The sequence below is a fragment of the Mobula hypostoma genome, chromosome 4, assembly GCF_963921235.1.
Source record: "Mobula hypostoma chromosome 4, sMobHyp1.1, whole genome shotgun sequence".
In the NCBI taxonomy this organism is placed as follows: Eukaryota; Metazoa; Chordata; class Chondrichthyes; order Myliobatiformes; family Myliobatidae; genus Mobula; species Mobula hypostoma.
This window is the reverse complement of record NC_086100.1, coordinates 184,614,625-184,758,803: the sequence shown is the minus strand read 5'-3', so window position 1 is coordinate 184,758,803 and position 144,179 is coordinate 184,614,625. Positions and strand designations below refer to the sequence as shown.

Genomic DNA, 144,179 nt, shown 5'->3' with positions numbered 1-144,179 from the left:
GATGCTTTTTAAATTGTTGTCTCATCACTGAACCCTGTGCTTTTTGGGGGATTAGTACAAAAGTCATTAACTTCAGCATAAAAGATACCAACTATGCCTGCAGCAGAGGCAATTGGTTCACTAAGCGTATGAATTCAAGGCAATGTATAGGATAGAGGGCGGCTGTGCAAACGTTTAAGTTTATTGTCATGGACATGCAAAAGCAGCAGAGTGGTGTAGTTGTTAGCATAATGCTTTACAATGCCAGCGGTAAGGTCGGGATTCAATTCCCACCGCTGTTTGTAAGGAGTTTGTATGGCTCCCCAATGACCGTGTGAGTATCCTTTGAGTGCTCCAGTTTCCTTCAATTCCGCATGTCCAAGTCTGAATCCGAGTCCAGTGGAGGATGGAGGCAGAAGAAAATGGGCTGTCTTGGTAGAACCATAGAACATTACAGCACAGAAACAGGTCTTTTGGCCCTTCTCGGCTGTGCCGAACCATTTTTCTGCCTAGTCCCACTGACCTGCACCTGGACCATATCCCTCCATACACCTCTCATCCATGTACCTGTCCAAGGTTTTCTTAAATGTTAAAAGTGAGCCCACATTTACCACTTCATCTGGCAGCTCATTCCACACTCCCACTAGTCTCTGTGTGAAGAAGCCCACACTAATATTCCCTTCACCCGTAACCCATGTCGTCTGTTTATTTTTCTCCCCTAGCCTCAGTGGAAAAGGCCTGCTTGCATTCACTCTATCTATACCCATCATAATTTTATATACGTACCTCTATCAAATCTCTCCTCATTCTTCTACGCTCCAGGGAATAAATTCCTAACCTATTCAACCTTTCTCTGTAACTGAGTTTCTCAAGTCTCGGAAACATCCTTGTAAACCTTCTCTGCACTCTTTCAACCTTATTTATATCCTTCCTGTAATTTGGTGACCAAAACTGCACACAATACTCCAAATTCGGCCTTATACAACCTCACCATAACATTCCAACTCTTATACTAAATACTTTGATTTATAAAGGCCAATGTACCAAAAGCTCTCTTTACGACCCTACCTGTGATGCCAATTTTAGGGAACTTTGTGTCTGTATTCCCACATTCCTCTGTTCTACTGCACTCCTCAGTATGGTGTTCAATGATTCTGCATATGATGTGGATGGGAAGGCAGAATGGGACTTGTTTTGCTATTGTTGTGTTCTGTTTTGATATGCTAAGCATTGTGGGCATGCCATGTTGGCGCCAGAATGTGTGGCGACACTTGCGGGCTGCCCCCAGCACATCCTTGGGTGTGTTGGCAATGCAAATTATGGAATGCGGAAGACTGAGGGGAAATTTGATAGAAGTATACAAAATTCTGAGGGTATAGGTAAGATAAATGCAAGCAGGGTTTTTTCACTCGAGGTCATGGGTTAAGGGTGGATGGTGAAAAGTTTAAGGGGAAAGATGAGGAACTCCTTCATGCAGACGGTCGTGAGAGTGTGGAACGAGCTGTCAGCTGAAGTGGTGCATGCGAGCTTGATTTAAATGTTTAAGAGAAGTTTGGATAGATACATGGATGGCAGGGGTATGGAGGGCTATGGTCCTGGTGCGGGTCGATGGGAGTAGACAGTTTAAGTGGCTCAGCACTGTCGAGATGCACTGATGGGCCTGTTTCTGTGCTGTATTTTTCTATAACTCTATGACTTCTAAATTGAGGAAAGAGAGTGGATCCCTCAGAATTTACAAATCCATATTCCATTTATCGTACAATCTTCAGTCACAAAGGCAGAGTTTACTTCTTCCTGTTTCTCCACCCAGAATACCATACCATTCACAATCACCTTGCTGAACACGTTCCATAATCATGCACAGTCCTGCTGTGGGAGAGATACAGTTGGAAGTGTCGGCAGAAATGTTTTCTACATTTATTTGTGACTGTGAGTAGAGCGATTATTAACAGCTTGGATGCCCCGCAGAATGAAATCTCTAATTAACATATTTATCTACTGGTGAAGGATATGTGAATGCATATTTCTGGAAGTGTACTCAGGGGACAGTTCGCTAAATCAAAAAAAGAACGCTTCAATTCCTGGGGAAAAAAATAAGTTGAGGTTTGTAATTTGTTCAATTTTCAATTCCCAAGTCTCTCTGCTTATTCTAGATGAGTGCTAACACCACAGAATGATTTTGCAGAAACTGATATGCATCTCATTCCCAAGCAGTAGGATTTTCCCCTCCAAAAGTTGTCCTCACTAATAACACGTACAGTAGAGTGCAAAAGCTTCATGCACACAGACATATTTTATATATGTGTGTATGTGTACAGCAAGTGTGCCTATGACTTTTGCCCTCTACTGTATTTGTCAATGTGGAGCCGAGAGCAAATTTGTAAACTTGGCGGGAGCAAAGGATGTTGGGAATAGTGAGGGGGAATAGGGAGGGGTGAGGGACAGGTGGCAGAGATGGAGTGCCAGAAATGGGGCGGGGGATTTTGTGAGTGTGCAGACACACCCATGCCTGAGACACCAGGCAAGGTCATTTGATTCCAAACAATTGGTTTATTGATTACAGAAAGTCCCTCTGGTGCTTCCTACTCCCTCCCCTCTTCCTTCCCCTTTTCCCAACCATGATTCCCCTCTGCCTTCCCCTTCCCACTCTCAGTAGAGTGCAATACATAAATGACTGCAGTACTGTGCAAAATGCTGGAGGAACTCAGCAAGTCAGGCAGCATCTATGGCGAGGAATACACAGTCAACATTTTGAGCTGAGACCCTTTATCAGGACTGGAAAGAAAGGTGGAAGAAGCCAGTATAAGAAGGAGGGAAAGGGATACAAGCTAAATGATAGGTGAAGTCAAATGAGGGGGAAGGTGGGTGGCGGAGGGGGGGTGAAGTGAGAAGCTGTGAGGTGATTGGTGGAAAAGGTAAACAGCTGAAGGAGAAGGAATCTGATAGGAGAGGAGAGTGGACAATGGGAGAAAGAGAGAGGCGCCAGAGGGAGATGATAGGAGAAGAGGTAAGAGGGGAGTCAGAATGGGGAAGAGAAGAAGGAGGGGAAGGAAGAAAAATTACCGGAAGTTAGAGAAATTGATCGCGTCATCGTGTTGCTCCTCCAGCCTGAGAGTGGCCTTATCATATCAATAGAGAAAGTAGGGACTGAGGTACCTCTCTGACTGTAGATGGGCATCTCATCCAGCATGGCTCTGTCGGGCCAAAAGGTCTCTGCCAGAACTTAACGCCTCTATGAGCCAAATCCTTCAGCTGTAACCTTTCTGAGACTCAGTAGTTTTAAGGGAAGTTTACAGCTACAGCATTCACCTTGCACAACGGTGTTTTCCCCTTGGGCTGGCATTGCTGGTGCAGAAAGTGCCTGATGAGGACTAATGGGAGCTTCATTTAGATTTCAGTGCATGAACGGGGACATTCAAAACCCATTAGTGGAAGTCAGGTTGTGCACGACATTGCATCCAAATCATACAGCAGTGAAATGGGGTGGACAAGCTTTTCGAGGTAATGGTAATTCTATGGACTGGTCGGTGGATGAACATAATCATTGTAACACAAATAATCTTAAAAGCATTTTTTCTTTCATTTATTTATTACTTCCAAATGCGGTCCTGAGTGGAATCAGTTGGCACGGTGCAGACTTGCATAACCATATCTGAGAGCACTAGGCACTGCAACCAGGGTCCCCCAGACCGAGTGGCATCCTTCTAAACGTTCTCTGCACTCTTTCATCCTTGTTCACATCTTTTCTGTAGGTAGGTGACCAAAACTGTACAGAATACTCCAAATTAGGCATAACTACAATCAGTCAACCGCAATATCATCCAGATCGTTGATACAGATGACAAATAGCAAAAGGCCCAGCACTGATCCCTACGGCACAGGCCTCCAGTCAGAGTGGCAACTCTATGAGACCACTCTCTGACTTCTCCCACAGAACCAAGGTACAAGCCAATTTACTGCCTTACCCTCAGTGCTGAGTGACTGAACCTTCTTGGCCAGTGTCCCATTTGGGACAGTGCTTTACTAAATTCTATGCAGACAGCAACCATTGCCCTGCCTTCACCCACTTTCCAGGTAACTTCCTCAAAAAAACTCTAAGATTGGTTAGGTATGACCTGTACACGAAGCCATGCTGACTACCCTTAATCAGTCCATGTCTATCCAAATATTTGTACATCTGGTCCCATCGGACACCTTACAATAACTCCCACAACTGATGTCAGTCTCACTGGTCTATAACTTCCTGGTTTCTGTTTAGAGCTTTATTTAAAAACAGCTGAACAACATTGGCTATTCTCCAATCCTCTAGTACCTCTCTTGTCTCTAAAGATGTTTTAAATATCTGTACTAGGGCCCCTGCAATTGCTGCCCATGCCTCCCATAGCGTGGAAGGGAACACCTTGTCAGGCCCTGGGGACTTGTCCGTCCTGACTTGCCTCAGGGTAGCAAACACCACCTCCTCCATAAACTGTACAGGGTCCATGAAGTTGATGCCACTTTGCCTCACTTCGATAGGCTCTGTGTCCGTCTCCTGAGAAAATACAGATGCAAAGAATGCATTTAAGACCTCCCTCATCTGTTTTGGGTCCACATATGGATTACCATTCAGAGGACCAATTTTGTTCCTGGCAATCCTTTTGTTCTTTACATACCTGTAGAATCCTTTAAAATTAACTTCTACCTTGTCTGCTAGAGCAACATCATGCCTTCTTTTACCTTTCTGATTTCTTTCTTAAGTGTTTTCTTGCATTTCTTATACTCTATAAGCACCTCACTCATTCCTCCTTGCCATGCACCTCCCTTTTTCTTTAAACCAGGGCCTCAATACCTCTTGAAAACCAAGATTCCCTACACTTGTTATCTTTGCCTTTTATTCTGACAGGCACATGCAAACTTTGTACTCTCAAAATTTCATTTTTGGAGCCTCCCACTTTCCAAGTACACCTTTGCTAGAAAACAGCTATCCCACTCCTCACTTGGCAAATCATTTCTGATACAATCAAAATTGGCCTTTCTCCAATTTTACATTTCAAGCTGCAGATCAGACCTATCTCCTTGCAAACTTATTCTGAAACTAATGGCATTGTGGCCACTGGACGCAAAGTGTTGCCCTACACAAACTTCTGTCACCTGTCCTGTCTCATTCCCTAACGCTCTTTCATTGGGACTTCTACGTACTGAAGAAGGGAACTTTCCTGAACACATTTGACAAACTCTACCCCATCCAGCCCTTTTACAGTTTGGGATTCCCAGTCAATATGTGGAAAGTTAAAATCACCTCCTACAATGACCTTCTGTTTCCTGCAACTGTCTGTGATCTCTTTACAAACTTGTTCCCCTAAATCCCTCAGACTGTTGGGTGGTCTGTAATATGGCCCCATTAACGTGTTCATACCTTTCTTATTTCTCAGTTGCACCCATAGCGCCTCATTAGATGGAGCACTGCCGTGACTTTTTCTCTGACTAGTAATGCCTCCCCCCCCTTAAACTTTCCCACTCCGTCACGTCTAAAACAATGGAATCTCAGAGTATTGAGCTGCCAGTCCTGCCCCTCCTGCAACCAAGTTTCACTAATGGCTGCAGCATCATAATTCCAGGTGTTGATCCATGCCCTGAGCTCATCCACCTTTCCTACGATACCTGCATTGAAATATACACAGCTCAGGACACTAGTCGTACGATACTCAACCTTTTGATTCCTAACTTTGTCTGAGGTATTAATAATACTTCCCTCCAAAACCTCTCTACTAACTGTTCTGGCACTCTGGTTCCCATCCCCTGCAACTCTATAAACCACACCTTGCAGCATTAGCAAATACTTTATACTTTATTGTCGCCAAACAATTGATACTAGAACGTACAAGCATCATAGCAATATTTGATTCTGCGCTTCCCACTTCCTGGATTACAAATCGATAGTAAATACTAAAAATTTAAATTATAAATCATAAATAGAAAAGGGAAAGTAAGGTAGTGCAAAAAAAACCGAGAGGCAGGTCCGGATATTTGGAGGGTACGGCCCAGATCCAGGTCAGGATCCGTTCAGCAGTCTTATCACAGTTGGAAAGAAGTGCTTCCCAAATCTGGCCATATTAGTCTTCAAGCTCCTGAGCCTTCTCCCGGAGGGAAGAGGGACGAGAAGTGTGTTGGCTGGGTGGGTCGTGTCCTTGATTATCCTGGCAGCACTGCTCCGACAGCTTGCGGTATAAAGTGAGTCCAAGGACGGAAGATTGGTTTGTGTGATGTACTGCACCGTGTTCATGATCTTCTGCAGCTTCTTCCGGTCTTGGACAGGACAACTTCCATACCAGGTTGTGATGCACCCTAGAAGACTGCTTTCTACGGTGCATCTATAAAAATTAGTGAGGGTTTTAGGGGACAGGCCAAATTTCTTTAGTTTTCTCAGGAAGTAAAGGCGCTGGTGGGCCTTCTTGGCAGTGAACTCTGCTTGGTTGGCATCTTCCCACTAGGGTATTAGTCCCCTCCAGTTCAGGTAAAACTGTCCTTTCTGTACACATCCCACCTTTCCTGGAAGAGTGCCAATTTTGTGCCCTCCCTCCTACACTAACTCCTTAGCCTTGTATCATCTTTCTAGTTCTGGCCTCACTAGCATGTGGCACAGGTAGCAATCCTGAGATTACAACCTTAGAAGTCCTGCCCCTTAACTTAGCACCTAACTTCTGAGTAAAACCTCATCACTCGTCCTACCCATGCCATTGGTACCTCCAAGGACTATGATCTCTGGCTGCTCACCCTCTATTTAAGAATGCTGAGGACTTAATCCAAGACGTCCTGGGCCTGGCACACAGGAGGCAACAGATCATCCGGGAATCTCGTTCTCACTCACAGAACCTCCTGTCCGTTCCCCTAACTAACGAATCACCTCTCACCACAGTGTGCCTCTTCTCCCCCGCTTCCATTCTGAGTCACAGAGTCAGACTCAGTGCCAGAGACCCGACCACTGTAACTTTCCTCTTTTAGGTCAACCCCCCTTCCCCCCAACAGTATCCAAAGTGATGTACCTGTTGTTGAGGGGGATGGCCACAGGGGTACTCTGCACTGACTCAACCCCTTTCCCCTTCCTGACTGTCACCCAGTTTCCTGTGTCCTGCACCTTGGGTTTAACTCTCTCTCTATGTGCTCTATCATCCCTTCAGCCTCCCGAATGATCCAGAGTTCATCCAGATCCAGCTCCAACTGCTTAATATGAGTTGCTGGATGCACTTCTCACAATTGTAGTCATCAGGGACACTGGAGCTCTCCCCATCTTCCCACATCCAGCAAGAGGAGCATTCCACTATCCTGCCTGGCATCTCTGCTGTCCTAACTGAGCAGATATAAAGTTGTCTGACTGAAGCCTCTCTTCGTTAAAGCCTTTGGATTGGTCGCTGGTCGAAGCTCTAATGCTTGTATGTTCTCCCCGTGACCACATGCATTTCCTCTGGGTGCCCTGGCTTCCTCCCAAAGTCCAAAGTCGTACCAGTTGGTAGGTTAATTGGTTATTGTGAATTGTCCCATGATTAGGCTAGTATTAAATCGATGGATTGCTGGGCAGCGAGGCCTGACAGTCCAGAAGGGTCTGTTCTGTACCATATCTCAATATAAGTAGATTAATTGAACTCCAAACTCTGACACCCCAAGCTGTAATAGTGTCGTGCTAATAGCTTTGCTACTGGACTGATAATAACACAGAACGCTACAGCACAGTGCAGGCCCTCTGGCTCACTATGCTCTGCTGACTTTTAAACTACTCAAAGATCATTCTAACCATTCCACTTGCAATAATTTCAAATTGAATCAGATCTCACTGCATCTACTGTGAGAATTCAAATTTGGAGAACACTAGATGTGGTGAAAAGCGAGTGGACACACTCAGCTACTCGGTCAATATCAGTATAACTTTATTTGTCTTTATTTGTCAGGTCAAAGTCCTTTCATCAGAGGTGAAGGGTTTGAGTACTGAGTGTTTCTGGCATTTTTGATTTATTTTGATTTTTATTCACTCATTGAAATACACTCACTGGTGATTTTATTACGTACCCCTCTACAGCTCGTTAATACAAATATCTAATCAGCCAATCATGTTGCAGCTACTCGATGCATAAAACTTGCAGACAACGACAAAAGTTCCATTGCTATTCAGACCAAACATCAGAATGGGGAAGAAATGTGATCTCAGTGAGTTTGACTATGAAATGATTATTGGTGCCAAATGGAGTGGTTTGAGTATCTTAGAAGCTGCTGATCTCCTGGGATTTTCACACAGATAAACCAAAGTCACGCAGTGAGCAGCATTTCTGTGGGTGAAAACACTTTGTTGTTGAAAGAGGTCAGGGAAGAACTTCCAGACTGGTTCAAGATGACAGGAAGGTGACAGTAATAACTACATGTTACAACAGTGGTGTGCAGAAGAGCATCTCTCCATACACAACACATCAAACCTTGAAGTGGATGAACTACACCAGCAGAAGACCATAAATCCATAAGATATAGGAGTAGAATTGGGCCATTTGACCCATCTGAATGGCCACTCTCCGGCTAAAGAAATTCCACCTCGCCTCAGGTTTTTTGATTTTCTCTCCATTTAGGAAATAGTTTGTGCTCTTATTTCTTCTGCCAAAGTGCATGACTGTACACTTCCTGACATTGTACTCTATCTGCCACTTCTTCACCCATTCTCCTAACCCAAGTCCTTCTGCAGCCTCCCTACTTCAAAAACACTGCCTACCTTCGTGTACTTATCTTCATATCTTCCACAAACTCAGCCACAAAGCCATTAGCTCCATCATCCAAATCATTGAAATAGAATGTAAAAAGGAAGGGTCCCAACTCACACTCCTGTGGAACACCACTAGTCACCAGCCAACCAGAAAAGGCTCCCTTTATTCCCATTCTTTCCCTCATGCCAATCTAGCCACGACTTTATCCATGCTAGTATCTTTCCTGTAATACCATGGGCTCATTACATGTCAAGCAGGCTCATGTATGGAACCACGTCAAAGGCCATCTGAAAATCCAAGTACACAGCATTCGCTGATTCCCCCTTGACTGTCCTGCTTGTTATTTCTCCAAATAATTCCAACAGGTTTGCCAGGCAAGATTTTCCCTTAAGGAAACCATGTTGACAACAGTCTATTTTATCATGTGCCTCCAACTACCACAAAACCAAATCCTTAAGACAGGTATATGAAGGAATTTAAGGTGGGGGATTATATGGGAGGCAGGGTTTAAGGGTCGGCCCAACATTGTGGACCGAAGGGCCTGTACTGTGCTGTACTGTTCTATATTCTATGTTAACAATTGGCTCCAAAATCTTTCCCACCACAAAGGTCAGACTAACTGGCCTATAATTTCCTTTCTGCTGCAATGCTCTCTTCTTGAAGAGTGGAGAGACATTTGCAATTTTCCATTTCCCCAGAACCATGCCAGAAATAATTGATTCTTGAAAGATCATTACTAATGCCTGCACAATCACTTCAGCCACCTCTTTCAGAGCCCTGGGGTGTAGATCATCTAGTCCTGACTTATCTATGTTCAAACATTTCCGTTTCTCAAGTACCTTCTCCCTAGTAATGGCAACCTTACATACTTCTGCCCCCTGACGGTCTCGAACTTCCAGCATACTGCTAATATCTTCCACAGTGAAGACTGGTGCAAGATACTTATTCAGTTCATCTGCCATTTGCTTGTCCCCCATTACAACCTCTCCAGCGGTTCGATATCTACTCTCATGTCTCCTTTACTCTCTGTATATCTGAAGAAATTTTTAATATCCTCTATAACATTATTGGCTGGCTTATCTTCATATTCCATCTATTACATCTTTATGACTTTTCAGTTGCCTTCTGTTGGTATTTAAAAGCTTCTTAATCCTCTCACTTCCCACTAATCTTCTCTCTATTATATTCCCTCCCTTTGGCTTTTATGTTGGCTTTGACTTCCGTTGTTAGCCACTGTCACATCATTCTACCTTTAGAGTATTTTTTCTTCTTTGAGATGTACCTATCCTGCGTTTTCTGAATTGCTCCCAGAAACTCTAGCCATTGCTGCTGTGCCATCATCTCTGCTAGTGTCCCCTTCCAGTCAACTTGGCCGGCTCCTCTCTCGTGCCTCTGCAATTTCCTTTACTCCACTATAATTCTGATATATTTGACTTGATTTTCTCCTTCTCAAATTGCAGGATGAACCCTAAGCTTTCATGATCACTGGCCTCTGAGCGTTCCATAAGATGAAGGAGCAGAATTGGGCCATTCAGCCCATCAAGTCTGCTCTGCTTTTCCATCATGGCTGATTCCAGATCCCACTCAACTCCATGCACCTGCCTTCTCGCCATATTCTTTGATGTCCTGACTGATCAGGAAACTATATCAACTTCCGCTTTAAATATACCCACAGACTTGGCCTCCACTGCAGTCTGTGACAAAGCATTCCACAGATTCACTACTCTCTGGCTAAAAGAATTCCTCCTTACCTCTGATCTAAAAGATCGCCTTTCAATTTTGAAGTTGTGTCCTCTAGTTCTGGAAACAGCCTCACCACATCCACCTTATCTAGTCGGTAGGCCTCAATAAGATCTCCCCACATTCTTCTAATTTCCAGTGTGTACAGAACAAAGCTGCCAAACGTTCCTCGTGTGTTTACTCCTTCATTCCTGGAATCATCCTTGTGAATCTCCTTTGGACTCTCCAACGATAACACATCCTTTCTGAGATATGGGGACCAAGTGCGGTCTGACTAGTCTCTTTAAAAGCTTCAGCATTATCTCTTTGCTTTTATATTCTACTCCCCTTCAAATAAATGCCAACATTGCATTTGCCTTCTTTATCACAGACCCAACCTGTAAATCAATCTCTTGGGAGTTTTGCACAAGGACTCCTAAATTCCTCTGCACCTCTGATGTTTGAAACTTCTCTTCATTTAGATAATAGACTGCATTTTTGTTCCTTTTACCAAAATGCACTATCATACATTTCCCAACACTGTATTCCATCTACTACTTTTTTGTCCATTCTTCCAATTTGTCTATGTCCTGCTGCAATCACATTGCTTCCTTAGCATTACCTAACCCTCCACCTATCTTTGTATCATCCATAAACTTTGCACAAAGCTGTCAATTCCATTATCCAAATCATTGACAAACAATGTGAAAAGTAACAGTTCCAATACTGATCCTTGAGGAACACCACTAGTCATTGGCAGCCAATCAGAAAAAGCCCCTTTTATTCCCACTCACTGTCTTCTGCCTGTCAGCCATTCCTCTGTCCATGCCAGTATCTTTCCTGTAATACCATAGGATTGTATCTTGTTAAGCAGTCTCATGTGTGGCACCTTATGAAAGGAGTTCTGAAAATCCACTCTCCTTTATCCACACTGCTTGTTACTTCCTCAAGGAATTTTAACAGATGTGTCTGGCAAGATTTCCCTTGACAGAAACAATGCTGACTTTGACTTATTTTATCATTAGTCTCCAAGTACTCTGAAAGCTCAGCCTTTATAATAGATTCCAACACTTTCCCAACCACTGAACTTAGACTAACTGGCATATAGTTTCCTTTCTTTTTGCTTTCCTCCCTTCTTAAAGAATTGAGTGACACTTGCAATCTTCCAGTCCTCTGGGACCAAGTCTTTCTTGAAAGATCATGACCAATGCATTAGTTATTTCATCAGCAACCTCTCTCAGGACTCTGGGATGTAGTCTATCTAGTCCAGATGACTTACCTACCTTAAGACCTTTGAGCTTGCCTCACACTTTTTTCCCTTTCTAAGAGGAAGGGCACTCACTCCTGCTCTCTGAAACTCTCGGACATCTGGCACACTGCTAGTGTCTTCCACAGTGAAGACTGATATAAAATACCCATTAGGTTCATCTGCCATTTTCTTTTCTCCCATTATTACCTCACCAGCATCATTTTCCAGTGGTCCAATATCAACTCTTAACTCTTTTTATATCTGAAAAAAACTTAGTATTCTGCTTTATATTATTCGCTAGTTTACCCTCATATTTCATCCTTTCCCTTTTTAGAGTTTTTTTAAAAGCTTCCCAATCATCCAATTTCCCACTCACTTGCTACCTTATATTCCCTTTCCTTGGCTTTTATGCAGTCCTTAACTTCCCCTGTCAGCCACATTGGCCTACTCTGCCATTTGAGAACTCCTTCTGCGGACATGTCTACGCTGCGCCTTCTGGATTATTCCCAGAAACTTCAGCCATCTTTGCTCTGCCATTATCCCTGCCGGTATCCCCCTCCAATCCCCCTGAGCAAGCTCCTCTCTCATGCCTCTGTAATTCCCTTTATTCCATTGTGATACTGATACATGTGACTTGTGCTTCTCCCTCTCAAATTGCAGCATGAATTCAATCATATTATGATAACTATCTCTTAAGGGTTCCTTTATATTAAGCTCCCTTATGAAGTCTGGATTATTACACAACACCCAATCTAAGATGGCCTTTCCCCAAGTTTAAATGCTCCTAAACAACCAACTTGTAGGCATTCAACAAATTCCCTCTCTTGCAGTCCAACACCAATTTGATTCTCCCAATCCTCTTACATATTGAAGTCGCCCAAGACAACTGTGACATTACCCTTACTACATGCCTTTTCCAGCTCCTTATGCAATCTCAACCCCACATCTTGGCTACTATTTAGAGTCCTATATATGATTCTCATAATGTTTTTTTAACCCTTGCTGTTTCTTAACTCCACCCACAAAGATTCAAAATTCTCTGGCCTTATGTCACCTATTACTAAAGATGTAATTCCATCTCTTTCCAACACAGCCACACCACCACCTATGCCTTCCTTTTGATACAAGGTATTTCCTTTGATGTTAAGCTCCCAACTATGGCCTTCTTTCAGCCATGACTCAGTGATGCCCACAACGTCAAACCGACCAATCTCTAAATGGGGCATGAGTTTGTCAACCTTATCCCGAATGCTATGCACATTTAAATAAACACCTTCAGTCCTGAATTCTTTGCTGTCCTTAGAATTTTGCCTCTGTGGTTCAACTTAACTCTTTGCTCTGTCTACATTCGTATTGAGTCACTGGCTTGTCCTTCCTTACATTCATGTTACACCCATGGTCTACTTTACCTTAAACTCTCTAATCGATTCCGGTTCATTTCACAACACCCAATCCAGAATAGCTGATCCCCTAGGGGGCTCAACCACAAGCTGCTCTAAAAAGCCATCTTGTAGCCCTCTCGGGATCCAGCACCAACCTCATTTTCTCAATGAAATCCTCCATATCTATTATAATATTGCCCTTTTGACAAGCCTTTTCTATCTCCCGTTGTAATTTGTAGCCCACATCTTTACCACTTTTCAGAGACCAATATATAAATCCCATCAGGGTCTTCTATCCTTAGCTTTACCCACAAGGATTCTGCATCTTCTGATCCTATGTCATCTCTTTCTAAGGATTTAATTTTTTACCAACAGTCACTACACCCCCTCTACCTACCTGCCTGTCCTTTTGGTACAATTTGTATCCTTAGATTTTAAGCTCCCAGCTATAATTTTCTTTCAGCCACAATGTCATACTTGCCAATCTATAACTGTGCTACGTTAATTTACCGTATTCTATATACTACATGCATTCAAATATAACTCCTTCAGTCCTGTATTAATCACCCTTTTCAATGTTGTCCACCTATTACATTGCAACTCATCCCATTGACTCCAATTGTGCCCTAAAATCAGCCTCTCCATGCTAGCTGTCCCATTGCCTCTGCTTGTATACCTACTGCCCCATCCTCAGCTTGATCCCTCTGGTTTTCACCCCCACTGCCAAATTAGTTTAAACCCTCCCAAACAGTTCTAGCAAACCTCCCTGCAAGGATATTGGTCTCGCTTGGGTTCAGGTGTAACCCATCCCTTTTGTGCAGGTCATACCTTCCCCAGAAGAGATCCCAATGATTCAGAAATCTAAACCCCTGCCCCCTGCACCACTTCAACAACCACACATTTATCTTCCAAATGCTCCTATTCTTATCCTCACTGGCACATGACGCAGGCAGCAATTGAGAGATTACTACCCTGGTAGTCCTGCCATTCAGCTTTCTACCCCACAAAAGTAATTTGGCATGTCCCCTATCAATTTTTGTTGACACTCCATAGAAAGCATCCTATCTGGATGCATAACACTTGACATGGCAACTGCTCTGCATATGACTGCGTGAAACTGCAAGGAGTTGTGGACACATCATGGAAATCAGCTTCCCCTCTAGGAGTTCTGTCTGCACTCTCCCTACCTCAGTAAAGCAGCTAACATATCAAGGACCCCACCCACTCTAGATATTCTTTCTTCTCCCCTCTCTCATCAGGCCAAAGCTACAAAAGCCTGAATGCACGTCCCACCAAGCTTAAGGACAGCTTCTCTCCCACTATTATAAAACTATTCAACAGTCCACTAGTACGATGAGATAGATTCCTGACCTCACAATCTACCTGGTTATGTCCTTGTACCTTCTTACCTGCCTGCACTATACTTTCCCTGTAACTGTAACACTTTATTCTGCATTCTGTTATTGTAATTAGACCATAAGACATAGGAGCAGAATTAGGCCATTCAGCCCATTGAGTCCACTCCACCATTCCATCACGGCTGATCCCGCATCCCACACAACCCTGTACACCTAACTTCTCACCATATCCTTTGATGCCCTGACCGATCAGGAAATGATCAACTTCTGCCTCAGATACATGCACAGACTTGGCCTCCACTGCAGTCTGCGGCAGAGCATTCCACAGACCTACTACTCTCTGGCTAAAAAAATTCCTCTTTACCTCTGTTCTAAAGGGTTATCCCTCAATTTTGAGGCTGTTTTACCTTCTATTGTAATTCACTGTAGAACTCAAGGTTGTATATAGTACAGTATATGTACCTTGATAGTAAATGTACTTGCAATGCACAAAAGTACAAAGTAAATGTTATTATCAGTAAGATAGAGGGGAAGCCTTTTAGGACCGAGATTAGGAAAAACTTCTTCACACAGAGAGTGGTGAATCTGTGGAATTCTCTGCCACAGCAAACTGTTGAGACCAGTTCATTGGCTATGTTTAAGAGGGAGTTAGATATAGCCCTTGTGGCTACAGGGGTCAGGGGGTATGGAGGGAAGGCTGGGGCGGGGCTCTGAGTTGGATGATCAGCCATGATCATAATAAATGGCGGTGCAGGCTCGAAGGGCCGAATGGCCTACTCCTGCACCTATTTTCTATGTTTCTATGTTTCTATGTCACCACATACTACCCTGAGATTCTTTTTCCTGTGGGCATACTTAGCAAATCTATAGAGCAGTGACTATAAACAGGATCAATGAAAGATCAAGTTGCACATAGAAGATAATAAGCTGTGTAAATGCAAATATAAATAAATAGCAAGAGCATAAAATAACAAGACAAGAGTCCTTAAAGTGAGATCACTTGTTATGGGAACATCTCAATGGATGGGCAAGTGAGCGTAGTTATTCCCTTTAGTTCAAGAACCTGATGGTTGAGGGGTAGTAACTGTTCTTGAACCTGGTGCTGCAAGTCCTGATGCACTTGTACCTTCCACCCAATGGAAGCAGCAAGAAAAGAGCATGTCCTGGGGGTGATGATCTTTGAAGACGGATACCATTTCAAGTAGATGCTCTCAATGGCTGGGAGGGCTTTACTCGTGATGTACTTGGTCAAATCCACTACCTTCCACAGGATTTTCCATTCAGACATTGGTGTTCCCATACCAGGCCATGACGCAGCCAGTCAGTACACTTTCCTCTACGCAGCTATAGCAGTTTGTCAAAGGTTTAATGTGATGCAGAATCTCCACAGACTCCTAAGGCAGGGGGGCTGTTGTGCTTTCTTTGCAATTACATTTATATGATGGATCCAGGACAGGTCCTCTGGGATAGTAGCACCAAGGAATCTAAAGTTGCTAACCCTCTCCACCTCATGATTACTGGCTCATGGACCTCTGCTTTCCCTCTCCTGAAGTCTACAATCAGTTCCTTGGTCTTAATTGACATTGAGTGAGAGGTTGTTATTACACTACTCAGTCAAATGTTTAATCTCCACCCTGTATGCTGATTCATCACTATCTTTGATACAGCCCACAATAGTGGTGTCATTGGCAAACTTGTATATGGTGTCGGAGCTGTACTTAGCCACAGAGTCACAGGTGTAAAGCGAGTAGAGTGGGGGGCTAGGCACACAGCCCTGTGGTGCACCTTTGTGAAATAACTTTATACTTTGTGTAATAATTTGATCTGAATGAACAATATACAAGGAAATGTTTCACTGTACATTGATACGTGACAATAATAAACCAGTATCAATACCAAAACATTGATTAATTGAAACTAATATTTTAAAATATTTTCAACATTTAAAATTACATTAACAATCAAAGATTGAACCTTCCCTATATAAAGAGGTCATAATCACTTGTTTTTTCTCCAACGAGCCAATGTACCCAATCATTGGTACTCGTGGTGTCTGGTTTAACCTGGCACAGTCAGTGACAAAGTTTCCGATTTATAGCCTGTAGAAGGTCCCTCTAACACCCCCTCACTCAGTTAGGCCACAGGAGGAGCTCACTGAAGCTTTACCACAACAGCTGGTGGAGGCTGGCATGAAGGATCTGCCCCATCATGTCCTGTGGATTTGGGCTGTAAGAAGCCCTGCTAATCTGGCTAGAAGTAGGTTTGCAGGCGTGGTAATGCCTGAAACAGTGTTACTCACAGTCCAACCTGACCAGAAGATAAGCTTGTTGCTGTTTCTGGTGGATATAAGTTATAAGGAGAGGCAGGGTAGGCTGGTGTCACAGTGAGCGCTGGCACGCGACTGAACCCAGGAATGACACCTCCCGAGTGGAGACCGAAACGAGTTTATTCATAGGAACTCCAGCAGAACATCAGTGGCTCAAGTGAGTGACGCTGTGAGACAAATCACGCTCGAAATACAAGAACCCCGCGATAAGCACCAGGCAGGAGTCCACTTTCAATAATCACAGTATGAAGGAAAACCGATGCCAGTCAAAACAAACTTGACAAGATTAAACAGAAAGCACAAGAGTTTAACAACTCCAGATAAGACAGCAATGACAAATACAGGGGTACAGGAGTACAGGCCTGCAGGGCTCATGACAGCCTGGGGGCTTGTTTTGCCAGAAAAGAGGAGGCTGAGGTGTGATCTAAGGGTTACAGTTTGGTTTAGGCTCCTTCATCCAACATCAAAGATCATCATAGCCTGTCACACCAGACAGCCAGCCGCTCTAGTGTTGTTTGGTTGATGTTGAGCAGGTCAGTGTCAGCTAAATCAGGTGAGAGTGGGCAGTTGCGCAGAACGTGTTCAGTGTTCTGCGCCCTTTCGCCACACTCACAGCAAATCAAAGATGTGACTTCGCCTTTTTTCCTGAATCTACAGGACATGACAGGGGGATTCTTCATGCCAGCCTTCACCAGCTGTTGTGGTAAAGCTTCAGTGAGCTCCTCCTGTGGCCTAACTGAGTGAGGAGGTGGTAGAGGAACCTCATGCAGGCTCTAAATTGGGAACCCTGTCACTGATTGCGCCAGGTTAAACCAGACACCAGACACCACGAGTACCTATGTGATTATGACCGCGTTATGTAGGTAGGGTTCGTTTTTTTTATTGTTCGTGTAATTTTAAATGTTAAAAAATAACAATAATATTTTAATTAATCAATATTCGGATATTGATATCAGTTTAGTATTGTCACATGTACCAAGGTGGTGTCAAAATGGCTGTTGTGATGCATCTAGCGTGGTAATGCAGTGGGTAGTGCTTGTCACTCTCACTTTCAGCTTCCACCGCTGGCTAGCTGTCTCTTGTGGAGGAGAGCTGAATGTGTAAGTCTCTCTGCCTGTACATAGACTCTCCAACAGCAAGCCCCATGTAATGGCTCCTTACTGGAGAAACATGGAAACTGAACTCCTTTCGGACTTAGGCTGCATGACAGAGGACAGGGAGAAGGTCTGGCCCCTGCACAAGTGGCACGCTGGGCCATCAGTGTGCGGATATGCCCTCTGGTGCTCATGAACCAGATCCCCAGCTATGGGTAAATAGCACACTGCCTTGTGGGCAGCCTCTAGAGAGAGGAAGGGTACAGGAGTAAACCCAGACAGAAAATCCAGAATGGAGCCCCTAAGGCAGCTGGACATCGTTGGCTCCTGCAGCCAAGCTGGTGCCAAATGTATTGCTTCATAAGCTTTCCTTTGGACTACACTGGTGAGGCCGAGAGGGGGGACTTGATGACTGGGGCATCTCAGGATCTCCATACATTCCACCCAGGCTTGTGATGATGATCCTCATTGTCCTTCGAGACAGACGGACACCAACCACAACTACATGTACCAAGGTACAGTGAAAAATTTCCTTGTATACTGTTCATTCAGATCAAATTATTACACAAAGGAACACGACGGGGATGTGTGCCTAACCCCTTTTTCTACTCACTTTACACCTATGACTGTGTGGCTAATTACAGCTCCAACACCATACTCAAGTTTGCTGCTGACGCCACTGTTGAGGGACGTATCGAAAATGGTGATGAATCAGCATACAGGTGGGAGATTGAAAATTGCTAACACGAAATAATCTGCAGATACTGGGATCAAAGCAACACTCACAACATGCTGGAGGAACTCAGCAGGTCGGGCAGCATCCGTGGAAACGATGAGTCGACGTTTCGGGCTGGAATCCTTTGTCAGGACTGAAGAGGGAAGGGGCAGAGGTCCTATAAAGAAGGTGAGGGAGGGTATTTTCAGCTTTGTTGTGTTCTGTGTTCTGCCGAGCATACTGCGCAGTGTGTGATGACACTAATGCTGCCCCCAGTCACCCCTATAAGTGTTCATTGTTAATATACATTGAAATGCGTCATTTTGTGTTCCGAAGTACTGGCAATAAATAAATCTGAATATACTATTTCCTTTTAAAATGTGCATTAAAATATACTTTTCCCATTTATCAAAGCAACAGTAAGCAGCTGATTTTTTTTTAAAAAAAGCAAGTTCTTGACAGCCCTTAACGGAAAGCATCTAGAACCTTGGGGAATGTTCTACAGTGAGTCCATGAAGGCGCTCAACAATGGAGAGGTGATTGAACAGCAGTCACAGCGTTGTTTAAATGATGCTTTGAAAGCCTCCAGCTGCAGTAATGTGTTTTTTTTCCTTTTAAGCTACTCACTGTAGCCTGGAGTGAGAAACTATTGAGTACAAAATTGCATTTGTGCATGTGCTTGTGGCCATTGATTTAACAAGCCCAGTACAATCGGCCTCAACTTCCCCAGGGTGGGATTGTGATCAGCGGAGAGAGTTGAGAGGTTGGGAGGGCAAGAAAGCGGCATCCGTCATCAAGGACCCCCACAATCCTGGCCATGCTCTCTTCTTGCTGCTACCGTTTGGAAGGAGGTACAGGAGCCTTGGATCCCACATCATCAGGTTCAGGAACAGTTAGTACCTTTCAACCATTAGGCTCGTGAACCAGCAAGGATAATTTCACTCACCTCAACTCTGAAATGATCACTGAACAGAGCCTTTGGGCTCACATTCAAGGACTCCACAAACCGTGTTCTCAGTACTTTTTATGTGAGGTCTTGCGTTGGTTGGGTTCGACCATGGATGTTGTGTCCCAGCTGTCTACATGTAACAAGCCAGTATTATATGGACAGCAAGCTGTTTCCCATGCAGCCAGCTCACTCTCTCCACCCAGCTGATGAATCCAAAGGAACGGCAGAGACCGATACATTTTGGCACCGGCAGCGTCGCAGGAGTAGCCAGTCAGCATTGAACTCAACCTAGGGACTCAGCTCTGGATTTTTTCCCTCTGGGTTTACTCCCAAAGCCTTCCCCATGAGTGGGTATAGCCGCAAGGCACCAGAGGTTTCAGAACAGAGCCTTCCTCCTTTTAGATGAGCTGCGAACCACGGCTGACAAGCCCCTTCTGCCCGAATCGAAGCAGCTGGTTCTAAAGTGCCAATAACCCGATTTGTCCCTCTCCTGTCAGTAGGAATAGTCTGCCGGCCTCAGCAGCTAAGCCACACATGAAGGCCAGGAGACAGACTTGGTTGTCAGAGGCTATTTGGGACGCACACCATTGGGAGCATTTAATAGGTAGTGGGAGCTTGTCTCCACTAACACCCCCAGCTATAACAATCTTAAGGAATCAGTATTTATTTATTATTAGTAGTAGTATTTTTATGTTTACACAGTTTGTCTGGAATTGCACATTTATTGTTTGGCAGTTTTTGTACTGTATGTAGTTTTTCATTGATTCTTTTGTGTTTCTTGTTCCAGTCTGAATGACTGCAAGAAAATACTGTATGTCACCATATCACCATAGTACCTATATGTCACCATATAGAAGATTTGCGTACTTCTATAACAAATTTCAATTGGAACTTTGTGAAATAGAATTGACCTTCACTTCCCCAAGTTGAAGCTGTGAACAGCAGAAAGAATAGAGAGGTGGGGGGATGCTTGGGGATGGGGAAGAGAGAAGATCACTTTATGCTTCTATGCTTTCTGGTTGCTAGGGATCAGTGGAGGCACATAAAAGCAGGAGCAAGGATATCAGTCGAACACTCGATCAATGCTCACCATCATTCTTCAGACTGAGGAAGATATGACGATTAAGAAGAGCTTTGAGCAAGGGAAGTGGGTCAGGTCCCTTGAGCTTCCTTCACAGTTCAGCAAGATTCCGCATGAACCACCCTTGCACTCAACAAACATTCTCCTGTTTTCTTGCCATAACCTCAAACCCCCTGGGGATCAGTCATCTGTCAATCTTCACTTCAAACACGTTCAATGACTCCAGCTCCGCGTTGGAGAATTCAAAAAGTTCTTAATGTTCTGAGAGAATAAATTCCTCCTCATTTGTTTTAAACAGACTATTCCTTATTCTGAAACTATACTTCCAGAATTCAAGATATTCTCACTAGTGAAACATTTTCTGTATAATTCATCAGCTGAGCAAAGAAGTGGCAAATGGAATACATTGTCAGGAAGGTTATGGTCAGGCACTTTGATTGAAGGAATAAAGGCAAAGTCTATTATCTGAATGGGATAAAATTCAAAAATCTGAGGTGCATAAGGACTTGGGAGTCATTGTTCAGGACTCCCTAAAGATTAACTTGCAGGTTGAGTTGGTATTACGGAAGGTAAGTGCAATGTTGGCATTTATTTCGAGAGGACTGGAATGCTGAAGCTTTATAAGGCATTGATCAGACTGCACATTAAGTACTGTGAGAAGTTATGGGCCCCTTACCTAAGCTTCAGTGAGTCCCTCAGCATGTACTGTACTCCGGTAGCCTGGACTACGCCGGTCAGCAGCATTTCTCCAAGATGTGCAGGCAGACCAACGAGTTTTGTGCAGAGCACCGAGCTAACCAGTGACACGGTATTGTAGCAGTCAGTGTGACGCCATTACAGCATCTTCTGTAAGGAGTTTGTATGTCCTCCCCGTGGAATGCCTGCATTTTCCCCAGGTGCTCCAGTTTCCTCCCACAGTCCAATTGCTGGGAATTGCTGGGCAGTGTGGCTTGAAACACCGGAAAGGCCTATTCCACACTGTACCTCCAAATGAAAATAAATCTAAGAAAAGATGAGACCATAAGATATAGGAGCAGAATTAGGCCATTTGGCCCATTAAGACTGACCCATTTTTCCCCTCAGCCCCTATCCCCTGTATCCCTTCATGACTTGACCAATCAAGAGTCTGCCTTAAATATACATAAAAACTTGGCCTCCACAGCTGCCTGTGTCAACAAGTTCCATAGATTCACTACTCTCTGGCTAAAGAAATTCCTCCTCACCTCTGTTCTAAAAGGACACCTCTCTATTTGGAGGCTGTTTCTTCTGGTCTTAGACTCTCCCATTACAAGAAACATTCTCTCCACATCCACACTATCAAGGCCTTTACCATTTATAAGTTTCATTAAGGTCATCTCTCACGTTTCGGCTAGTAGCACAATGGCATCAGCGCCAGCCTCCGGAGTGAAGGCCCCCCAGTTCGAATCCAAGTCGGGCCACCCCCTGAGCATGCTGTCCATCCGTGCCAGGCTGAGCATTGAGCTAGCCACTTTGCCTCTTTAAAAAAAAGGGTCGAGTCAGGAACGTTCATATCGTGACCTGGTTAATCCGAAAGGAGACCAATCCTGACACTACGCGACAGACAAGAATGGCTGACTGTCTGGTGCGACACGCTAAAAAAAGTAGTTTGGAATTCCAGTGTACACAGGCCCAGTGCCATCAAACACTCTTCATTTGACAAGCAAATCAATCCAGGACTCATTTTTGTGAACCTCCTTTGAACTCTGTCCAGTTTCAGCATGTTGTTTCTAAGATAATGGGCCCAAAACGGCTCTCAATACTCCAAGTGAGGCCTCACCATTGCTTTATAGTTTCAACATTACATCCTTTCTTTTCTATTCTAGTCCCCCTAAAATGAATGCTGACATTGCATTTGCCTTTTTTACCACAGAGTCGGCCTGAAAATTAGTCTTTAGGAATTCCTACACAAGGACTCCCAAGTCCCCTTGCACCTCAGTTGTTTGTATTTTCTCGCCATTTAGAAAATAGTCACCACTCTCATTTCTTCTACCGAACTGCATGACCATACACTTCCCGACATGCCACCTGTTTGCCCATCCTCCTAATCTGTCTAAGTCCTTCTGTAGCCTTTCTATCTCTTCAGAACTACCTGCCCCTTGACCGACCTTCATATCATCTGTATAAGGTATAAGGTTCGTCCATCGTCATCGATGAAGACCTCGACACCATTAGAACTTTTTACGAGGTCGAGTTGTTAGCTCAACACTCAACCCAGCACGGATGGAAAGCGTGCCCAGGAGCAGCTCGACTGGATTCGAACTCGGGATCCTTCGCTCCTGCAGTCCAGTGCTGATGCCACTGCGCCACCAGCCAGCTTCTTATGTTGGTGTCGAGACTAGCACTTGATTTGGATTTAAGTGAGGGAGAGTTGCGCAGCGTCAGCCTCACTCTCTGGATCCAGTGGCAAGACAGAGTCTAGATGGCTGGAGATGGGACTAGGTGCAGTGGATGACCAGGACGTCTTCTGTGTCTTGTCCTGCTCTACACGTTCCACGACGCTTGCAGAGACTGCCGTCTTGACCGTTGGACCATCCACTGGTCTTGTCTGCTCAATCCGCCGGAGTCTGTCTTCACATGCTGGGATAGACAACTCCCTATCACACCGAGGGTTTGAGACCCGTCGGCTACCCTCACCTGGTTTCGCCGGCTTGTCGAAGCCGTTGCCCGGGGTGTGGCCGCTGTCGCATGCAAACAGCTACAGGGAGCCACAGGTGAGAGCTGAGTGCCAGGTGGGGACCAAAGGTGGACAAATCGCCCTGAGGAGGACACGACATGTTCCCCCAACAGAGGTGCTACCCCTCCCTGACGCCCTATACACCCCATATTATCTGTAAACTTTGCAACAAAGCCATCAATTCCATCTTCCAAATCATTAACAGACAATGTAAAAAGAGTCAGTCCCAACACAGACCTCTGTGGAACACCACTAGTCACTGGCAGCTAACCAGAAGTGGCTCCCTTTATTCCCACTCTTTACCTGCTGCCAATCAGCTATGCTTTATCAATGCTAGAATATTTCCTGTAATGCCATGGGCTCTTAAGTTGTCAAAGGCCTTCTGAAAATCCACGTACACAACATCAACCAAATCTCCTTTGTCTATCCTGCTTGTTATTTCTTCAGAGAGTTCCAACAGGTTTGTCAGGCAAGATTTTCCCTTGTGGAAACCATGCTGACCACAGCCTATTTTATCATGTGCCTCCAAGTACCCCAAAACCACATCCACAATCATCGACTCCAACATCTTCCCAACCACTGAGGTCAGACCAACTGGCCTATAATTTCCTTTCTTCTGCCTCTTTCCCTTCTTGAAGAGTGGAGAGCATTTGCAATCTTCCAGTCTTCCTGAACCATTCCAGAATCTAGTGATTCTTGAAAATTCATTACTAATGCCTCCACAATCTCTTCAGCCACCGCCTTCAGAACCCTGGGTTGTACACCATCTAGTCCAGGTGACTTATCTGGTAACTTCACACACTCTGCCTGCTGACATTCTCAAACTTCTGACATAGTTCTGACACAGTTGAACAAAGGGAACTATGGAGTTATGAGGGAGGAGCTGGCCAAAGTTCAACGGAACAATACCCTAGCAGGGATGACAGTGGAACAACAATGGCAGGTATTTCTAGGAATAATGCGGAAGATGCAGGATCAGTTCATTCCAAAGAGGAAGAAAGATCCTAAGGGGAGTAAGGGGAGGACGTGGCTGACAAGGGAAGTAAAGGACAGTATAAAGATAAAAGAGAAGAAGTATAATATAGCAAAGATGAGTGGGAAGCCGGAGGATTGGAAAACTTTTAAAGAGCAACAAAAGATAACTAAAAAGGTAATATGCGGAGAAAAAATGAGGTACGAAAGTAAACTAGCCAAGAATATAAAGGAGGATAGTAAAAGCTTCTTTACGTATGTGAAAAGGAAAAAAAGCTGTACAGGGCCCTGGTGAGACCACACCTGGAGTACTGTGTGCAGTTTTGGTCTCCAAATTTGAGGAAGGACATTCTTGCTATTGAGGGAGTGCAGCGTAGGTTCATAAGGTTAATTCCTGGGATGGCAGGACTGTCATATGTCAAAAGATTGGAGTGACTGGGCTTGTATACTCTGGAATTTAGAAGGATGAGAGGGGATCTGATTGAAACATATAAGATTATTAAGGGATATGGACACGCTGAAGGCAGGAAGCATGTTCCCGCTGATGGGTGAGTGCAGAGCCAGAAGCCACAGTTTAAGAATAAGGGGTAGGCCATTTAGAACAGAGTTGAGGAAAAACTTTTTCACCCAAAAAGTGGTGGATATGTGGAATGCTCTGCCCCAGAAGGCAGTGGAGGCCATGTCTCTGGGTGCTTTCAAGAAAGAGATGGATAGAGCTCTTAAAGATAGCGGAATCAAAGGTTATGGGGATAAAGCAGAAACTGGATACTGATTGTGGATGATCAGCCATGATCACAGTGAATGACGGTGCTGGCTCGAAGGGCTGAATGGCCAACTCCTGCACCTAGTGTCTATTGTCATACTACTAGTGTCCTCTACGGCGAAGACTGGTGCAAAATACTTATTCAGTTCATCTGTTATTTCCTTGTCCCCCATTACTACCTCTCCAGCTTTATTTTCTTACAATCTGATAACCTTTGCAGTCAATTCTGGACAACTCCTGTCTCATGCCTCTGTAATTCCCTTTAATCCACTGTAGAACAGATACATACGAGTTTATCTTCTCCTCAAATTTCAGGGTGAATTCTATCATATAATGATCACTTGTTCCTTTACCCTAAGCTTTCTAATCAATTCCGATTCATTACACAACACCCAATCCGGAATAACTGATCCCCCAGTGGGCTCAAGCTTGAGTTGCCCTAAACTAAAATCTCCTAGGCATTCTAGAAAGTTCCCTCTTGGGATCCAGCACCATCCTGATTTTCCCATTCTAACTGCATGTTGAAATCCCCCATGACTATTTGTAACATTGCTGAACATAGAAACCTACAGCACATTACAGGCCCTGAGGCCTACAATGTTGTGCCGACCATGTAATCTATTCTAGAAACTGTAGAATTTCCCTACCACATAGCCCTCTATTTTTCTAAGTGCCATATACCTATTTAAGAGTCTCTTAAAAGACCCTATTTTATCAGCCTCCACCATCGTCGCTGGCAGTACATTCCACGCACCCACCACTCTGTGTGAAAAACCTACCCCTGACATCCCCTCTGTACCTACTTCCAAGCACTTTAAAACAATGTCTCCTTGTGTTAGCCATTTCAGCCCTGGGAAAGACCCTCTGGCTATCCGCAAGATCAATGCCTCTCATCATCTTCTACACTTTATCAGGTCACCTCACGTCCTCTGTCGCTCCAAGGAGAAAGGGCCAAGTCCATTCAACCTATTCTCATAAGGCACACTCTCCAATGCAGGCAACATCCTCAAATCTACTCTGCACTCTCTCTACATTATCCACATCCATCCCGTAGTGAGGTGACTGGAACTGAACACCGTATTATAAGCATTGTAGCTTTTGGCATTAATTTTATATCTCCCATTGTAATTTGTAGACCACATCCTTACTACTATTTGGGGGGTTTGTATACAACTCACATCAGGGTCTTTTTACCCTTGCAGTTCCTTAGCTCTATCCACAATGTCACCTCTTTCTAATAATTCGATTTCATTTTTTACCAACAGAGCCCCTCTGCCTTCCTCCCTGTCCTTTTGATATAATGTATATCCTTGGATATTAAGCCCTCAGTTACAATCTTCTTTCAGCCATGATTCAGTGATGCCTACAACACCATATCTGCCAATCTGTAACTGTGCTACAAGTTCATCTGCCTTATTCCATATATTACATGCATTGAAATATAACATCTTCAGTCCTCTATTCACCCTTTTTGATTTTGTCCACTTTTTGCATTGCAACTAGTCCTGTTGGCTGCAATTTTGCCCCATCATCAGCCTCTTCTTGCAAGGAGTCTCACTACACACAGCCTCTGTTGGTAAACCAACTGCTTCATTCTCAGCACCATCACTCCAGTTCCCATCCTCCTGCCAGATTAGTTTAAACCCTCCCAGACGGCTCTATCCAACCTGCCCACAAGGATATCAGACTCCTTCAGGTTCAGGTGTAACCAAACCCTTTTGTACAGGTCGTACCTCCCCCAGAAGAGAGCCCAATGATCCATAAATCTGAAACCCTACCACATATATCAGCCATGCATTCATCTGCCATGTCATCCTATTCATACCCTCACTGGCATAAGGCACAGGCAGCGATCCAGAGATGTCTATCCTGGAGGTCCCGTTTCTCAGCTTCTACCTAACTCCCTTTAAACTTCTCTTCAAGACCTCCTCACTTGTCTCCCTATGTCATTGGTGCCAATGTGTACCAACACCGTTGGCTGTTCATCCTCACCCTTGAGAACGTCATGGACACGATCTGGCACCAGGGAGGCAACATACCATCTGGGTGTCTCTATCGCGCCCACAGAACCTCGTCTGTTCCTCTGACTACGGAATCTCCTATCAATATTGCAGTCCTCTTCACTCTCTGCTCCTCTGAGCCACAGTACCAAACTCCGTGCCAGAGACCCAGTCACTGTGGCTCTCCCCAGTCGGTCGCCCCCCCTCAATAGTATCTGAAGTTGTATACTTATTATTGAGGGGAACGGCCACAGGAGTGCTCTGCACTGGTTGTGTATTTCCCCTCCTCCTCCTGACAGTCACCCAGTTACCTGCCTCCTGCAATCTGTGGGTTACTACCTCTCCGAGGCTCCTATCTATTACCTCCTCACTTTCCCGTACGAGTTGAAGATTATAGAGCTGCAGCTCCAGTTCCTTAATACATTCTCTCGTGTGTTGCAGCTTGGCGCACCTCAAGCAGATGCATTTATCTGGGAGACTGGAGGCCTCCCAAACTTCCTACGTCATACACAGAATGCCCCTGGAGCCATTCTCACTACACTACTATGCCCTAACAGCTAACGATGAACAAATAAAAACAGAAAGAGAGAAACCTACCAATTGCATAACCTTGCCCAAGCCTGATGAGCCAAAGTCACTCTAAACACTGGCACACTCACAACATTGACTGCCCCGCTTGCACGCGTATTGGCTCTTTCTAATGAATCCCCCTCATTGATCGGCGGCTCCTCAACTCAGAGGAACTGCCACGAAGCTCTGCCTTTTCAAATCCTGAGCATGGACCTGACTGAAAGGTGGCTCTTTTCACACACTGCCTCGTGCTGATTGGTCACTCCTCAACTCAAAGAAACTGTCTTGAAGCATTGTAGGGAGTCCAGAGGAGGTTCACGACAATGATTCTGGGAATAAAAAGATCAGGAATGTTTGATGGCTCTGAGCCTGTACTCACTGGAGTTTAGCAGAATAAGAAGGTGGGGGGGGGAATCTCATTGAAACCTAATGAATATTGAAAGGCCTAGATAAGAATGGATATGGAGAGGATGTTTCCAAGAGTGGGGGGGGGAGCCAAGGGCCTTTGGGCAGACCCTCAGAATAGACGGATGTTCCTTTAGAATGGAGATGAGGAGAAATTTTTTTGGCGGGAGTGAGGAATCTGTGGAATTAATTGCCGCAGACAGCTGTGGAGACTAAGTCATTGTGTATATTTAAGGTGGCGGTTGATAGGCTCTTGATTCATCAGGGTGCCATAGGGTATGGGGAGAAGGCAGGAGAATGGGGCTGAGAGGGACGATAAATTGGCCATGATGAAAAGATGGAGCAGACTCGGTGGGCTAAATGGTCTAATTCTGCTCCTTTATTTTATGGTCTTATGAGAGCTGGGTGCTCTTGCAGGCTACCTCCAGCACAGCCTTGGACTCTGCTGGTTATTGTAACACGTTTCACTGAAGACTTCAGTGTTTCGATGTACATGTGACAAACAAAGCCAATATTTATCTTTATCTTCAGCACTACAATTCCAGAGAAAGTGCAGTGCATGTAACAAATAAACTATAAGGGCCAGAACAAGGTAGGTTGGGAGATTAGAGTTCCAGAGTCCAGCTATTAGCATTTAAGAAGTCTATTCAAGAGTCTGAGAACAGTGGGATTGAAGGTGTCCTTGAGCCTGGTGGTAGGTGCTCTCTGGTTTTTGTATCTTCTGCCATATAGGAGGGGGGAGAAGAGAGAATGACTGGGGTGAGATGGGTCCTTGATTATGGTGGCTACTTTACTGAAGGAGCAGGAAGTGTACAAGGAGCCCATGGAGCAGATTTTGGTTTGTGTGTTGGACTGGACTGCCACCACAATTCTACAATTTCTTGTTGTCTTGCGTAGAGCAATAGCCATGCCAAGCTGTGAAGCTTGTGCATATATAAAGTAGCTTGAGTTACAGGCCAGTATTCCATTAGCTTTCCCAAAAACATGTTGCACCAGCCTGCTCAGTACACATTGCATGCACTGGGAACATCTTTCAATCTCACCCCACTTAAATAATATTTTTTTCTTTCCTTCAATTTTTCAGTTATGGAAGCACAATTTCTAACTGAGGTTAGTGGCAAACATTGAGGATACCGATTAAACACTAGAACATAGAACTTAACAGAACAGTACAGGCCTTTCTGCCCACAATGTTGTGCTAACCTTTCAACCCACCCTATCATAAAGTCCTCCATTTCTCTATCATCCAGATGCCTATCTAAGAGTCTCGTAAATATCTCAAATGTATCTACCATTACTCTTGGCAACGTGTACCATCCACCTACCTCTGGGGCCTCCGTTGGTCAGAGTTGACTATGGATATCGCGCTGTAGCTGTCTAGATGCACAAGAAAGGACAGTACAATATGAAGAGCAAACTGTTGCCCATGTAGCAAGCTCCCCTCTCCAAGCATCTGATGAACCCAAAGGAACAGCAGAGATTGATATTTGCATCTACCACTTTGTGTGTTTTTAAAAACAATCTATCTCAGACATTACCCCCCCCCCATATTTTCCTCCAGTCACCATAAAATTATGTCCCCTTGCATTAGCCACTTGGGCAAAAGTCTCTGGCTATCCACTTGATCTACATCTCTTATTGTGCTGTACTCCTCTATCAGGTCACCTCTCAACCTCCAGTGCTCGAAGGAAAAACAATCAGATCATGGAAGTAAAAACTGTGTGATTTATTTCTGACAAAATGTTAAGAGCATGAGACCATAAGATATAGAAGCTGAATTAGGCCATTTGGGCCATCGAGCCTGCTCCACCATTTCATCATAGTTGATCCAATGTTCCTCTCAGCCCTAATCTCCTGTCTTCATTCCCTGATCAATCAAGAATCTATCAACATCTGCCTTAAATATACATAGACTTGGCTACTGCAGCTGCCTGAGGCAAAGAATTCCACAGATTCACCACTCTTTGGCTAAAGGAATTCCTCCTCATCTCCATTCTAAAAGGATGCCCCTCTATTCTGAGGCTGCGTCCTCTGGTTTTAGACTCCTCCACCAAAGGAAACATCCCCTCCACATCCACAACATCGAGTCCTTTAACCATTCAATTGGTTTCAATGAGGTCATCCCTCATTTTTCTGAGTTCTAGTGAATACAGGTCCAGAGCCATCAAATGCTCTTCATATGACAAGTCATTCAATCCTGGAATAATTTTCGTGAGCCACCATTGAACCCTCTCCATTTAAGGAAGTCGATCCTACAGTAGCGGTGTGAACATGTGATTTGAGTATGGTGTTTTTCTAAGAGGTTGTCTATTTGGGTGTCTTCACGTGGCCTCTAGAGGCCAATTCAGAAAGAACATATTCTGGTGCAATGTGGGTAAGTGTAAGTGTTGGCTGTGGTTAGTGGTTGGGTCTCTTGATTGTTCAGTCTCTTTTGATTGTTCTGACCTCTACTGCTGCAGCTGTACAAGTAGAGCTCACTCTGATGTAGTACAATTTGCTCTTGAACAGATTTTTACCGGGTATATCTATTGAGTGCAATGTTTTCCTGGTTTTTAGATGTAATGTTGAATTTCTTCAGGCTGGCCTTTCCTTGGCCCACCAAGAGCTCGCTGACCTTTCTTCAACTGGGAGTAAAGATCTGTTTGAGGAGACGCGAGTTAGACACCCGGATGACACGACCTGTCAGAGTTGGTGTTGCTTTATCGTGGTGGAGACCCTCTTCATGTTGGCCTCCTCCAGTAAGCTGGTATTAGTACGTCCGACCTTCTGGCTGATCTCCAAATTCTTTTGTGAGGGTCTTCGGTGGCATTTTCCCAGGGCTCTCAGATGCCTATTGTAGGCGCTCCATACCGTAACGTAGGAAGGGCAACCGTTCTACAGACCAGAAGTTTTGTTTGCAGCTGTAGGTTGGGATCATGAAAGACTCTTTACCTTAGACTCCACCAGCGGAGGTTGATCCCTGAGTCAATGTCTGCTTTTGCGGAGAGAACTATCCTGGCCTTGGTACTGAGAGACATTAACATAATTTAATTTTTATTTCACTGATGATGAAAAGATCAAAATAAGTGTAAGATGATGGAAATCCACGAGAACAACATCTGGAAGCACAGTAAGTCAGTAAACACATGTGGAGAGCAGCAGCAAGATACCGCTTCAGGTGGGGAGACTGGTGCTTTGAAGAAGGAACCACATGCATCACCTCTCTCTGAACTCCCCTGCTGTGTTTCTGATGTTTTCTATTTTTGTTTAAAAACACCAATTATGGTGCCAGGAGCATCAGGTAGGACCAGAAAACATCTTCTGTTCAATTTAATGAAGTTAAATAAAACCAGAGAAGCAGAATTGGGAACAAAGTGCTGGAGGTAAGCAGGTCTTCAGACAGAGAATGTCTTCAGCTAACAAAATTGCAGAGATAAATGAGAGAAATTTGCAGCACTGTGGATTCAGGATCACTTTATTGCCAGTATATGAAGCATTCTCGCACTGATTGTGGTTCAATGCCAGACATAGAATACAGGACAATACAATAACAGACAACACAATAGCAACCAACAATTTGCAAGACAATAGTGCAAACAACCAGGAGCAATGAACAATTAGCAGAACAGTTTCATGTGCAAATGTCAATAATCAGACTCAAATACAAATGTCTTGCAAAAGTCTTTGGCACATGCTGTATATATAGCTGGGTGCCTGACACTTTTGCATAGTACCATACTCTGTCGTCGTGGAGTGGACAGCGAGTTTGTAAATCTGGCAGGAGCAAAGGCTGTTGGGAATGGCGAAGGTGGAGTGCTGTGGCAGGGGTGTGGGACAGGTGGCTGAGAGGGAGTGCCGGGGTGGGTTCGCGGGTGCAGGCACTCTCTGCCCTGAGACACCAGGTAAAGTCATTTGACTCCAAATGATAAGCTTATTGATCATTATAGAATGTTTCTCTGGTGCTGACTGAAAAGACAGCTATTCAGACAAATTCCAGCTTCCTGTTCTTATTTTCCATTTGCGAACGCATAGTGCTGTAGGCCACCGCACCTCGTATGCAGATCCAGGCACAACTTCAACATAACGGGGCTGTCTTGTTCTATCGGCCTTCCAGGGAGAGAGTCTCAGATTCCCACCAGACACTGGGCAACAAAATATTGCTACAGCAACCACCTACCAATTAGTACAAGTCCATGCTACCTTGTTGGTAAGCAAGATCAGCTTCCTATGAATTGATTGAGATCACATAATGTACCTAGTTTCACGGAATCAAGGAAAGACTACCATTGTGGAATTTGACTACTTTTGGTCTGCGTCAGCTTCATGAAGGAGGAATCTGCCTGTTCAAGCTCATCGACCCTCTCCCAGTAGTTCTGTCAATTCTCCCTCCTGCTCGATATTTATTTGATCCATCTGCCAATTCATTTTGGACCCTAAATTCTCAGTGGGGAGAAGGAATTTTTCCACATCAGCTTTGGTCATTTTACAAACATCTAAAGAGTCAAACATAGAGAAGTACAGTACAGAATCAGGCCCTTCGGCAAAGGAGCAGAAGTAGGCCATTCGGCCCATTGAGTCTGCTCCGCCACTTTATCATCAGCTGATCCATTCCCCCATTTAGTTCAACTCTCCTGCCTTCTCACCATAACCTTTGATGCCCTGGCTACTCAGATACCTATCAATCTCTGCCTTAAATGCACCCAATGACTTGTCCTCCACTGCCACCCGTGGCAACAAATTCCACAGATTCACCAACCTCTGGCTAAAAAAATTTCTTTGCATCTCTGTCCTGAATGAGCACCCTTCAATCCTTAATTTATGCCCTCTCGTACTAGACTCCCCCACCATGGCAAACAACTTTGCCACATCCACTCTATCCATGCCTTTCAACATTCGAAATGTTTCTAAATTCCAAGGAGTACAGTCCAAGAGCGGTCAAATGTTCCTCATATGTTAACCCTCTAATTCCAGGAATCATTCTGGTGAATCTTCTCTGAACCCTCTCCAACGTCAGCACATCCTTTCTTAAATAAGGAGCCCAAAACTGCCCACAATACCCCAAGTGAGGTCTCACCAGTGCCTTATAGAGCATCAACATCACATCCCTGCTCCTATACTCTATTCCTCGAGAAATGAATGCCAACATTGCATTCACCTTCTTCACCACCGACTCAACCTGGAGGTTAACCTTAAGGGTATCCTGTACGAGGACTCCCAAGTCCCGCTGCATCTCAGAACTTTGAATTCTGTCCCCATTTAAATAATAGTCTGCCGATTTATTTCTTCTACTAAAGTGCATATACACTTTCCAATGTTATATTTCATTTGCCACTTCTTTGCCCACTCTCCCAATCTATCCAAGTGTCTCTGCAGACTCTCTGTTTCCTCAGCACTACCAGCCCCTCCACCTATATTTGTATCATCAGTGAATTTAGCCACAAAGCCATCTATTCCATAATCCAAATCGTTGATGTACATCGTAAAAAGAAGCGGCCCCAACACAGACCCCTGTGGAAAACCACTGGTAACCGGCAGCCAACCAGAATAGGATCCCTTTATTCCCACTCTCTGTTTCCTGCCAATCAGCCAATGCTCTATCCACATGTGTAACATTCCCATAATTCCATCGGCTCTTATCTCGTTTAGCAGCCTCATGTGCAGCATCTTGTCAAAGGCCTTCTGAAAATCCAAATACACAACATCCACTGCATCTCCCTTGTCTAGCCTACTTGTAATTTCCTCAAAAAATTGCAATAGGTTTGTCAGGCAGGATTTTCCTTTAAGGAAACTATGCTGAGTTCTGCCTATCTTGGCATATGCCTCCAGGTACTCCGTAACCTCATCCTTGACAATTGACTCCAACAACTTCCCAACCACCGACGTCAAGCTAACAGGTCTATAATTTCCTTTTTGCTTCCTTGCCCCCTTCTTAAATAGCAGAGTGACATTTGCTATCTTCTAGTCCTCCAGAACTATGCCAGAATCTATTGACTTTTGAAAGATCATTGCTAATGCCTCCACAATCTCCACAGCTACTTCCCTCAGAACACAAGGGTGCATTCCATCTGGTCTGGGAGATTTATCTACCCTTTGACTATTCAGCTTCCTGAGTACTTCCTCTGTTGTAATTGTGACCGCGCACACTTCTCTTCCCTGACACCCTTGAGTGTCCGGTATACTGCTGATGTCTTCCTCAGTGAAGACTGATGCAAAATACTCATTCAGTTCCTCTGCCATCTCCTTATCTCCCATTACAATTTCTCCAGCATCATTTTCTATCGGTCCTATATCTACTCTCACCTGTCTTTTACTCTTTATATACTTGAAAAAGCTTTCAGCATCCTCTTTGATATTATTTGCTAGCTTCCTTTCGTAGTTCATCTTTTCCCTCTTAATGACCTTTTTAGTTTCCTTTTGTAAGCTTTTAAAAACTTCCCAATCCTCTGTCTTCCCACTAATTTTTGTTTCCTTGTATGCCCTCTCCTTTGCTTTAACTTTGGCTTTGACTTCTCTTGTCAGCCACAGTTGCAACCTTTTTCCACTCGAAAATTTCTTCTTTTTTGGAATATACCTGTCTTGCACCTTCCTCACTTCTCGCATAAACTCCAGCCACTGCTGCTCTGCTGTTCTTCCTGCTAGTGTCCCTTTCCAGTCAACTTTGGCCAGTTCCTCTCTCATGCCACTGTAGTTTCCTTTACTCCACTGAAATACGGACACATCAGATTTCGGTTCTCTTTCTCTAATTTCACAGTGAACTCAATCATGTTATGATCACTGCCTCCTAAGGGTTCCTTCACCTCAATCTCTCTAATCACCTCCGGTTCATTACACAATACCCGATCCAGTACAGCCGATCCCCTAGTAGGCTCAACAACAAGCTGTTCTAAAAAGCCATCTCGCAGACATTCTACAAATTCTCTCTCTTGAGATCCAGTGCTGACCTGATTTTCACAATCCACTCGCATGTTAAAATCCCCCACAATTATCATAACACTGCCCTTCTGACAAAACGTTTCTATTACCTGTTGTAATTTGTAGTCCACATCACTGCAGATGTTAGGAGGTCTGTATATAAATGCCATCAGGGTCCTTTTACCCCTGCGATTTCTTAGCTCAACCCATAATGATTCTGCACCTTCCGATCCTTTGTCACCTCTTTCTAATGATTTAATATTATTTCTTACCAATAAAGCCACGCCTCCCCCTCTGCCTACCTTCCTATCCTTCCGATACACCATGTATCCTTGGACGTTCAGCTCCCAGAGACATGCATCCTTTAGCCACGTCTCAGTGATGGCCACAATATCATACCTGCCATTCTGTAGCTGTACAACAAGATCCACCTTATCCCTTATGCTGCGTGCACTTAAGTCCAGTATTTGGTACTTTTTGCTTTGATTGCACTGCAACTTTATTGCACTGCAACTCATCCCAATGGCTGGAAATTTGCCCCATCACCTGCCTGTCCTTCCTGACATCTTTACTGCTCATTATCTTAGATTTATTTCTGTTTTCCCCCTCCTCTGCTCTTTCATTCCGGTTCCCATCCCCCTGCCAAATTAGTTTAAACCCTCCCTAACAGCTCTATTAAACCTTCCCGCCAGGATATTGGTCCCCTTCGGGTTCAGGTGTAACCTGTCCTTTTTGAGCAGGTCAGACTTCCCCCAGAAGAGATCCCAATGTTCCAAGAATGTGAAGCCCTGCCCCCTGCACCAGTCTCTCAGCTACGCATTCATCTGCCTGATCCTACTACTCTTGCCCTTGCTAACACATGGCACAGGTAGCAATCCTGAGATTACTACTCTGGAGATCTTGCTTCTCAGCTTCCTTCCTAACTCCCGGAAATCTCTCTTCAAAACCATTTAAACTGCCTGCTCCCATCAACCTGCACTGGGACCATACCCCACCATACCCCTACCATTCGTATGCCTGTCCAAACTGCTCTTAAACATTGAAATCAAGCTCGCATGCACCACTAGCACCGTCAGCTCATTTCACACTCACACGACCCTCTGAGTGAAGAAGTTTCCCCTCATGTTCCTTTTAAACTTTTCACCTTTCACCCTTAACCCATGACCTCTAGTTGTAGACCCACCAAACCTCAGTGGAAAAAGCCCGCTTGCATTTACCCTATTTTTGGATACTGCCATCAAAACTCCTCTCAATCTTCTACATTCTTAGGAATAACGTCCTAACCTGTTCAATCTTTTCTTGTAACTCTGGTCCACCAGACCCAGCAACATCCTTGTAAATTTTCTGTTTTCTTTATATTGGCATCTGTTAGTCTCGTGAGACCATGGATTTGTGCCTTGGAAGGTTTCCAGGACGCAGGCCTGGGTAAGGTTGTATAGAAGACTGGCAGTTGCCCATGCTGCATGTCTCCCCTCTCCACGCCACCGATGTTGTCCAAGAGAAGGGCACTAGGGCTGATACAGCTTGGCACCGGTGTCGTCGCAGAGCAATGTGTGGTTAAGTGCCTTGCTCAAGGACACAACACGCTGCCTCAGCTGAGGGTCGAACTAGCGACCTTCAGATCACTAGACCGATGCCATAACCACTTGGCCACGCGTCAATTTTCTCTGTACAACTTCAGCATTGTAGGTGGCCAAAACTGCACACAATACTCCAAATGCCGCTACTACTTCAACTCAGAGATGCAAAGCACAGAAACAGGCCCTTCAGCCCATCTCATACATGCCAATTAAGCGAGTCAACTAAGACGCCAACTAAGATGCCCATCTAAGCTAATCTTATTTGCCTATGTTTGGCCCATATCCCTCTAAACATTTCCTATCCACATACCTGATTCTTGACCCTCTGCCAGTTTCACTCCCTGTATTTTGTCTAGGACCTTCAGCGTCCTCATACCTTTATCATATGCCTTCACACACTCCGCTTTTCCAGTGATAAGACACAGGAGCAGAATCAGGCCATTTTGCCCATCAAATCTACTCCGTCATTCCATCACTGCTGAAAACGGATCCCACTCAACCGCACACGCCTGCCTTCTCACCATATCATTTGATGCCTTGACCAATCATGAAACTATCAAATTCCACATTAAATAAACACATGGACTTGGCCTCCACCATAGTCTGTGGCAGAGCATTCCACAGATTTACTACTCTTTGGCTAAAAGACTTCCTCCTTACCTCTGTTCTAAAGGGTCGGCCCTCAATTTTGAGGCTGTGCCCTCTGGTTCTTGATACCCCCAGCACAGGAAACATCCTCTCCACATCCACCTTATCTTGTCCTTTCAACATTCAGTAGGTTTCAATGAGAACCCCCCACATTCTTTTAAATTCCAGTGAGTACAGGCCCAAAGCTGCCAAACGCTCCTCATATGTTAACCCCTTCATTCCTGGAATCATACTCATAAACCTCCTCTGGACTCTGTCCAATGACAATACATCCTTTCTGAGATATGGGGCCCAAAACTACTGACTAAGACTCTTTTCACCAAATTCAAATTATAGCGTTAGCATAACACCATTACAGCTCTAGCGACCTAGGTTCAGTTCCGATGCTGCCTAAGGAGTTTGTACATTCTCCCCATGGCCAGGTGGGTTTCCTCCCACATTCCAGAGACATGCCAATTATTCGGTTATTTGGTGATGTGGGCATAATTGGGCGGCATGGACTTGTTGGTCTAAAGTACCTGTTATCATGTTGTATCTAAATAAAATTGAAAAAAAATCTAGAAGGGTAACAGAGATTTGTTAAAAAGATTCCTGGGATAAAGGGATTTGGTCGTGGTGGAGAGTCTGAAGAATTGTTAATAGGATTTTATCCTGTTAAGCAGCCTCATGTATGGCACCTTATCAAACGCTTCTGAATGTACAAGTAAATGACATCCACTGCCTCTCCTTCATCCACCCTGCTTGCAACTAACAGATTTGTCAGGCAAGATTTCCCTCTACAGAAACCACGCTGACTTTGACTTATTTTGTCATTAGTCTCCAGGAAACTTGAAACCTCATCCTTAATAATAAACTCCAACACTATCCCAACCACTGTGGTTAGGCTAACTGACCTACAATTTCCTTTCTTTGACTTCTTCCCTTCTTAAAGAGTGGAGTGACATTTGCAATAATCCGGTCCTTGAGGACCACGCCAGAATCAAGTGATTCTTGAAAGATCATGACCAATACATCCATTACCTCTTCAGCAACCTCTCTCAGGACTCTGGGGTGTAGTCCATCTGGCCCAGATGACCTATCCACCTTAAAACCTTTGAGTCTACCTGGCACTTTTTCCTTTGTAATAGCAATGCCACTCACTCCTGCTCCCTGACACTCACAGACTTCTGTTACACTGCAAGTGTCTTCCACAGTGAAGGCAGGTGCAAAATACCCATTACGTTCATCTGCCATTTTTTTGTCCCCCCATTACTACCTCACCAGCATCATTTTCCAGTGGTCCAACATCAACTCTCGCCTCCCTTTTACTCATTATATAACTGAAAAATCTTTTGGTATCCTGCTTTGTATTATCGGCTAGTTTGTCCTCATATTTCATCTTTTCCCTTCTTATAGCATATTTATTTGCCTTTTTCTGGATTTTAAAAGCTTCCCAATCATCCAACTTCTCACTTGCTTTTTCTACCTTACATGCCCTTTCCTTGGCTTTTATGCAGTCCTCAACTTCCTTTGTCAGCCATGGTTGTCTATCCTGCGCCTTGTGAACTATTCCCAGAAGCTTCAGCCATCTCTGCTCTGCCGTCACCCCCGCCAATATTTTCCTCCAATCCACCCAGGGAAGCTCCTCTCTCATGCCTATGTAATTTCCTTTATTCAATTGCGAAACAGATACATGTGACTTATGCTTCTCCCTCTTAAAATACAGTATAATTCAATCATATTATGATCACTGTCTCCTAGGAGTTCCTTTACACTAAGCTCCCTAATAAGATCTGGATACACAACACCCAATCTAAAATAGCCTTTTCCTGAGTAGCCTCAAGCACAAGCTGCTCTAAAAAACCACCTAATAGGCATTCAACACCTTCGCTCTCTTGCGATCCAACACCAACCTGATTTTCCCAATCCCCTTGCATATAGAAGTTCCCATTACAATTGTGTCATTACCCTTATTACATGCCTTTTCCAGCTCCCTTTGCAATCTTAACCCCACATCTTGGCTGTATAGAAGGTATTTGATAAGGTGCCACATGCAAGGGTGCTTAACAAGATAAAATCCTGTGGTGTTACAGGAAAGATACTGGCATGGATAGTGAAATGGCTGGCAGCCAGGAGGCAGCGAGTGGGAATTGAGACAGCAGCTTTTCACACTTTGTCAATGATTTAGATAATGGAATTGATGGCTTAGTCCTGGACAGTGACACAGAGTCAGAATACAGTAACAGAATGGAATGGCTAGAAGTCATAAAGAAAGCTCCCAGACCCATCCCTTTGCTACCAGCATCTGACGAAGCATTGCCACCAAAACCAGGAGTTCCAATTTTGCCCTCTGGAAGTAACGCACATGCATCTATGGGCCACGCATTCCATCACAATTTCACCTCTGCAGGAGGACAGAGGCCAAACTTGCCGGTACAGTACAATACTGATCTGAAGCCAAAGAGGGACAAGAATCAGGATTCAATTGAAGAAGTGAAAGCACAAGTGAAGGAATTGAGAAGTTTTATTGAAATGATGAAGTCTCAGCATAAAAGAGATTACACCGTTAATGAATGAATTAGATGAAGAAAAGATTAGTATTTCATTACAAATGAAAGTGGAAGGAATTAAGAAAGCTGCAGTACTTGAAGTACAACCCAGATCATACATGGTCCAAACAGAAGGAACAGTGTTAAGAAATCATGAAGACCTCAAGAAAGAGCCAACTTCAGAGTTTGTTAACTGATGCAGACCAGACAAAACATGGAAATAATAAGAAAACACAAGAACTGTGTGAACCACTTATAAGGTCTAGTCCTGTTTGTAAACCCCCAGAGAGACTGATAGAGACATGTTAAATTATGTATTTGTTCTGATCAATGTTGCTAATTGTTTTTCTTTTTAAGGAAAGGAAGACGTGGTGATATTACGTGTCAGAATGTGATTGGACAGAGTTCGATGCATGTGCAGAAATGGGAGAATGATTGATAAACTCGTATGATAAAAACGTGGTTGCTGTTGCTGTTGTAAATAAAAGTTCTAGTTCTATTCTTCCAGAATATGGTTTGTTATTAGTAACCCACGGTACGTATAAAGAACACGTATTCACATTCCCCGTTGGATCAAGGTATCAAATCTTAAGTCACAAGAAGTGTAAAAACTGCTCAGATCGGTGCCACACCCCCACCCAGTGGCCAATGCATGCACTTACAATTGCTCTGAATCACTGAATAATTGCTATTACAAATAGTCATAGTCATATTTTATTGATCCCGGGGGAAATTGGTTAACAGCAGCGGTCCCCAACCACCGAGCCGCGGACTGGTACCGGGCCGCGAGGAAACGATATGATTTGCCGATATGAGTCAGTGGCACCTTTCCTCATTCCCTGTCACGCCCACTGTTGAACCTGAACACACGCGAGGTCATTACCCACCTGTCATCCATGTCAGCGCAGGAAGAAGATCAACTCCTCAAGCTTGCAAATGACGACGGGCTGAAAAGTATGTTTGACGTAACATCTCTGCCGGCATTCTGGATCAAAGTCAAGGCTAAATATCCTGAGATAGCCACGAAAGCACTGAAAACATTGCTTCCATTTCCAACATACCTCTGCAATGAATGCAACGAAAACTAAATCACGGAATAGCCTGGACATAAGGAACCCCCTTCGAGTATCGCTGTCTCCCATCACCCCTCGATAGGACCGTCTTGTTGCAGGGAAACAAGCCCAGGGCTCCCACTGATTCAGCGATATTGGTGCGTTGCAATAATTTTATATGTTCATACGAGGAAAATATGTGCTGTGTGTTTAATATCCAAACGTTACTTAAAATGTTATGATGCTATTGGCTGATAAGTGACTTATATAACCATATAACAATTATAGCACGGAAACAGGCCATCTCTGCCCTTCTAGTCTGTGCTGAACGCTACTCTCACCTAGTCCCACCGACCTGCACTCAGCCCATAACCCTCCATTCCTTTCCTGTCCATATACCTATCCAATTTTTCTTTAAATAATATAAAACCTGCCTCTACCACTTCTACTGGAAGAATAAATCAAGGAAGGTAGTGCACCCGTGGCTGACAAGAGAAATTAGGGATAGTATCAATTCCAAAGAAGTAGCATACAAATTAGCCAGAGAAGGTAGCTCACCTGAGGACTGGGAGAAATTCAGAGTTCAGCAGAGGAGGACAAAGGGCTTAATTAGGAAGGGGAAAAAAGATTATGAGAGAAAACTGGCGGGGAACATAAAAACGGACTGTAAAAGCTTTTATAGATATGTAAAAAGGAAAAGACTGGTAAAGACAAATGTAGGTCCCCTGCAGACAGAAACAGGTGAATTGATTATGGGGAGCAAGGACATGGCAGACCAATTGAATAATTACTTTGGTTCTGTCTTCACTAAGGAGGACATAAATAATCTTCCAGAAATAGTAAGGGACAGAGGCTCCAGTGAGATGGAGGAACTGAGTGAAATACATGTTAGTAGGGAAGTGGTGTTAGGTAAATTGAAGGGATTGAAGGCAGATAAATCCCCAGGGCCAGATGGTCTGCATCCTAGAGTGCTTAAGGAAGTAGCCCAAGAAATAGTGGATGCATTGGTGATAATTTTTCAAAACTCGTTAGATTCTGGACTAGTTCCTGAGGATTGGAGGGTGGCTAATGTAACCCCACTTTTTAAAAAAGGAGGGAGAGAGAAACCGGGGAATTATAAACCGGTTAGCCTAACGACGGTGGTGGGGAAACTGCTGGAGTCAGTTATCAAGGACGTGATAACAGCACATTTGGACAGCGGTGAAATGATCGGACAAAGTCAGCATGGATTTGTGAAAGGAAAATCATGTCTGACGAATCTCATAGAATTTTTTGAGGATGTAACTAGTAGAGTGGATAGGGGAGAACCAGTGGATGTGGTATATTTGGATTTTCAAAAGGCTTTTGACAAGGTCCCACACAGGAGATTAGTGTGCAAACTTAAGGCACACGGTATTGGGGGTAAGGTATTGATGTGGGTGGAGAATTGGTTAGCAGACAGGAAGCAAAGAGTGGGAATAAACGGGACCTTTTCAGAATGGCAGGCGGTGACTAGTGGGGTACCGCAAGGTTCAGTGCTGGGACCCCAGTTGTTTACAATATATATTAATGACTTGGATGAGGGAATTAAATGCAGCATCTCCAAGTTTGCGGATGACACGAAGCTGGGTGGCAGTGTTAGCAGTGAGGAGGATGCTAAGAGGATGCAGGGTGACTTGGATAGGTTGGGTGAGTGGGCAAACTCATGGCAGATGCAATTTAATGTGGATAAATGTGAAGTTATCCACTTTGGTGGCAAAAATAGGAAAACAGATTATTATCTGAATGGTGGCCGATTAGGAAAAGGGGAGGTGCAACGAGACCTGGGTGTCATTATACACCAGTCATTGAAAGTGGGCATGCAGGTACAGCAGGCGGTGAAAAAGGCGAATGGTATGCTGGCACTTATAGCGAGAGGATTCGAGTACAGGAGCAGGGAGGTACTACTGCAGTTGTACAAGGCCTTGGTGAGACCACACCTGGAGTATTGTGTGCAGTTTTGGTCCCCTAATCTGAGGAAAGACGTCTTTGCCATAGAGGGAGTACAAAGAAGGTTCACCAGATTGATTCCTGGGATGGCAGGACTTTCATATGAAGAAAGACTGGATGAACTGGGCTTGTACTCGTTGGAATTTAGAAGATTGAGGGGGGATCTGATTGAAACGTATAAGATCCTAAAGGGATTGGACAGGCTAGATGCAGGAAGATTGTTCCCAATGTTGAGGAAGTCCAGAACGAGGGGTCACAGTTTGAGGATAGAGGGGAAGCCTTTTAGGACCGAGATTAGGAAAAACTTCTTCACACAGAGAGTGGTGAATCTGTGGAATTCTCTGCCACAGGAAACAGTTGAGGCCAGTTCATTGGCTATATTTAAGAGGGAGTTAGATATGGCCCTTGTGGCTACGGGGGTCAGGGGGTATGGAGGGAAGGCTGGGGCGGGGTTCTGAGTTGGATGATCAGCCATGATCATAATAAATGGCGGTGCAGGCTCGAAGGGCCGAATGGCCTACTCCTGCACCTATTTTCTATGTTTCTTTCAGCACTTCAAGCTCCCCGTCCTCCCCTGATAATTGACTCATCACTATATTCATGCGAGGAAAATATGCGCTGTGTGTTTATTATTAAATTCGTTAGATAAACCCTTTTAGAAACGAAATTGAGTGTATTAGCCCCTTATTACCAATATTCCGGTCGTGATGTACACCCCCGAAGAGAATCGCCAAAAACGCTTTGCAGAGAATGATATCGGCAGGTACACGGGTCACCCATGCGCACTGGTGCCCGCGCAAGGCGTCATGGTCATTGTAGTCTTTCTTTGACTGCTACTCTCGTCTGTTGCTACAGCTCATTGTGAGCCAGGTTTCCCCTCAGAAGCCTAAGGGATTAAACACTAGGTATCTCAAATGAAAAGAGTATCAGATAGTCAAGGAAAAGTACAGGCCCTTCAGCCCATCTAGTCCACGCTGAACCATTTAAGCTGCCTGGTCCCATCGACCTGCACCCAGACCATAGCCCTCCATACCCCTACCATCCTTGCACCTATCCAAACTCCCCAAACGTTGAAATCGAGCTTGCATGCACAATTTGCACCGCCAGCTTGTTCCACATTCTCACCACCCTCTGAGTGAAGAAGCTTCCCCTTAAATATTTCACCTTTCACCCTTAACCCATGACCTCCAGTTGCAGTCCCACCCAATCTCTCAGTGGAAAAAGTCTGCTTGCATGTACCCTTCATAATATTGTATACCTCTATCAAATTTCCCCTCATTCTCCTGCATTCCAATATCGAAGCTCTTCCACCGGTTGGGGAATTTAGAACAATAGACCACAGACATAAAAAGCCACCAAGGAGCGGAGGGAAAGAAACACTTGGGAATAATACAAACTCATACAATGTGTCAGAACAATTGTAGACACTGAGACAAATCAGAAAACCGGAATAGAAGATTTTTATTCATTAAGGGTAACAAAAGGATTTTTAAAAAATAAAAGTTTAGCTTTAGTTGTCACATTTACATTGAAGCATACAGTGAAATGCTTTGTTTGAATCAATAACCAACAGTCTGAAGATGTGCCGAAAGCAGCCTTTAAATGCTGCCATGTTTCCAGCACCAACAGAGCATGTCGACAACTTACTAACCCTAACATCTCTGGAATGTAGGAGGAAATCCACATGGTGACAGTACAAACTTCTTACGGACAGTGGCTCAACTGAAGTGGGGACGGTGGCACTTGCAGGAGAGGTGGCTAAATTAATCAGCGGCCTCACTGCGCTGAGGGAAGAACACATCACCATTATTTCAATGCGATCTCACCATTAAGACATTTTGCAGTCGCCTTACATTTGGAGATCCCCACAAGTTTTGCCCCTCCCTCCCTGCTACTCATCCCAAAACTCAGCTTGTTGACACCAAGAAAGTAAAAGTTTCAACACTCTCCTCAAAGTCAAAGGAGACCAGACAGGTGTAAGATCACAATGTTCAGAGCACGGTTGGACAGAAACTTGGATAAGAAAGGCAGAGGGACGTGCCTATGTGGGTGAATGGAATTACCACAGATATGCATCAGGCTCTGCGAAGACTGGGCAGCCAAAAGGGGCACAGTTCGGTGCTGTATGCTTCTGTGACTATGAAGATGCTGCAGCGTTTGGAGAACGGCAACCAAAGCAGCTGTTTGCATGCACACCGACCCTCATCCTGGACACACCCCACACACAAATGAAAACTAACCAAACAGGCGGGGAGGCTGGGTGAGGCTTCATGGTAACAGATTTAAGCGACCAGGATTTCAAGACCGATTAAAACTTTTCCCAAAGAACCCAACCTTGTTGGGAACTCCCTGATCTAAAAGATGTTCCATCTTAAAACAGTCAGAGCAGCAATGAGAAGCTGGAAGGTGCAGGCCCACATCTTGACCAGCTTAATTTTTGGCACCAGTGAATAAACCCCAGTTTGATTAATTTGCTCAGCAAGCGAGAATCATTCTATTGCAGAGTCGTCCCTCCTTGCCTTAAGGATCAGTTGGACAATGACCAGCATGTTTGGCACAAAAGACAACAATAAGATTTTAAAAAACTTATTTACAGAGCACATTTCATACAAACAATGTAGTTCAAAGTGCTTTACAATGAGATAAAGTTCAAAGATAAAAATAAAAAGACATTGATGTTAACAGCAAGGTTAAATAAATAGGTTTTGAACTGGCATTTAAAAATGTCAATGGAGTCTGCCTCCCTTAGTTTTAGGAGTGATCTGAATTAGAATCAGGTTTAATATCACTGGCATGCGTTGTGAAATTTGTTAACTTTGCAGCAGCAGTACAATGCAATACATAATATATATAAAAACTGAATTAAAGTATATATGTGTATATTAAATAGCACAATTAAATAAGTAATACAAGAACAGAAATTTAAAAAGCAGTGAGGTAGTATTCATGGTTTCAATGTCCTTTCAGAAATCGAAGGCAGAGGGAAAGAAGTTGTTCCTGAATCGTTGAGTGTGTGTCCCTTCCAGCTCTTGTACCCTTTTCCTGAGGGTAACAGTGAGAAAAGGGTATGCCCTGGGTGGTGGGGATCCTTAATGATGGACAGGCAGAGAGTGATAAATTCTCATTTGGTAAGGTTTTGAGGAGAAGGTGAGAATTAGGATTGGCAAAAAAAAAATCAGTCATGATTGGAAAATCAGAGCAGACTTGATGGATCAAATGGTCTAATTTTGCTCATACATCTATCTTATAAATTACAAGGGGAATTAAAGATAGTACTGAATCTACTTTAAACTAAAAACAAAACAACTTATGACAGCTTCTATATTTAGTATAGAAGTCACTAGCTTTATGTCCTGCTCCATGGAAAATTCATTTAGACCTCACCCATCTTGGCAAATTTATTTCCCGTGGTAGGGGACTCTAGGACAAGAGGGCATGACTTCAGGATTGAAGGACGTCCTTTTAGAACTGAGATGCAGAGAAATTACTTTAGTTAGTGGGTGGTAAATCTGTGGAATTTGTTGCCATGAGCGGCTGTGGAGGCCAAGTCATTGGATGTATTTAAGGCAGAGATAGGTTCTTGATTAGCCAGGGCATCAAAGGGTATGGGGTGAAAGCAGGGGGGTGGGGGATGACTGGAAGAATTGGATCAGCCCATGATTGAATGGCGGAGAAGACTCGATGGGCTAAATGGTCTGCTTCTGCTCCTGTATCTTATGGTCATCTTCCACAGTTCAATACCTAGATGACCACACTGATCCTCATGGGTCCTATTCTCCCCCTAGTTACCCTTTTGCTCTTAATACACTTAGACTCAGTCATTGAGAAAACAAGCCCAGATTAGGAATGTCACAATTATAGATTGTGCATAAAACTTGCGATCCTCCAGAATCCAGATGTGCTCTAAATTCATGCCTGTGGCAAAGAGTAAATATCATTAAATTCACAGATCAGTTTTCTTCCCATCAGATTCAGTAAATACAAAATCATAGACGTAGTTCAAGAGTTTATTGAATCTTCGACTTGTAGGACGTCACAATGTTGCAACTCACCAATTATTGCAAGGAATTCATTCCTAGTGCCAGCAACCCAAATGGATTGATAAACTATTACAGTTTTTACACTGTACAAGCCAAAAAATCTAAAACCCTCCAGTTGCATTTATCCAGGAATTTTCCATCATAGTACAATTATAATATAAAATTACTGCAACAATTATGGATTAATTCTGTACATAATTACATTAGTTGATTTCTTCTTTTTGAACCAAGACATTAACCACATTTACGTAGCAGAAACTTAATGAACAGACAGACAGAAAGAGGCAAGACTTCAGCGCAGTTATCCAATAACTAACCCCATCCTTCAGGTAACCTATTCTAAAATAGACGACCATGCACTCGGTATCAATAGCAGATATTGACCATAATTGCCTTTTTCAAAATAAAAATAAAATCTCTACAAAGCATGTTTATTTTAAACCTAGCTTAGAACAGGTTACTGGCCATGTTGACAAAAATTAAGGAAGCACAGGGAGAAAGAGGATATGTATAACACTCCAGTATACTTGTCAGTCTGTCACCAGAAGACTAATGAATACAGGAATGTCCCCCCCACCAACATAAAACTCCCACCAAAAGGTGCATGATGCCAACACAGGCATACAACTCAGAAGGGGAGCTGGTCCATTACACTCACAAGGAAGACAAAATTAATACAACATAAACAAGTTTCACAAGTAAAAGTGCATTTTTAAGGGGTTAAGCTTCTTGGATGTGATGGAAAATTGTTTTGTATCATTAAGATAATGATCTAGATGTACTCTCAGATGTGATGGACCCAAGAATACAGCGGTCTGTGCAAGAGTGCTAGCAAAGTGGACAGCACAAGGCAAGCAGATTTGAGGAGGGAAGCCCATGCAGCAGCCTCCTCATTCAATGCCGCAGTTTATCCACATTATCCCAGCACAGTACGAATGGTCAGCAACAAGTTAAAATCCTTCGCCACTCCTGTCTCTCTAATGAAAGCTAAACCTAGAGAAATTCACGGCCTCTGTGATCTTGAAAGCAATGTAAAGGTGGGGACTTTGCAAAGGCAAATCGACCAACCAAAGGTCAGGAGCTGCAGCAAAATACAGGTAAATATTAAGTTTAACCTCAGCACTGCAATGAATCAGTATTTATGCGAGACAGCCACACACGCACAGTTGCAATCGGGACCAGAAATCACAGGGGAAAGCATGAAGGTACAATACACTGACCGCATAAAATTAAAATACAATGCTGTAAGTCAGGAGCAGAAACACTGAACAGGTACAGGTCCGATCATGGAGCAAACACAGTGAGCGGCATATACAGCAGATACATTACAGCACATGCTCTCTGCATGGGTTAGCTGCCTGTCCTATTGAGTACTTGACTTTGCCTGTGGGTCTGATCCTGGACTCTGCGGCCAAACGCAGGTCCTGGCCACCACTCCGCAGGGTCTCATTCACAGAGCAATGCTTTTGAGATTAAGCCATTGTCAGATAATTTTACCCATTTTGTCATTGGTCAAAAATCCAAGGGATTTGTCTAAAGAACAGACAATTGAGTCACCTTAACAAAATGTTTATATGTAAAGACATTTTATTCTACATCATTAAGAATCTTAAAAGTTTTCTTTCATTCTATAGCTTGCACAGCAAAACAAATACAGTTTAAAAATACTTCAGATTGTCTTTAACCAGTTTAAGTGAAGTCTGGGTAACATTCAGCCTCATCAACACCTTTAGTTGAATCTTCATATCATTGCGGGCATTCTAACTCTACGCATTGGGAACAAACAGCAAGCAGATAGATGAGGCAAGCTGCACTTCAAATCGTGAATGGCAGCTTTGTTTTTCCTCTCTCTGCGGATGCTGCCTTACCTGCTAAGTAATTCTAGTCTTTTCTGTTTTACGTCACAGGTGGCAGGGTCGCTTGAGCTTCCTGGTGTCAGGGTTTTGTATGGTTGTGCTCAGAGACGAGAACAACACGGAGGAGTGGTAGATGCGAACACAGGGTCCTGCTTACTCAGCAACGGAGAGCTCTCCAAGTGGGAGAAAACTTCAGTTTGCACTTACCTCCAGTGTGCATGCACCTGCTTTGATATACTCCTGCATGTAGAAAAAGAGCCAGTGGATTTGTGAATGAACTGAAGCTTGCGCAGGAGCAGAGCACTGAATGCAAACCGAGTCCCTGATTCACATAGCATTATCCATACGCTTCAGATCCATTTCTAAGATACACTTGAGTTTCAGTGTGTAAGCATAACAGCCCACCTCTAGGCCTTAAAGCTTTTGCAAAGCTTTCTCACACACGTTCGCAGGTTTGGACTGCCGACAGCTGGATGAAGTGGAAGGTATCACGGATCAAGAGCCTGCAAGTCAGCCGGGCTGACGTCTCGCTGCTAGGAGACCGATCCTCTCAAAGCCTTGGCTCCACTGGAACTCAGTGTCCGCGACCTCTGCCTCAGCAGCTGCTTTTCTGGAAGGTCAAAGCCCTCGAAGAGAGGGCTGCCAATGATGTCTGCGGCCTCCGGGCGCTCCCCAGGTTCAGGAGAGAGCATTTTCTGCACCATTTCATGCTGTACCAGAGATTTGTAAAAATTCAGAGTTAATTTCCACAAGACCCAGAAATTCTATCACATTTTATACTCGATTTACAAAAGCATTAATCAGCGGACAGAGCAGTAGGTCTGATGGTGAGTATTGGGCTTCCGAATGTTGCATACGTGATTTACTACAGACATGAGAATTCCTACATCTCTAGTGTATGAAATTCATATTTGAGGGTAACCGGAAACAGGGCAACACAGTATGGGTCTTTTGGCCCACAGTGTTGTGCCAGCCTTTTAACCTAGTCCACATTCAATCTAACCCTTCCCTCCTACAGTCCTCCATTTTTCTTTCATCCTTGTGCCTTGCTAAGAGAGTCTCTTACCTGTCCCCAATGTATCTGCCTCTACCAGGGTGTTCCATGCATCTACTGCACTGAGTAATAAAAAAAATCTACCTCTGACATCCCCTTCCAATCACCTTAAATGTGCCCTATCATATTAGCCATTTCTGCCCTGGGAAAAAGTATCTGCTGTCCACTTGATCTATCTTGTATCCCTCTTACCATCTTGTATCTCTCTACCAAGTCACCTCTCATCCCCCCGCATTCCAAAGAGGGGAAAAAAAACACTAGCTCACTCAACCTTTCCTCATAAAACATGCTCTTTAATCCACACAGCATCCTGGTAACAAGGTCACTAAAGTTCAAAGGGTGCTATTCTCCAGGGGAAGATATAATGGGGAAAATAGGGCTTGCGATGGAAACCATCTCCTCAACCAGTACTGAATAACAGATAGTAGGAAGATGAGTTAGAGAGCACCAGAGGAACAGAGGGGATGGTGAGGTTTATGACTTTTACTGCATTTTCCAAGGATGGGCTTCAGAGGCAGCACACGGAATAGAAACAGGAGTGGAAACAATGACATGTCCTTGGGAGAATCCAGACTGGGAGATCCCCACAGACTCCTTGCTTAATGGCATTGGTCCATTGCATAGAAAAAGGTTGGGAGCCCCTGAATGGCCTAGGTAGAGTGGTTGTGGAGAGGGCATTTCCTATAGTGGGGATGTTTGGGACTGGAGGTCATGGGCTCTGAATAGAGGGACATCCATTTAGAATAGGGAGGAGGAATTTCTTTAGGTATAGGGTGGTGAATCTGTGGAATTCATTGCCACAGACAGCTGCAGAGGCCAACTCATTGGGTACATTTGAAGACGATTAGCTTCTTGATTAATAAGGTTGCTAAAGGTTACGGGGAGAAAGTGGGAGAAAGGGGCTGAGAAGGATAATAAATCACCCATAATGGAATGTAAGTGCACACTTGATGGGCTGAATGGCCTAATTCTGCTCTGACAGTATTGTGCAAAAGCCTTGGGCAAATGCAAAATTCTGTAATGCAAAGATGCTTTCAAAAATAATGAAATGAGAAATTTCTAAATATCAGGAACTTACTATAAGGAGCAGTAAACAGTAAAAAGACTAAATCAAATATTTGGTGTGACTACCCTTTGCCTTTGAAACTGAGTCAGTTCTCTGCTGTGCAGTTTTATTAGAAAATCAGCTGGTAAGTTATTCCAAGCATCTTGCCATAGTTCTCGCTCGCTTCTGTTTCTTCAGGTAATTCCAAACAGCGTTGATGTCGCGATCAGGGCACTATGGAGACCATTCCATTCTGAAACCATATAAAAATTCCAGGGGCCCAAAAATTTTTCATGGTACTGTAGGTCTTATGGACTTAAAGTTATGCGAGCAAGGAAAGCCATTGCAAGCGATTCCCCAGCACAAACTGCACCAGTTAAGGGCAACCCTCCCAGTTAATGGCAGAGCAGTCAAGGAAAATGGCATAATCAAGATTAAGAACAGTGAGCGAATGAGTGAAGTGATGGCTTACCACAGCCAGATATTATTTTTGACCTTTGAGATGACATTTCAGTATTGTAGATGACAGGACACAAACATGAAGCTGAGGATATGGACTGTTACGAGAATACACATAAAATTAAGATGTTTGCTGGCCTGGGCTAGCATCAGTGGCATCAGCAGTTGGTCTGCCACCTGCCCTCAGGGGAAGGAGAGATAAGGAACAATGGAGCAGCGTCTGGAGATGTGTAATGAAGGGATGTGGGAGAGAGAGCTGTCTGGAGCGGCTCCCCCCTTTGAACCCTGAACTGTTTGAAGTGATGGACAGGCGATACCCCAGCAGGGGGATAAAAAGGGACAGGTTCGCTAAGACAGACACACACGCCACCCGAGGTAACAAGACCCTGGAAGCGGTGCGCCTCTCACGAGTGGGTGAGAAGTGCCAGACAACGACAAGGGTGGAAAGGTACGATCAGCGGGAACCCGGTGTGTGTCCGCCCTTGCCTGGGTGCCGGGTTCACTGCAGAGGATCGACCGCATCTGGAGGAGGGGTCACAGTCGGTGACCTCAGGTGACATCACCAAGGACCCGCCCAAAAGCTGTTTGTGAGCCATCTCGCTGGTCTGTGAGCCATCTTGCTGGTCTGTGAGTGAAGCCGTTCTGAATGATCAGTTGTTCCTATTCTATGTCTCTCTTCCCCCACGTTGTCCACCGCCATGGCAACGATTACTGCGAACTGAACTACTAACTGGACTGAACTTTGAGTCATTTTGAAATTGGTCATTTACCCCTAGACAATGATAGAGCTTGATTGATGCTGTTATCTTAATTCTGTGCACATGTGTGTTTATCATCACTGAACTGTTGCATTTATTATCCTTTCGATTACTGTGTTGCTTGTTTCTTTAATAAAACTTTCTTAGTTCTAGTACTCCAGACTCCAACTGAGTGATCCATTTCTGCTGGTTTGGCAACCCAGTTACGGGGTACGTAACATAAGTGGGGTTCTCGTCCGCGATTTTGAACGCTAAATTTGGGACGGAGTAAATTGATTGGGTTAAAATTCCCGAAAGAAAGAAAAGACAAACAGCAGAAATGGAGGTTGAGGAATTTATAAAGGCGCCGACCTTGGAGGCATTAGAGGATGCCAGGAAATCGGAATTGATAGCTGTGGCCAAACGGGTGAATCTTGCTAAGGTGAAGTCGACAATGAGGAGAGAGGAGATACACAGAGCTATTGTAGAGCACTATGTATCTAAAGGTGTGTTTCCCCAAGGTGAGCTGGGGGTGGTGTCTATTGAAAAACCTGCTGGAGACGCGGTACAGGTACAGCTTGAAAAACTGAGACTCGAGCACGAGTTCCGGGTACGGCAGTTAGAACACGAAGAGAAGCAGTTAGAAAGGCAGGAGAGAGAGAAAGAGGTAGAAAGGCAAGAGAGAGAAAGACAGTTGGAGAGAGAAGAGAGAGAGAGGGACAGACAGTTGGAGAGAGAGGAGAAACAGAGGGAAAGGGAATTTGAGCTGGAGAAGTTAAAGATAAGGGCCGAGCAGGGGCTCGTGCCGAACCAAGGTGGAGGGTTCCGGGCGACCCAGGAGGTTAGGCTGGTTCCCCCATTTGACGATACCGATGTGGATCGGTACTTTCTCCACTTCGAAAAGGTGGCTATAAGTCAGGAATGGCCGAGGGATAAGTGGGTTGTTTTACTTCAGAGTGTACTGAAAGGGAAGGCCCAACAAGCTTACTCCGCTTTATCCGCGGAAGATGCCCAGAAGTATGAGGTGGTGAAGGAGGCCATCCTCAGGATTTATGAGTTGGTCCCGGAGGCATACCGGCAGAGGTTCCGGAATGCGAGGAAGCGGTGGGACCGCACGTATTTGGAGTTTGCTCGCGAGATGCAAACATATTGTGAGCGTTGGTGCGCCTCGAAAGGGGTAGAGGGGGATTATGACAGACTGCTGCAGCTGATTCTGATTGAGCAGTTTAAAGGTTGTGTCCCTGAGGGTATGAGACCCTACCTCGATGAGAAAGAGGCAGCCACGTTAGCCGCAACTGCTAAGTTAGCGGATGAGTATGCGTTGACGCATAAAATGAAGTTTGCCCCGAGTAAAGGCTACCAGAAGGGTAGTCAGGACGGCGGGGAGAGTCCGCCGGAAAAGTCAGAAAGTAAGCCGGGGACTAGTGAAAAGGATAAGGTAGACCGGGAGCAGCCTGGTAGGAACTCTCCTGGGGTCGTCTGTTATAATTGTGGGAAAGTCGGACACTTTGCGTCCAGGTGCTTTGGCCCAAGGAAAGGAAAGACGGGGTTTCCGACTGGCTGTATTGAGCCGGCAAACCCACCCCCAAGGGGGAGGAGGTCTGATAAAGTTCAGGAAGGGCGCGAGAAGTTTATCTCGGCCGGATTGGTGTCAGTGAAGGAGGGGTTAAAACCAGTTCCAGTGCGGATCTGGAGAGACACGGGAGCGTGTCAGTCACTAATACTGAAGAGTGTATTAGAGTTTGGCTCAGAGACTGAGACTGGGGAGGTCAGTGTGATACAGGGCATTGGACAAGGGACTGAAACCGTGCCTTTGCACCAGATACACCTACAAAGCAACCTGGTCTCTGGACTAGTCACAGTCGGGGTGAGGTCCGAGTTACCGATGAAAGACGTGGAAGTCTTGCTCGGTAATGACATCGCCGGAGGAATCGTGTTCCTAGTCGTGAGATTGACGGGTCAGCCTGCCAGCATGGAGGCCCCGCCCGCGATGGTGAATTTGGCTGAAACATTTCTGCCAACCTTGTATGAGACAGGGTGTAGTGAGATAAGAGGTAGTGAGGGAGCTGGGACGGACGAAGCAGTAGCCAGGAAAGAATTTGTGCAGACGCAGGAGCGAGACGAGGGGCTGATGGTTCTTGCCGAGACCGCTCTCTCTGACACAGCCTTGACAAGGGAACTAGTAGGCTATTGTGCGGATGAGGAAGTGCTAAGGAAGAAAGGGAAATCAAGTACAGCATCCGCAGATGAGGAGTGGGGGGTGGTGCAAAAGAGTTATGGGGATGAGGTTTTTAACATGGCCCACGAGGTACCCCCCGGTGGACATTTTGCGGTGCTGGAGGAAACAGTTGGTGGAATCATGAAAGAGATTTACCGGCTGCCCAGGGGGAAAAATGTTATTGATCATGACCGACGCGAACTGAGACGGTCACCGGCTTTTGATATGCTAACAAACCTAGTCGGTGTTAGCGTGGAAATCAATGAAGCTAGGGGCCCCCTGCTAAGAGGAAAAAACCATTTTGAAAAGATTAGGATGGGATCGGTCAGATGGGAGAAGGCTATTGTTTTGGCCAGGTCTACTGATAAGGTCTCTCCCTTAATCCCCGAAGGAGTAATTAAACGACTCGCACCCATGTGTTTGATTGTCCCGAGGAAATGCAAAGAACTGGGACGTTGGGTGATTGTGGTTACAATAGGGCAGCCAAGTAAACAACACCCATATTTTTTGAGTAATTCAGTGACTAAAGGGCTGATGAACACAGAGGTGTGTATTGGCAATTTAACACAGCTGTCTGAAGCCAGCTTGATAGTGAACCTTGAAAAAAATGAATTCGGCCACACGAAGGTCACTTACCTGGGAATTGTGGTGACACAGGGGCAGCTGGCAGTGATGCAAGCTACAGTGCAGGCTATCGCTGACCTCCCAACCCCGACAGACAAGAGGGCCCTCAGAAGGCTCTTGGAGATGGTGGGGTACTGCAGGAAGTTTTGCAATAACTCTGCGGTCAATACCCGTCCCCCTCCTACTAAGCCCTTGCGAGAGAAAACTGAGTCGGAATGGGACGACCCTTGTTATTGTGGTCCGGGACAAAACCAAATGAGAGGTTACATTGGTCGCAATTCATCAGTGTTTTTGGCCACTATGAAGTTTGCTGAGTTGGAGCCTGGTCTAAGGGATTATTAATAACACGTGTAAAAGGAACAGAAAATGTGATGACTGTCTGTCAAGGTGCTGACAGCTTCAAATTCTCTGTATTAGCTAAATAACTGTTAAAGATGTATATTGTGTATGTATAAGATAATGTAGTCATGTTTGTAATTTTTACCTCCCGGTAAAAATCCTTAAAGGGGGGAAGTGTTACGAGAATACACATAAAATTAAGATGTTTGCTGGCCTGGGCTAGCATCAGTGGCATCAGCAGTTGGTCTGCCACCTGCCCTCAGGGGAAGGAGAGATAAGGAACAATGGAGCAGCGTCTGGAGATGTGTAATGAAGGGATGTGGGAGAGAGAGCTGTCTGGAGCAGCTCCCCCCTTTGAACCCTGAACTGTTTGAAGTGATGGACAGGCGATACCCCAGCAGGGGGATAAAAAGGGACAGGTTCGCTAAGACAGACACACACGCCACCCGAGGTAACAAGACCCTGGAAGCGGTGCGCCTCTCACGAGTGGGTGAGAAGTGCCAGACAACGACAAGGGTGGAAAGGTACGATCAGCGGGAACCCGGTGTGTGTCCGCCCTTGCCTGGGTGCCGGGTTCACTGCAGAGGATCGACTGCATCTGGAGGAGGGGTCACAGTCGGTGACCTCAGGTGACATCACCAAGGACCCGCCCAAAAGCTGTTTGTGAGCCATCTCGCTGGTCTGTGAGCCATCTTGCTGGTCTGTGAGTGAAGCCGTTCTGAATGATCAGTTGTTCCTATTCTATGTCTCTCTTCCCCCACGTTGTCCACCGCCATGGCAACGATTACTGCGAACTGAACTACTAACTGGACTGAACTTTGAGTCATTTTGAAATTGGTCATTTACCCCTAGACAACGATAGAGCTTGATTGATGCTGTTATCTTAATTCTGTGCACATGTGCGTTTATCATCACTGAACTGTTGCATTTATTATCCTTTCGATTACTGTGTTGCTTGTTTCTTTAATAAAACTTTCTTAGTTCTTGTACTCCAGACTCCAACTGAGTGATCCATTTCTGCTGGTTTGGCAACCCAGTTACGGGGTACGTAACAGGACAGGAAGTTGGGAGACTGAGGATGCTGTGTCAAATCCTCTCCCTGAGGAAAGTGTAGCATTTAAAACAGCATTAGCAGCTAGAAAGCAGGTATTTTTGGACCACTGGAAATATCACTAATTGATCACTTTGGAAAGCCTCATTGGTGGGGTGAATGGCTTCCTCCTGTACTGTATAATTCTGTAACAACACTTCAAACTCAAGTACTATTCAGAACCATGAATATTCATCTGCTGTAGATTGCTGCTTTTCATCTGACAGCATATTAAACCAGCTATTTTTAGCCGTGTACCTTGGCCCGGACACAAGCTGATGTTAGCTGTGCACTGAATAAAGGGACAAACATAATTGTTAAACAACACAGAAACATAGGAAACCTACAGCACAATACAGGGCCTTCGGGCCACAAAGCTGTGCTGAGCATGTCCCTACCTTAGAACTACCTAGGCTTACCCATAGCCCTCTATTTTTCTAAGCTCCACGTATCTATCTAGGAGCCTCTTAAAAGACCCTATCGTTTCTGCCTCCACCACCACTGCTGGCAGCCCATTCTACGCGCTTACTGTGTAAAAAACTTACCCCTGACATCTCCTCTGTACCTACTTCCAAGCACCTTAAAACTATGCCCTCTTGTGCTAGCCATTTCAGCCCTGGGAAAAAGCCTCTGACTATCCACATGATCAATGCCTCTCATTATCTTGTACACCTCTGTCAAGTCACCTCTCATCCTCCGTTGGTTCAAGGAGAAAAGGCTTGAGTCCACTCAACCTATTCTCATAAGGCATGCTCCCCAATCCAGGCAACATGGTCAGAGGAATCATGCAAAGCATTAAGAACAGTGAGGGAGTGTGTTTTATACCAGACTCTGGCAGTTTTGCCATTCAGTGAGATCATGGCTTTAACACAGCCTGTCTTTATCAACACATACCTCTGATCAAGACAAATCCATAAATGTCAGAAAACCTATTTCACTGGACTGCTGACACAAAGCAACAAATTTAACAACACATGTCAAATTATCTGTTAAGGGCATTGTTAAAATATCTCATCGACAATGGTGTAGGCATTTCAAAAGTCATTGGATAAAGGTGTATGAGCACAAAATCTAATGCTGTGAAGAACATTTTATTAGGGTTAGTTTAGTGTTTGTTCCTATTCATGACATGATGGATTTGAAGTTTTTACTAAGATGACAGAGAGAATGAAGAGCTAGAAAATATAGCGGGGGGGGAATGTTTATGAACTTCAGGAAACTTTTTTTTTTACACAGTGTGGTATGTACGGTATGTGGAATGAGCTGACAGAGGAAATGGTTGAAGCGGGTATGGTAACTTTTTTTTTTAAATTGAAGTTGCTCACGGATGCAGATTGGAAAAGTTTAGAAGGCTAAGGGCCAATCAGTGACAAATGGGACGAGCATGGATGTGGTATCATGGACCAGATGGGCTGAAGGGCCTGTTATCATGCTGTATTATTCTATGTCAGTGATTATGAACCTTATTCTGACTGAATTCATGAATACTGCTGCTACCTACAAGAGTTCCTCTTGCTACTTTATATAGTCACTACCTCTTTATCATTTCCTCTCAGTCAACCTATGTTCAAATACTTCTGCACCTAGTGTCACTTTATGTACACAAAATCGGTCTATGTATACAAGCTAATCTTATAATTAACTCAACAGTTACTTATATAAAAACATCCTCCCATACCTCACTAGCACATCAGGCGACCACCTTTCCATCTCTTTAGCGTCTCTCTGTTTTTATTTTACGGTTGAGTTGCCAGCTCAACCCAGCACAAATGGAAAGCGTGCAAGGAGCCGGTCGGATTCGAACTAGGGACCACTCGCCTCAAAGTCTGGTGCGGATGCCACTACACCATCAGCCGGCTTAAAGAAGTTACTTACACGCTGCGTTTTATAGAACTGTTTTTATATTTATATCTGTGTTCTTACGCTTATCTTGTGTCTTTTGTGCTGCATCGGATCCAGAGTAACAATCATTTTGTTCTCCTTTACACTCATATACTGAAGAACGACAATAAACAATGCTGAATCTTAAATTAACCCATCTGTGCTGGGCATGAGTATGCTCTCCCAAGCATCAAAGGCCTATGCTGAACCAGCGAGAGCTTCATATTTACAGTTAAACACCTCCTACCATGCTTGTCTGTTGTCAGCCCGCTTAATTGCTCATTATGATTCCCACTGATCAACATTAAGGGATTAATTTTTGAGCAGGAGTCCCCTAGCTAGTCATTTCCCTACAAAAGTGCTCCTCTCCCACCTACAGCCACTGAACGGACATTGCTACTGTTCACAACAGCACGAAGACTAAGTACCAGGACTGGGTTCAGAACAGGGAAGATAGTATTACACATGACCAGCTCACTAACATTCTTTAAAACATTTCGGAGGTTAAATAATAACTTGGTCTCATGAATCATTCAACTGTTTGACTTTTTACTTTCACACACTGTAAAATCTGTGGAATTTGTTGTTTTGTGGCAGCAGTACAGAGCAATACACAAAATATACTATACATTACAATAAATAGATAAAAAGTTAAGTAGTTTCTTTACAGCAGTGCTTCATCATCTTAAAGTTTGAATTTTCATTTTTTTGGTTCAATAAAACTGTCAAACGTAACAGCACATTGAAAACTATTTTTTTCATTAGTAAAGTTGTATTGATTTCACTGTTATTGTGCTGAAGTTGGCAGGGGAAAGGTAAATATATTTTAAACTCTTAAACCCAAATTGAAGTCCATAAAAGAGGTTGGTGGCAGAGGATGGAAGTGTCAGGTAACTTGTACCTCAGTGGAACATACACACCAGATTTTACAGACAGGTTTGTGCTTTCCGATCTAACAGCTAGTTAAGGAAGTGAGGAGCGTGGAGGTGCTGTTCAGTTGGAGCACTGGAGAGGATTGGGTTCCAGGCAGTGGAAGGCATGGGAACCAGTTCAGGTTTGTGCTTTCCGATCCACTTCTTTCCTACTTTACTGTTTAATTCTCAACAGACTGAGAATGTACTTTGCACACAGCCTGTAAGAATAGATCAAGCTATGAGTTTGATTTTTTTTTATAAAATCAATTTCAAATAGAAGTGCTTAGAGCAGGCCAGTGGGTGGGTTTGATCTCCATCTTCCTTCTGGTGTCATCTTTGATCTTACTGTGGGTGCACCACTGAACTGGTTCCCATGCCTTCCGCTGCCTGGAACCCAATCCTCTCCAGTGCTCCAACTGAACAGCACCTCCACGCTCCTCACTTCCTTAACTAGCTGTTAGATGAAACCAAGTCAATATATATGAACAAACAAACTTGGGATATTCTCCCGTATTGAAAGGTTCAGTGTAAGTGCAAGTTGCCTGCTGGTGCTGAAGGGATATTCATCTCATCACGTTACACTGGAAACAAGTCAAGTTTCCAGGAGTTATAAGAGAACACAGCTCCTCCTCCAAGTTCTCGTGGACCAAAGGACCCAGAGAGTGCTGTACTGTACTACGTTCCTTCCAATTTATTTATTCACTGAGATACAGTGCAGAATACTGTATCCCTTGTGACCCTTTGAGCCCTGTCGCCCAGCAGTACCCTGGTTTAATCCTAGCCTAATCATAGGACAATGACCAATTAATCTACCAACTGGTATGACTTTAGACTGCAGGAGGAAACCAGAGCACCCAGAAGGAACAAACGCAGTCACGGGAAGAATGTACAAACTCCTTCCATGTTGTGGCAGGAGTTGAACCTGTCGCCTGTAATGTAAGGCATTGTGCGAACCACTACCCCAGCGTGTCACCAAAGCCTCTCTTACTGTTTGAGCTGATCAGGTATCTGGTACCAATCAACACTAGACACAGCAGGCAGCACAACATCCTCAATGACTCACCTCCTGAAGATATTCCTCCAGAAATAAAGGAGGAAACTTCAAATCCCGAACTTCCGTTAATGTCTGTAAAGAGAAACAAGATCGTTGTCTGGACAAGTACAGCTTCTGCAACACCCAAGAAACTCGATACTATGCAGGATAAATTAATATCCTGCTTGATAGCACCCCACCCACAACCATTCATTAAGTCCACCAACACACAAAGCAACAGTTTGTTCATCTACATGATGTGCTGTTGCAAATCACCAAGAGTCCATAACCTTCCAAAGTCATGTATTATATCAGTTAGGACAAGAACATTTTTCAAACTGCACTTAAAGTATTGTGAGCAGTTTTGGGCCCCTTACTTAAGAAAGGATATCCTGGCACTGGAGAGGGTCAAGAGGATGTTCACATGAATAATCCCAGGAATGAAAGGGTTAATATATAAGAAGCATTTGATGGCTCTGGGCCTGTACTTGCTGGAGTTTAGAGGAATGAGGGAGCATCTCATTGAAACCAATCGAATATTGAAAGCCCTAAACAGAGTGGACATGGAGAGGGTGTTTCCGATAGTGGGGAAGTCTAACAGCAGAGGGTAGAGCCTCAGAACAGAGGGATGTCCATTTAGAACAGAGATGAGGAGAAGGGTGGTGAACCTGTACAATTAATTGCTAGACAGCTGTGGAGGTCAAGTCATTGGGAATATAGAAGGTGGGTGTCGATAGGCTCTTCACTAGTAAGGGCATCAAAGGGTTATGGGGAGAAGGCAGAAGAGTGGGGTTGAGAGGAGCCACAATCAAACGGCAGAGCACACTTGTTGGGCCAAATGGCCCAATTCTACACCCATGTTTTACGGCAGTAAAAGCATTCAAACTCCGCCATCTGGAAGCTGCCCTCCTGAGTTGGAAATGTATCACCATTCCTAGGTGAATTTCCCGGAACTCTGTAACACCACACCTCGAGTGGTTCATGAGTAGTCAGTGATGGGCAATTAAACACTGGCACAGCCAGGATACACTGAATGGAAAAACAAATGCCAAAATTCAGGGACGACTCCGTGGACAAGTGGCTTTTGTCAACTACACTTCAAAATGGGAAGGAACGTGAATAGATCCCAGACATGAATAGTTATCTTGTGACAGCCAAGTCAATGACTTTAAAGTTAAGGAAAGAAAATGCAAAGATAGGAAGCCAAACCCATGGAAACTGAACCTCTGATCTACTCTGTGAATGGCCCTCATCTCTTCATTCATCTACTCCTTCCTCCACCTTTCAAAATATCTTTAGCTTTCAGTTAATATTCTGCAATTCCTCTCAGATTCAGAGGTAAGAGAGTGCAACATAGCTCCTCAAGCCCATTTTGTCAATAAAACTGCACCTGATCCGAGGCATCACCATATATCTCAGCCTTTCTTAATACACTTGGGTTACAATATCTAAGTGACTAAACATCAACCGCCTTTTAAAGATCTTACACAGATATAGCAGTCTGCCTTTTTCTCCGAGTAGGTGAGTCCAAAACGAGAGGGGTTACACTTAAGGTGAGAGGAGAAGGATTTAAAGAGGGCCTGAAGAAGCCAGAGGATGATGAGTATAATGGAACGGGTTGCCTGAGGTAGTGGTAAATGCGTGGTTACATCATTTTGATGATGTTTGGAGATTTACAAGGACAGTAAAGTTTATAGGAATTTAGACCAAACACAGGCAAATAGGACCAGCTTAGACAAGCACATTGGCTGGCATGAATGAGATGTCCAAAGGGTTTGTTACCGTGCTTTACAACTCTGTCTTGAAGAGACCTTCACTTGTCTATTTCTTAATTTCCACACAAAAAAGGCTTTGCCACAATATTTAGACTCTGGTTAGCTACTAAGCCCAACAGAACCGCTTCCACTGACAGGAAAATGGGCAAAGGCGGTTTACTGGCATCTTCAAACCAGTTGCTTTGGGCAAATGGGGCTCATTAGTCATGGTTGGCAGCTCATCCAGAAGGAAATCTCCGATGCCAAACCTCCGCTGCCTTGTGGCTATACCCACTCGTGGGGAAGGCTTCAGGAGTAAACCCTGGGGGAAACATCCGGAGCTACAGACCCTAAAGCAGTTCAACACTGACTGGCAATTCCTGCGACGCCGCTGGTGCCAAACTGTATCAGTCTCCGCCATTCCTTTGGATTCATCAGCAGCGTGGAGAGGGTAGCCTGCTGCATGGGTAACAGCGTACTCTCCGTATCGCACTGCCCTAGCTTCCGCACCACGTAGACAGTTAGCATGTAATATCCATGGTCAACCACGACCAACAGAAGGCCTCATGAAAGGCGGCTCCAGAACTACGCAATAATATAATAATCTGCTTTCATTTTTTTGTAAACCTTATTGGTAAACTTATAATGTGGTCCCCAACTGTCCAATTCACCACTCGGACACAGAGCTATCTTACCTGGATTCTCTCCATCTGTGTACTGAAAGGATACAGCAACTCAAACAGGATGAGGCCCAAGGAAAAGATGTCAACTTTATGAGAGTAAGTGTTTCCAGATATCTACAAATTGCAAAAGGAATATCATATCACATCATCCATCCTTGGGCAAGAGTAGCATTTACCAAGTTCACTGAAAAACGTGCGAACAGCTTCACTCACCTGCTCTGGACTCATATAGAGTTTCGTGCCCACTTGCCCAGTGTGCCTGGCATACACTGGCATTGGTGTAAGTATGGACCCCTCCTCTTCCTCTTGGTCCATTGCCGTCACCAGCCCAAAGTCACCCACTTTCACCACATCATCCAATGTAAAGAAAATATTTGAAGGCTTAAAAAGGAAATAAAAAAGGAGCCCATTTCAAATAGAAGAATACAGAAATGAGGATGACCTTCAAGGATGTTATCTGTAGAAATTCAATACGAGCTAACCCAGTTAGAAAGTTGCTTTGATTTCCATAATGTGCACACCATGGCAGTGCTTTGCATCGACATCACTTCAATAACATACAGTGGCCACTTTGTTAGGTGCACCTGAACATCTGTTCGTTGATACAAAATCTAACCAGCCAATCACATGGCATAAACTCACTGAATAAAAGCATGCAGACATTGTCAAGAGGTTCAGTTGTTGTTCAGACCAAACATCAGCATGAGGAATAAATGTGATCCAAGTGACTTTGACTGCGGACTGATTGGTGGTGCCAGACAGGGAGGTGTGAGTATCTCAGAAACTGAACTCCTGGGATTTTCGTGCACAATAGTCTCTCGAGTTTACAGAATGGTACGTAAAACAACAAGGACATCCAGTGAGTGGCAACTCTGTGAGCAAAAACTCTTTGTTAATGAGAGGGATCAGAGGAGAATGGCTGGTTCAAGCTAACTGGAAGACAACAATAACTCAAAAAACAAACAACACACATCAAAGTTGCTGGTGAACGCAGCCATGCATTACAACAGTGGTGTTCTGAACACACAGCACAATGAACCTTGAAGTGGATGGGCTACAGCAGAAGACCAGACTAAGTTCCACACCTAATAACGTGGCCACTGAGTGCAAATTGCCCTGATTTAAGGGATAGAAGTAAGTACTGACAGCCAATTCCAATGGTCAGATAATGAACTGATCTATCATAGGCAGCAACTGCCCCCAGATGTCATACAGGATTGACAGACAAATGACAAGCAACAGTGAGTGATGGGTAAAGACCATCCAGCCAACTCTCCAGATCTTTCAACAGCACCAGCACCTCCTACATCCAAGTCACATTTGGTTCGAGTGGTCAGAACAGCTCCCTGTGTCTACAAGAGCAAGGCTGAACAATAACACTTGCTCCTTGCTTTTGAAAGCTCAAGTCCTCTCACTAGTCCTGACTATTGCAGAACATGTTCACATAGTGCTACAAAGGGCAAGAAAAACAGAATTATTTTGTCACCACTGTGAAATTACACTGTTGAGGTTGCAGTAAATATTCCAAACATGTTACTGGAACTCTCCAGACAAAAATATTATAATGAAAACAAGACAAATATCTTTATATGTTGCGCTTTGATTTCACCCACAATCGTCCTTTTAAAAAAAAAGTGGTGAATCTGTGGAATTCATTGCAATAGATGGCTGTGGAGATCAAGTCATTGAATGTATTTCAAATGGGGGTTGATAGGTTCTTAATTCGTAAAGGCGTAAAGGGTTATGGGCAGGAAATCTGGGCTGAGAGGAACAATAAGCCAACCATGATGCAATGGCGCTGCAGACTCGATGTGCCAAATAGCCTAATCCTACCCCTATACATTATGGTCTACAAAAGTCTGCCTGTTAAAGGGTAGTGTATCCAATGGATGTGAAGTCCTTTGGCTGTGGCACAATGTAATTCAAATTCATGAATAAAAATTGCTTACACCACACTCAGAAGCAGATTGGTTAAACATAGAAAACCTACAGCACAATACAGGCCCTTCAGCCCACAAAGCTGTGCCAAACATGTCCTTACCTTAGAAATTACCTAGGGTTACCCATAGCCCTCTATTTTTCTGAGCTCCATGTACCTGTCCTGGAGTCTCTTAAAAGACCCTATCGTATCCGTCTCCACCACCGTTGCCAGCAGCCCATTCCACACATTCACCACTCTCTGCGTAAAAAAAAAACTTACCCCCGACATCTCCTCTGTACCTACTTCCAAGCACCGTAAAACTGTGCCCTCTCATGCCGGCCATATCAGCCCTGGGAAAAAGCCTTTGACTATCCACATGAGCAATGCCTCTCATCATCTTATACACCTCTATCAGGTCACCTCTCATCCTCTGTCGCTCCAAGGAAAGAAGGCCGAGTGCACTCAACCTATTCTCATAAGGCATGCTCCCCAATCCAGGCATCGTCCTTGTAAATCTCCTCTGCACCCTCACTATGGTTTCCACATCCTTCCTATAGTGAGGCGACCAGAACTGAGCACAGTACTCCAAGTGGGGTCTGAACAGGGTCCTAGATAGCTGCAACATTACCTCTCAGCTCCTAAACTCAATCCCACAATTGATGAAGGCCAATGCACCATACGCCTTCTTAATCACAGAGTCAACCTGCACAGCAGCTTTGAGCGTCCTATGGACTCGGACCCCAAGATCCCTCTGATCCTTCACACTGCCAAGAGTCTTACCATTAATACTATATTCTGCCATCATATTGGACCTACCAAAATGAACCACCTCATGCTTATCTGGGTTGAACTCCATCTGCCACTTCTCAGCCCAGTTTTGCATCCTATCAATGTCCCACTGTAACCTCTGACAGCCCTCCACACTATCCACACCACCCCCAACCTTTGTGCCATCAGCAAATTTACTAACCCATCCCTCCACTTCTGGTTGAAGGAATAAAATTCAAGGCAAATGGTTGAGTTAAAAAAAATAAATAAACGATAACCAGATATAGGTCTACAGCCGCCACAACCACGTCAAAGAGTTTGTTTGGAACAGACTTGATTACAAAGACTTAAGGAATATCCACCCACTGTACCTCCAATACCCAGCTCATTACGACCTCTTCAAATTTAAACCCTGAAGCTCTTAAGCTCTACTTAGTCACTCAAATGTTGTTGCAGCTCTAAATCCCCAGGAACCAGGTAGACATTGCCCAAATCCAACACACACTGCAGTTTAAACCATTATCTGAGGCAGAGGCTGAGCTGAGGTAAATAATAAATCCAATTAGGTATTCTGGCAAAACTCAACATAGATGGATTTCCATTTGGTCCTGGGATGGGAGCATCACTGGCTTGGTCAGCATTTGTACCCACTCCTACTTCTACGTGAACAAAGCGGCCTGTGAGGCTGATTCAGTTAAGAAGCAACCACACTGCTACAGACACAATCACCAAAAACCACAGACAGAGCAAGGATTGCAGGTTTCCAACCACGAAGGGCGTTAGTAAACCAGAAAGATTTGTGGTCTCATTGTCACCATTACTGTTAAAATTGCAAGACACACTTAATCACATCCCTATTTCACAGGTGATGTGCTGGGTATAAACGATACCATCAAAGTGCTTGTTCAGAAGGATTCGTGCCCAGATGCCATGATGGGAGTTTGACAAATTTTACAACTTTGACAAGTTTTACAAATTTTTTTTTTAAAGAACCTAACGCACATCATCAGCCAGCTTCAGTTAGCCTGGAGGGTTGAGGAGTGTTTGATGGTTCTGGACCTGTACTCAATGGAATTCAGAAGAATAAGGGAAGATCTCATTGAAACCTATCAAATGTTGAAAGACCACAACAGAGTGCATGTGAAGAGGATGTTTCCTATGGTAGGGGTGCCTAGGACCAGCAGACATCCATTTAGAATGGAGATGAGTAGGGATTTCTTTAGCCAGAGAGTGGTGAATCGATGGAATTCATTACCACAGGCAGCTGTGAAGGCCAAGACGTTCAATATATTTAAAACAGAGGTTGACAGATTCTTGCAAAGCACACAAATTGCTGGAGGAACTCAGCAGGCCAGGCAGCATCTATGGAAAAAAGTACAGTCGACGCTTTGGGCTGAAATCCTTCAGCAAGACTAGAGGGAAAAAAGCTGAGGAGCAGATTTGAAAGGTGGGGGGAGGGCAGAGAAACGCCAGGTGATCAGAGAAACTTGGAAGGGGGAGGGATGAAGCAAAGAGCTAGTAAGTTGATTGGTGAAAGAGACAGAAGGCCATGGAAGAAAGAAAGGGGTGGGGGGGGAGCATCAGAGGGAGGCGATGGGCAGGCTAGGAGATAACATGAGAGAGGGACAAGGGGATGGGAAATGGTGAAGGCATTACTGGAAGGTTGAGAAATAGATGTTCATGCCATCAGGTTGGAGGCTACCCAAATGGAATACAAGGTGGTGTTCCTCCAACCTAAGTGTGGCCTTATCCCGACAGTGGATGAGGCCATGGATGGACATATCAGAATGGGAATGGGAAGTGGAATTAACATGGGTGGCCACTGGGAGATCCCGCTTGTTATGGCAGACAGAGTGTAGATGCTCGGCAAAGTGGTCTTCCAATCCATGTCGGGTCTCACCGATATGCTGTACAAGAGGCCACACCGGGAGGACCAAACACAGTAGATGACACCAAGAGACTCGCAGGTAAAGTGTCGCCTCACCTGGAAGGAGTGTTTGAGGCCCTGAATGGTAGTGAGGGAGGTGGTGTAGGGGCAGGTGAAGCACTTATCCTTGCATGCGGAACAAGTGCCAGGACGAAGATCGGTGGGGAGGGACAAATGGACAAGGGAGTCGCGTAGGGAGTGATCCCTGCGGAAAGCAGAAAGTGTGGGGGGAAAGATGTGTTCGGTGGTGGGATCCAGTTGGAGATGGCAGAAGTTTTGCAGAGTTATGTGCTGGACGCGGAGGCTGGTGGGGTGGTAGGTGAGGACAAGAGAAATCCTATCACTGGTAGCATGGCGGGAGGATGGGCAAAGAGCAGACGTGCATGAAATGGAGTAGATGCAGTTGAGGGCAGCGTTGATCATGGAGGAAAGGAAGCCCCTTTTTGAAAAAGGTGGACATCTCCTTCGTTCTAGAATGAAAAGCCTCATCCTCAGAGCTTTACAAGTAGCAGGGTGGGACAAGGTAAGGTCCAGGTAGCCGTGAGGTTTATAATAGACATGGGTGGATAAGCTGTCTCCGGAAATAGAGACAGTGAGATTGAGAAAGGGAAGGGAAGTGTCGGAAATGGACCAGGTGTATTTGAGGGCCGGGTGGAAGTTGGAAGCTTTGATAGATTCTTGATCAGTCAGGGCATAAAGGATCTCAGGAAGAAGGCAGGAGATTGGGGCTGAGGAGGAAATGGATCAGCCATGATGAAATGGCACAGCAGACTCGATGGGCCAAATGGCCTGATTCTGCTCCTGTATTCTTATGGTCTTTTTGGGAACCACTACATGTGCAATTGTAGTTTATTTTTCAGGGCAAAAATATTAAACAGCTGCACAAGTGGACATGGACTCTTAATCACCTCAAGAAAAGACAGATCAAGCAGCAAAATTTCATAGAAAGAATGGGTAACATGGCTAAAAATATTGGGTTCCTGCTAGATTTGTGAACTAAATGGGGCTAGAGGTAATACTCTGTAAACATCAGCATTATGTAGCTGCATCCCACACTGGGGAAGCTAAAATTCGCCACATTTCACTTCGATGTCCAAGTACCAGAAGCTAAAGCATTAATTCCTCTCAACTCTTTTTAAGTTTCAATTACCTTCTAGTCACTGGGATCAACCTCCAAGAGGACCACCACCTTGTCACAGGGTTTGGAGGCCTGCGTGCCTCAATGACCCAGACAGCTATTTTGGCTGGAATCACGGCTTTACACGTTTACTCTTGGTCGAGTCACCCATGCCAAACAGGTCAAAGTGTAGAGGCCGGACTAAGAGTGGGCCACCAGTCCTCCGGATTAGGGGGTTCAGCCCAGGGCAAACAACCCTAACTGGCAAAACAAATTTGTTATGGAAACAGCAATGAAGAATCCTTCTACATCTGAGTGCGACAGCATTCCTGTATCTCTGCCCAGGACTTGCATGACTGACGGTGATGAAAAACAAGAAGCTACTGACATGGTGAAGGAAGCCCTGAACACCACCAGAGATGGAGGACCTTCATTGCTGCCCAAAACACCAGGGGTCAAAAATCCACAATATGAATTTATCCTAATTTATCATACTTTCCATCAAATTCTACATTTGAAACCATTACTTCACAGTTAAGTGAAGTCACTTCAAGGTGACAGCTCAGTGTCCTGCACATGTTTCATTATACCTTAAGATCCCTGTGCATTAGTCCCTTGCTGTGCAAAAAGCAGACAGCATCAGCCATTTGTAAAAATATCCTGAGACACTCGGTTCGGTCCCGGTCCTCCATGCGACAGCGACCATTCATCCAGTCCTTCAGCGTCTCTTTCCGACAGAGCTGCATCTGAATGTACAAGTAAACCTTGGGAGAGCTCTGTTGTTTCACTTTCTCTTCCACTCCTTGGGACGCACCCAGATTGAGGAAGGTGGGTCTCGGCGGAGAGCACGATACATCACAGTCAGGGTGCAGACTCTCAGATCCACTGTTTATCTCCACCCAAGAGGCAGTGGGTTGCCTCCCACTGCAGCCTTTACTGTGAGACGATGGCTCACAGCCCGACTCAGAGAGCCTGAAATGGCTGGAATCTTCAAACACTACATCAAAGGATGTGGTCTTGTCCTCGCCCTTGGCTTCACCACGAGCCGTAGGGAATAATTCAGAGGAATGTGCCGTGTTGGAATTTCCCTTGGTTTCGCTCTCGGACAGGAGGCCACTCTGGTCCCGCTGGGTGGCATCCGTGGAGAAGTCCAGACGCATGCACAGCTCAGATGAAGGCGGCTTGCTCGCACCAATCGCAGCGTAGGAACTGAAATGCACCGAAGGTGCCGAACTCTCTGCGCAGTGTTCCACAGCTGGAGGCTTCAGCTGGTTCATGGAGGGCACGTCTGGAGAGCTGCCTGGCCACTCAGTGCTGGGAAAGACAGAACAGAGATAGAATGAAACTCAAGGAAAACCATACCACTACTTCATGCAAAGTTGCCTCCCATACACACAAACACAGGAAATATCTGAGGGTAATAAGTATATAGGCAGAAAACAAATGTATGTGAAAACATAAAACCAATATCCCAGTCCACGGTCTCCTCCACCGCCACGACGAGGCCACTCTCAGGTTAGAGGAGCAAAACCTCATTCTGTGTGGGTAGACTCCAAGCTGTCAGCATGTACATCGACTTCTACAACTTCCAGTAATTTCTCACTCCTGCCCCTTCTCTCTATCTATTTCCCATTCTGGCTCCCCCCCCCCTTTACTCCACCTCTTCTCACCTGCCCATCACCTCCCTCTGCTTTGCTTTCTCCATTTTCCTCTCCTATCAGATTCTTCCTTCAACCCTTTACCTTTACCAGCCATCACCACCCAGCTTCTCATTTCATTTCCCTCCTCTAGTCTCACCTATCACCTGCCAGGTTGTACTTCTTCCTCACCCCCACCTTCTTATTCTGGCTTCTTCCCCCTTCCTCACCAGCCCTGATGAAGGGTCTCAAACTGCAAAGATTATTCCCCTCAAACAGCGACTGTTTATTTCCCTCTATGGATGCTGCCTGATCTGCTGAGTTCCTCCAACACGCCCACACTCCAACACACACACGGCGCTCTGGATTTCCAACAGCTGCAGACTCTCATGTTTACCTGCACTTTAAAATAGAGTACGTAGACAAAACAAACCAAGAAATGTCAATTCTGAAGGAGGTGAAAGTTGTCAAAATGTTTGTAATAGATTGAAGGGGTAGACCACTAATGGAATTGGTAGTGTGATACATTGTAAATCTTGTCTTGCATACTGTCATACACATCAGATGATTATGCAGTGGATTGAGTTCAAACAAGGTAAAACAGTAACAATACAGAATACAGTACAAGTAAGCATAACAGTGACACAGTTCACTTCGTATGCAAATGAGGCCCTCCATTGATTGGGGTCCACCATAGATACTGTGTTCTAGCCTGTACGCAAGCCAGGGCAGTTGCCCCTGCAGCAGGCTCCCCCTCTCCAAGCAGCTGATAAATCAGAAGGATCGGCAGAGACCAATACAGTTTGGCACCAGCAGCGTCGCAGGAGTTCCCAGCGTTCAACCCGACATAGGACTGCCTTCGGGGCTCCAGCTCCAGATTTTCCCTCTGGGTTTAACTCCAGGCGCCTTCCCCGTGAGTGGGTACAGCCCGCAAGGCAGCAGAAGTTTAAGATCAGAGGTTTTGCCTAGGTGAGCTGACAAGCCCCATCATCTGCCTGAAGCAGCTGGTTTTAGGGTGGCATTAACCCGCCTTTGCCCCTTCTCCAGCCAGGAGAAAGAGCTCCACCAGGCTTAGTAGTTAAGCCAGGAGATCGACTTGGTTGTCAGAGGCTATTTGAGATGCACACCACTGAGAGCACTTAACAGGCAGTGGGCGCTTATCCGCACTACCTCACACAATTATGACAACCTTAAGGAACACGTGCACGAGTATTACAAAATCAAAATAGGGAGTGCGCCAAGAAGCAGGTGTACAAATGGACTGATGCCCAATCAAACAAATAGGTACTTTAATCAGACACCTGCGAGGACAAACTAGGGTAGGATTTACACAGTGAGCAGTAAGGCATTGAGGAGGTGTGGCACAACAAAGATCGGAGAATACAGATCCATAATCCCTTGAAAGTGGTGTCACAGGTAGATAGGGTTGTAAAGAAATCTTTTGGCACATTAGTCTTCAAAAATCAAAGTTCTGAGTACAGGAGTTGGATATTATGCTCAAGTTATACAAGACATTGGTGAGGCCTAATTTGGAGTATCGTGTGCAGTTCAGTTCACCTACCTACAGGAAATATGTCAATGAGATTGAAAGAGTGTAAAAATTACAAGGATGTTGCCAGGACTTCAGGATCTGAGTTATCAGGGAAAGGCTGAACAGGTTAGGATTATTTTTCCCTAGAGCATAGGAGAATGACGGGAGATTTGATATCGATAGACAAAATTCTGAAGGATGTGGGTAGGGAAAATGCAAGCTAGCATTTTCCACTGCGGTTTGGTGAGACTAAAATTAGAAGTTTTGGATCCGGCGTGAAGGGTGAAACGAGCTGCCAGCAGAAGTGGTAGATACAGGTTCAATTTCAACATTCAAGGGAAATTTGGACAGGCACATTGATGGGAGGGGTATGGAGGGATATGGTCTGGGTGCAGGTCGATGGGACTAGACAGATTAATAGTTTAATATGGACTAAACGAGCTGAAGGACCTGTTTCTGAAATTCTAGGAAGTGTTCTAGGAATCTAAACTGAAGCCCATCAAATACCGAAAGGTCTATAGAGTGGATGTAGAGAGGTCTAGGACCAGAGGGCACAGCCACAGAATTTTTAAGGACATCTCTTTAGAACAGAGATGAGAAGGAATGTCTTTAGTCAGAGGATGGTGAATCTATGGAATTCACCACAGACAACTGAGGAGGCAAAGTCATTGGGTATATTTAAAACAGAGTTTGATAGGTTCTTGATTAGCAAGGGTGGCAATGGTTATGGAGAAGAGGCAGGAGAATGGGGTAGAGGGGGGTTAATAAATCAGCCATGAAGGAATGCTGAAGCAGATTCGATGGGCCAAATGGCCTAATTATGCTCCTATGTCTATGGTGTAAACTGCAATTAATTTAGAATGGAGCTTGGGACCAGCTGATGACTTCTCAACATTTAGCAATACAGTATACATTGTGTAACTTGTTAAAATGTTTTGTCATTAGTCCTTTACCCTTCGTCTTTCAGCAGCTGCCGATCCATCTCCTCCTGCCAGCCCTCAGGTGGTGCTTCCAGCCAGGCGTTGAAATAGCGGACGATGCCTGGATGCTCCAGCTTAGCCAGTGCCTTCACTTCCCGCATGACCTTCTCCCGTGCTTGATCACTGCGGCATAACAACAGTCAGATGTGGGTGGGCTGTCGCCAAACACTCAGCACAAAGACGTGGACAGGATTATTTTTGAGGCACAGAAAGGAGTGCAGCCAAGATGTGCTTTACAATATGAGCATTGGGCATGTGGACCAGAACTATTCTCTAGAGTTAAGAAAGAGGACACCTTATCAAAACCTACAGAACTATGACAAGGCTCGACAATCTGGATGGAGGAAGGATGCTCCTCGTGACAGGAGACTAGGACCAGGTCACAGATTGACAATCAAGGCCAACTCAATCCAAAACTTTGCTGAGCAAAGGGCCAGGTGGCCTCACCTATTCCTGCTCCTATTTCTTACAATCAAAGTTTCAGACCAGAAGACACAAGAGCAGAATTAGACCATTCAGCCCATCAAGTCTGCTCTCCCTTTGTATCATGGCTGATTTATTAACCCTCTCAACTCCATACCTCCATCCTTTCTCTGTAACCTTGATAAGAACATAAGGCATAGGAGCAGTTAGGCCATTTGGCCCATCAATCTTAAGTCTACTATTTACAAAAAAAAGGAGAATGCAGAGTCATAAAATTTTTTTTGACTAATTTATGAAGCTTTGGGCAACCTTAGCAAGGCTGCTATACCTTGCTTGACAGCTGAATAACACAAGAATGGGTTGACAATTAGGCGTTGCATTGGGTCAACATACTGGCAAGTGAAGAGAGTAGCAGACTTCTCTCACAATGGACCTCAATGATTCTGACCTTCTTACATAGAGTCAGAGAACTCTAGGCCCTTCAGCCCATCTAGATGATGCCAACCTGGTGCTCTGATTTGTCCCAATTACTTGCACCTACTATATATAAAAACGTCTGTAGCTGCTCACCGATTTGGGAGTCGAATCCTCTTTATGGCGTAGTTACAGTCGTCAACTTTGTTTTTTGCCTCAAACACTACTCCAAACCCACCGCGACCAAGGCACTGAACCAATTCAAAGTCAGTAAGACATCTGAAAGAGAAAAAACTGCATTACTGATATCTCCTACAGTGGATACTTCATAATTGTTACAATTATTAATCCTAAGAGGACCAAAAACAAATATAATTTTAGTGCCTGGAAACCCACCATGACCCCAAATCTAAGAAATGCTATTCACATCCATAAACCTGCTGCATCATTTAAATAAGCCATGATCTATCTCATTGTTAATTCCATTTAAATGACTTGCCTCATTAATCATTAAAACCCCAATTTAATAAACAAAATGTCAACCGCACGGCCTGGCAACTACAAAATCCAGCAGAGAGGATTTCAGATTTTTAAAACGTCTAGAATGTGCTATTTCCAAAATACTTCTATGGATCATGAGTATCCATTGGAAGTACACTCAGTGGCTACGATATTAAGTACCATCTGTACCTAACAAAATGGCCACCGAGTGTATGTTTGGGGTCTAGCCCATTCATTTCAAGGTTCGTCACGTTGTGTATTCAGAGATAATCTTCCGCATTCCTCTGTTGTAATGCCTGGTTAATTGAATTCTGTCACCTTCCTGTCAGCTTGAACCAGTCTGGCCATTTTCCTCCAACCTCCCTCATTAACAGGGTGTTTTTGTCCACAAAACTGCTATACCATTCATTGATTTTTTTTTTGTTTCTCTCACCATTCTCTGTAAACTCTAGAGTCTGATGTGTTTGAAAATCCCAGGAGATCAGCAGTTTCTCAAACCACCCCATCTGTCACTGACAAACATTCAATGGTCAAAGTCACTTAGAATACACCTCTTCCCCATTCTGATGTTTGGTCTGAAAAACAATGGAACCGCTTGACCATGTCTGCATGCTTTTGTGCACCGAGTTTGCTGCCATGTGATTGGCTTACTAGGTATTTGCATTAATGAGCCGGTGTACCTAATAAAGTGGCCACTGAGAGTGTACCTACTGTTCTTCCCAGGTCCATGGCTATAAGCTCGACCCTGTTCCCATACAAGAGGTCAATCAGCCTGTGCCCTTATGTGAAGTGTTTCACAACTGTTTTAATCCCAAAAAAGGACCAAAGACATAGATGTCATTTTAGTGTCTGAAAACCCAAATCTAAAAGAATGCTATTCACCTATATCCATGTTTTGATGTAATTCACAAAATTACACAGATGTTGCTTGAAAGTCTGGCATTTACAATAAAATGGGCTCGGCCTCACAATCTACCTCGGTATGATCTTGCATCTTATTATTTACCTACACCCTACATTTTTACTGCTTTTACGCTTTAATCCCACACTAAGTAACACTTAATTGTTATTTGTGATCTTTATTCCAGATCAATGCATCATGTATTTGACCTGTATAACAATACACAAGACAAGCTTTCAACGTATCTTGCCAGATGCGACAATTCTCAACCAATTCCAATTTACTGTCCCTCCCAATCGTTCCCATTTCAGAGGTGTGTTAGGGATTAGTGAAATAACAGCTCTGTAACACAGTAGTAGAGAGCAGGGGATGATCATATAGCAGAGAGATAAAGAAGAACACTGCAGGGTTAGTCCAGGCAAAGGGAGCATGGCAAAAGTCCAAACCAGCCCAGACCACAAAGAACAGGCTAATCTTATGCCAAGTTACCAGCCTAACAAAAAAAGCAGGACAGAAACTTGCCACTGTGCATTACAAGGTAAAGACGGAACTGCACACTACATATGCAGCATACACTCAAGCTTGAATGCCCACATAGTACATAGACACTAAAGATTAACACTACAAATGGCTTACTTTACTTTATATATACACAATGCATGCAGGGTAGAGATAGTGGAAGTGATAAGAAATAACACAAAAATACTGAAAAGTTTGGATGGGAAGCATTTGTTCCAGGATGCGCGACACCCCTGTTGATGTCAGCCTGTAATAAAGGCAAAGTTGGTTTTGAAGGTTAAACCCCAGACTCCATGCATATATCACCTCACTATAGGAAGGATGTGGAAGCATTGGAAAGGGTACAGAGGAGGTTTACCAGGATGCTGCCTGGTTTAGAGAGTAGGCATTATGATCAGAGATTAAAGGAGCTAGGGTTTTACTCTTTGGAGAGAAGGAGGATGAGAGGAGACATGATAGAGGTGTACAAGATAATAAGAGGAATAGGTAGAGTGGATAGCCAGTGCCTCTTCCCCAATACAAGAGGACATGGCTTTAAGGTAAGGGGTGGGAAGTTCAAGGGGGATATTAGAGGAAGGTTTTTTACTCAGAGAGTGGTTGGTGCGTGGAATGTACTGCCTGAGTCAGTGGTGGAGGCAGATACACTAGTGAGGTTTAAGAGACTACTAGACAGGTATATGGAAGAATTTAAGGTGGGGGCTTATATGGGAGGCAGGGTTTGAGGGTCGGCACAACATTGTGGGCCGAAGGGCCTGTACTGTGCTGAACTATTCTATGTTCTATGTGCTTTTCCATCTACAGAGGGAGGGAAGGGTCAACGATATAGCCAAGGACCAAGGAGAAACAGCAGATACACTTCTGATGGATATTCATGATCCACAGAAGCATCAAGCAAAAATAGACAGGAATAGGGCATTCACCTTCAAATCTGGTCTACAATTCAGCATCATCAAGGCTGATCAGAAGCATGCAACGGCTTGCCCCTCCATTTCCTTTGATGCCTCCAGCCCCAAGAAGTCTGCCGACCTTGTTATGACCTTGCACTTCAGCATTCAGCTGTACTGCACCTTTTTAGTAGCTTTAACACTTTATTATGTATATATGTCTTACATCATCCTAGCTCAACGCACTGCGTAATGATTTGATCTGTATAAACATCATGCAAAACGAGCTTTTCAACAATAATAAACCATAATCCAACATCACTGGAAGAGAGTTCTCCTCTCAGTCATAAACGGTTTATCATCATCTTTAGATTGTACTCCCAAGTTACAGTATGGAGTCAGAGTTGCAAAGGACAGAAATGAGTCTTTTGACCTACGAAACCTGGATAACAGGTGTATCATTTGGAAATACAACACAACCAACATGGAATTATGAAACCAATTGGGAGGAAGTCAAAGAGTTACCCCAGGTGAACAGGTTGATAACCTGAAGAAACAACTTGGCTTGCTGATAAATTGTAGACTGGCAAGGCACAATCACAAAGCAGCAAAGCTCAACGTCATGAGAAAAACTAAGACACTAAAGCAATGAAAATACTGAGTCAATCACTTGTCAATGCTCTACTTCAAATAGAGTTCTTTCAGGAATAGGGCCACTTCCACCAACTTTCCAGTAAGACAAGCATTAAGTAGGAATTGTTAGAGCACAAGGAGCACAACAGATGATATCGAGAACACGACGGATTTTACCTGGACACGTATTCAAAAACCCCAGAGGAGTTTGCCAGCTCAACCTTTGTTGCTTCTGCAGTGGCATCACTCACACTTTCACTTTGATATGGCAGCTCAGAGTCCCTCCTTTGCTGCAGGAAGGAAGCAAGCAAACACAGGAATTAGTCAACCTTCACCCCTCCCAACACAAGCCAGAGTACATGGTGCTAGATGTCGAGGAGACAGTCTGATGACTGGATAGCAGCTGAGTTTTGATGCTTAATAAAAAAGCAATAAGAATACAGAAGAACAGGCCCTTTGGCCCACAATATCATGCCAAGCTGATTAGGTTAGTAATCAAATGGCTAACTAAACCAATCTCTCCTTCCTACACAATACCCATATCTCTCCATTTTACTCATATTCTTGTGCCTATCTAAACACCTCTTAAAAGTTCCAATATATTTGCCTCTACCCACCACCCCAGGCAGTGCACTCCAGGCACCCACCACTCTATGTGAAAAAAAAACACGCCCCCTCCCCATGTCTCCCTCAAATTATCTCCTCCCACCTTAAATGCACACTCCGGGAGGCGGGGGTGGAACAAAGAGTGGAAATTGTTTGTCAACTGCCTATGCCTCACATAATCTTATAACCCTCTGTCAGATCTTCCCTCAGCTTCCACCACTCCACAGAAAACAACCCACACTTGTCCAAGCTCTTGTTACCAGGCAACGCCCTGGTAAACCTCTTCTGCACCCTCTCCAGAGCCTGAACGTCCTTCCCATAATGGAGGGACCAGAACTGCATGCAGTATTCCAGATGCAGCCCAACAAGAATTTTATAAAGCTACAGCTCTTGATTTTTCAACTCAATGTCTCAAGCACATATTGTGGCTGGAAGAATAGAAAGAAAATGCACTCACAGTAGTACATTTTTACAAAGGGATGCAAGAAGAGAAAGATTCAACAGTATTTGGACACAATTCCTTAAAATGGCAGGACAGCTTACCAATTAAGTTAAAGCACTTGGTATGGTTTAGGATTAAGGACTTGTGCAGCAACAGAAGTTTATATAGAAGGTCTATAAAACATTACTTCCTAAAAGAATATTGTGCCCACTTCCGGGCACCTGGTCACAGGAAGAACAATAGGGCTTATAGTAGTATGGAATAGACTCAGGGATGAGGAGTCAGATACACAAATAGCATTTCTGAAAAGTGTTACGAACAAGTTGATGCATAGTACGTACTGCAGTTGAAGACGGGTGCAGGACAAGCTTACGAACGACGTAGGTGGTTGCAAGGACGCAGAAGAGGATGGTGCCTGCTATTTCCCCCCACCACTCCAGCAGCAGGACGGGGTCTTTCCTTGGGGCTGCCTTCTTTGCCCTCGAGGGGTCGAAGAGTCTGACGGAAATCTGGGTGTGACGCTTGTTTCGCTCCTTCCCATAGTAAGGCAAATAAAATCCATTGTCTGGCAACAGAAGCACAGGAGTGTTTGCTTCAGCCAAGGTAACCACCCCATAAAACTCTACAGATGTAACTCGTAATAAAAGGAAGAATCCAAATACAAATCAATTCTAGCGACACGATTCCCGGCTATACAGCGCCCCCTGCTGGTATCGTGAGTGAGCACATTTCTTGATTCATTCTCGGGTTAGGTTTCTCTTTACAGTCATGGTCAGATTTAGTCTCCTGCTGGGAAACTGCTGGTAGTTACAGCCTGAGCCTAGATGACTGCATGTAGAGTGGAGTACAGAGAGACAGCACGGAGAGATGGCAAAACAACGAAGGCCATAGGTAAAACACTTCTCTGTGGGTGTGAAATACTCTGGACTGTGGGGCCTTCAGCCTAACAATGCTCAAAAGACATGAAAATCTTCTCAGCACTCCCTGCTGGACGGTGAAAGAGTACATCTCGCACTTCGTTCGCAGGCAAGGCATGTGGATGATAGACGCTGTCTGGACCAGAGAACATGTCCAATGAAGAAAGGTTGAGCAACCTGGGGATTTTCTCTTTGGAGTGAAGTTTAATGCAAGGAGATGTGACAGGGTGTGCAAGATAATAAGAGGCATAAATCGAATAGAGTCAGTGCCCTTTTTATCACCAGAGTGGCAACAACTAGTACGAGAGGACATACTTTTAAGGTGATTGGAGGAAAGTATAAGGGGATGTCAAAGGTAGTTGTTTTTTATTAAACACAGTGTTAAATGCATGGAACACACAAGCCAGTGGTAATGGTTGAGGCAGATACATTAGGGGACATTTAAGAAACTCTTAAATAAGAACATAGATGGAAGAAAAATGGAGGGCTACGTAGGAGGGAAGAGTTAGATTGATCTCATTGTCATCGTAGGTCACATCTGGAATTCCAGTTGGCTCCACGCCACTCTAACATATTGAGAAATCATGTATGTGGCAGGTTACAGCAGTGGTTTGCCTTTGCCTTCTGCCAGGTGAGTTTGAAGAGGACACCACTTCTTGCAGTGGATGACCAGGATGTCTAAGTGCCTGGTCGTGCTCTTAGCGCTCCAGCAACGCCTGCTGGCCTGCCTTCTTGACCGTTGGACCATTAATCGGTCTCTTCCACTCAATCTGAAATGGCCAGACTTCACACGCTGGGACAGGCAGATCCCCTACCTCACTGAGGGTCAAAGACCCGTCGGCTACCCTCACCTGGTTTAGCCCGTCTGCCAAGACGATTTACTGGGGTGTGGCCGCTGCGCGTGCTACAGTTACTTGGAGCCACAGGTGAGAGCTGAGCACCAGGTGGGGACCAAATTGATCTCAGAGTGGGTTAAAAGGTCAGCACAACAATGCGGGCAGAAGGGCCTGTACTGTGAGGTTCTATGCTCTCTTTAGGGTCATGGCACAAGATTTATTCTGGTCAAGAAAGCAGGTGCCCCTTCAGAAGGGCTGAAAGCTTTAAGATAAAATCTAGTCAACCCCAGGATTGTAGATTGGGGATGCACTCAGGTCCCACAGTAGAGATCCACACCCTTCTGTAAAACTCAGATCTAAAATGAGAACAATGCAAGCTGGGAAACAAAAACAATTGATGCTGTAGTATAATGAAGAATGAAGTTATGTAGAGCAGAATTCAGAAAAACATTCTTATGAATTAGATAAATGATAGCACTTACCATAGGGATACTGCAATATTGACAAAGCTCCAAGACTGTATTCCTCGTGTGAATGCTTATCATTGCTGAGGCATTTAGCATGTTCATCGGACCGGATCAATGCTGGCGTTCTAGCAGGTGAATCTTCATATAGAAAATAAAAAAAACTTTAAATTATGTTTCACAACTACTGATTTCTACACCTTGTTCACAATGGCTCAGTGGTAAACACTCCAATAAGGTGTGGGAGGTTGTGTATTCGAGAACTAAATCTAGGAGAATTGTGTGCATAATACAGACTGTTGCTCATTGTCAGTCATCTTTTGGAAGGGCTTTAATAGAAGCTCAATCTACCATTTCAACAGCATGCAACAGACCTAATGATATCACTTCAATGAAGATCCTTTCTTTGATTTAGTGAATGAGAGAGCGGTGTCATCGTAAGGCGGGAGCCCTTTGAAAAGAGCCAGTCTTGCCAGGAGTGAGTCATGATTTGAACTAGTGAATATGAGCAAGAGAGACAGACACCATTACAGGGCAGGAGCCATTTGAAAAGAACGTCTCATTGGGAGTGCGTTTTATTTGAGCCATAAAAAGAAGCGAGGTGAAAGTGGAGGGACCATTGTGAAGAAGCCATTGTTGGAGTGGGCCAGTGTCAGAGTGGCCAGGCGTTGTTTGAATAGGCTTCAGTGAGAACAGGCAGAGGCCAGGACCACTGAGTCGTTTGTTGTCATTTGCTTTGATTGTGGAACTTGGGTTTGAGAAGTCGAGCCAAAGGTATAACATTTGGCAAAAAAGGCTGAGTAAGTTACCTAGGTAAGTCTGAAACTCACCAAGGTTTCTGAGAGAGCACCCAGGAAAGAACAGGTTAAGTTGTTTTTTTTTTTAAATTGTCTGTAAATCTTTAGTTCAGTGTATGTAGCATGATTAAGATGGTGGAATGCTCCTCCTGAAAGACATGGGATCTCAGGATACCCAAGTCTCCGTGATGACTACATCAGCAGAAACTGCACCAAACCAGCATCCGACTGACTAGTCAAGGAACTGGAGCTGGATGTACTCAACACCATCGGAGATATCAAGCTTTTGGACCATTGGAACCTCTCTGGGGAAGGGGGACCAATATCCTGGCCGGGAGGTTCACGAGTCCTACTTGGGAGGAATTAAACTAGTTTGGCAGGGGAATTGGAACCAAATAAGTGGAAAGATGGAGAGGAAGACGTAGACATCAGGGTCAGTATAAACAGGCAGGAGCAGAGTAATAAATACAATAAGGTGGATAGTTTGAAGTGTGCATTTTAATGCTAGGAGTATTATGGGTAAAGTGATGAACACAGAGCATGGATCAGTACAGGGAACTTTGATGTTGTGGCCATTACAGAGACTTGGTTGAGAGAGGGACAGTATTGGGTAGTTAATGTTCCAGGGTTTCAATGTTTCAGAAAAGATAGAGGGAGGTAAAAGAGGGGGAGGGAAAGTTGTAAGGGTGTTGCACTTAGCGTAAAACTAGACATAATTAAGCGTTTTGATCATGGTGAACGAAGTAAGGACAAAGTGAGTTTGGCTTGTGGAAGCTGACGAAGATGATGTTGAAGAGGTTTTGGCATCCCATGACCAAGAACTGATAGAAGAGCTGATGCAATTGGAAGAGGAAAGGATAACCATCAAAACCGAATGAGTAATGAAAAAGTACGACATTAATTTTGACAGGGTACGTCAGTTTAGGGGATATTTGGAGGATGGTTTGAGTGCTTACAAAGAACTGTATGATAGAAAAAAGTGCGAGGCTCGGCAGTCAAGCAAGCTTTCCACATCAGCCACAGCAGACGACGAACCTTGACCTTCGACATCGAGGCGGGCAGTCATAGGAGAAGATGAGCTGCCTGCTCTAATGGAAACAGACGACGAGATGACACCCCAGTGTCCCACCACCCCAACACCCAGGCCGCGGACAGATACTGATTCGCGGAGAATGCAGCAGTAGCCGGGAGACACACAGCACATCTTTAAGAAAAAAGCAGGAATAAACATGCTAATTAATTAGGTGCCGCCAGACACGCAATCGTCGGCCCAGATCAGAGGTGACGCAATTCTGTGTTCAAGTAGGGTTAAACTCACCTCAACATGTCTTTTACAGCTTGGGTTGCCAACTTTCTCACTCCCAAACAAGGGACAAAAGTAGCAGTCAAATCCCAGGATGCTTGTGTTTACCCCAGGAAAGACTACCATGACCATGAAGTCTCGCTCGGGCACCTATGTGCACATGCACAAGTGATGTACACCTATGTGATATGAGTATGCGCGTAGGTGCCGACTTTTCCCCCCGACAAATCAGTTTTGGTTTAATCTTCCCGACTATACTGTACATACATTACTTCTACTTTATGTAGGTTGTGTATTTATCATATCATTCCTGCGTTTACTATATGTTAGTGTTATTTTAGGTTTTATGTGTTATTTGGTAGGTGATTTTTTGGGTCTGAGAATGCTCAAAATTTTTTCCCATATAAATTAATGGTGATTGCTTCTTTGCTTTATGCTATTTCAGCACGGAAGGTTTCATAGGAATGCTGTACCTTTGCGGGGGAAATACGGGACAAGGGTGGTCCCGTATGGGACAAACCAATTTAGCCCAATATATGGAATGTCCCGGAAAATACGGGACAGTTGGCAACCCTATGTTCAAGTTCAACAGTGCGTGACAGGGAACGAGGAAAGGTGCAGCTGATTCATATTGTTTCCTCGCGGCCCGATAGCACATGCTCTGCGGCCCGGTGGTTGGGGACCGCTGATCTACTGTATCTGATGCTCCCAATATGGCCTCTTCTACATTAGTGAAACCCGACATAAATTGTGACCTCTGCTCCAGCCACCAAGGGAGGAATTTCCAGCTGGCCAACCATATCAATTCCAATATGTCAGTCCATAGCCTCCTCTTTTGCCACAATGAGGATATGAAGGAGTAACACTTCATATTCCGCCTGGGTAGCCTCCACCTGATGGCACGAACATTGATTTCTGCTTCTAGTAAAAATTCCCCTTTTCTTCAATTTCCCACTCTGACCACCCTCTTTAACTCTTCTCTTCACCTGCCTATCACCTACCCCCCGTTTCCAACTCCTTCCCTGTCCCTCGTGGTCCACTCGCCTCGCCTGTCAGATTCCTTTTTCCCCAGCCCTTTACCTTTTCCATCCACCTGGCTTCACCTCTCATCATCCAGCTCCTCCTCCTTCCCCTCCCCCTCCTTTTTATTCTGGCGTCTTCCCCCTTCCTTTCCAGTCCCGATAAAGGGTCTTGGCCTGAAACAATCGACTGTTTATTCCTCCAGCATTTTGTGTGCGTCATTCTAGTTGAGAAGGCATATGACAATATGGCTTGCCTTTATTAGTAGAGGTACTGAGTTTAAAAGTCAGGAGGATAAGCTGCAGCTTTATAAAATTCTTGTTAGGCCGCATCTGGAGTATTTCATACAGTTCTGGTCACCCCTTTATAGGAAGCATGTCAAGGCTTCGGAGAGGGCACAGAGGTGGTTTACCAGGGTGCTGCCTGGATTAGGGGGCATGTGCTATAACAAGAACTTGGACAAACTTGGGTTGTTTTCACTAGAACAGCGGAGGCTGAGGTGAGATCTGATAGAGGTTTGTAAAATTATGAGCGGTATTGATTCAGCTAGTTGAAATTTTCCCAGCGCTGAAATGTCTAATACCAGAGGGCATGCATTCAAGGTGAGAGGGGGGTAATTTCAAAGGAGATGCAAGTCACATTTCCTTTTTAAAGGACAGAGTGGTGGGTGCTGGAATGCACTACCTGGGTTGGTGGTAAAGGCAGATACATTAGGAATTTTTAAGATACGTTTAGATAGGCATACGAATGTGAGGAAAATGGAGGGATATGGAGATTGTGTAGGCTCAAGGGATTAGTTTAGTTAGCCAGTTGATTACTAATTTATTTGGTTGGGCACAACATTGTGGGCCGAAGGGCCTGTTTCTGTTCAATGTTCTATGTTCTAATAGCAGTGGAGTTATCACTGTTTAAGTTGACAGTGTTGAAATAGGTTATCAGATTACTGTGAGAGAGCTGGCTGTGTGTGCACAGACAGCATCATATTTTCTGTAACACTTCAAAATCTTCAAGGCATTAACACCTTTGGAGAATGGTGCAGTGCTGCAACCTGGTGGACAATGTGGAAACGACACCATTTCAACAGAGCAATGCCCTTCACAGCTGGTAGAAAAGGTAATAAACAGATTGTCAAAGACCCAGGAATAAAGGAAGACTTAAATGGAGGGGGATAGTTAATGAATAGGAATGTTCACTTAACGACAACAAGAGCAGGTTTTCCTTCCATGGGAAATGGGAGAAGGTGGATGGAGGTCGGTGATGATGCGGTGGGGAGAGTTAAGTGCAGAACGTGACCGCACAGTACAGGCCCTTCGCCCCACAATGTCATGCTAACCTTTTAACCTACTCTAAGATCAATCCAATTAAGAAGGACTAAAAGGTTGATGAATGAGAGAGAATTTATAAGCCAATTACATTTGTTGGGTTTGGAGACCAAGTTACAAAACTACTACTAATTATGATGGCAATGTAGTGGTTGTGAAGGGAAGATCTGCTATAACTTATTAGAATTATAGGGATCAGGAAATAAAAAGGCCACATACGTACTGGAAAAAAAAAATCAAAAACTTGAGCTCCTTTTTAAAACTTTCCAGATCAACTTTATTGTAAAACAGACAATATGACTCCTTTATTTGAAAAAGGGAGACAAAAGTCTGTAATTACCAACCAGTTGGTTAAGCATTTATCATAGGGAAAATGATAGAAGTTACTGAAGATGTTATACTCACAAAAGAGAGGTATGAAAGAAGCTTAGAGCATAGTAGATAACGTGCTGGTGTGGACTGACTGACTGACAGGACCCGAGAACTGACAGTACAGGTCTTGTTCTGCTTGCAAACTTGTAATAAGCAATGCATCACACTATCAGTTTTTTTTACAGTCTGCATAAATAGCTTCAAAAGAAGGGACTGAAGGTGCATTTGCTAAATGTTGCGATGACGCAAAGAGGCTATTGTGGGATGGAGATTAAATGAATTGGCAGGGACTTGGCAAATGGAGTATAAAGTGGGAAATTCTGAAAATGCGCAATGACAAGAAACTGTATGAGGGAAGAGTGAATAGCTCCAGAGCACTGCATAGGGAACAAGGGGATGCTGACATAGCAGAGAGAAAGGTGGACTTTGCAGGGATGGCACCAGGTACAGAAAGTCAGCAACAGGTTTAAATAAGCCCCAACCATAAGCTGCAGGTTACCAACTTAACAACCACATAAACACCAGGATGGGAGCCTGCCATTGCAAAGGCAGAACTGCCAAAGGTCATATAGCATATGAGGCACTCGAACATAAAAGTTCACGCAGCACGTAGGGATTCAAACTTAACAAAACAAAAAACTTACCTTGCTCTACAGTACTATGCAAAAGTCTTAGGCACCAGAGATATACATGTGCCTAAGATTTTTGCACAGTTCTGTATGTATACACAACACATACATGGTCGAGATAGTGCAGCAGAAGGTGGGGGGGGGGGGGCAATTGAAGTAGATAAGAAATAACACAAGAATAATGAAAACTCTGGATCAGCAAGCATTCATTCCAGGACAAGTGACCGCCCCCTGTTGCTGTCAGCTTATCATGAAGAGTCAGCTTGTTCCGAAGGTAAATCCGAACTCCGTGCGAACTCTTTCCAGGGAGGTGCAGGTGAGAAGAGATAAGAGGCCAGAGTGGGGAACAGAACAGGAGGGGAGGAAGAGGGATTTTTTTTTTAAAACCATAAGTCAATATTCACGCCATCAGGTTGGAGGCTATCCAGACGGAATATGAGGTGCTTTTCCTCTACCGTGAGGACAGCCTCATCGTGGCATGTCGGAATGGGAATGGGGATTTGGGGTACATGGGCTTTCACATATACTAGCAATAATTCTACATTTTTTTTTTAAAGTTTGGTATTATCGCATGCCACCGTACTGGAGTAACTTACGAATTAGAGGCTTCCACCTAACGTTAGGCAAAGAGATGATGTTAGTGTTCCCACTTTCTTCACTGTTCGGCATCATCATTGGGAATCTGTCTGACAATCGAACAGATGACTGCATGTACAGCTGCCCCTTGTACATACCTGGAATTACAAAGTGCAAGGTTGGGAGTGTCAGGAAGAGGCTTTGTGTTTGAAAACACAAATTGAAGACATTATGTCGATCATGGCTCTTCATTAATATAGAGAAGGGGAAGAGGCAAGGTACACACAAAACATTCCCTCCTCTTTCAGACACTAATATCTCCTGCAGATTTCTTCCTTGCTCTTTTTACAATCACATGGGAATTTGCCCCAGTGCTCTGGTCATCTTTATATCCAACTCATTCACAGACTATCATTCCAGACCAACACACACAAAATGCTGGAAGAACTCAGCAGGCCAGGCAATATCTAGGAAAACAGCACAGTTGACGTTTCGACGAGTCCCACCAAAGGGTAGATGTTGCCTGGCCTGCTGAGTTCCTCCAGCATTTTGTGTGTGTCGCTTGGATTTCCAGTGTCTGCAGATGTTCTCTTGTTTATCATTCTAGACCTTTAAGTGGTGCATAAATATCAGGTTTTGTGTATTAAACAATATCAATGCAGAGCACCTCCTTAACTAACATGTCGTTCCTGTGGAACTTTTGCCTCTCAGCAGCCCAGACACAGAAATTCAGAGAATCTTCCTAGGACTTTTCACCATGCCCTCTTTCATAGCACCATCTCCATGAGCTGGAGCTCATCATGTGGTTGTGGGGTAATTCCCCACACTGAATTCTGGTGCTCTTCACAGGAGCACATCAGGAAGCCTTGCTGCAAAGATCAAATGTAAGTGAGAAGAATAGAACTAGTTAATGGCAGGACCCTTAATAACATTGATGTGCAGAGGGATCATAGCTCTCTGAAAGTGGCCATGCAAGGAGATATGATGGTAGAGATATGTATGACATGCAAGAGTAAGGAAGTCACATTGCAACCATATAAATCTTAGACCACACTTGAAGATTGCATGCAATTCAGGTCTGCCCATTACATGAAGAATATGGAGGCTTTGGAAATGGTGCAGAAGACCATAAGACATAGGAGCAGAATTAGGCCATTCAGTCATCAAGCCTGATTCGCCATTCAATCATGGCTAATTTATTTTCTCTCAGAGGTTCAAAGGGACTTGGGAGACCTCGGGCAGGATTCCATAACAGTTAACTTGCAGATTAGTACCATAAGACCATAGGACATAGGAGCAGAATTTGGCCATTTGGCCCATTTAAATTTCATTATGGCTGATCCATTTTTCCTCTCAGCCCCAATTTCCTGTCTTCCCCCTGCATCCCTTCATGCCCTGACCAATCAAGAATCTATCAACTTCTGCTTTAAATATACATACAGACGTGGCCTCCACACTGCCTGTGGCAACAAATTCAAGTCAGTGGCAAGGAGGGCAAATGCAATCTTTCTTCCGGGACAGAAATGTCAAATATTAGATGATATGCACTTCAGCTGAGAAGGGGAAAGCTTAAAGGAGATGTGTTTTTATTAAATAAAAGGAGAATAGTAAGTGCCTTGAAGGGGCTGCAAGGGCAGTGGGTGGAAGCAGATACCATAGAGACATTTTAGAGTTTTTAAGTTCTCAGATATACAGGGAATAGAGGCCTATGATCACGTGCAGACAAAGGAACTCTTGCTTGGCACTGCATGTCACGGATATCGTGGGCTGAAGGGCATGTGGTGCCACATTCTATCAGCATGTTAACCAACTGGCTGCTCCGTTCTTACCCAGATAGACACTGGACTCTGCTGATTCAGCTGCGCCCCTTGCTGCCTCCACAATATCCTCCTCAACATCCACTGCACTGCCGTGGCCATCTGCGTAGCTGGCGTCATCGAAGAGGCTCACCGGGGTCACTTTTCCATTCTCCACCAACCAGGCCGAAGCAACCGGAGCACAGAACTGGCAAAGCAGATTCGCAAGGACATGTCACCAATGTCAAACCTCAGAGATTCCAGAGTGCACAGAAAACAAAATTTGACCAATCCTACACACAGTCTCCTTTTGACACACCAACAAGATACAGATTTCTTCCCCACTTCTGACAAAGGGCCTCTGATTCTAAATGTCAACTGGTCTGCTTTTGACATGTTGAACTGGGTTGTAGATTTCTTATAGTTTAACATTCCTATGCTTGCTTGTGTTTTTATATAATCACGTGATTGTTCAATGAGTTTTTCAGTGGTTACAGTTGCCTCCATTTTTCTGGAAATTTCAATGGCGGGTGTCACATTTCTTTTGGCTGTTATCTATTACCTGTTGGAATTTCATGGAATCGGTGGCCTGGTAAGATGATCAGACGACCTTTGTTCACTCTTTCCCTCTGTCTCTCACCATGCTTCTTCCATCTTTGTTATTGTAACACTTACTAAAACAAGTGTTAAGCCTCAAGAATCTTTGGATCGCAATAACATCAGGACCGAACAACCGTTTCCGGCATTTTCTATTTTTAACTCAGATTATAGGTATTTAAGTTTGTATCATTACCTGATGCTCCCATTCCAGTTGTCCACCTCGCTTATTACTGAAGGACATCACCTTCCAGTCTGAAACATAGACTTTTATCACGCGGTCTTTGATGGTGTTGTCCTGTCCCACATCTGACAAGTCTTTAGATCGACTGCTCCGGTGGTTGGTGTTGGAATCACTTTCAATGTAGTTGATGGTGGAAGTGACATCCTGAATAAACCTCAGGTCGTAGTGACCAACACTGAAGTTCCATCTAAAGGGTACACCAATTATCACGTTTGCCACAGCCTACAGCAATTTGTAATTACCCCAGCATTGTAAAATGTCCCAAGGGGCTTAAGCAGACTAGCAATGAACCAACAAAACAGGAAAGGAATTTAGGGAGAATATGATGACATAGCATTATGTTACTGGACTTGCATTCCAGCAGCTGAATTATTCACCTAAAGGGAAGAACTCTGATCTCACCAAGATGGCTAGAGAACTTAAATCCAAGTTATCTATAACAATAAAGACAAACGCTAAAGGTGTAATAGCAATGGATTACAAGTGATAAATATCTCCACCATTTAGCTTAATTTTTTTTATTCTGAAGGATCCCACCCACCATGCTCATGGACTGTTTTGTCCCACTCCCATCAGGGAGGAGAATACGTTAGCATCCACACCAGGACCACAAGACTCAAAATCAGTGACTTTCCCCAAACAGTAAGGCTGATCATCACCTCTACCCACTAACCACCTCACCACACACCCCACCATTTCTTCATCATTTCCTGTCAGAGTCACCTTACCTGCCATCACTTTAAGTACATACAATCAGTTGATGTATATAGGCTATATTGTGTATTTATATTTATTGCTTGATTATTGTGTTTTTATCTTATTCTGGTTTTTTTTGTGCTGCATGGGATCTGAAGTAACAATTATTTTGTTCTCCTATCCAATTGTGCATTGGAAATGACATTAAACAATTCTGAATCTTGAACTTCCAATCCAATTTTTTTCTCCTAAAGTCCCCCTTCAATTATCATCAAATGCACTTTCAGTTTCTCTAAACCCACTCTAAAACTAGTTCTTCAACGAACAATCACTTATCACACTCACTTCTCAGCACCAGATCGAGGTCCCACAGCTCTGACCGTCTTCTGCGTGCGCTGCAGCAGCAACAGACCAGATCCCTGGTCAGTTGTCTCATCGTCCCAGTGGCTGCAACCCCCTGTGGAACAGACGTACCGCATCTGCACAAGGTGGGGTAGACAGGACAGATGAAGAGGGAAGAGCAGAGGAGAATTCCTTTCAGTAAACTGGATCGGTGGCAAAACGTCAGAGAAGCACTGTCCAATACAGGTCGAGTACCCCTCATCTGAAATGCTCGGGACCCTGCTTCTGATTTTGGAATATGTAAAGAGATCACCACCATTTCAAACTCTGAATTTATGTGCTACCGGTGAGCAGTCTTGGTCTTACACTTGTTCATCACACATTACTGATTCAGCTGTTCAGCCTGATGTGGGGGTTTTCCGATTTTTCATTAACTTCTGTTCATTACATATGTGAGGTCACTTTTCAGGACCACCTGTGGTTCGCAGAGACCTGCGCATCGACTGGGGACCTTCCCAGTGCCTTGTGGAGTTTTCCATTTCTGGCATCATCTCAACACGCAAAAATATTTCAGATTTCGGGGAGGTTTTCAGATTTTGTAATATCGGATAAGGGATACTCAGCCTGCATATGGACACATGAGAAAAGGTCCAAATGGAGTAAAACTTCCCACTTTATCACTTTGATGAACTCTGAGTGGGCAACATTGCAGTGGAGTCAATCTCATTTGTGACAAGGCAGCTGCCACACTCCCTTTCGAGGACAACTCTTCTCTCCAGCGTGAGAAGATTCACGTTGCAGATACGTGAGACTAGAAGTGACTGCATTCATCATCATTAACATGGAAATCAATGGAACTCAGTTTGCGAGTTTCCAAGCTTTGCTGATCAATTAATGCTGCTCTAGCATTTTGCTCACGACTCCCCCATTCATTTTAAGAACTTGCTCGATCTGCACATTGAATTTGCTGCAGAAATTTAGAAGTCTGCATTAACTGCCATTTCTGACTATGACTAACAGCATCACAGTACCCTCGAAATGATGCAGTAAATGCTGATGCTAAACCCAATCCATCTCTCCAGCTCAGAAAGCTAAATTGGAAGGTTGCAGTCCTGAAGCACACAACTTATTCTCAGCAAATCCAAAATACATAATTCTTTTGTTCAATTTTATTAATTGACCTGTTCTCAACGCCACAGGGAATAGAACATACTGTAAGTCATTGCACATTACAGCACAATACAGGCCCTTCAGCCCACAATGCTCTGCTGACCTTTAACCTATTCTCAAATCAACCCAAGTGTTCCCTCCTACAAAGCCCTCCAATTTTCTATCATCCATATACCTTTCTAAGAATTGCTTTAATGCCCCAGATGCATCTGCCTCTACCACCACCCCTGGCAGGGTGTTCCATGCACCCATAACTGCAAGGAATTTACCAGACATCCCCACCATTCTTTTTTCCCAATCACATTAAAAGTATGCCCCCTCGTATTAATGATTTCTGCCCTGAGGAAAAAGTCTCTGGCTGTCCACTCTATCTATGCTTCTTATCTTGTACACCTTTATCAAGTCTCCTCTCATCCTCCTTTGCTCCAGCTCTCTCAACTTATATGCTCTCCAATCCAGGCAGCATCTTGGCAAATTTCTTCTGCACCGTTTCCAAAGTTTCCACATCTTTCCTATAATTTTTGAAATTTTCGTTATTTTTTTTTCTCCAACGGCTTTCTGAGAGGCGGGACTGCGCAGGCGTGTGACGTAGGGCAGTGCAGCGCGGCAGATTTAAAAGGAACAGAGCCTCATAGAGCGGGCAGCGTAGTTTGCGGGCGGTGGAGTGAGCCGGGAGCAGAGTGAAGACTTAAGGGCTTCGGCTCACCGGGCTTAGGCGGAAGCGGGTGAGGCGAGGAAGGTTTGACATTCATTTTCTGTTGCTATTTGAGGAGAGGGGCATTATGACTGTGAGGGCAGTTTGCTGTTCTCGGTGTCGGATGTGGGAGGCCCTGGAGTCTCCAAGCCTCCCGGACGTCTACATCTGCGCCAAGTGCATCGAGATGCAGCTCCTAAGGGACCGCGTTACGGAACTGGAGCTGCAGCTCGATGACCTTCGTCTGGTCAGGGAGAGTGAGGAGGTGATAGAGAGGAGTGGAAGGCAGGTGGTCACGCCGGGGCCACGGGAGGCAGACAAGTGGGTCACGGTTAGGAGGGGGAAGGGGAAAAGGAAGGTGATGGGGAGTACCCCGGCGGCTGTGCCCCTTAACAACAGGTACTCCTGTTTGAGTACTGTTGGGGGGGACAGCTTACCCGGGGGAAGCGACAGTGGCCCTGCCTCCGGCACAGAGTCTGGCCCTGTAGCTCAGAAGGGTAGGGCAAGGAAGAGGAGGGCAGTTGTGATAGGGGACTCGATAGTAAGGGGGTCAGATAGGCGATTCTGTGGACGCAGTCCAGAGACTCGGATGGTAGTTTGCCTCCCTGGTGCCAGGGTCCGGGATATTTCTGATCGTGTCCAAGATATCCTGAAGTGGGAGGGTGAAGAGCCAGAGGTCCTGGTACATATAGGTACCAATGACATAGGTAGGAAAAGGGATGAGGTCCTGAAAGAAGAATATAGGGAGCTAGGAAGGGAGTTGAGAAAAAGGACCGCAAAGGTAGTAATCTCGGGATTACTGCCTGTGCCACGCGACAGTGAGAGTAGGAATGCGATGAGGTGGAGGATAAATGCGTGGCTGAGGGATTGGAGCAGGGGGCAGGGATTCAAGTTTTTGGATCATTGGGACCTCTTTTGGCGCAGGTGTGACCTGTACAAAAAGGACGGGTTACACTTAAATCCTCGGGGGACCAATATCCTGGCAGGGAGATTAGCGGGGGCTACTGAGGTGACTTTAAACTAGAATGGTTGGGGGGTGGGAATCAAATTAAAGCGGCTAGGTGTGAGGAGGTTAGTTCACAACAGAGGGATGGGAACCAGTGCAGAGAGACAGAGGGGTGTAAAGTGAGCGTAGAAGCAAAAAGTACAAAGGGGAAAAGTAAAAGTGGCAGGCCGACAAATCCAGGGCAAGCATTAAAAAGGGCTAAGAGAGTTGTAAAAGAGTGCCTGAAGGCTTTATGTGTCAATGCAAGGAGCATTCGTAATAAGGTGGATGAATTGAAAGTGCAGATTGTTATTAATGATTATGATATAGTTGGGATCACAGAGACATGGCTCCAGGGTGACCAGGGATGGGAGCTCAACGTTCAGGGATATTCAATATTCAGGAGGGATAGACACGAAGGAAGGGGAGGTGGGGTGGCGTTGCTGGTTAAAAAAGAGATTAACGCAATAGAAAGGAAGGACATAAGCCGGGAAGATGTGGAATCGATATGGGTAGAGCTGCGTAACACTAAGGGGCAGAAGACGCTGGTGGGAGTTGTGTACAGGCCACCTAACAGTAGTAGTGAGGTCGGAGATGGTATTAAACAGGAAATTAGAAATGTGTGCAATAAAGGAACAGCAGTTATAATGGGTGACTTCAATCTACATGTAGACTGGGTGAACCAAATTGGTAAAGGTGCTGAGGAAGAGGATTTCTTGGAATGTATGCGGGATGGTTTTTTGAACCAACATGTCGAGGAACCGACTAGAGAGCAGGCTATTCTGGACTGGGTTTTGAGCAATGAGGAAGGGTTAATTAGCGATCTTGTCGTGAGAGGCCCCTTGGGTAAGAGTGACCATAATATGGTGGAATTCTTCATTAACATGGAGAGTGACGTAGTTAATTCAGAAACAAAGGTTCTGAACTTAAAGAGGGGTAACTTTGAAGGTATGAGACATGAATTAGCTAAGATAGACTGGCAAATGACACTTCAAGGATTGACGGTGGATATGCAATGGCAGGCATTTAAAGGTTGCATGGATGAACTACAACAATTGTTCATCCCAGTTTGGCAAAAGAATAAATCAAGGAAGGTAGTGCACCCGTGGCTGACAAGAGAAATTAGGGATAGTATCAATTCCAAAGAAGTAGCATACAAATTAGCCAGAGAAAGTGGCTCACCTGAGGACTGGGAGAAATTCAGAGTTCAGCAGAGGAGGACAAAGGGCTTAATTAGGAAGGGGAAAAAAGATTATGAGAGAAAACTGGCAGAGAACATAAAAACGGACTGTAAAAGCTTTTATAGATATGTAAAAAGGAAAAGACTGATAAAGACAAATGTAGGTCCCCTGCAAACAGAAACAGGTGAATTGATTATGGGGAGCAAGGACATGGCAGACCAATTGAATAATTACTTTGGTTCTGTCTTCACTAAGGAGGACATAAATAATCTTCCAGAAATAGTAAGGGACAGAGGGTCCAGTGAGATGGAGGAACTGAGCGAAATACATGTTAGTAGGGAAGTGGTGTTAGGTAAATTGAAGGGATTGAAGGCAGATAAATCCCCAGGGCCAGATGGTCTGCATCCCAGAGTGCTTAAGGAAGTGGCCCAAGAAATAGTGGATGCATTAGTGATAATTTTTCAAAACTCGTTAGATTCTGGACTAGTTCCTGAGGATTGGAGGGTGGCTAATGTAACCCCACTTTTTAAAAAAGGAGGGAGAGAGAAACCGGGGAATTATAGGCCGGTTAGCCTAACGTCGGTGGTGGGGAAACTGCTGGAGTCAGTTATCAAGGATGTGATAACAGCACATTTGGAAAGCGGTGAAATGATCGGACAAAGTCAGCATGGATTTGTGAAAGGAAAATCATGTCTGACGAATCTCATAGAATTTTTTGAGGATGTAACTAGTAGAGTGGATAGGGGAGAACCAGTGGATGTGGTATATTTGGATTTTCAAAAGGCTTTTGACAAGGTCCCACATAGGAGATTAGTGTGCAAACTTAAAGCACACGGTATTGGGGGTAAGGTATTGGTGTGGGTGGAGAATTGGTTAGCAGACAGGAAGCAAAGAGTGGGAATAAACGGGACCTTTTCAGAATGGCAGGCGGTGACTAGTGGGGTACCGCAAGGCTCAGTGCTGGGACCCCAGTTGTTTACAATATATATTAATGACTTGGATGAGGGAATTAAATGCAGCATCTCCAAGTTTGCGGATGACACGAAGCTGGGTGGCAGTGTTAGCAGTGAGGAGGATGCTAAGAGGATGCAGGGTGACTTGGATAGGTTGGGTGAGTGGGCAAACTCATGGCAGATGCAATTTAATGTGGATAAATGTGAAGTTATCCACTTTGGTGGCAAAAATAGGAAAACAGATTATTATCTGAATGGTGGCCGATTAGGAAAAGGGGAGGTGCAACGAGACCTGGGTGTCATTATACACCAGTCATTGAAAGTGGGCATGCAGGTACAGCAGGCGGTGAAAAAGGCGAACGGTATGCTGGCATTTATAGCGAGAGGATTCGAGTACAGGAGCAGGGAGGTACTACTGCAGTTGTACAAGGCCTTGGTGAGACCACACCTGGAGTATTGTGTGCAGTTTTGGTCCCCTAATCTGAGGAAAGACATCTTTGCCATAGAGGGAGTACAAAGAAGGTTCACCAGATTGATTCCTGGGATGGCAGGTCTTTCATATGAAGAAAGACTGGATGAACTGGGCTTGTACTCGTTGGAATTTAGAAGATTGAGGGGGGATCTGATTGAAACGTATAAGATCCTAAAGGGATTGGACAGGCTAGATGCAGGAAGATTGTTCCCGATGTTGGGGAGGTCTAGAACGAGGGGTCACAGTTTGAGGATAGAGGGGAAGCCTTTTAGGACCGAGGTTAGGAAAAACTTCTTCACACAGAGAGTGGTGAATCTGTGGAATTCTCTGCCACAGCAAACTGTTGAGGCCAGTTCATTAGCTATGTTTAAAAGGAAGTTAGATATGGCCCTTGTGGCTACAGGGGTCAGGGGGTATGGAGGGAAGGCTGGGTTCTGAGTTGGATGATCAGCCATGATCATAATAAATGGCGGTGCAGGCTCGAAGGGCCGAATGGCCTACTCCTGCACCTATTTTCTATGTTTCTATGTTTCTATAATGAGGTGTCCAGAACAGAACACGATATTCCAAATGTGGCCTAACCAGAATTTTAAAGAGCTGCAAAATTACTTCAAACTCTTGAACTTAATCACCCAACTAATAAAGGCCAACACACCACACACCTTCTTAAAAACCCTATCAATTTGTACAGCAACTTTGAGGGATCAATAGATGTGGACCTCACAAACCCCCGTTCCTCCACAATAAGAATCCTGCCGTTAACACCTATAGTCTGCTTCAACTTCAACCTTCCAAGTTCACATTTCACACATCACTTCACACTTTTCCTCTTTAAACTTATTGGTTAAAGAAATGAAGTCTGTTCCCTTATGATCCAGATACCTAAATAATGGCATACACCTCAATTCCAGCAAGATTAAGGCAATGTATACAATTTGGCAAGTGTTAAGTCTCACATCAAAGAAATAGTGTATTGGTACAGAATGTGATTACTCAGCAATGGGACAGGATTGAGTACATCTTTTCAACGGTAAACTAGGAAAAGGAATGGAGACCTACAAATACATGCTGACAAATTGCACCAGCTTTCTGCTTTAGCTCTATCATATTAGTATTTACTCTTAGATAAGGGATGTTAATTGTCACAGCCATGATTGCATCAAGTAATCAAAGTCCACTGGGATCTAAATAAACATCAGATTCTCGTTCTTATCAGAAGAATTTAGGATTCAACAATTGTTGAAAATCTAGTCAAGAAAAGAAAAGCTTATGAAAGGTTAAAAAACCGAGGTAATGATAGAGATCTAGAAGATTATAAGACTAGCAGGAAGGAGTTTAAGAATGAATTTAGGAGACTCAGAAGGGGCCATGAGAAGGCCGTGGTGAACAGGATTAAATAAAACACCAAGGCATTCTACAAATATGTGAAGAGCAAGAGGATAAGATGTCATGTGACAGTGGAAAAGTGTGTATGGAACCAGAGGAGCTAGCTGAGGTACTCAATAAATACTTCGCTTCAGTATTTGCTACGGAAAAGGATCTTGGCGATTGTAGGGATGACTTACAGCAGATTGAAACGCTTGAGCATATAGACATTCAGAAAGAGGATCTGCTGGAGCTTTTGGAAAGCATCAAGTTGGATAAGACTCCGGAACCGGACGAAATGTACCCCAGGCTACTGTGGGAGATATGGAAGCAGATTGTTGAGCCTCTGGCGATGACCTTTGCATCATCAATAGGATGGGAGAGGTTCCAAGATTGTTGAGCTGCAGATGTTGTTCCTACATTCAAGAAAGGGAGTGGAGATAGCCCAGGAAAATACAGACCAGTGAGTCTTACTTCAGTGATTGGTAAGTTGATGGAGAAGATCCTGAGAGGCAGGATTTATGAACATTTGGAGAGGCGTAATATGATTAGGAATAGCCAGCATGGCTTTGTCAAAGGCAGGTCCTGCCTTATGAGCCTTATTGAATTTTTTGAGGATGTGACTAAACATGTTAATGAAGGTAGAGCAGTAGATGTAGTGTATATGGATTTCAGCAAGGAATTTGATAAGGTACCACATGCAAGGCTTATTGAGAAAGTAAGGAGGCATGGGATCCAAGGGGACCTTGTTTTGTGGATCCAGAATTGGTTTGCCCACAGAAGGCAAAGAGTGGTTGTAGACGGGTCATATTCTGCATGGAGGTCAGTGAGCAGTGGTGTGCCTCAGGAATCTGTTCTGGGACCCATACTCTTTGTGATTTTTTATAAATGACCTGGATGAGGAAGTGGAAGAATGGGTTAGTAAATATGCTGATGACACAAAGGTTGGGGGTGTTGTGGATAGTGTGGAGGGCTGTCAGAGGTTACAGCGGAACATCGATACGATGCAAAACTGGGCTGAGAAGTGGCAGATGGAGTTCAACCCAGATAAGTGTGAGGTGGTTCATTCTGGTTGGTCAAATATGATGGCAGAATATAGTATTAATGGTAAGACTCTTGGCAGTGTGGAGGATCAGAGGGATCTTGGGGTTTAAGTCCATAGGACACTCGAAGCTGCTGCGTAGTTTGACTCTGTGGTTAAGAAGGCATATGGGGCATTGGCCTTCATCAATTGTGGGATTGAGTTTAAGAGCTGAGAGGTAATGTTGCAGCTATATAGGACCCTGGTCAAACCCCACTTGGAGTACGGTGCTCAGTTCTGGTCACCTCATTACAGGAATGATGTGGAAACTTTTGAAAGGGCACAGAGGAGATTTACAAGGATGTTGCCTGGATTGGGGAGCATGCCTTACGAGAATAGGTTGAGTGAACTTGGCCCTTTCTCCTTGAAGCCATAGAGGATGAGAGGTGACCTGATAGAGGTGTACAAGATGATGTGAGGCATGGATCGTGTGGATAGTCAGAGGCTTTTTCCCAGGGCTGAAATGGCTACCAAGAGAGGGCAGAATTTTAAGGTGCTTGGAAGTAGATACAGAGGAGATGTGCAGGGGTAAGTTTTATTTTACGCAGAGAGTGGTGAGTGCTTGGAATGGGCTGCCGGCGACGGTGGTGGAGGCGGATACAATAGGGTCTTTTAAGAGACTCCTGGATAGGTACTTGAAGCTTTAAAAAAAATTACAGGGCTATGGGTAACCCTAGGAAATTTCTAAAGTAAATGTCTGGTACAGCGTTGTGGGCCGAAGGGCCTGTATTGTGCTGTCATTTTTCTATGTTTCTAGTTCAAACCCATATGAAAAAAGGCCACAAATTCAGGAGAGCCATAATATTTTAAATCAAGAGAAAAATAGAAAAAGACTGGAGACAACTCACAGGCCACGAAGTGGGGGGTAGCGGGAGGCAAGAGAAATCAAATTAACTTTTCAGGTAAATAACCATTCATTGGAAGTGGTCCGAGCTTCCTTTGGATGGAATATCGCACCAAGAGGTGGACCAATAAATTCGCTGCATTTAAATAAACTTCTTAAAAGACCTTGTATTGCAAAATAACAAAAATGTGGTGGGAGGTGGTTTCAGATAGCATCCTTCCCTAATGAAAGCAATTCTGGGTTCTTTTCTTGGTCTTTCATCAGGGATCCCAGTGGTGTTGGCTAGTTAGTTGATTTCAATCACCTGGGACAATGCAACAAGCAGCACATGGGATCTGGTGAACACAAAGCCATGTAAAGTTCGAGAACCAATTGACAGAATTACAGCACTAAGAATGAAGCAGAGTTGACAGTGCAATTTGAAGTGTCATGCTTGGTCTGTGGTTTTCAACAATTCAAAGTCAAAGAGAAATTTAACAAGTGTGACAGGAAGTTTGTCTGCCAAGAAACAAAGTCAAGTGAAGAAAACAGATATTTAATGGGAGGGTACTGCAAACTGAGATTTCTTAACTTCCGATATTTCCCCACTATCCTTTCCCTCTTCTCCCATTCCCCACTCTGACTCTCCTCCTACCTCTTCTCTTCTCCTTACCTGACTATCACATCCCCCAGTACCATTTCTCCTTCCCTTTCTCCCATGGTCCACTCTCTTCTCCTATCAGATATCTTCTTCAGCCCTTCACCTTTTGTACCTATCACCTCCTAGCTTGTCACTTCATTTCCCCCTCACAACCAACCTAGCTTCACCCATCACCTTCCATCTTGTACTCCATCCTTCCCCCCACCCCCCACCCAACCACCTTATTCTGGCTTATCCCCCTTCCTTTCCAGTCCCGAAGGGTCTTGGCCCGAAACATCAATTGCTCATTCCTTTTCATACATGCTGCCGGACATGCTTAGGTCTTTCAGCATTCTGCGTTTGTTTAATGGGAAGGGCAATAACCAAAAGGAATGCAAAATAAATTGGGAGATTTTTTCAGCATGGGTATCTCAGACCAAACATAACATAGTATGGCACCATTCCAAAGGAGACTCAATCTTGGTTACCTTTCCAGTGGCGGCATCCAACCCGTAGGTTGTCCGCGATTTCCCTCCAACCAAGACTACATCATCGCCAAGTCGGTAGGAAGATTCCAGGAGAGACTCCACCGTAAACGGAACTGCCTCCATGCTTTCCCTGTCTCGGTCCCATTGGAAAAGGTGCCCATCCAAAGACGGAATTATTACTTTGTTTCCAAAAACCTGCATATATAAATGATAATCACATTTAAATACAACATACAGTACTGTCCAAAAGTCGTAGGCACATATATATAGCTAGGGTGTACAGCAGTAATTTTATGTATTGCACTGTACTGCTACCACAAAAATAAATTTCACGACATATGTGAGTGATGACAAACCTGATTTTGATATGGGTCTCTTTGTGGACTGAGAATAGGAAGGAGACAGGGACAGTGGAAACAGGTAATAAAATGACTCTGTCTGGTGTCTGCACCAGTGTCACCCACCCCACAGCCCCAGGCACTCCTCCTTGCCACCTGCCCCACACCTCTCCCAGGGTACTCCAACCTCACCATTACCAACATCCTTTGCTCCCGCCAGACTCTCAAACTTGCAGAGAGCTCCACGTTGACAAGTAGTCATATTTACGCTCACTGATGGCAGCCCAATCAACTGTCGAAAACACTTTTCCTGTGCCTACATACTATGAAGTAAGAGTGTAAATCAGCCTCAACATTGCTAGACTGTACCATAGAAAGTGTTCAGTCTGGATGCATGACAGCTTGGTATGACAACTGCTCTGTGCCTGACTACAAGAAACAGTAGAGACTTGTAAACATAGCTCAGCACATCGCAGTAACGAACCTCCTCTCCGTGGACCATCTATACTTCTTGCTGTACCAGTACAGCATCCAACATCAGCAAAAATCCCACTCTGGACATTCTCATCTCCCCTCTACTATCAGGGGAAAGATACAAAAACACATACCACCAGGCTCAAGGAGAGCTCCTATCCCAATGTTACTAGACTCCTGAACAGACATCTTGTATGGGATAGACTCTTGGCCTCAATCTTGCACTTCATCATTTATCTTGCAATGCATTTTTGCGCTAGTTTTCACACTGTTCTGCATTGTTATTGTTTTACCTTATCCAAGTTCAATGCACCATATAATGATCTGATCAGTGTGAAGAGTATGAAAGACAAGCATTTCACTGTATGTTGGCACATGTAATCCTGAACAAGTACTCCCAAGTCCCTTCGCACCTCAGAATTTTAAATTTTCTCTCCATTTAGAAAATAGTCAACTCTTTCATTTCTTCTACCAAAGTGCATGACTATATACTTCCCAACACTATTCCATCTGCCATTTCTTTGCTCATTCCCCTAATCTGTCTGTCCTTCTGTAGCCTCTCTACTTTCTCAGAACTACCTGCTCCTCCACCCATCTTTATTTTGTCCGCAAACTTTGCAACAAAGCCATCAATTCCAACATCCAAATCATTGATATATAACGTAAAAAGAATTAGTCCCAACACAGATTGACTGGAACACCACTAGTTACCAGCAGCCAGGCAGAAACGGTTGCCTTCATTCCCACTCTTTGCCTCCTGCCAATCAGCCACTGCTTTATCCACACAAGTACCTTTTCTGTAATACCATGGGTTCATAGCTTGTTAAGCAGCTTCCTGTGGCACCTTGTCTTAGGCTTTCTGAAAATCCAAGTACACATCAACTGATTCTCCTTTGTCTATCCTGCTTGTTATTTCTTTAAAAAAAAATCCAACAGATTCGTCAGACAAGATTTTCCCTTGAGGAAACCATGCTGACTATGGCCTATTTTATCTTCCGCCTCCAAATACCCTGAAACCACATCCTTAATAATCAACTCCAACACCTTCCCAATCACAGATGTCAAACTAACTGGGCTATAATTTCCTTTCTTCTGCCTCCCTCCCTTCTTGAAGAGTGAAGTAACATTTGCAATTTTCTAGTCTTCTGGAAATATTCAAGAAACTAGTGATTCTTGAAAGATCATTACTAATGCCTCCACAATCCCTTTCAGAACCCCTGGGGTGTATACACCATCTGGTCCAGGTGACTTATCTACCTTCAGACCATTCAGTTTCCCAACGATCGTCTCTCTAGCAATGATCGTCTCTCACACATTCATGACCCCTGACACTCTGGAACTTTGACCATACTGCTAGTTATCTTCCACAGTGAAAACCGATGAAAAATACTTACTTGGTTTGTCAGCCATTTCCTTGTCCTTCATTACTACCTATCCAGCATCATTTTCCAGTGGTCTGATATCCACTCTCGCCTCTCTTTTACACTAGGTACCTGGAGAAAATTTTAGTATCCTCTAATATTATTGGCTGACTTACTTTGGTATTCTATCTTTTCCTTCTTAATAACTCTTTAGTTACTTTCTGTTAGTGTTTTTTTTAAAAGCTTCCCAATCCTCTAACTCCCCACTAATTTTTGCTCTATTAATTGCCCTCTCTTTGATTTTTATGTTGGCTTTGACATCTCTTGTCAGCCACAGTTGTGTCATCTTGCCTTTAGAATACTTCTTCCTCTTTGGGATATATACATGTAATGCCCTGGTTCACACTTTTACTGCTATGCTGGTAGGTATTTCATTTAGCAGCTCTGTAAGAGCAGTCTGTTCTGTTTTCAGCCTCTTTGGATTATTGTTGAAGATAGGGATGATGAGGAATGTGTGCCATCTAATTACGATGATGGAACTGGGGGAGGTTTTTTTGGGGAGGGGCACCAAGGTTGGTCTTGGGTATTTTGTTCGGCCTGAGAGGGAGAGAGAGGACACTGGAGAGAACTGGATAGGAGACCCGTTTGTTCGAGATGGATTGCGAACGATGTTCGGAAAGTGATGTATGCTTCCATGCAGACTGAGGGCCCAGCACACTAGTGCCAGAGAAGATGAGCTTCAACTTGTGCACATATAACAGTTTAATTATAATCAGTGTGTATTAAGAGTGTGTATTCCCTAGACTTATGCAGCCAAGGAGAACAGAGTTTCATCTATCTTGTGCCTTCTGAATCGCTTCCAGAAATTCCAGCCATTGCTGTTTTGTCATCATCCCTGCCAGTGTACTTTTCCAATCAACTTTGGCAACCTCCTTTCTCATTTCTCTAATTCCCTTTACTCCACTGTAATACTGAAACATCTGACTTTAGCTTCTCCTCCTCAAATTTCAGTGTAAATTCAATCATGTTATGATCTTTCTCTTAAGGGTTCTTTTATCTTCAGCTCTCTAATCAATTCTGATTCATTGCACATCACTGAATCCAGAATAGCTTATCCTCTAGTAGGCTCAACCACAAGCTGCTCTAAAAACCCATCATGTAGGCATTCTATAAATTCCCCCTTTTGGGATCTAGCACCAACCTGATCTTCCCAACCTGAAATCCCCCGTGACCATCATAATATTGACTTTTGGCATGCATTTTCTATCTCCCATTGTAATTTGTAGACCACATCCTTATTTCTGTTTGAGGGTTTGTATATAACTCCCATCAGGGTCTTTTTACCCTTCCATTTCCTTAGCCTGACCCACAATGATTCCACACCTTCAGATCCCAGGTTACTTATTTCAATGGTTTTGATTTCTTTTTTTAAAACCAACAGAGCCACACTACTCTCCCGGCCTACCTATCTGTCCTTTTGATACAATGTGTACCTTGCACAGTAAACTTCCAGCTATAATCTTCCTCCAGCCATGATTCAGTGATGCCTACAACAGTATACATGCCAATCTCTAACTGTGCTACAAGTTTATCTATCTTATTCTGTATACTGCGTGCATTCAGATATAACACCTTCAATCTTGTGTTCACACTTAAATTTTGTCTGCCCTTTACATTGCAACACATCCTGTTGATGGCAATTTTGCCCTATCATCAGCCTCTCCTTGCTAGGAGTCTCACTACACATTGTCTCTGGTCTCACTACACCTCATCCTCAGCACTATGACTCTGGTTCCCACCCCCTGACAAATTAGTTTAAATTTCTGGGCATGGGTAATTTATGTAGAAATCCTAAAGTTACTTCCAGTGAATTTACAACAGAAGTAAGAGAAAAAAAAATGAACTGTCACAATGTAAAACTTAACCTATTTAACACCTAGATCTGCTTCAAGATACTTTGAAAATCTTTTGCTCTGCCTTTAAATGGTAAACTCTTGTCCTAAAATAATAAATTTAAATCTGCAATGGATTACAATTCAACTAAACAAAAATATTTCAGCTACTGCTTATATGAATAGAAGCATACAACAGAGGCAGAAAAGCCCCACGACAGCTGGAGTAATATATTAATTCTGGTTGCTGCTTTACAGGAAGGAGGTGGGGGTGTTGGAGACATGCACAGAGTACGACAGAGTGGGCCCTGGGACAAGATATTGAAGTTACAATGATGGTGTTCTGCTTTCCTTGAAAGGAGAGACAAAGGAGGTTTTATGCACTTCCAAAATGACGAGATACCTGGACATAGTCTATAATGAGGGGTTATTTGCATTGGAAGCAGGGTCAAGATCAAGAGAGAAAGTTAAGAGTGACACGCGGGTGTTTGTCTGGAATGCATTACAAGGGCGAACTGAATAAATATACCAGGGAGTAAAACTTGCAACTCTATGGAGAAAGGGCAAAAGGTGGAAGTAGACAATCGCTGTGGCAGGGAGCAGGCATGGACTGATGGGCCGACAGGTCTCATTCTGTACGCTATTACTTTTATATTGAGTGATCCAGCGCAGAGTAGGCCCTTTTGGCCTTTCAAGCCACCCCACCCGAGCAACCCCCAACAAACCCGATAACCCTCACCCAATCACAGGACAGCTTGCAATGACCAATAAACTTACCCAGTACATCTTTGGACTGTGTGAGGAAAACCTGAGGACCCAGAGAAAACCCACGCACTCCACAGGGAGGGTATACAGAAACTCCTCACAGAACGGTGCCGGAATTGAACTCAGAAATCTGGAACGCCCCAATCTGCAATAGTGTCTGCGCTAACCGCTACACTACCCTGGTGCCCACTCTGTGATTTAACTATTTTATTCAGCACTTCAGAACATTTAAAAATTAAACACTGCTTTTCATCTCCTCATGATTTTTATCTGATCAGTCGCTTTGATCACATTACAGCTGACATCCATTAATATCAATCACTGGGAAATTGTTCTGCTCTGACTAGGTTGGTTAGAACATAGAACAGTACAGCACAGTACAGGCCCTTCGGCCCACAATGTTGTGCCGACCCTCAAACCCTGCCTCCCATATAAGCCCCCACCTTAAATTCCTCCATATACCTGTCAAGTAGTCTCTTAAATTTCACGAGTGTATCCGCCTCCACCACTGACTCAGGCAGTGCATTCCCGCACCAACCACTCTCTGAGTAAAAAACCTTCCTCTAATAATCCCCCTTGAACTTCCCACCCCTTACCTTAAAGCCATGTCCTCTTGTATTGAGCAGTGGTGTCCTGGGGAAGAGGCGCTGGCTATCCACTATCTATTCCTCTTATTATCTTGTACAGCTCTATCATGTCTCCTCTCATCCTCCTTCTCTCCAAAGAGTAAAGCCGTAGCTCCCTTAATCTGATCATAATCCATACTCTCTAAACCAGGCAGCATCCCAGTAAACAACAGGAATTCTGCAGATGCTGGAAATTCAAGCAACACACATCAAAGTGGCTGGTGAATGCAGCAGGCCAGGCATCCTGGTAAATCTCCTCTGTACCCTTTCCAATGTGTCCACATCCTTCCTATAGTGAGGCAACCAGAACTGGACACAGTACTCCCAGTGTGGCCTAACCAGAGTTTTATAGAGCTGCATCATTACCTCGCGACTCTTAAACTCTATCCCTCGACTTATGAAAGCTAACAGCCCATCAGCTTTCTTAACTACCCTATCTACCTGTGAGGCAACTTTCAGCCACACTGCTCCACCAGTAACTACACCTTTAAAGACAGAAACCCAATGCAATCATTGAAGGTAAATGCAAAATCAATTAACAAACTCCTATCGATTTAATAGTTGGGAATGAAGTACTCAGTAATCTAGTATGGGTTATTAGAGTGGGGTTAGGGGTGTATGGGGTGTCAGGGAGGGGCAGCACCTCTGGTGGGGGAACATGTTGCTGTGGCGACCCACTTTCTACACAAGCGAACCGGCTCACAAAATAGCCCGCGTGCGGGGAGAGACTTTTGTACTGCACCTCTGACGTCATTCCCGCCCGGAGAGGGCTGGAAGTTTGAATAAACGAGTCTCGAGTGCGACTTACAGACTGCGTGTTGTTATTTCTAGCTCTGTGCGTAGCACATAGCTACATCGTGTCTTTTTCAGGGCGGTTAGTCCACCTTTGGTCCCCACCTGGCACTCAGCTCTCACCTGTGGCTCCCCGTAGCTGTTTGCATGCGACAGCGGCCACACCCCGGGCAACGGCTTCGACAAGCCGGCTAAACCAGGTGAGGGTAGTCGACGAGTCTCAAACCCTCGGTGAGATAGGGAGTTGTCTATCCCAGCATGTGAAGACAGACTCCGGCGGATTGAGTGGACGAAACCAATGGAAGGTCCAACGGTCAAGAAGGCGGTCTCTGCCAGCGTCGTGGAACGTGTAGAGCAGGACAAGACACAGAAGACGTCCTGGTCATCCACTGTGCCTAGTCCCATCTCCAGCCGTCTCGACTCTGTTTTGCCACTGAATCCAGATGGGAATTGGGAAGAGAGAATGAGGCTGACACTGCGCAACTCTCCCTCACTTAAATCCAAATCATGTGCTAGTCTTGACACTGTAAATGGTGTCGATGTCTTCATCGACAACGATGGACAGACATCTATGTATGTAGAGTGGGGTTAGTTCTTCCATTCAGTTGGAAATAAATTTAATTGGATTTGCACACGCTCATTTTTCAAAACCAGATTGCCCTTTACAAACTGAAAGAAACATAGAAAACCTACAGCACAATACAGGCCCTTCGGCCCACAAAGTTGTGACAAACATGTCCCTACCTTAGAAATTACTAGGCCTCTATATTACTAAGCTCAATGTACCTATCTAAATGTCTCTTAAAAGACCCTATCGTATCCATACTAGAATAAAGCACCATGCCCTACCCACAATACAGGTTACCAATAATATTTCTACAATATAGATGCCTTTGAAGTTCAGGACACATGGCATATTGAAAGTCGCACTTTAAAACGATATTTCCTTCCTTCCAGAAATGAATGTCCAATTTTACGCACAGTACGAGTCACAGGAAGTAATCATATCGTAGCCGTAGCCAAGCAGGAAGAGCTACAGCAATCAAGAAGATGTCACGGAAATCGAGAAAGTTTGCCACAATAAATAAACGGACAAAAATACAAGGAGAATGCACACAAATGTAAAATACTGCTCATGCAAAGAAAAGTAAAAGACAGATTTTGATACTACAAAAGTGGTGCTGAAATAGCAATGGATGCAAATAAAAACAAGTTAGGAGTGACTGTCAAAGTATCAAGTGCTCCAGCTATACCACATATTACATTCATTTCCAAATCAGAATCAGGTTTGTTATTAACAATATCTGCCGTGAAATCTGCTCAGGAGCAACACCTTACGTTCCATCTGGGTAGAATCCTACCTGATGGCATGAACATTAATTTAGAAACATAGAAAACCTACAGCACAATACAGGCAACATACATCAAAGTTGCTGGTGAACGCAGCAGGCCAAGCAGCATCTGTAGGAAGAGGCGCAGTCGACGTTTCAGGCCGAGACCCTTCGTCAGAACTAACTGAAGGAAGAGTGAGTAAGGGATTTGAAAGTTGGAGGGGGAGGGGGAGATCCAAAATGATAGGAGAAGACAGGAGGGGGAGGGATGGAGCCGAGAGCTGGACAGGTGATAGGCAAAAGGGGATACGAGAGGATCATGGGACAGGAGGTCCGGGAAGAAAGACACGGGGGGGGTGACCCAGAGGATGGGCAAGAGGTATATTAGGAGGGACAGAGGGAGAAAAAGGAGAGTGAGAGAAAGAATGTGTGCATAAAAATGAGTAACAGATGGGGTACGAGGGGGAGGTGGGGCCTTAGCGGAAGTTAGAGAAGTCGATGTTCATGCCATCAGGTTGGAGGCTACCCAGACGGAATATAAGGTGTTGTTCCTCCAACCTGAGTGTGGCTTCATCTTTACAGTAGAGGAGGCCGTGGATAGACATGTCAGAATGGGAATGGGATGTGGAATTAAAATGTGTGGCCACTGGGAGATCCTGCTTTCTCTGGCGGACAGAGCGTAGATGTTCAGCAAAGCGGTCTCCCAGTCTGCGTCGGGTCTCACCAATATATAAAAGGCCACATCGGGAGCACCAGACGCAGTATATCACCCCAGTCGACTCACAGGTGAAGTGATGCCTCACCTGGAAGGACTGTTTGGGGCCCTGAATGGTGGTAAGGGAGGAAGTGTAAGGGCATGTGTAGCACTTGTTCCGCTTACACGGATAAGTGCCAGGAGGGAGATCAGTGGGGAGGGATGGGGGGGACAAATGGACAAGGGAGTTGTGTAGGTAGCGATCCCTGCGGAATGCAGGGGGGGGGGAGGGAAAGATGTGCTTAGTGGTGGGATCCCGTTGGAGGTGGCGGAAGTTACGGAAAATAATATGTTGGACCCGGAGGCTGGTGGGGTGGTAGGTGAGGACCAGGGGTATATTGGTGAGACCCGACGCAGACTGGGAGACCGCTTTGCAGAACATCTATGCTCTGTCCGCCAGAGAAAGCAGGATCTCCCAGTGGCCACACATTTTAATTCCACATCCCATTCCCATTCTGACATGTCTATCCACGGCCTCCTCTACTGTAAAGATGAAGCCACACTCAGGTTGGAGGAACAACACCTTATATTCCGTCTGGGTAGCCTCCAACCTGATGGCATGAACATCGACTTCTCTAACTTCTGCTAAGGCCCCACCTCCCCCTCGTACCCCATCTGTTACTCATTTTTATGCACACATTCTTTCTCTCACTCTCCTTTTTCTCCCTCTGTCCCTCTGAATATACCTCTTGCCCATCCTCTGGGTCACCCCCCCCCCCTTGTCTTTCTTCCCGGACCTCCTGTCCCATGATCCTCTCGTATCCCCTTTTGCCTATCACCTGTCCAGCTCTTGGCTCTATCCCTCCCCCTCCTGTCTTCTCCTATCATTTTGCATCTCCCCCTCCCCCTCCAGCTTTCAAATCCCTTACTCACTCTTCCTTCAGTTAGTCCTGACGAAGGGTCTTGGCCTGAAACGTCGACTGCGCCTCTTCCTATAGATGCTGCTTGGCCTGCTGCGTTCACCAGCAACTTTGATGTATGTTGCTTGAATTTCCAGCATCTGCAGAATTCCTGTTGTTTGAGCACAATACAGGCCCTTCGGCCCACAAAGCTGTGCTGAACATGTACTTACCTTAGAAATTACCTAGGGTTATCCATAGCCCTCTATTTTCCTAAGTTCCATGTACCTATCCAGGAGTCTCTTGAAAGACCCTATCGTATCTGCCTCCACCACTGTCGCCAGCAGCCCATTCCACGCACTCACCACTCTGCGTAAAAAAATTACCTCTGACATCTCCTCCGTAACTACTTCCAAGCACCTTAAAACTGTGCCCTTTTGTGTTACCCATTTCAGCCCTGGGAAAAAGCCTCTGACTATCCACGTGATCAATGCCTCTCATCATCTTATACACCTCTATCAGGTCACTTCTCATCCTCCGTCACTCTAAGGAGAAAGGGCCAAGTTCACTCAACCTATTCTCATGAGGCATGCTCCCCAATCCAGGAAACATCCTTGTAAATCTCCTCTGCATCCTTTCTATGGCTTCCACATCCTTCCTGTAGTGAGGTGACCAGAACTGAGCACAGTACTCCAAGTGGGGTCTGACCAGGGTCCTATATAGCTGCAACATTACCTCTCAGCTCTTAAACTCAATACCACGGTTGATGAAGGCCAATGCACCGTATGCCTTCTTAACCACAGAGTCAACCTGCGCAGCAGCTTTGAGTGTCCTATGGACTCGGACCCCAAGATCTCTCTGATCCTCCACACTGCCAACAGTTTTACTATTAATACTATATTCTGCCAGCATATTTGACCTATCAAAATGAACCACCTCACACTTACCTGGGTTGAACTCCATCTGCCACTTCTCAGCCCAGTTTTGCATCCTACCAATATCCTGCTGTAACCTCTGACAGCCCTCCACACTATCCACAATATCCCTAATCTTTGTGTTATTAGCAAATTTACTAACCCATCCCTTCACTTCATCCAGGTCATTTATAAAAATCATGAACAGTAAGGGTCCCAGAACAGATCCCTGAGGTACACCACTGGTGACCAACCTCCATGCAGAATATGACCCGTCTACAACCACTCTTTCCCTTCTGTGGGCAAGCCAATTCTGGATCCACAAGGCAAGGTCTCCTTGGATCCCATGCCTCCTTACTTTCTCAATAAGCCTTGCATGGGGTACCTTATCAAATGTCTTACTGAAATCCATATACACTACATCTACTGCTCTTCCTTCAATGTGTTTAGTCACATCCTCAAAAAATTCAATCAGGCCTTGTAAGGCACAACCTGCCTTTGACAAAGTCATGCTGACTATTCCTAATCATATTATGCCTCTCCAAATGTTCATAAATCCTGCCTCTCAAAAGCTTCTCTATCAGCTTATCCAGGGGTCCCCGATCTTTTTTGCACCGCGGACCGGTTTAATACTGACAATATTCTTGCGGACCAGCCGACGGGGTGGGGGGTTATTCACGAGCCGGAATATAGGTGATAAGTCAACTATAAGTCACTTATAACTGTTATAACTGGCTAATAACACACTCAATTTCATTTCTAAAAGGATTTATCTAATGAATTTAATATTAAACACAGCGCATATTTTTCTCCCATGAATATAGTGATGTCAATTATAAGTCACTTATAAATCAATAGCATCATAACATTTTAAGTAACATTCGGATATTAAACACACAGCACATATTTTCCTTGTATGAACATATAAAATCATTGCAACACACCAATATCGCTGAATCAGTGGGAGCCCTGGGCTTGTTTCCCTGCAACAAGACGGTGCCATCGAGGGTTGATGGGAGACAGCGATACTCAAAGGGGGTTCCTTATGTCCAGGCTATTCCACAATTTAGTTTTTGTTGCATTCATTGCAGAGATATGTTGGAAATGGAAGCAACGTTTTCAGTGCTTTCGTGGCTATCTCAGGGTATTCAGCCTTGACTTTGATCCAGAATGCCGGCAGAGATGTTATGCCATAGTCATAGTCATACTTTATTGATCCCGGAGGAAATTGATTTTCAGCCCACCGTCATTTGCAAGTTCGAGGAGTTGATCTTCTTCCCGCGCTGACATGGATGATTCACCGGGGACATTCACAAATGGGTCACGGACCCATTCCTTTGAACGTCTTGGGTCATTTGCAGTTGGGGAATAACGCTCGAATTCTGCCGACAGCGAAGTTAGGTGATCGCACACCAGCTGTGAGATAGACGATGCAACCTCAGTCTCTCCCAAAATCCCAGCTAATGTTGGGAACATGTCAAATATGCCCCTGCCCACTCGCCGTCCCCACGGTTCCAGTTTGGCTTTGAAAGCAGACACTTTATCTGCTAACTTGAAGACAGTTGTCATTCTCCCCTGAAGTGACAAATTGTGTTCATTGAGCAGGTTGAAGATGTCACACAGATAAGTGGGTTTTGCTATCTACTCCTCGTCACTGAAGTGTGCTGCCAGTGGTGACTTTTTTCCTTAAAGAAATCTCTGTAGCTGCTCTCTTAACTCAAAAACCCTGGCCAGGGCTCTCGCCCTTGATAGCCACCTGACTTCAGTGTGAAAGGCATTTGTGCTCTGCATCCATTTCCTCACAAAGCTGCTCAAACAGACATGAGTTAAGGACTTTTGCTTTGATGTGATTGATAACTTCAACAACGTCATTCAATATGCTGTTAAGATCAGGTGACATTTTTCGGCTAGTCAGCATTTCCCTGTGTATGACACAGTGTGTAGACTGGCATTCAGGAGCAACCTCTTTGACTCGGGTAGTGAAACTACCAGTCATAGCTGCAGCCCCGTCTGTGCATATTCCAACACAGAATGACCAGTCCAGTTTGCCTGACATGTAGTCATTCAAAGTCTTGAATAGTTCTGCTCCAGTTTTGTTAGTTGGCAGCGGGAGTGCACACAACATATCCTCGTGCATATCGTCTTGAAATATATATCGCATATAAACCAGCAGTATTGCCTTATTGTCGACATCGGTAGACTCGATCTGGATAGCATACCATGGTAACTCGTTAAGCCATTCCAACCGCTGTGCTTCGATGTCCTCCGCTATGTCATCGATTCTCCTTGAAACTGTGGTAGCTGAAGGAGAAACCTGTGCCACCTTGTTAGCTGCAGCTTCTCCCAACAGTTCACGGCACATGTCCTTGGCAGTGGGCAGAATCAATTCTTCACCAACAGTGAAAGGCTTCTCAGCCTTAGCAATACGGCTAGCCACTAAGTACGGCGCTCTCAGAGCAGCAGCATTTGTAGAGGTGGTGACTCTCAACACTTGCTTCTGTCCCGCTTGCTCATGTTTTTTCCACTCAAAAAACTCAACGGGTTTGTCTTTAAGTCCAGGGTGCTTGGACTCAAGGTGCCAAAGCAGTTTTGAGGACTTCATTGCCTCATTAGACAGCTTGTCTCCACATATCACACACAGGGGGCTTGGAGCGTGTGAGTCACTGGTCGCAGTAAAGCCATATATTATGTACGACTCATTGTATTTTCTGTTGAAGGAAGCTTTCTTTTTTTTCCGCAGTCTCTGCCTCAGCTGTCTCTGCATTATCATCATCATTAGGCCTTTTATGGCCTCTTCCAAAGAAACTCTCAAGCGACGTTTGTTTAGTCATACCAACTGATAACCTTGCCTGCGTAAGTTCAACAGTGGGCGTGACAGGGAATGAAGAAAGGTGCAGCTGACTCATATCGCTTCATACCGCCAATCACATCATTTCCTCGCGGCCTGGTGGTTGGGGACCACTTAAGTTACCAACCACTGAAGTACGACTCACTAGTCTATAATTTCCTGAGCTATCGCTACTCCCTTTCCTGAATAAGAGAACAACATCTGCAACCCTCCAATCCTCTGGAACCTCTCCCGACCCCATTGATGCTGCAAAGATCATTGCCAGAGGCTCAGAAATCTCCTCCCTCACTTCCCACAGTAGCCTGGGGCTTATCTCGTCAGGTCCCAGAGACTTGTCCAACTTGATGCTTTCCAAAAGCTCTACCACATCCCCTTTCTTAATGTGAATATCCCCAAGCTTTTCAATCCACTGTAAGTCATCCCTACAATCTCCAAGGTCCTTTTCTGTAGTGAATACTGAAGCAAAGTATTCATCCAAGTACCTTTGCTATCTCCTCTGGTTCCATACACACTTTTCCACTGTCACACTTGATTGGTTCTATTCTCTCATTCAAGATTTCTTGAACTTCTGGTAATAGCCCCCACCCCCCCCACACCATTCCCCATCCCCTCTTCCATCTCTCAACTTATCTCCTTATCTGCCATCGCCTCCTTCTGATGCTCCTCCCCTCTTCTTTCTTCCATGGCTTCCTGTCCTCTATCAGATGTCCCCTTCTCCAGCCCTGTATCTCTGTCACCAAGGAACTTCCCAGTTCTTTACATCACCCCTCCAGTTTCACCTATCACCTTGAGGTTCCTCCTCCCCTCCCCCTCCCCCAACCTTCTAAAGTCACCTTCTGACTCTTTTTTTCCCCTCTAGTCCCGATGAAGGGCCTTGGCCTAAAATGTCGACTGTACTTTTTTCCACGGCAACTGCCTGGTCTTCTTCGTTCCTCCAGCATTGTGTGTGTTGAGATAATAACTTCTACCAACCACACCACACCTATTATTAAGGAAAGAATTTTATTTTTGTTTGAGTTACCATTCTAAACTTTCTCCACAGCCACAAAAACCAAACTTCATTGACTTTAAAGGACTTTGAGATAGTCCCAAGGTCAAGAAAAATGAAAAATAGAATAGAATATGGAATATGGAAACAAATCCAAAACAAATCTGAATTCCATTAGAAATTTACAAGCACTTTGGAATTTCATATGGTAAAAGAGTGGCAACACGAATTTCTCTAATTTCAAATTAATTAGATCACAGAATGGTACAGAACTGGACAGGTCATTCAGCCAATCTTTATACTAAGTGTCCTTTTCTTGCATCATTTAAATTCTTCTGCCCTCACAGGTAGATAGGTTCACAAAGGGAGTTTATGGCACATTGGCCTTCATAAATCGGAGCATTGAGTACAGGAGCCAGGAAGTTATGTTGAAGTTATTTCAGACATTGGTGCAGCCAAATTTGGAATATTTAGTGAAGTTCCGGTCACCTACTTACAGGATAAGACTGAAAGGGTACTGAAAAAATCACAAGGATGTTGCTGGGTCATGAGGACCTGAGTAACAGGGAATGCTTAGGACCTCATTCCCTTAAGTATAGGAGAACGTGGAGATTTGAAAGGTATGAGCGGTATAGATAGGGTAAATACAAGCAGCATTACCTACTGAAGTTAGGTGGGACTAGAACTAAAGGTCATAAGTTAAGGGTGAAAAGCGAAATGTTCAAGGGGAACATGAAAGTGAACATCTTCACTCAGAGGGTGGAATAAGCTGCTAGTGGAAGTGGTGGATTTGGGTTAGATTTCAACATTTAAGAACATTTGGACAGGTACATGGATGAGAAGGGTATGGTCCGAGTGCAGGTTGATGGGGCGAGGCAGAATAACAGTTCTGCACAGACTAGATGGGCTGAAGGGCCTGCTTCTGTGCTGCAGTGCTTTATGGCTCTATTCCCTTCAAACTCACGTGTCTGTTCCAAAAGCATCTTTAACTCCAACTTGCCTGCTTCTATTAGTTCAATTAGTGTTCAATGGACTCCCAGTAGAATCAATTAAGAAATAATTGGTTGTTACGATGAAGCACAAGTCACTCAGTATGAACAAAACAAAAAACAAACTGCTAGAAGAAATCAGTAGATTAGCATTTTAATGATGCAACAAGAACCACAGAAAAAAGAACACAAATTCCAAACAAAGATTTTCAAATCTACTTCAAATGCACTACAGGGAAAATCACTTTACGTCAATCACGGAGCGTGAACTTACATTTAGACTCTCCAGAGAAGGAGTCCCAATTGTCCAAAGTGATACAGTCAGCATTGCCTGCTGTTTGCAATTACAGGTGTTAATAGAAGTCATAAAATTTGAATTCTGTATTTCATTTTTAGGTGTCAGAATTTCAATATACAGAACAAGGTCTTGACCCTAAACATCAGGCTGCCTTTCTTTCCATAGATGCCGCCAACCTGTTGAGCTTCTCCTGCATTTTCTATGTTGATACAGAACAATATCTTCAATTATAAAATCAGTATTTGCTTGGGATTTAATGGAAGTGTCATCACAGCTTATTAAATACTTTCTTCTGACTTCAATTAAACAAGATCTTTCAACAAGTAATTATACTAAAACGTTCCGCCAAGGTCACAATGACTAATGCGAATAGAGACGCACAAAAGACGCTGTTGAAAACCAGATTTTACAAACACTGCACTTAGTAGAATATGACTACATTTTAGATGAAGAGTTTAAATGAAGCTCAAAATAAAGGCTAAACTGCAAAGATGCAGACTAAAGTCAGAGAGAACAAATTGGTTATGCATGAAGAAAGGTGTAGTGCTTGCACATGGGCACATAATTAGATTCAACAAAATATGACACAATATTCAATATCTACTTCAATAAAGTAAAAAAAAGTTAACTGAAGTTCTTTCCTTGTCTGAAAATTACTCTAGTGCAGTTGCATGCAGAATGACTTCAGGAGGCAGTGAATATATGGCACTGCACTGCATCAGTTTCATCTATTGGATGCTGAACACAAGGCTGAGCACAGCTAAATATCTAACAATAACACAATCTGGCATATTATTGAAAAGCAGTAGAGGGGGATCAGCACTGGAATTTATCAATGACAAACCCTCAGTAAATCAGAGCTCAGCTCTCTCTCTCTCTCTTTGCAGGTGACAATGCCGAAGATGCAGTGTGAAAGGAGGTGACATCATCTATCTCCCTCTCTCTAAAGACCATTACCTCACCAGCTCATCTGCTAGTATGACTCATACCAGACTGAAGGCATTCTTAATGCTTCCAAGTGGCATTGCTTTCAAACAGTAATTCCCCTTGCAAATGCTTAAACATCGCACAGAATGCCAGAGGGCAGTCAAGCTTAAATTTAGGAAGAGCAGGATACACAAACATTCTTTAGGGAAGTGGGAAGATTTCACAGTCCACATTCCTTAAGATTTCATTAGGCACAGAATGATTCACAGATATCTGTCCTTCTACCTCTGTCATTTCCAAAAGTATAACAAGGATCATAAAATAGTGCAAATTGTGCACAATTCTGGGCATTATAGGAAAGATGTGTTTGCACTACAGGGTTGCAAGGGAGATGATCAAAAATGTTGACAAGATTGAGAAATTCGACACAAAGATTCAACAGGATTCCTTTGGAACACAAAAAGTTTTGTGTGGCTGGTAGTCTAATTGAGATGTAGACAACAAAAAACAGAGAAGATAGTAGAATAGAATGGAGTGACGATGATAAACACAAAGCATTTCATACGCTGAAAATCTAAAAACAGCAAATGCTCGGAAAACTCCACAGATCAGTCTGTATCTGTGGAAAAGATATCGGAGTTAAGATCCTTTGTCAGAATGGAGTCCTTAACTGAAAGTGCTGGATGGAAACATAGTGATGTATGTAGGATTCTCCAAGCTTGTTATGGATAATTAGATTCAAGAAAAATAATACAATATTCAATATATATTTTCATAATAGAAAAAATTTAACTGAACAGCTCTCACTCTTCTACATTTCCCCATCTCTCAAAGCTGTTGTGATGACAATACCTCCCACCCCTATTCTTTCTAAAATCTTCTTCTTCCTTTTATTGCCATCTCTTTGTTCTAGTTTGTACACTTTTGTTTTCAGCCCATTCCCTCCTATCCAGAGTAACACAGGATTCCTCGTGTTCTGTCCTTCCAATCCATCAGTCTTCACATTCAACAGATCCAGGCTCAACACTGTATGATGTCACAAATATTCCCTTTCAGCATCTAAACAGATCCCTAAAGTCCTTTATCTCCATTTATACTTGCTATGGGGTGTCAGGGAGGGGTAGCACCTCTGGTGGGGGAACATGTCGCGTCCTTTTCAGGGCAGCTAGTCCACCTTCGGTCCCCACCTGGCACTCAGCTCTCACCTGTGGCTTCCCGTAGCTGTTTGCATGCGACAGCGGCCACACCCCAGGCAACAGCTTCGACAAGCCGTCTAAACCAGGTGAGGGTAGCCGACGGGTCTCAAACCCTCGGTGTGATAGGGAGTTGTCTATCCCAGCATGTGAAGACAGACTCCGGCGGATTGAGCGGACGAGACCAATGGAAGGTCCAACGGTCAGGAAGGCGGTCTCTGCAAGTGTTGTGGAACGTGTAGAGCAGGACAAGACACAGAAGACGTCCTGGTCATCCACTACACCTAGTCCCATCTCCAGCCGTCTCAACTCTGTCTTGCCACTGGATCCAGATGGGAATTGGAAAGAGAGAGTGAGGCTGACGCTGCGCAACTCTCCCTCACTTAAATCCAAAACATGCGCTAGTCTCGTCACCATCATAATGGTGTCGAGGTCCTCATCGACATCAACGATGGACGAACAACAACAATACTTACTTCCCTCGTAAGTCACCTTCCCATGATGTTGCGGGAGAAACAACATAGAACTGTGCAGCACAGTATAGGCTCTTTGGCCCACGATTTCATTTTATTTATATTTACATTTTTGACAGTGTGGAACCGGCCCAAAGAGCCACACTGCCCAGCAACCAGCCTATTTAAATCTAAGCTTCATCACAGGACAACTTACAAGTGACCAACCTACTAACTACCTTTGGACTGTGGGAGGAAACTCACATTCACAGGGAGGAACATACTTACAGATGACATCAAAACTAAACTCCGACGCTCCAAGCTGTAATAGTGTCACGCTAACCATTACACCTCTGAGGCTACCACTGTCCTTTTAACCACTTCCTTTCCAACATCTGGCTTTACACCATTTCCGTTCCGAATCCGAAAGAAAAACTTTGCAAGTGAAGCAGTGCTCATCTTCCGTTCCTCCTCCCCCCCCACCCCCCCCCCAGTCCACAAGAGTGCTCCTGACCTTCCAGTTGCCTTTCTCTTGAATTCTCCATTCACCTCCCCCTCATCCCAGATGAGCTTTCACATCTCTGATTTTGGCTTCCTAAACTGTTTCAGTGAAGATGGAGGCAAGTTCAAAGATCAGCATCAAACCCACTGACTACAGACATTACAACCCTAATGTTTAAACTCTAAACTTCAGATCATCCTTTCTGTTAAGCATCAGACAGGCTAGTTCTGACACAAGGCAATCAACCTATATATTTCCTAACCTACAGAATACCTCTTTTTAATATCTCATATTTTCATCATCTGTAAAGTTTGCGCCTCAGCTCCAGCAATCTTTTCCCATCATCTGTTTAAATTAGTTTCAACTCAGTCGTTATTGCCCTTGCACAGACAACATGACCATTTGTGTCAGAGCCTTTCTTCATCTCCACCTCTTATTTTTTAATTTCCGCTGCCCTCTTCCTATCACTGATCTTTCCTTGTGCTCCCTCCACCGTTCCCACTTCTCTCCAATATGTTTTAATCCCAACTTTTCAATTTCTGATTAAAGGCATCAATCTGAAACATTAACCCTTTTCTCTCTCTTCACAGAAGCTACCCAGCCTTCTGAGCATTACCAGCACATCCTGTTTTTATTCTAAACAAAGATGCAGCTTTGTTCAAAAGCAGAGCCTGCCACAGCATGACTAAGCACAATGCCAAGGCACACAAATGGTCACCAGCGAGGAACTGGCGATCTGTCAGCATATGTTAAATTCAATGGTGAGATGCACAAATGGCTACTGACCTGTCAACCAGATTAAAGCCATCATATTGTTACTGTAATCATTGCAGACACTCTCCAGTTTGTGTACATGGACTCAGTGCCAACACAGCAATGCACATCAAGACCTTTCTAGTGCATCAGGGGTCAGTCTGGTATGTGCCAAATTTATAGATTCATTAAATCACACTCAACAACTGTTGTGGAGATTATACCACCAATTTCAGACAATCTGAATCCAAAGTCAATATATAAAAGGAATTAAAATTAAGCACGTCATCACCAATTTTCTTCAGTTCTCCAATTCTCAATGTATAGGTCAGGTATAAGAGTAGAGTCCAAAGAGCTATCTTTAGTTTATATTATGATTGTTATGTCGGGCACGTGGCCAAGTGGTTAAGAAGTTCGTCTAGTGATCTGAAGGTCGCTAGATTGAGCCTCAGCTGTGGCAGCGTGTTTGTGTCCTTGAGCAAGGCACTTAACCACACATTGCTCTAGTGTCTGAGCAAGGAGTGGCGCCCCACACAGACTTCCAATCTGCGCCTTGTAAGGCATGAAAATGCCCAACGCAGGCCTCTGATGGTCTGAGTCAACGTTCACTCCCCATGTGTCACAAGTGCTTTCCGATTGACAACTAGTTCGGAAGGAGAGAAATAAAATCTCCACCCCGATTTCAAATCTGACCCTTCTTCAGTGGAAATGCATGCCGTCAGGCTCTGGAAAGGGAGTTCAGACAGATCTTGTGGCTGAAGAAATGGCAAAAGCTAGGACTAATTATCTAAAAACCAAAATTCAACTCACTCAGCTCCTTTCTCAGCAGGTGTACGGCTTATATTCAGTTGAAATAAAACTGGATTCAATTGCTAATGTCAGTAAGAGCTACTCTAGAAAATCAGCTGGTTCACTTACGTCCCTCAGGGAAGGAAATCTGCTGTCCTTGCCGAATCTCAACCACACACAACTCTACACAAATAGAAATATGATTCATTCTTCACTGACCTCTGGAGGTATAAAACAATGGCAATGCCCTCAGAAAATACTTGCCACACTGACTGCAATAATGTGCTCTCTCAGAGGAAGTTAAGATTCAAAGTATATTTATTATCAAAGTATGTTTACAGAATACAGCTCTGAGATTTGTCCTCCCACAGGCAGTCACGAAACAAAGAAACACCAGGGAACCAGTTCAAAGAAAACCTCAAGCACCCAATATGTGAAAAAAGAACAAACTGCAAATGACAGAAAACAAGCAAATATCAAACCAGGAGTCCAGGTGTATTTGGTTTAGTTCAGTACCGCACCTCTAACCCACTGTAGGCCACGAAGCCAGTCTTCATCGAGACACCGCAGTCAGCATGGATCGCCCTGATCATAAACAGCAAAAATAAAGAGCAACCGGGATCCAGAAACACATGCAACATGAACCTCAACGTCCCCTCAAACAGCCACAAGCCTCAATGATCAATCCTTGCAATGTGGAACACAAGACTTCTGCACTTTCCGCAGATAGCAGCTAGCAAGAGGGAGAGGAAGACAGCTCAAATGCAGGCAGACAGCACCGAACATCCGCCCACAGTCTGCTCTCAGCTTCGTCAACTTTAACCTTGCTCGACACCTGAATCAGAGAGGCAATGGAGTCGATCCTGGTCTTCAGGCTTCCAGACCTATAGATCTCACACTTCGCCCTCAACCTCACCAAACCTCCTTGAAGACAGCAAAGCGCCAGTTCGCTCAATCGGTTCAAAAACACACTATTAAAATGTAAATCACAGGATCCAATTACAAGCAGCTTAGTGGTAGAATCATATTTGAAAGAGGTAGTAAAAGCAGTAGCTTCGTGAACTGCCAACAGGACATCGCCTTTGGTAGTGTTGTTTGCTGGCATCATCTTGAAAAGATCCACAAAATCCATCACTTTTAAATGCAATTTGAGCAATTTACACTGGCATTGTTAAACTTATAGGAATTATGTTAACGTGAACAGGCAGCAATCTCAAATGACTCATTACACAAGAGTCATTATCAAACAGGACTGTAATCCAAGAGGCGGGAATGGGGAACTCAGCAAGTAGTCAGCATGCAGAAACAATTGCAAACATTGCCTGCTGAACCTGATGTCAACCCATCAGGATTTCTGAATGGTCATATTGTGGATTAAATAACCCCCACGTTACGCCAGTTTAGGTAACAGAAATTTGTCCTTATGAAATGTACGCCCTATCCTCGTTATATGCGTCTTCAGACTCTGCCGATTTATAGTTATGCGAGGAACCTATTTCTACCAACGTCTCGTTATATGCGTTCAAAATTCACAGTTATGCGAGCAGCACTGCCTTCCCACCAATACAAGTAACGTGCGCACACCTCAGTCTCACTGTTGGGATGAGAAGCACTGCTTTCCCGCCAATACAAGTCAGGTGCGTGCGCCTCACAATCTCTCTCCCGCCACTCTCGCATTGGTTTTGGCAAGGTGTGGATGCGCAATCTTAAACTTCAGTTGGTTTTACCTACAGTGCAGTGATTTTGTGCTTGAAATATTTAATTATGCTTCCTAAGCGTCCGATGTCATGTCTTGGGCCATCAGTCGAGCGGCAGAGAACCGCTGTAACTCTTGAAAAAAAGCTGGAAATTATAAACAGCGTGGCATCTACTGCCGGGAACAGAATCTTGCCTTTAAAGTTCTTTTGTTTTTTGACAATGCGCCAGCCCATCCTAAACATTTGGACAGCATTCATCCTAACATAACAGTGCGTTTCCTGCCGCCTAACACAACATCGCTGATTCAACCACTCGACCGGTGTGATCCACATTCAAGGCGTATGTATTTTTTTAGGGTGAACTCTCTCTCAGATGCTGCAAGCAACAGACGATTTTGAAAATCCTGGGAGTTTACCAACGGTGAGGGAATGGTGGAAGTCAGAACACAAAAGGCGATGGACATGGACCCAAGTTTAGAACGGAGTCAGCATTTCAGTCGTTCCCTGCCATCAACCCTTCTTTCCTACACGCAAATTTATGCTGAAAAACAAAATGCTGCCAAGCAAACAACCGTCACCACTTTATGCAACTCGCTGTAATCTTTCTGCTGCTGGCAGTTCTAAGAGTTCTGTGAGTCTTCTTTCACCCCTTGCTGTGCTTGATATTATCCTGATGACCACAATCTTATCTATGTAAAGCTGCCCGACACCACAACAACCACTCATCTCCCGGAGAAAACACACCTGCCACTGTTGGTGAGTACTGTACACCAGAGGATGTTAACTTTCTATGATTTATTACATTGAATATTACCTTAAATTGATTAAATATAATACAAATGTTGTCTGGTAGTTCTGCTTTTGTGTCGTATTTCTAAAAAAATGTGAATAAGTTATAGATAAAACATATTTAGGAAGCCCTCTGGAACGCATCCCTATTTTCTCCATTTAAATAATTATTCACATTATGCGATTTCACATTATGCGTCAACTTCGAGGAACATACCCCTCACATAATGAGAATAGGGTGTACATCTCTATGAAAAAATCTGGTAGATTGAATGAAAATTTGCTTTTTTGAATTATGTGGGGGAGAAAAGTACACACAAACAATATGCTCTTTTAACTTACTTGATGCATGCACAGAAGACACGGTCTTATGCTACAGGAAATCTCAAAATACACCACTTTCTAGGAAAACAACTTCCCTGGGGAGATGAGATATGGAAAGACCACAATACTACTGGTGCCAACACTAAATGTCACAAGAATAGTACTTGCAGGCAATCACATGCATCAGGTGCAATCACAAACTTGTCAAAGCACTTCAATCCCCCCCCCCCCCAAAAGGCATGGAACAGTGAAGCCAATTTGAAAAGAATAATTACGAGCTTGTCCCACAACTATTAAATGTACAAGCCATCGGTTGCCAGACCAATTTATACAGCTCCAGTAGTAAAATAATCAATTGTTAGCCCCAGTCCTTTGGCTTATTGAGAATGCTGTACCAAAACACTGAAAAATTACTACACACAGGTCACATTTATCATGTTTTTAGTCATTCATGAAGTATTTTTCCCCATTAAGCAACAGCATGCCATTTCATCACAGGTAAAGCCCTCTCCACCATTGAGCACATCTACATGAAACACTGACACAAGAATGCAACAACCATCACCAGGGCCTCCCACCACCTCGGGCATGCTCTCTTCTTGCTGCTGCCATCAGGGAGGTGGTACAGGAGCCCGAAGGCTCTCAGCACCAGGTTCAGGACAAGTTATTACCCCTGAACCATCAGGCTCTTGAACCAAAGGGGATAACTTCACTCGCCCATCATTGAAATGTTCCCACAACCCATGGTCTCTCTTTCAATGACTCTTTACCTTGCGTCTCTACTTATTGCTTTTTTCTCCCCTCATTTGTATTTGCAGAGTTTGTTGTTTTTATACACTGCTTGAACGCCCAAGTTAGTGCGGTCTTTCATTGACTGTTACGGTTATTATTCTATAGTATTATTGAGTATGCTCGCAAGAAAATAAATCTCAGGGTTGTATATGATGATATATATGTACTAAGATAAACTTACATTTAACTTTAAACTAAAATGTATTTTTTTCCAATTGTGTTACCTCTCATAAAAGTGTAAACTGTATCTTCATTGTGAATTCCGCTTGTGCCACTGTGATGCTGCTAAAAGTTTTTCACTGCACCTACGCATACACGTACTTGTGCATATAACTATATCGAGTTTGAAAAACACTTAATGAGAATGTTATCAATGAATATTTAACATTTCATCAGACAAAAACTGTTTGTACTCATGAAGAACAGAAATGTCTTTAAATAAAAGGATCTTAAAATAGATGCAGAGCTATACATACATTGTACCAGAGTTGCTCCACAAGAAGTTAACCCTGCTAGCTGTACCCAACAGTATCTGTCAGTGGATTACGAACTTCCTGACAGAAAGGAAGCATTATGCTGGGCTCATATTTGTCCGATCCAATATCCGTAAGCACAGGCTCTCCCCAGGGCAATGTTCTTTGACACCCTCGTGTTCTCACTTGATACCTCTGACTATACCTCCACAGACAAATCCATTAAAATCCTGAAGTTCACAGATGACACCATTGTAGTTGGTCTCATCTATGGTAATAATGATGTGGCCTGCTGTCAAAGAGAGGCAGACCGTCTTGCAGCACGGTGTGCTCGTAACAACTTGGAACTTAATGCCATAATGCCATTAAGACACAGGAACTAAGGATCGACTTCAGCTGATAACCCCCTACATGGCCCCCCCAAGAAATCAATGGTCAGGTGGTGTCTGTGGTCAAGTTATTCAAATTTCTGGAGACTACCACTACCAATACATTGAAGTAAGGCAAGCACGTTACACTCATCACTCGGAAAGCCCAGCAGAGATCGTTTTTCCTACACCAGCTCAGGAAACGTAACATCTCAGAGTATCCTGATGAATTTTCACTCAGCCATCACTGGGGGTGTTGTAATCACCTCTGTCACTGTTTGGTTTACTGCCACCTCCACCCTCTCAAAGTCCAGGTCGTAGCCAGAAGTCTACTTAGTGGAGAAGGTCATAGATTTTCAGTTATCGACATTAAAAGATCTGTTCATCATCAGAACAAAGAGGAATTGGAAAAATTACTGCTGACTCTACGCACCCAAGCAGTCACTAATTCACCAAATAGCCATCAGCATTCACCAAAAAGTTCATTGCCACCAGGACAACATGTCATTTCTGAAGCTTCTTTCCTTTAGCTATCCAGATTCTCAAAAAAACTCACTCAGGTGTAATACCCTAACTGTCTCTGTACAACATCCATTCAGTGGTCTTTCCTGCTGTCCTTGTTCTATTTAACCTGTTCATATGTTCACATTTATTTCAGTTTGATTATTGATATTTGCACTAATTATACTTTTAATTTAAAGGCATCCGTTAGTCTTGCTGGAAAGTCTGCACTCTCCAGGGCGCAGGCCTGGGCAAGGTTGTATGGAAGACCAGCAGTTGCCCATACTGCAAGTCTCCCCTCTCCAATGTTGTCCAAGGGAAGGGCATTAGGACCCATACAGCTTGGCACCAGTGTCATCGCAGAACAATGTGTGATTAAGTGCCTTACTCAAGGACACAACACGTTGCCTCGGCTGGGGCTCGAACTCACGACCTTCAGGTTGCAAGTCCAATGCCTTAACCACTTGGCCACGTGCCCACACTTTATATAATTATTATACTAATTAATGATCGCTCGTGGCTGTTTGCACTATTGTCTTGTAAACTGTTGGTTGCTATTGTGTTGTCTGTTATGGTATTAGCCTTTGTTTTATGCTTGACAACGAACCAGTCAATTCTGGTATGTTTCACATACTGGCAATAAAGTGATTCTGACCATATGCCATCATATACTACTCTGACATGCGTTTTCTTGCAGGTATTTACAGGAAAACACAGGAAAACAACAGAATCAATGAAAAACTAGACCCAAAGACTGACAACCATGTGTGAAATCCCCTGGTTTCCTTGGCTGCGCCAGTCTAGGGAAGACAGTCTCCGGTCCTGCCAAACTCGTGGGATTGAGAAGGCTCTCCAGCCCAAACCCCGGTTTGTGTGGATGCTGTGTAATTTGCTATCCTGTTATAAATTAGTGCCCCAAAATAACAGACAGTACACTGAATATGATTAAAGGAATTATATTTACAAATTGTAACTTAAGGGTTAGTAAAGAAATCAAAAAGAAAAGGGCCCATTTTAATTAAACAGTCAAATGTGCACAAGTTGAAGATCATCTTGAACTTCTTGGTCACTCATGCACTGGGCCCCTCGGTCAGCATGAAAGTTCACACCACCTTCCAAACGTCGCTCATAATCCCATCTCGAACAAGCGGGTCTCCCATCAGGTCTTATCCTATGACCAATTCTCCCCGGCAACATCTCTCTTCATGCCCCACCAAACAAAAGCCCCAAGACCAACCTCAGTGTCCCTCACCAAAAAAAACCTCCCCCAGTTCTGGCATCCTAATTGGATGGCAGACATTCCTCACCTTCAACAATAACCCAAACAGGCTGAAAGCAGAACAGACTGCTCTTACAGAACAGCTAAATGAAATACCTACAGAATAACAGTAAAGATGTGAATCAGGGCATTACACACTTCGCCCCACCACAAATAGTCATGTCCTCATGACTTTGAAATAATTTGTCATCCCATCATTAATGACACCATTTTCAAATGAATTTTGTGATGTCAGAACCTCCAATCCACTTGTAAATGGTAGTGACATATCTCACTAGGGAGATGATCGCAGCACTCTGCTCTCCTAGTGCTAATAGGGCAGCCTATCTGGGGTCCCCTGACTCTTTGAGACCTCCTTATCCCATCATCTACTCCTTCAGTTTCAGACACTCCTTGGGATACTTCTGGCCTACGTGGCGAGGCCTCCCCCGGTGTATTGCTTGTGTCTTCCGGCCGCTCAGGTCCCTCTGCCACTTCGCTGAGCTCAGCTTCATTCCCAGTTACTTTAGAGCCCAGCCCCCCTTCATGGTCCAGCTGCACACCTGCCTGCCCACTGTTAGTCACCCCCCCCATCCCATTTCACCTGCCTCAGAGCGAGAAGGGCTGGGAATCTCTTCCTCAATTAGTGGAGAGTTAGTGAAAGGCAGTATATACCACACCCCCATTTCCTCATCCTCATTCAGGGATGGCAGCCAATCTAATCCTTCCTGCTGCTGGTCCTTCAGTTTCCCCACGTCGCCACAGAGTCCTCTGGTCCAGGTCAGGCTCTGGGTCAACACGCACCTCCTGTTCCAGAGGTAGGTGGTTCTCATGGAGAGTCTTGACAGGGCCAGGATTTCTGGTTTCACTCGAAAAACAAGTACGTCTGGCATCTGACTCTCCACTACATAGGGTGTAGCTGCCCAGCCAACTTATGCTTCCCAGGTAGCCCCAAATTCTTTATGAGGACAAGATCTCCAGACACGAGTTGGGAGAACCTAACCTTTTGGTCATACCTCCTCTTATTTCCTTGATTTTGCTTGGTAGCTGAGACCTCAGCTAATTCATAAGCCTTTTTCAGCTCCCTTCTCACGTCAGACACATAATTCAGATAAGTCTTCGGTGGTAGATCTTCTTTGCCAGTCCCAAAACAGGGTCAACGGGCAACCTCACCTTGTGCCCAAACATCAGGTAATATGGCGAGTAGCTTCATTCTGTGTACAGTTGTAGCAGTGGTCCAGATGTTCAATATGTTCACTCCACTTGCTCTTTTTGCTGATCTCCAAGGTTCTGAGCAAGATCCAATTGAACCTCTAGGGCTGGGGATCACTCTGTGGGTGATGAGAAGTAGTCCTTGAATCCAAGCACACTCATTAACTCGTGTATGAGACTGCTCTCGACATTCCGTCCCTGATCGCTATGTACCTGTCTAGGGAGGCCATAATTAAAAAAATACTTCTATAACACTTTGGCCACCGTGGACACCCTGTGATCCTTGGTAGGGAAAGCTTGTAGCGATCCGTAATGACCAAGGTACTCGCCTTGTTGCTGGTATCTGGCTGTATTGATAGGAGGTCCATACACACCAGGTCAAGGGGCCTCACACTCTGCAAGTGGGACAATGGAGCAACCCTTGTAGACAGCATCTTCCTCCATATACATCAAATGCACGACTTTCAGTACTCTTCGGCCTCTGGCTTTATTCGACCTCCGAGCAATCCATAGGTCTTGTCAACCCTCAAATGGCCAGATTCATCATGCAGTGAGTTCAACACAATCCTCCGATAATTCTCAGGCAGAACCAGCTGGGAACGCCAAGGCCGGTCTGTAGGCAATGTGACCCGGTATAGGATCTGGTTCCTCAGCTCCAATCTGGGCCATTCTCAGTAGTAGAGACATGGTTTGGGCCATGTCCCCTTTCACATCTGCTGACCAAACAGTACCAATACATGGGTCGTCTCACCGAGCGGCTGCCACTTTCCCATGGCTCAATTGTGGCAACTGCTTTGGCTTCAGAGCAGTCAGGTTACAGTAAGCTCGTGGATTGGCACCATCAGAAACTCCCAAATGATCCACCAATCAAATCTCCCCTCGTCTTTCCTCTGCCTTCCCCGTGATGGAAAACTGGCACATGGCATTGACTCCAGGGGGAGGAATGATCTCCCGCTCTCTGTGCCTGTCCAGCCATTCATGTGCACGTCAGGACAATGCACTGGCATCAATATTCCGACTCCCCGGTCGTACTTCAGGCTGAAATCATAGGCAGACAATGCCGCCAACCACCGATGGCCAGTGGCATACAATTTCACTGAGGTCAGCATATAAGTTAATGGGTTGTTGTTCATCCTCACCTCGAACTTGGCACCATATAGACAGTCCCTTGGCTTATCCACCACATCCCATTTCAATGCCAGGAACTCCAATTTGTGCGTGGCGTAGTTTTGCTCAGAGGGTGACAGACTCCGGCTGACAAACATGGCAGGTCTCAACACTGTGCCCTGATCCTGATACAGAACACCCCCTAAGCCCTCTCTGTTGGCATCTGTATGCAATATATACGGCAACCGGGGTCTACACAAACCAGCACAGGCGCTTTCATCAGCAGCTCCTTCAGCAACTGAAAGGCGTCTTTGCATTTCACATCCCATCTCGTTCCAAAAGTCTCTGAAGGGCTAAGATAATCTTTACCTTCCTCTCCTTTCGTCCTCCCTTTCTTCCCCAAGGGAGGGTAATAGCACAGAAGCTGTGTGGAACGAGCTTCCAGCAGAAGTGGTTGAGGCAGGTTCGATGTTGTCATTTAAAGTAAAATTGGATAGATATATGGACAGGAAAGGAATGGAGGGTTATGGGCTGAGTGCAGGTCGGTGGGACTAGGTCAGAGTAAGAGTTCAGCACGGACTAGAAGGACCGAGAAGGCCTGTTTCCGTGCTGTAATTGTTATATGGTTATATGTTATATGATTTAAAGGGTGACTCACTTTACAGTAGTCCTTCACGAACCTCCGATAGTACCCACAGAATCCAAGGAATGAGTGCAAGGCACTCACAGTCTGGGGCCTTGGCCATGTGGTCACTGCCTTTTAGGCGGATCTGTAGCTACTCCATTCTGTGGGACTATGTGCCCAACGTAGTTGACAGACATCTTGCAGAGCTGGCACTTGTCCAGGGAAAGTTTCAACCCTTCAGTTTTCAGGCAGCCCAACATCTTCAGTAGCCTCACTTCATGTTCCTCCAAGGTGGTCCCAAACACTATGAGATCATCCAATATCTCTTCTCTGAATAGGGTGTCCTCTGTCACCGGGACAGTGTGGCAAGTGCTCTTGGAACAACCAACATTAAACTTGTCAGTAGAAGAGACATCTTCTAGTTTCAACATCTTCTCTATCAACCTCTTCTTCCAGCCTCGGCAGTCAACTTTCCCTTTTAGGAGAGTTTCTTCCCAGCTTGTCTAACAGGGACACAAGACATTACCATCACCGGAAGGAGCTGCACCACTGACATTCCCTACCTGAGGGTGACCTCCCACTCCAAAGTGTTCCGGACACCCACTGTCATCCTGTTCACGTGTACAACCAAGGGCCTCTGCAGTTCGGGCCTCACCAGTACCCCAGCAGGTGAGCATGACTCCTCTGCATGGTTTTCCAGAGCATCCGCCAAGAGGGCCTTGGAATCAGGCATTCTGGGAAATTTGGGGTTTCCTGTCACTCTAGCTACTTACTCAGGCCGTAACACAACTGGTTTGGACTGGGTGTACCGCACAGTCCCTTGTTTACTTATCATCCAGCCCAGTGTGGCCACGCATTTCCTCAAAAGCAGCTCGGAACACAATATTTTCAGAAAGCTCTCTCCAACTTTCTGCTTGCAGGCTCCCACCAGTCTCCTCACAATAGGAGTGTTCGTCCCCACGAGAATTGAAGCTTCATCCTTCTCGACCGGATGAAGCCAAGTGAAAACCAAGTGAAACTGTGCCAAGTGAAGACATGTTTGTTGTATGAGGAGACTAAGCAGACTGAACATATACTTCTTGGCCTTTAGAATGTGAGGTGATCTCTTGAAACGTATGGAATCTTATGGGTTTAGACAGCAAAAATACAAAAATAATGTTTACCTTAACAGGGCGACTCAAAGCAGGAGTCATCATTCTCAAAATAAGGGGTCAGCCATTCAGGACAGAGGCAAGAAAAATTTCATGATGGGAGGGGAGTGAACCTTTACAGTTCTGTAGCCCAGTGGATTGTGGAGACTCAGTCACAGCGCATTAAGGGCAGTATCTATCTAAAAATCTTTCAGGCTCCAAGAGTGTTACATGACATGGATTTAGTCCAGGAATAAGAGCCTAAGGCAAGAGATGATGACATTGAAAGTTCATAGTTTTGCTCCCATTTCTTATGGTCACAACAGGTATCAACATGTCAAACACAAATATACTCCGTTTCAGCCTAACCCAACCTTGGTTACTCCTGCACCTTCTATTTTTCCCACCATGAAGTCAGCATAAAATTTGGTGAAACCACACACACTAGAAGCCAGCATACTGTCATAAATCACAATTAGGTTCGAACTTGAAAGCTTCCTGCAGTATGCAACAACACTTCAACAAATACTCCAGACCTCCATTAAAATCTGGAGCCCCTGCTGTCTTACAAATACAGTTTGCTGTTGATGAACACGTACAGAATAACAGCATATCATTATACGTTAAGAGGTGAAAGGTCAGCATGTGTGGTAGTATTTTTTCTTCTTTTCTGGTATCTGGGTATCACAGAAAATGACAGCATTTCTAAGTGCTCTCCAGTTATTTCGATCACCTTGAACCATTGCACTCCTTCTGATGAAGCTACTTTCACAGGGTTGGTAAGGAGGAAGCTCCAGAATTCAGATGCAGCAACGATAAAGAAAGAGGAAAATATTTTCAAATCATGACGACATGCCACTCAGGAGGGAAAATGTGGGTGAAGTTTTCATGAACCTGCTGCCTTGACGTTCTAGGGAGAAGAGGGTGGGAGCTTAGAAGTAACTGGGATAGATTTTGTACATGAGAGACTTAAGCCGCTGGGCATTGGTGAGGAGGAAGTTAATACATTGCGTGGTTGACAGGATACCCATCAAGTAGGCTGCCGTTTCTTAGATGTTGAGAATCATTGGAGCTCCGTGCAAATCAGACAAGTGGACAGTATTCCACCACACTTACAATTGATACCTTCTAGATGAGGGGTTCCCAACCGTTTTTATGCCATGGACCAATACCAATAAGCAAGGGATCCGTGGACCCCTGTTGAGTTGGGAACTCCTGTTTTAGATGACTGAAAGCTTTCAGAGTGCCTGGAGGAAAGCCATTTGCCACAGGATACCCAGTCAAAAGATTAGCTTTGTCACATGCACTTCAGAAAATACAGTGACATGTGCCATAAGCATCAACAACCTACGCAGTCCGAGGATGTGCCGGGGGCAAGTGATGCAAAGCTTCCGGATCAACATAGCAGGCACACAACATACTAACCCTAACATATACATCTTTAGCAAGTGGGAGGAAACCTTAGCACCCAGAGGAAGTCCACACAGTAATGGGAAGAAAATACAAACTCCTTACAGGCAATGGCAGGAATTGAACCCCGATGTTACGCTAAGTGCTATGCTGTGCTGTCCTCAAAAGGCAAACTAAAATGTTCTACAGCCACAGCAGAAAGTTAACATCAACTATCAACATTCAATTTGCACTGTGATTACCCTACTGGATAACAGGTATATTCATTGAATATTACCAAATTGACACTGCATAATTTGTTAAAAGCTTGGTACCTTGAGGATTTAAACCATTCACAACCTCATCATGTGTTTTAAATTCGAAAGTTTATAAGTTACATTATAATGAGAGGCTGCTCATTAATATTTTAGCAATCTCATTCCGATGTTAACATTGTGCGCAGATCTATTAAATTATCCATTTTCCCAATTAAAGAGGCAGCACAGAGAAATGGACTAATATTGAAAGGCCGAGATAGAGTGGACGTAGTGAGGATATATAATGGATATGGAAACCATAGAAAGGATGCAGAGGAGATTTACAAGGATATTGCCTGGATTGGGGAGTATACCTTATGAGAATAGGTTGAGTGAACTTGGCCCTTTCTCCTTGAAGCAGAGGATTAGAGGTGTACAAGATAATGAAAGGCACTGATCGAGTGGATAGTCAAAAGCTTTTTCCCAGGGCTGAAATGGCTAACATGAGAGGGTATATTTTTAAGGTGCTTGGAAGTAGGTACAGAGGAGACGTCAGGGGTAAGTTTGTTTGTTTGTTGTTGTTTTGTTGTGTGTTTTTTTTAATACGCAGAGAGTGGTGAGTGCGTGGAATGGGCTGCCGGCAGCAATGGTACAGGTGGAAACAATAGGGTCTTTTAAGAGACTCCTGGATGGATACATGGAGCTTAGAAAAAGGGCTATGGGTAAGCCTAGGTAGTTCTAAGGTAAGGACATGTTTGGCACAGCTTTGTGGGTCGAAGGGCCTGTATTGTGCTGTAGGTTTTCTATGTCTTATTTCCTACGATGAGGAGGTCTCGGACCAGAGGAAAAAGCCTCAGAATAGAGGGATGTCCATTTAGAACAGAGATGAGGAGGAATTTCTTTAGCTAGAAGGTGGTGAATCAATGGAATTCATTGCCACAAATGGCTGTGGAAGCCAAGTCACTGGGCATATTTAAAGCGGAGGTTGATAGATTCTTGATTAGTAAGGCTATCAAAGGTTACGGAGAGAAGGCAGGAGAATGCCGTTGAGGGGTTTAATAAATCAGCCATAGTGGAATGGTGCAGACTTGATGGGCCAAATGACCATTGTAAACCAATACAAACCATTTCAGAACAACCAAATACAGTGGATTGTGTCATATGTCAAAAGATTGGAGCGACTGGGTTTGTATACTCTGGAATTTAGAAGGCTGAGCGGGGATCTTATTGAAACATATAAGATTATTAAGGGATTGGACACGCTGCAGGCAGGAAGCATGTTCCCGCTGATGGGTGAGTGCAGAACCAGAGGCCACAGTTTAATAATTAGGGGTAGGCCATTTAGAATGGAGTTGAGGAAAAACTTTTTCACCCAGAGAGTGGTGGATATATGGAATGCTCTGCCCCAGAAGGCTGTGGAGGCCAAGTCTCTGGATGCTTTCAAAAAAGAGATAGATAGAGCTCTTAAAGGTAGTGGAATCAAAGGTTATGGGGATAAGGCAGGAACTGGATACTGATAGTGGATAATCAGCCATGATCATAGTGAATGGCAGTGCGGGCTCGAAGGGCCGAATGGCATACTCCTGCACCTATTGTCTATTATCTGGACCAGTATATTTTGACCGAATTAGCCAAAGCTTCATTGAAATAGTTAAAGGTAAAAAAAGACAAAATGCCATTTATCTGTGTAACAATTATTGTATTTAAATGAAACGCAGAACACATTAGAACATTACCAATACCTCTAGAGTACTATAAAACTATATTAGTTCCTAATAGTTATCGACTGAGGAATTCAACTGCCGTGTTCTTGTGACTAACTGTAAATGAACAAAATCAGCGCAGACACCCAGTGGAGATAATGGACTGCCTTCATACAATTGCATCCTCCTAATCTTAATTTTCATTGTAACATTCAACATGATTGCAGATAGCTTCAAATTCCTAATTTGTTGAAGTAGTGAAATGGTTTCATTTTGACCCCTGGCCAGGTCTAGCATCTCTGAGCCTGAATGAAACAACAGTGAGCAAGACAGTTCCAGGCAGTTGTTTTCCTTACTTCTCACCATCTATTAGTGACAAAAATTACTGCTTTTTGAACACACACACACACACAACTGACTCCATTTAAAACCGATTGCTCCAAGCATAGAGTAGTGCCCAAATGCAATAGAAATGCCCACGACGGGTGCTAGCTAGACAGACAAATTTATGGAGGAACTCAGCAGGCCAGGCAGCATCTACAGAAAATGAGTACAGTGAACGTTTCGGGCCGAGACCCTTCAGTAGGAGTCCTGCCAAAGAGTCTCAGCCAGAAACATCGACTGTACTCTTCTCCATAGATGGTGCCTGGCCTACTGAGTTCCTCCACCATTTTGTGTGTGTTGCTTGGATTTCCAGCATCTGCAGATTTTCTCTTGTTTGTGATACTAGCTAGAAACTGTTTGGCGTCAGTCTCCTGCCCCAATTAAGCAGCACATTGTCCCAAATAAACTAGAAGAATCCCAGCTATTTTCTTGATTTTTAGATTATGAAGACACGCAGTCCTCTTTTATTGTCATTTAGTAATGCATGCATTAAGAAATGATACAATATTTCCTCCGGTGTGATATCACAAAACACAGGACAGACCAAGACTGAAAAAACTAACAAAACCACATAATTATAACATATAATTTAGTTTTTATTCTTTAAGATTTATCCTAAATAAACTGACGCCCCGGTCAACCAGAATCCATTGTGTTGAAGTAACTTCCAGAACAGCATCTTACAAGTAGATGCTGGTGTGTCCAGTTAGACCTGTAACTTGAACCACTTCCAAGTAAGATTCTACCCTGAATGGTAAGAAATGGTTGCACTCTCGCCCAATAGGGAAACACCAATGCTGTTGTACAGAAAAACCTACAAAAAGTAGCAGAGGAAGCCCAGTCCAACACAGGTAAAACCCTCCCCAACACTGAGCACATCTACACAGAGCACGGTCGCAGGAAAGCAGCATCAAGGACCCCATCACCCAGGCTTTGCTCTCTTCCTACCGCTGCCATCAGGAAGGTGGTACAGGAGCCTCAGGATCTGCACCACCAGGTTCAGGAACTGTTATTGGCCCTCAACCATCAGGCTCCTGAACCAGAGGGGGTAATTTCACTTGCCCCATCACCAAACTGTTCTCATAACCCATGGCCTCTCTTTCAAGGATTTTACATCTCATGTTTGCAGTATTTATTATTATTTTTATTTTTTCTCAGCTCAAGCTGGTAAAATAGTATTATTATGGTTACTTTTTTTCCTCTTTCATTTTGTAATTTCAGTTTGTTGGGGGTTTTTTTGCACACTGGTTGCTGTCCATCCTATTGGTGCGGTCTTTCATTGATTCTATTGTGTTTCTTGTATTTACTATGAATCTCAGGGTTTTATGTGGTGATATACATGTACTTTGATAATAAATTTATGTTGAACTTTAAAGGGATGGATAAAAAAATGTGTTCAATGATATTAGTGCCTCTCAACTTGTATCAGTGTTTCTAAGTTTAGAGAACAGAAAATGATGAAATCCTGACTATGACCACGAATTCTGGGCTTTACCCCAACCTTAAACATCAGAGCAGTGATTTTTCTCCCCTCCCAATCGCCTGGATGGTTATGTTACTGACCAACAAGTATTACATTATTTGGCTGCACACTGCCCGCCCCTAACAGGCACAGTTCTGTGTTTCCGCATGCAGATAACCCCAAGTCCAATTATACGAATCATCACCAAAATTTTGGCAGAAGCCCAAGGAGACAATTTGAACAAAAGGGTTTATCTTAGGACACTGGCTTTTACCTTTTTGAAGTCTCAAGTCCTGACCAAATCTATGCACTCTTAACCAAGCTGGGAATTTGTCACAGCTCTGCATTCCAGAGCTTTTACATGATAGAACAGCAAAGCAAACTCGATGGGTCCAACAGCCTAATTCTATTCCTATGGGTTATGTTCCTGTTATCTGTGTTCTCCCTTCTAGCTATGAATTACATCCTCAGCAATCTATCAACTAGCTTACTTCAACTGCACAGAGCTCTCCCCTTTCTCCTCTCCACCAAGGTGGGCAACAGAAGTCGTCACTGGCTGCAATCTACTGTCACTGCAGGACTTGTATGTGGCTGTGACAAAGAGCAGTTAGGCAAAACCACCCTGCAACCTGCCTTTTCTGTAGGTTCCCATACAAAAGCACCATTGGGCTATTAAAACCAAAACTACACACCACTTTAAAAGTTACTTCTGCTAGGCAGTTAACCTGATCAACCATTCCAGTTAGCTCCATCGCCTCCCAGCTTCCTCTATCTATTACCAGTTACTGCACTGTAAACACTTTAAACCAATGTTTATAAAGATGTTTACATTGTAAATACATGCTGATATTTAAGTACTTATGCACATTTTATTCTACATCTGTACTTTAACCTGAAACTTTTTTAAAAAAATACAATTGTTGAATGTACTTGTTTGCTTTTTGTTGCCTCTCACTCCAACACACCACAGCAAATTCCTAATACACGTAAACGTATATGGCAAATAAAGTTAATCCTTGACCTGTCTCCCCCATCCACCCTCCCTACTACTTAAAACTAATCCGTCAACTCACAATTCCATCTCTGATGAAGCGTCTTAGTACCGCACTTCTGTTTCTGGAGATTTGCCTGGTTTGCGGAGAGTTTCCATCTTTTAAATATCATTTAAACACAACCCACAGTCCCTGCAACATATGGTGAAAAGTAGAAATCTCTATGCTTACACTTCAGGAACATCTACACTCTGCACACTGACCTGGAGTTTTGAAACAATGGTGCTCACCTCATGGAAAATATAACAGAAATGGCAGCTCTATGGAGACACTGCTTCACAGCATCAGCGACCCAGGTTCAACTCTGACCCTCGGTGCTGTCTAAGTGGAGATTGCAGATCCTCCCTGTGGTGGTATTGGTTTCCTCAGGGTGATTTGGCTTCCTCACAGAGCCTCAATGACACAGGCTGGACAGGTCAACTGGCCACTGCAAATTGTCCCCCAGCCATGTGGCAAAATAACAGAATCAGAAGGGAAATTGATGGAAATATCAGGAAACTTAGCGAGGGAATGATATTGCTTGCAAGGCAGCATAAACTCAGTGAGCGGAATATGACCTTCTTGAGTGTTTTTAAAGGGAATAAAGAAAAATTATCTCGTGATTTGCATACCTCAGATTACAAGGCATCAGTGACGAATTCCAGGGTATTTCCGATACCCAACAATAGTTTTTGCAACTGAACATGATGCAAGACCTACTTGTACTGAGGAACTCCCAGAAAGCAGAAGGCCCTTTTTTAACCTAACATCTACTATGTGACCTCAAACAATACAATTCCCTGCTGAAGAGTACACAACCATGGCTTTATTGCTGACAGATCAGAACATCTTAACACCGTGAAAACATCCTCACCACATTGACAGCAGCACTTCATGACAATCACTGGGAAATGCTTTCTTCAAAATGTTATCATGTCCACAAATAAAATATCAAGAAATATATTTAATAAAATCATGACTTGGGTGATTGTGTGGAATTAAGTTTAAAAACTGAAACTTCAAACTTACAAAAAATATTTTTTTAACTTTTCATTTAACTTTGAAAACCTTGCATTTCTATTTCGGAACACCCTTAACTCATTATTTCATGGAGCATAAAAATATCAGGTCCCACAAACCACAATGTGAATATGACCACATCCTTGTTCTGCTCAGAAATGGTCACTAAGGACTCGGTATTATACAATAGCGGTCCCCAACCACCGGGCCGCGAGGAAACAATATGAATTAGCTGCACCTTTCCTCATTCTCTGTAACACACTGTTGAACTTGAACATAGGGTTGCCAACTGTCCCGTATTTGCTGGGACATCCCGTACATTGGGCTAAATTGGTTTGTCCCATACGGGACCGCCCTTGTCCCCTATTCCCCCCGCTAAGGTACAGCGTTCCTATGAAATCCAAATGGTGTAAAGCGAAGAAGCAATTACCATTAATTTATATGGGAAAAATTTTTGAGCGTTCCCAGACCCAAAAAATAACCTACCAAATCATACCAAATAACACACAAAACCTAAAATAACTCTAACATATAGTAGAAGCATTAATGATAAGTACACAGCCTATATAAAGTAGAAATAATGTATGTACAGTGTAGTCGGGAAGATTAAGGCAAAACTGATTTGTGGGAAAAAAAATCGGCACGTACACACATGCATATGTCACGCATGCGCAGACAGCTGCCCGTGTAAGGCTTCATGGTCATGGTAGTCTTTCTCGGGATAAACACAAGTGTCCCGTCAACACACACAAAAAATGCTGATGAACGCAGCAGGCCAGGCAGCATCTATAGGAAGGGGTACAGTCGACGTTTTGGGCCAGGACTCTTCATCAGGATTTGACTGCTACTTTTGTCCCCTATTTGGGAGTGAGAAAGTTGGCAACCCTAACTGTAAAAGACATGTTGAGGTGAGTTTAACCCTACTTGAACACCTTCCCCCGCCCCCCCCCACTCTCGGTCGGCCGGTCCGCAAGAATATTGTCAATATTAAACCGTCCATGGTGCAAGAAAGGTTGGAGACCCCTGTTATACAGGACTCAGGATAACTCATTCCACTCCCCACCCCCTCCAAAATAGTGCCACATGATCTGTTGTACATCTAAAAATGCTGGGGGCACAGTTCAGCATCTCATCCGAATAATGATCGTTTAAGGAGCAAAGTTCCTTCAGTACTCTACTGGACAGTCAATCTGAACTCCGGCCCTTCAAGTACAAGGAATGAACTCACGAGGCAAGGACGTTACGAACTCAGCCATTGCTGAACACGAGGGCACCCATCATCAAGTAGGTCACTAAATTCTGCAGACAGCATTGTAGACAACGGAAGTGCAGCATTCCTTGTAGAGGAGGAAGCCACCACAAAAACCTCCAAATTTCCATGTTAATTGACATCTTCGTGCCAGATTTGATTTATACAACAGGGAGGAAATATTTCTGACTGAAATTCTGGGTGAACAGATTACAATAGCAATTTCAATTTGACAATAGCTATGAATGTGGAAGTGCTTCCTTACTTTCTACCCTTACTTTCTACCCTGTCAATTCAAACAACACACACAAAATGCTGGAGGAATTCAGGAGGTCACACAGTGGAAAAAGAGTGCAGTCGATGTTTTGGGCTGCGACCCTTCAGTGGGATTGGAGAAAAGAAAAGAGATGAGGAGTAGATTTTAAAGGTGGGGGGAGGGGAGGGAGATACACAAGGTGATGGGTGAAACCGGGAGGGGGAGGGGTGATATAAAGATTTTGGAAGTTGATTAGTGAAAGAGATACAGAGCTGGAGAACGGGGAATCTAATAGGAGAGGACCTAAGGCCATGGAAGAAAGAAAAACGGAAGGAGCACCAGAGAGAGGTGATAGGCAGGCAAGATGGAGATAAGGTGAGAGGGGGGGAAAAGGGATGGGGAATGGTGAAAGAGGGGAAGAGGAGGTCATCACCAGAAGTTTGATAAATCAACGTTCATGCCATCAGGTTGGAGGCTGCCCACAGGGAATATAAGGTGTTGCTCCTCCAACTGGAGTGTGGCCTCATATGTTTGAGTAGCTTGGAAAGTTAACCTGCAAATTTTCCCCTGTTTGTGCAAAGATAGTTCAAATTTAATTTTGTAAACTTAATTACCAAGAGAAATTATTCGCTTCAATGTGTAAGCGATTTTGTGGCAAAAGAACTCAATTCAGTTAATTTGCCTTTAGATATAAAACAACAGTACTTTCTAAATGATTAATAGCCAGAAACAGTTCAGGTCAAAAGGCTCTTAGGAAATCAACTGCAAAATTTGGTGTGTTCACACAAAAAGCCACTTTTAATAAAGTTACTTGGAATGGCAACATTTGTACACGTAAGCCAAGAAACTGGATTGAGACTACATAAAGCTCTCGCTAAACCAGATCTACGGAACTGAGCATAATTCTGGAGGACACGCCTTAAGAATATATAGGCCTGGAAGGGAGCACAGCAGGAAATTACCAAAATTATACCAAAGTTTACATTACACAGAAACATGATGATGTGAATTCTAATATCAGCTGGACCTCTGCACTTGTTCGTTACATTAGAAGCACAGGCCCACATCTGAAGGGTTTCACCACACTGATATAAAGCACTTTACAAATTGGATTATTTATTGAGTGCAGTGACTTATGTAGCTGAACATGATGTACGTTACTAGGTAATAGTAAATTTTCAGTGATATTGATTGAGTAATATTATAAATTAAGCTATGTCCTGCCCTTCATCCAATAGTCCTCTGGACCTTTGAAGATCAACAGGTAGACAGGCTGCAGGCTCAGCATTCATGATGATCTATTTGTACCACCGACCTCTGGATTCACCTTTGTGTCAAGGTGACAGACAGAAGCAAGAAGAAAATTTTGTACAAGGCATGGCAGGAATCAGGTCCGAAAATGAGAAAAAAAATCTCAATTTTCAAAACATTTTACTTTAAAAAAGAAATTATGGGCGGTACATATCACTTGGAAAGTCATCATTTATGGTCAATCAATAAAAGTCTTCAAGAAGGTGGCCATCAGTCCCCAAGAACTGTTGTAGTTTTAGAGATGAATGTGAGGTTATCCACTTTGGTGGCAAGAACAGGAAAACAGATTAATATCTGAATGGTGGCCGATTAGGAAAAGGGGAGGTGCAACGAGACCTGGGTGTCATTGTACACCAGTCATTGAAAGTGGGCATGCAGGTACAGCAGGCGGTGAAAAAGGCGAATGGTATGCTGGCATTTATAGCAAGAGGATTCGAGTACAGGAGCAGGGAGGTTCTACTGCAGTTGTACAAGGCCTTGGTGAGACCACACCTGGAGTATTGTGTGCAGTTTTGGTCCCCTAATCTGAGGAGAGACATTCTTGCCATAGAGGGAGTACAAAGAAGGTTCACCAGATTGATTCCTGGGATGGCAGGACTTTCATATGATGAAAGAGTGGATCGACTAGGCTTATACTCGCTGGAATTTAGAAGACTGAGGGGGGATCTTATTGAAACTTATAAAATTCTAAAGGGATTGGACAGGCCAGAAGCAGGAAGATTGCTCCCGATGTTGGGGAAGTCCAGAAAGAGGGGTCACAGTTTGAGGATAAAGGGGAAGCCTTTTATGACTGAGATGAGGAAAAACTTCTTCACACAGGGTGAATCTGTGGAATTCTCTGCCACAGGAAACAGTTGAGGCCAGTTCATTGGCTATATTTAAGAGGAAGTTAGATATGGCCCTTGTGGCTAAAGGGATCAGGGGGTATGGAGAGAAGGCAGGTACAGGGTTCTGAGTTGGATGATCAGCCATGATCATACTGAATGGTGGTGCAGGCTCGAAGGGCCGAATGGCCTACTCCTGCACCTATTTTCTATGTTTCTATGATGGTGCACCCACAGTGCATCTGGGTACCAAGTGACAAAGGAACATCAACAAACTTTTGAACCAAATGAACTAAGGGGTACAAAGAGCAGGTAAGAGTGGACACTGCACAGGAATAGCCATGAGGTATATTTAACACAGAACAGGTTGGAGACTACCTCGCCTTTCCTGCTTCAATGTCTTAGGTTGTACTTCTGTTTTTCGGCTTTGTACATAATGGAACGGGAGGAACAAGCTTTGAACAAGCCATGAGCAAATGCACATTTGGCTAAAAAAAAAGCCAGTGATGCAAGAGGAACTAAAGAATAAATGGAGTAAGTGGTCAGATACTACGTTTGCAGTGATGTCTCAAGAATGCACATTTTTAAAAATCTCAGCACTCATTCTGAGCCTGGACAAGAAAACATTTACGGACACTTGGGGAGCAACACAGGATTAAAGAAATTATATGACTCTTCTTCCAGACGGACCTGAAGTGCACATGCAGCCGCACAATCTTTCAGTTTGCACTGGTCCAGAATTAAATGAATTTGTAACTTGTATACACCAAAACAAGCCAGCAGAGAGAAAACCTCAACAAAATCTTCTACACATAGCTGCTTGAACATAATGCCCCAAGAGGCTGAGCATGAGAAAGGGTAACTATTTATTTAGTAATACAGAGCAGAGTAGTGGTGTCCCTTGAGCCAGCAACCCCACGACCATGATTAACCCTAACCTAATCACAGGATAGTTTACAATGACCAGTTAAACACCCCCCCCCACCCCCAGTATGTCCGGAGCACCCGGGGAATACTGACACACTCCATGAGCAGGATGTACAAGAGACTCCTTACAGAATGGTCCAAGCTGTAATAGCATCACACTAACCTACGTAGCCGTGGCACCCGGAGCTTGATTACAAGGTGGGTTTTAAGATAAGCCTTAAATGAGATTTAAGGGGGGGGGGCGGGTGAAGATAATGTGAGATTGTAACCTAACTGAAGGCAAAGCCACGAAGGATTGAGCTTCAAGAGACAATAAATACAGAGGTGATCTCACAGGATTTGAGTTTAAAGAAGGATATAGACTGGACAGAATGAGACCAAAAAAAAAATTTGACCATCAAGAACAAGATTTTAAAATTTTATGTCATTGTGGAATGGTTACCAAAGTACTTCCGTGAGCTCATGGGCAATTCTGAGGAAGTTTTCAGCTGAGATAAGAGTTGAAAAGCAGCACAACTCTTTTACACACTGCTTGTTTGTCAGTCTTTGACTGCGTGTGGTATTTCATTGATTCCATTGTCTTTCTTTGTTCTACTATGAATGCCTGCAAGAATTTTAAGGTTGTATATGACGACATGGGTACTTTGAACTTTGAAGTGATAGTGTCACAATTGAGAGTTCTAACACCAGGCACAGATGGACAATACCATGGAATCAAAAGCAGTCATCGGCTCTTACCTCAGGCTTGCTGAGACTGGCTGAAACTAAAGATCCAGCACCAACATCCAGCTCCCAGCGCTTCCTCCCACGATTCTCTGGATCCAAAGCCACAATGCGCCCATCCATCAAGCTAATAACAACCAGGGATCTGCAAGCAAACAAGTTACTTTAAAGTACAAAAAAAAAGGAAGGACTTCCAACAAATAACACTCCCCACTAAAATCACAATTCTTCTCAATCGCATTACTATGACCGAAATTTATACTTATCGTTTTCGTAACAGTTGGTTAATGATATTTGCATTATCCCTGTACAGGTTCAACAGCCATATCAGATTTCAAGGTTTAAATGGTGCCTACAGAGAAGACCTTGAATCAACATAGAATCAACAGCCAACCCTTGGTTCTTCAGCCCATCTGGTTCAGACTAGCACTCATACTCCATGCTTCCATGCATTCTAATCTCTAATATTTAATTTATGCACTTTAATTTGTTTATGCATGATTCATGTGCAGATGTTATCCTTAATTTCACAAGTTATTTTGTGTTGTGTACAACTGTGCTTCGTACCCTGGTTGGAGAAACGTCGCCTTGTTTGGCTGTATACGTGTGTATAGTTAAATGACAATAAACGTGACTCTTCCCACTCACTCCCGTTATCTCACGACACTGTACATCGCATTCCACTAAATTCCAATGGAAACCATGGCTCCCAATACTCTTATTACCGAAGCTTGCCGGCTGTAGTGGAGCCAAATGTCAGAACATGCCCTCTTCTCGTTACTGTACTACCATCGCATGGAGGTACAAGGAACCTGAAGACACACACCCAACCTTTCAGAAACGGCTTCTTCTCCTCTGCCACCAGATTTCTCTCGGGCCCATGAGTACCGCCTCATGATTTTTCTTTACCACTATTAAATTGTTTTTGCATCACAGTAATTCGTATATCCTGCATAGTTTTGCTGCAAAATATATGTAAAATCAGCTAATAATAAACCTGATATCACTACCTGCATTCCGTTAAAACTAGCTTGCTTAAGGCGGTTTATTTAAACTCTTAAGATAAAAAACATGATATACATTGATTTTTTAAAAATTGAACTTTTATCTTAAGAGCTTAAATAAACAGCCTTGAGCGGGGACTGGCCAGTTGGTTTTAATGGTATGCAGTAGTGATGCTATGTTATAGCAATGCATGGTCAGGTGATTATATTTACCTAAGTTTATTAAAAGAGCATGTTACATTCTACTGTTTAGTCTGGATGGCATCCAACAGGTAAGGGGGTAGATTAAAGCAATGCAGTCGAAAGGAACAACAAAAGTTCAAGAGCAGAAGGAAACTGCAGTAAGCTTGCGTCTCAACTACGTCTCCAGAGTAGAAAAATGAACAGTTTACGAAACTACTTCCTCAGTGCTAGTTGTAACCGCGACCTCAGTCAGTACCGTTTTCACACCTATTCTTCTCCTCTACTGTTCTGATCGCCAAACGGGGAATCCCATCAGTCTTAACGGTTGAGAGATTTAAATGCTCCACAAGACTTTGTCCGTCGGAACTGTCTGCTGGTTGACAGGACACCAGAGGTTTAGTTTGTAGAGCAGAGTAGGTGAACGGGCTGAAGGAGGAAGGGGTCGAGGGTAGAGGATCGGGATGCATAATCCTTACCGGGGCATCTCCTCTCCGCTCGGCTCACTCTCCTCGGGCTCGTCATCCTCTACCACCGCATCCACGCCGGCTCCGGCCGCCTCCCATCCCGCCACCGCCTTCAGAGTCCGGCCCGTGACAGGAGGGTCCTCCCGAGCCCGGAGCCCGCCGGCCGCCGCTAGCAGCAGGAGAAGGAGGAGGCTTGTTAGGACCCCGGCCCCGCGGCCGCTAACGCTGCAGGCCCCCATGGCTAGAGCATGAACAAGGCGAGCGGCCACCGGAACTCTCCCTGCTCGACCGCTGCTCTTCCCGCCGAGCACCGAATCACACCCGCACGCAGCCCGGCTCCGACTCGCTGTTTGTTGTGGTCCAACCTCAGGCGCTCGGTGCACCCACCTTCCTAAACGCTCATTGGATCATCCAGGGTCAATCATTTCTAATTCGCCAATGCACCGTTAACGAGTGAATTTCTGAACCACCTTCCGCAGCTTATTGGTGAATATTAATATCACTCAGCACTTCGGCCAATCGTTTTTGATCGAGTGTTTTTAACCGGGACGCC

General features: G+C 44.2%; 1 protein-coding gene across 1 annotated transcript; it reads right to left on the bottom strand.

Annotated features, from left to right (window-relative positions):
• Positions 1–44,154: 44,154 nt before the first annotated feature.
• eif2ak3 (eukaryotic translation initiation factor 2-alpha kinase 3) lies at positions 44,155–143,976 on the bottom strand. The gene is made up of 17 exons (XM_063047117.1): positions 143,639–143,976; positions 141,991–142,120; positions 99,339–99,533; positions 89,490–89,623; positions 88,401–88,635; positions 87,641–87,815; positions 85,832–85,969; positions 79,811–79,933; positions 77,917–78,140; positions 76,705–76,817; positions 73,246–73,368; positions 72,226–72,375; positions 68,695–69,418; positions 62,585–62,752; positions 62,384–62,485; positions 59,965–60,027; positions 44,155–49,250 (listed from the first exon to the last, which is right to left on the bottom strand). Exons 1-17 carry the CDS (start codon positions 143,863–143,865, stop codon positions 49,074–49,076), a joined length of 3,201 nt encoding a protein of 1,066 aa, XP_062903187.1. The 5' UTR covers positions 143,866–143,976; the 3' UTR covers positions 44,155–49,073.
• Between the last annotated feature and the right edge of the window lie 203 nt (positions 143,977–144,179).

Excerpts from the sequence above, each read along its gene's own strand:
- eif2ak3 (XM_063047117.1), bottom strand. The coding sequence starts at position 143,865 with ATGGGGGCCTGCAGCGTTAGCGGCCGCGGGGCCGGGGTCCTAACAAGC. Across the intron at positions 85,970-87,640 it reads AGAGTCCAGTGTCTATCTGG|GTATGTACAAGGGGCAGCTG; the intron begins GTAAGAACGGAG and ends TTGTAATTCCAG. Across the intron at positions 69,419-72,225 it reads CAGCTGCTGAAAGACGAAGG|CACTGAGTGGCCAGGCAGCT; the intron begins GTAAAGGACTAA and ends TGTCTTTCCCAG.